At 38.7% G+C, this 144,179-nt stretch overlaps 1 protein-coding gene across 2 annotated transcripts; it reads left to right on the top strand.

Annotated features, from left to right (window-relative positions):
- The first annotated feature begins 35,888 nt into the window (after positions 1-35,888).
- On the top strand, positions 35,889-121,488 carry SLC38A4 (solute carrier family 38 member 4). 2 transcript variants are annotated; one of them, XM_027542655.1, is made up of 16 exons: positions 35,889-36,005; positions 84,761-84,993; positions 89,975-90,065; positions 90,572-90,687; positions 93,592-93,665; positions 94,325-94,417; positions 101,631-101,712; positions 101,799-101,881; positions 101,978-102,036; positions 102,916-103,191; positions 103,323-103,402; positions 104,482-104,582; positions 106,793-106,917; positions 115,416-115,560; positions 116,952-117,049; positions 119,224-121,488. In XM_027542655.1, the coding sequence occupies exons 2-16, from the start codon at positions 84,875-84,877 to the stop codon at positions 119,323-119,325; spliced, it is 1,644 nt and encodes a 547-aa protein (XP_027398456.1). In that variant the 5' UTR covers positions 35,889-36,005; positions 84,761-84,874; the 3' UTR covers positions 119,326-121,488. The 2 variants fall into 2 exon arrangements, with proteins under 2 accessions (XP_027398456.1, XP_027398455.1); XM_027542654.1 differs by lacking the exon at positions 35,889-36,005 and adding an exon at positions 70,582-70,688.
- The last annotated feature ends 22,691 nt before the right edge of the window (positions 121,489-144,179 follow it).

Here is a 144,179-nt window from a genome sequence, read left to right as displayed (position 1 = left end):
AGAAATCATTATTAACATTACATTTAATAGGTTTGTTGGACAGTCTGTATTATATATTTACCTCCACACCAAAGAGCTATAGCAAATGGGTACATATAAAGATGGGATTTGTGTGGTATATATTTACAACACAGCACAGTTCCTTTTGAATTTAGCATACCTATATGCAAAGAAGACAAGGAGAGGAAAATAAAATTACATGGATTAAAAAGAAAGAAACAAAACTGAAATTATGATCTTGCATATAAACATTCCAAAACACATTCTAGAAAATTAGTAGAAATAACAAGAGAATTTAGCAAAGTTGCTGGAAATAAAATCAAATAAACATTGATCATGCATTTCACATTCCAGCAGCAGTTTACAAATAAAATTAAAGAGATACTATTTAAAATAACATTAAAGAGGTACTTAATAATGAATATAACAAGAGATAGGAAAAACTTTTCTGGATAAATGTATAAAACTTTTCTGAATGATGTTTGTTGTTGTTGTTTAGTTGCTAAGTCATGTCCAACTCTTTGTGACCCCATGAACTGTAGTCTGCCAGGCTCCTCTGTCCATCGTATTTCCCAGGCAACAATACTGGATTGAGTTGTCATTTCCTCTTCCAGGGGATCTTCCCAATCCGGGGATCAAACCTGCGCCTCCTGTGTCTCCTGCATTGGTAGGCAGATTCTTTACTGCCGAGGCACCAGCGAAGCCCGAATGATGTTTAAGGAAGCCTCATTAAGTAGAAAGATAGACCATGTTCTAATCATGTTCACTGATTAGAGACTGAAATGTTTTTAAAAGTTTGTCTCTCCAAATAAATTTGATAAAATGCAATCATATACCTGAGATTTTTTTTTTTGAAAATTGATAAGCTAATTAAAAAAAAAACAACATCTAACATTGAAAGAAATTTGGAAGAGCAAGGACATGACACTTCTTTGGAATAATGAACATGTTCTAAATTTAGATTGTGGTGATGTTTGCATGAATACACTAAGAAGGACTAGACTGTATGCATTAAATGGATGTGTTTTATGGGAATTAAATCTCAATACATATGTTTAAAAAAATTTTATATGTGCAAAGAGCCAAGAATAACTGGGACATTTTTGAAGAAAAGACAGGTGGAGTCACACCCAAGTTGTCCTCCTTTGCATAAGCCATTATCAAGTTAAAGTAATTAAGACTATAAGGTATTGGTACAAGCATAGAGAAATAGATAAAAAGAAACAAATTAGAGACTCCTCAAATAAACCCATAATATATGGGCTGTTGAAATAAGGCAAGAATAGATCTGCAGATCAATAAGAAAATAATTTTTTTTCACTAAGCAATTCTGTGCATTATTTATACTTTAAGAAAAGATAAAGCCTTTCTCACATCATAAGTAAAAACAATCAGATTAAAAACTAAATGAGAAAGTCAAAATTATTAAACCTTAAAAATATAAAATAGAATACTTTATGACTTCAGGTAGGGCAGAATGTTGTAAATATGATATAAAAGTATAAACCATGAAAAACTGATGAATTTAATTACATTTAAGAACTCATGTTCATCAAAAGATACCACAAAGGAAATGGCAATCCACAAACTGGGAGATAGTATTGAAACATATCCATAAAATGGGTAAATCTAGAGATTCTTCTTAAGATATGATAAGAAGGACCTACATAGAAGGGCAGGTTTATGTATAGCTGATTCATTTTACTATACCACAGACACTAATACATCATTGTAAAGTAACTATACTCCAATAAAAACTAATTTTTATAAAAGGGAAGGTAAAGGGTGGGGATGGGATAATTAGAAGATTGAGGTCTTTGGGAAGGCAGGAAAAGATACAGAACAATAAAAGAGACACTTGCTATTGATAACTGTAGGAATAATTAACCTGTAGCAGAAAGAATGAAAATAAGAGTGGAACAGATTCAGGAATAGTTTTAGACTTGTTGGAGCAAAAGAGGGGCTCATGAGTGATGATTTCTATTTTCTTTATAAGTTATGAGGTAGCATTAAGATAGCATGTAAATTTGGTGGTTGCAACCCCATGGATTCTCTTGCAACCACAGGGACTGCAGCCTACCAGGCTCCTCTGTCCATGGAATTCTCCAGACAAGAATACCGGAGAGGGTTGCCATTTCCTTCTCCAGGGAATCTTCCCAACCCAGGAATCAAACTCGAGTCTCCTGCATTGCAGGCAGACTCTTTACTGACTGAGCTATGAGGGAAGTTTAGGGAGATCAGATGCAAGGTTGAGTATGAGGGAAGAGCAAATGAAATACTTGTAAAAGGAAGAACAAATTTACTTCCAGCAGTACTGAGGGCCAATTTGAGTTTAATGATCAAGAGTATCTATAGCTGTTATTTTTCACAATTATGTGAAAAGATTTCTGGTAATGCTCAGTCTTTGAACACATATTCAGAGAAGGCCAGTGATTGTGTTTTTCCAAGAAGGCATGATGGAATAATACTTTATTTAGTACTATTTAAATTACTCACCTAGAGCCAGCCATCTTGGAGTGTAAAGTCAAGTGGGCCTTAGGAAATATTACTATGAACAAAGCTAGTAGAGGTGATGGAATTCCAGCTGAGCTACCTCAAATCTGAAAAGATGATGCTGTGACAGAGCTGTACTCAATATACCAATAAATTTGAAAAAGTCATCTGTGGCTACAGAACTAGAATATGTCAGTTTTCATTCCAATCCCAAAGAAAGCCAAGGCCAAAGAATGATCAGACTACCATACAATTGTGCTCATTTCACATGTTAGCAAAGTAATGCTCAAAATCTATCATGTGAGGCTTCAACAGTATGTGAACCAAGAACTTCTAGTTGTACAAGCTGGATTTAGAAAAAGGCAGAGGAACCAGAGATCAAATTGCCAACATCTGTTGGATCATAGACAGAGCAAGAGAATTCCAGAAAAACATCTACTTTTTTTCACTGATTACACTAAAGCCTTTGCCTGTGTGGATGACAACAAAGTGTGGGAAATTCTTCAAGAGATGGAACTACCAGACCACTTTACCTGCCTCCTGCCAAACCTGCAGGCAGGTCAAGTAGCAACAGTTAAACAGTCTTCCCCGTCCATCACCAGCTCCCAGAGCTTACTCAAAATCATGTCCATCAAATTGGTGATGCCATCCAACCATCTCATCCTCTCATCGCCTTCTCCTCCTGTCTTCAGTCTTTTCCAGCATCAGGGTCTTTTCAAATGAGTCAGTTCTTTGCATCAGGTGGCCAAACTATTGGAGTTTCAGCTTCAGCATCAGTCCTTCCAATGAATGTTCATGACTGATTTCGTTTAGGATTGACTGGTTGGATCTCCTTGCAGTCCAAGGGACTCTTGGAGTCTTCTCCAACACCATAGTTCAGAAGCATCAATTCTTTGGCACTCAGCTTTCTTTATAGTCCAACTCTCACACCCATACATGACCACTGGAAAAACCATAGCTTTGACTAGATGGACCTTTTTTGGCAAAGGAATGTCTCTGCTTTTTAATATGCTATCTAGGTTGGTCATAACTTTTCTTCCAAGAAGCAAATGTCTTTTAATTTCATGGCTGCAGTCACCATCTGCAGTGATTTTAGAGCCCCTCAAAATAAAGTCTGTCACTGTTTCCGTTATTTCCCCATCTATTTGCCATGAAGTGATGGGACTGGATGCCATGATCATAGTTTTCTGAATGTTTAGCTTTAAGCCAACTTTTTCACTCTCCACTTTCACTTTCAGCAAGAGGCTCTTCAGTTCTTCACTTTCTGCCATAAGAGTGGTGCCATCTGCATATCTGAGGTTATTGATATTTCTCCTGGCAATCTTGATCCCAGCTTGTGCTTCATCCAGCCTTGCATTAGGCAAATGACTGTCTGTTAAATGGAGCATAACACTTTGAAAAGGCTATGGATATAACCAGACACATATGGTAGTCATTGCATAAGCAAGAGTTTTTAGTTGTAAGCAACCAGGCAAAATGATTTAGATAGGAAAAAAATTCATGAAAAGGAGCATATCTCAGAGACCCACACAAAGGAGGGACAAAGCCACTATAAGCTGGCAGAGTCCCATTCTACCAGGAGGGGGCAGCTTTTCCTTTTTCACACAAAGACCTCAACAGGCCCTGGGTGAAGAATTTGATACAGGGTGACAGATCCAAACAAAGCTCCACTGCTCCATAAGGCTGGTCTAGGGACTCCTTCACTGCCCCCTCCCTGAGTACCACACCCTGTTGTGTGACAGACCAAGCGTGGGCTCAGCCCACACCACTGACACTCTTGTTGCTGCTGGCAGAGACAGTGGCTCTAGGGTGGAGTGTGTTGGTAATACCTGAGTTACTTTTGGCCCTTGCTTCAAAGAAGACAAGAAAAGCAATTCTCTGACATACTCTGCTGTGATAACTTGGCTTGAGCCACTCCCCAAGACCCAAGAGGTGAGGAATTTCCCAAACACAAGTAGGGGCTCTGCTGGGCAGCTGAGAATGCCAACACTAACTTGTTGCTGTTTCCTGTCCTTGTTTGTTTCTTTTACCATCTATTTTGACTTTACTTGCATTCTCATACACAAATGAGATGGGGCCTACATGCAATAACAGGTTATAGGAAGTCAGCCCAAAGTTGAAAAGGGGGTCAGTCCATGGATAGTGGGGACTTTAACTTAAAGAAGAAAGGACATTTCCAATAACAATAGTGCCTTCAGGCTACTTACAAACATCACATGGATCACAGCATGGTATGAAGAGATGTGGAAACTGAGCTGTTGGTCTAAAAAATGAATGCACTAGATATGATTAAGTTTAACTCAAATTTTTATTTATTAAAGTTTGACCCCGGAATGTTATTTCTTCACACAGTCACACACACAAAATGATGGAGATTACTATCTGTATAAGTCTGTGAGTATATATATATATATATATATGTGTGTGTGTGTGTGTGTGTGTGTGTGTGTAACAGTATATATAAAGTATATATGTATAAATAATCATCATTGTAATCATTCTCTCTTCATTTCTGTTTGCTTACTTTGTTTTGTATTTTGCCTCCTTCTTTCCCCCCCTTCCCTCCAAAATTATTGATTCAACTTGATTCCATAGTAACGTGTATTTCAACCATCAGCCACATATTCTTAATCCTGGCTCAACTTAATTCAAATTAATAAATATTTATTATCTGCTGTTATGTGCAACATATACAGATGTTATTAAACATTCAGAAATACATCTTTTTTTTCCTCTCTCTCTCTCTACAGCTTATAGCAGATCAAGCTGCCCCAGATAGATATTCTGTAAAAGCAAATGAGATGACTAGAAGGATATGGGCAAGATATACATAAAATGAATGAATCCATTACCCATAAAATACCAGTAAAATACTTCTCTTTATCGTAACTTCTTTTTTTGTTGTCATCATTCTTTAATATCTGAAAACATGCCAAATTTAACATATCACTCATCAAAATTTAAATACATTTAGAAATTCACTATGTAGAAGATAAAATCTGCAGATAAATTAAATAAAGCCCTCCTTAATACAACAGAAAAATATTATGTATTTTAACTCTCTTTTCCAATATTCAGCAAATATATTCTCATAAAATAGTGAATGATATTAAGAAATGTGCATTTAACATTTTAAAAGTTCTAATGCACTTATAATTCACAAGAATTTAGGATGTTATTATTTCAATGTGATAGATACAACTGGAGTTAATTTATTAGTAACACATTTTGAAGCTTTTTTTGAATGCTTCTTGTTTGTCTTTATTTTAAAAATTCAAGCTTTGGTTTTTTCACTTAAAAAACTATTAGATATCAGAAGTGTTTTCAAATTCCTTAATACACTCTACAAATTTTCTCAGTTTCAATATCTAAGATAATCTTTCTTTTAATAGAAAATTTCTCTTTCACATTCATAGTCTCATTAGATAACTGGATACACTTTGAAGCTTACTCAGGACTATGATGCCTATGCCCTAGGAAAGTGGTGTTCTAAGTTTGCTAAAACCCAGTAGAAGAGAGCTGGCCCACCCACCAAGACTAAAGAGGTGAATAATTATAGGCAACTCTTATGGGTATTGCGTTAAACTCTAATTAAGCACAGAATAAGGACACAGTTGTGTGTTTGTTTTTTTTTTTAATCTATCTTGTCACTTAACAGTCCTGAAGACATAGATGAGCCATTACCAGTACAATTACTGTGAATTGAAGACATTTTGTAAAAGAATGATGTTGTTAAAGAGAGCAATGACTAACAGGTTTTGAAAGAAAAGGGATTTGCTTTTTTAAAGCAATATGTGGCACACATGGGCAGTTGAAAATCAAGTTCTGAGACTTAAATTTGGAGAATTCAAGCAAAAATTATGAATAGCTCTGCTTTTGTGTACAAATTCCAGGTCTGTTTGTTCCACCTTTCCCTACAACTCCTCTTTCTAGCTTTTATCATTTCTTTCAAGCTCTTTGCTCAATTCCATCTCCTTTGTGAGCAAATAACCTTGCCTCCTACCTTTCAGAAGTTTTCTGGATCAAACTCTCCCAGAGTCCCAACTTCTGTACAGATGTAAATAGGCATCTGATTACTGGTATCTGTCCTTCTAGATAGAAAACCGTTAGATCAGGGATAGAGCCTGTTCATCAGTGTCCCCAGCTCCCAACACATGGTCTAGTTAGTAGGGGCTCAGTAGGACTGTTACCTAAATGAATGAACACACTTCCTTTCTCTTATATGTAACTTTCAATTTTAAAAACAAAAGTTTTGCTTTTAACATATATTATTTTGGTTTTTTAAAAAAGCAGAATAGTACATTAAATAATGTATTATTACATTATTCGTCATGTACTATTACATTATTATGTCAAAATAGCCCTCCCTGGTAAATTCCACTGGCTCCCTTCCTCACCTCCTCTCCAGCCTCAGGAGTTAACCTTCCCCTTCTGCCCCAGATTCCATCCTCTTGTTGTGATCTCCTCTAGGAAGCACTTCTCCTCCACGTGGACAAATCAGGGAGGAGGGCTTGGCAGGGCATTTACTCCTAGAGGCCAAGAGTTGCAACAGCTGAGGGTGAGGGCGATAGTGTGGCCAAGGAGAGCAGTGGCCAGGTGCCAGAGAAGCTAAATCAGTCACCAGATCTTAAGGGTGAATGCAGGCGACAGAAAATGAGTCAAAGTAAAAGGTCAAGGGAATGCAGCAGGAAGTCAAGAATGTAAACGCAAAGCAAGATGAAGTGAGAGGTCCAGGGCCACATGAATGAATGGAGAAGGGACATTGAGAATGCATTTTTAAATTAATTTGGGAGAGTTTACCAAGCAGTGAACAAATAGGTTAATAAGAGCCGGGTTGGCATTCTGACACCTCTTCAGAATTTCAACGCTATTAATTATCTCTCTCTCTCTCCTGGACATTGCACATCTCCCTCACCTCTAATTTTCTTTCTCAGATTATAAATATACCAAGCTTCTTTCACCTAAAAACAAAACAAAAACCTTTTTCTTAACCCTGTCTCCCCTTCGAAGTACTCCTCCCAATCTCTCTTCTGCGAATTCTGGACAAATTTCTTGAAAGAATAATATAAGGTCACTGTCTATATTCAGCACCATCCCTCACTGCCCTGCTCATGGAGTCTGCCTTCTTCCGCACCTCTTTGCTGAAAATCATCTTTGCCGAATCATCAGTGGCCTTATTGTTATCATTAGATACAGACGAAAAGCCTTCAGTCCTAGCTGAACTGACTCTTTCAGGTCTGACACCATGACTGCTGTCTCCTCATTTGGCCTCTCTGATACACCCTCTGCTGATTCTGCTGCTCTATCTCTGGCTCATGCTTTTAATTTCCTTTGTGAGACCCTATTTCTCCACTCATTTCTGTCTCTAGCTATAATATTGTGTGGTAGGCATCTGACTGTCTGTGTCTGCCCCTTCTGGAGCAGCTAATAGAATTAGACTGCTTGAGCACCACTCCTGAAACAAAACCTGCTCTGGGTGACTGTTGGCCCTGCTCTCCACTTGTGTTCAATCTTCTCTTCCTATATCAGCTCACTCTTCCTTTCTATCACAGGAAAACATTCTTGTCCATCATTTTTCATATTTTTTCGATGACAATTTACTGAGGACTTTGATCTGCCAGGAATTCCAGCGGGTGCTTACTTTTGTTTATTTACTCATTCATTTATTTCTTCAGTCAGCAAATATTTACTGACTCTTACTATGGTGCAGGCACTGTGAATATATAATTTCTAGTTACTATAACTAACTTAGGAGACAGCATGTTACAATTTTACCGATGATGAATCTGAGACTGGGAATTGTTCATCTCAAAGCTCTGATAGGCAAACCAGACATCTGAATTCACAGCCCTTTTCATGTCACGAAAATATCTTTAAAAAACCTCTAGCTTTCATTGCATATCTTATGCCAGGAGCTTTTCCCTCCTTTATCTTATTATACCAGTGGGACCACTAGCCTGTGGTTTGATGTTATTTTTGAAACATGGGAGGGAGAAATTCATAGCTATGAAAATACAGAATACAAGAACTTTGTTATCAGCACCATTACACGTATTTCCACATGATCCAGACAAGGCTGCCTATAAATTATGCAGCTCTAGATTCACTTATTTATTCATTTTCTTATAGAGCTTACTGGAGAAGGCAATGGCAACCCACTCCAGTACTCTTGCCTGGAAAATCCCATGGACGGAGGAGCCTGGTAGGCTGTAGTTCATGGGGTTGCTAAGAGTCGGACACGACTGAGCGACTTCACTTTCAATTTTCACTTTCCACTTTCCTGCATTGGAGAAGGAAATGGCAACCCACTCCAGTGTTCTTGTCTGGAGAATCCCAGGGACGGGGGAGCCTGGTGGGCTGCTGTCTATGGGATTGCACAGAGGTGGACACGACTGAAGTGACTTAGCAATAGCATAGAGCTTACAATATACTAGCAGAAAATAGGGAGTTGGGGAGACAAGAGTTTAATCAATTAAATGAATAAGAGAATATATTATTGTATCTGAAAAAAGTCCCTGGAAGGGAAAGGGTGCAGTTAAGTATAAGCTAATAACAAAGAAAATTGATCCATATTGGTAGGTCAGAAAAACTTCCCTAAAGAAGTGGTATGTGAGTTGAGATTTGAGTGATGAATAGAAGTTAAGCCCATAAACAGATAAGTAGAACACTCCAGGATGAAGGAACAGCATCTGCAAAGTTTTGGGGAGAAGAGGAAGTATAAGGCTTTCAAAACCTAGAAAGCTGGGATGTAAAGTGAGAGTAATGAGAAGAGGCCAAGAAGGGTAGCCTGGTTAGATTATGCTGATAATGCTTCATTCTTTTTAATCTCTTTTTTTATTGTAATAAAGTTTATTTGGACTGGTTGATATCAGGCAGTTGGTCAAGTAAGGTACATTACATCTGTTGAACATTTACAACAGCTATTAATATATATAGTACCTCTGAAAGGAAACTTAAAATAAGGAAAACTCAAAATAAGGATACTCATTGCTGAGTATCACCACTATGTTTTCTTTCTTTTTTTTTTTTTTTCTCTTTTTTTAAAATTTTACTTTATTTTTATTATTTATTTTTTTTTTTACTTTATAATATTGTATTGGTTTTGCCATATATCAACATGCATCTGCCATAGGTATACACGTGTTCCCCATCCTGAATCTTTTTAATCTTAAGAATAATAATGATGGGATCTTATCATCAAATCTGTGTTCAAATCTGTGTTCTAGAAGTTCACTCTGGCTACAGTGTAGAGAATCTTGCTATAAGGGTCTGGTCTGGGGAGGATGCATAGAGAATAGCTAGGAAGCTATTGCTGTCGTGTGAGTATGAAATGATGGCTTTGCACTAGTGTTGTGGTCATGAAGGAAGAAATGAATAGTCAGTCTGATACATATTTGAAGAGGCAGAATTGGTAGGACTTGCTGACAGAGTAAGTAAGAAGTGGAGAATGTGTCAAGGTTAGGTTTTAGGCATCTGAGATGCCCAATTGCATGAATGATGGTGCCCTTTGCTGAGACAGAGAAAGGCAGAAGTCTAGATTTGGAACAAATCATGGGTTTGGTGGGTTAAGATTGGACAGTCTGTGGCACATTAAGATTGTTGCTGAATGTACAGATCTGGGACTCAAAGGAGACACCTAGGTTGAAGATATAAACTTAGGAGACATCAGAGGAAAAGTTATCAAGCCATAGGCATGAATGAGACCAAGTAGGGAAGAACTATAGAGTTAGGATAAAACAGACCTAGGATTGAACCATACACAAAACTTTCATGTAAAGAACTCAATTCCCAGTCAATTTAAAAGAAAAACATTTTCTGAAGAAATGTATGAACTTCTTAAAATAAATTTCTCTTAAAAATGTTTAAAATATTAGTATCGATAAGAATCTGGAAAACACCTTGCACCTCTGTGACCCCAAATAAATCTTAATTTTCCCTTATTAAAAAATTTTCAAATCATGTAAGATATTGGCATTTGTCTAAGTCTAAAGGTATATACATGGTATTTGTTATATGTCTCTGTACTTTTTGAACAAGTGTAATATTTAATAATAAAACAATAAAAAGTAACAACAATAAATTCCAGGAAATAAAGCCTAAGACAATAAAACTCAGGCCAAAAATTAAACAGCAGAAGCAGTTAAGGGAAAAAATAAAGGATGATAGATATTGTCAAGGAATTTCTTAGCCTCAGATGGAACTAATAAGTCTCAAACTAATAAGACTGGACTGCAAGGAGATCAAACCAGTCAATCCTAAAGGAAAATCAGTCCCAAATATTCATTGGAAGGACTGATGCTGAAGCTGAAACTTCAATACTTTGGCCACCTGATGTTAAGAACTGACTTATTGGAAAAGACCCTGATGCTGGGAAAGATTGAAGGCAGGAAAAGAAGGGGACGACAGAGGATGAGATGGCTGGATGGCATCACTGACTCAATGGATATGAGTTTGAGCAAGCTCCGGGAGTTGGTGATGGACAGGGAAGCCTGGAGTGCTGCAGTCCATGGGGTCGCAAAGAGTCAAACACAACTGAGTGACTGAACTTAACTGAATAAGATATACCATGAAAGATTCTGGTGATATTTTTGTAGGAATTTCCAACATTATAGAAATGATAACAAATAAGATCTTGGCTTTGTTTGTATTTCTGGATAATGGGAAACAAGAAATTGGCCAACATTATTTGCTTTGGCTGCACATAAAATGACATAAAAGTCATTAGTCTGGCTTAATGAATGGATACTACTCTTGTGAGACTATATAAGCAGGGATATTATTTAAAATTTGGAAACAAAGTATGTCTGAAAGAAGAGTAGTGATCCACAAGTGGTCTCTAATCAGAAGTGGCTTTGGTAGTATAATGGAATAATGAAGTATGGAATAATTTAACTTACTCCCTCCTCAGTACCACTAATTAGTGCAACCACTAATTACTCAGTACCACTAATTACTAATTACCCCTTCCTACCTACTACCCCCAAGAGAGGGTAAGGGATGATTTTATAAAGGTGCTTTCTCTAAAAAATTACCTGCCTCTATATTAAGGAATATATGGCTCAGTAATTGATCTGCTGAAACAATCTTGAGAAAGGAGAACAAAGCTGTGGTATCATACTCCATGATTTTACATGATATACAAAGCTATAGTAATCAAATAGTATGGTAGTGGCACAAAAATAGGCACAGAGATTAATGGACCCCATATTCTATGCCAAATGAGGAGAGAACATACAGTGAAAAATGGACAGTCTTTTCAATGAAATAGGTTGGGGAAACTGGACAGTCACATGCAAAAGAATGAAACAAGGCCATTATCTTGTAAAAAATCAATTTTCACAAAAATTAATTCAAAACAGATGAAAGATGTGAATGTTAAGACCTGAAACCATAAAATTCCTAGAAGAAAACAGGCCATTACCTCATCGACATTAGTCTTAGTGATGTTTTCATGGCTCTAATTCCAAAAGTAAGAGAAACAAAAGCAAAAATAAACAAATGGGACCATATCAAACTATAAAACTTCTGAATAGAAAAGGAAACTATCATCAAACTTAAAAGGCAACCTATTGATTGGGAGAAGATATTTGCATATCATATATTCAATAAGGGCTTAATAAGGAAAGTTATGACCAACCTAGATAAAATATTAAAAAGCAGAGACATTACTTTGCCAAGGCTATGGTTTTTCCAGCAGTCATGTATGGATGTGAGAGTTGGACTGTGAAGAAAGCTGAGCGCCGAAGAATTGATGCTTTTGAACTGTGGTGTTGGAGAAGACTCTTGAGAGTCCCTTGGACTGCAAGGAGATCCAAGCAGTCCATTCTGAAGGAGATCAAGCCCTGGGATTTCTTTGGAAGGAATGATGTTAAAGCTGAAACTCCAGCACTTTGGCCACCTCATGTGAAGAACTGACTCATTGGAAAAGACTCTGATGCTGGGAGGGATTAGGGGCAGGAGGAAAAGGGGATGACAGAGGATGAGATGGCTGGATGGCATCACTGACTCACTGGACGTGAGTCTCAGTGAACTCCGGGAGTTGGTGATGGACAGGGAGGCCTGGTGTGCTGATTCGTGGGGTCTCAAAGAGTCGGACACGACTGAGCGACTGAACTGAACTGAAGCTCTGGGAGTTGTTGGTGGACAGAGAAGTCTGGCATGTTGCAATCCATGGGGTCAATATAAGTTGGACATGAATCATGAATGAGTGACTAAACTGAACTAAAACATAGGGGACATATATTCTTTTTGATTTAGTGTTTTTTATTCTGGATATATTCCTAGAAATGGAATTGCTGAATTATATGTTAGTTTGATTTTTTAATTTTTGAGCGTCCTAAATACTGTTTTCTGTAGTATCTGTACCAATTTACAATCTCACTGATGGTGCACATTTCCCATTTTGTCCAAATCCATGCCAAGTTTTGTTGTCTCTTTCCTTTTTGGTAATGGCTATACTAACAGGTGAGAGATGATATCTTATTGTGGTTTTTATTTGTGCTCAATCAAATTTAGAACACTTTCATCACATCCCAAAAGAAATTCCATACTCTTAAACAGTCACTCATCACTTCCCCTCACAGCTAAGCACCCATCCCCACACAGATCTGGGAAACCACCAATCTATTTTGTCTCCACGCATTTGTCTGTTTTGAACATTTCATATAGAGTCATATAGTATATGTGTTTTTTATGGCAAACTTCTTTTTTTTAATAGCCTTTTATTTTGTATTGGGGTATAGCCAATTAGCTATGTTGTGATAGTTTCAGACAGACAGGGAAGGGACTCAACCACACACATACATGTATCCATTCTCCCCCACACTCCCCTCCCACCCAGGCTGTGTGATGAGCGTCTTCTTATTTTATTTATTTATTTTTTGGCTAGCTTCTTTTATTTGACATAATGTTTTCAATGTTCATCCATTTTGTAGCATATATCAATAGTTTCTTTTTTTGACAAATAATATTCCATTGTATGGACAGACCATATTTTATTTATCCATTTATCAATCGATGAACATTTGGGTTGTTTCCACTTTTGCACTATTATGAATAATGATACTATGAACATCAGTGTAAAAGTTTTAGGTGGATGCATGTTTTTGTAGGAGTGGAATCACTAGGTCATATGGTAATACTTTGTTTAGCTTTTTGAGGAATTGCTGGGCTGTTTTCCAAAATGGAAGTCTTTATTTCTCTTGAAAAGTCTTTGTTTCACCTTAAGTTTTGAAAAATGGTTTTGCTGAATATAAAATTCTTATTTAGCATTTTTATTCTTTGAGGACTTTGTGCCATCCCACTGCCTTCTGGGCTCCAACTTTTCTGAACAATGAAGTTGGCTGTTAATCTTACAATTTTCTCATATATAATTAATAGCTTTTTTCTTGATCTTTTAAAAGTTTCTCAGTGTCCTTGGCTTTCAGGAATTTTACTTTGATATGTCTAGGTGAGGATCTCTTGGTGTTTATCTTACTAGGAGTTTGCTGAGCCTCTTAGATGTGTAGATCATGGATAATGGATTTTCTTTCTTTTTAAAAAATCAAACTGGTAAATGTTCAGCCATTATTTCTTTAAGCTTTTTCTTTTTTCTTATTCTTTCTCTCTCACCTCTCCCTCTGGTACTTCCACTATATATATGTTGGTGCACTTTAGTAGGATCCCACGCTTCTCTGCAGCTCTGTTTTTTTTTCTTTTTTCTTTTCTCTTTGTTCTTCATATTTCATAATCTCTATTGATCTATCTTCAAGTTCTCTGATTCCTTCTGCCAGTGGAAATAAACTGATGAGCTTGTGTATTGCATTCTTCATTTCAATTCCTTCACCTTTTGTTGCCAAAGTTTCCATTTTGTTTTTTTTTTGGATAATTTATATCAATTTATTAATATTCTCTATGAGACATAGTCATCATACTTTTTTTTTTCTTTAAACATAATTTTCTTTATTTTTTTGAATACATTTATAGTAGCTGCAGTAGAGTCTTTGTTAAATCCAATAACTAGACCCAGTCACAGGTAACTTTTGTTGTCTGCTTTCTTTTCCTGTATACGGGTCATACTTTCCTTCATGTTTTATATCTCATATTTTTTGTGTTAAAAACTGGACTGCTGCTGCTGCTGCTGCTGCTAAGTCGCTTCAGTCGTGTCCGACTCTGTGCGACCCCATAAACGGCAGCCCACCAGGCTCCCCTGTCCCTGGGATTCTCCAGGCAAGAACACTGGAGTGGGTTGCCATTTCCTCCTCCAATGCATGAAAGTGAAAAGTGAAAGTGAAGTTGCTCAGTCGTGTCCAACTCCTAGCGACCCCATGGACTGCAGCCCTCCAGGCTCCTCCGTCCATGGGATTTTCTAGGCAAGAGTACTGGAGTGGGGTGCCATTGCCTTCTCCGAAAAACTGGACACTTTAGCTAAGATTTGTAGTAATTTTGGATACTGTTCTCCCTTTTTCCCTAGAGTTTATTTTCCTTATTGTTTGCTTTTTCATTTGTTTAGTGACTTCACTGAAATATTTTAAATGAAATCTATTTCCCATAAATGTAAAGTCTTTGATGTTATTCCTCAAAGGATGCAATCTTGGGCAAGTACACATTTACCCTGGGAGTATAGTACTTTTAACAGAGTTGTCTTTGACTGTCTTTCCCTGATTTCACTGTTAAGTTGTCTGCCTCTGCTGGTATCACATCCAGATATTAGGCTCCACTAGTCCCAGGGATGGCAGAGCCTGGTGGGCTGCCGTTTATGGGGTCGCACAGAGTCGGATACAACTGAAGCAACTTAGCAGCTGCAGCAGCAGTTGCTGGACGGCCACTCTTGTTTTGATGATACCCTAGGGCATCCATTGTCCGACAGTATGATCCAATTAAATTCAGGTTCTTTTGCAAGGTTAGTCTTTGAAACCAGTCTTTGAGGTTTTTCTTGACTCTAGAAGGGATCTCAGTTTTTCTTTCCCTGGTTCTCTCAGTAAACAGACTGGCCCACAATTTAATTTGTTACCCTCATAAAGCTATTAGCCGCCACTTAATTGCTTACCACCAAAACCACCATTATTTTTAGGAGTGCTTGAGCTTGAACTTCCCCAAAATCTGTTTCAAATAAAATCAGTTCCTCTAGGAAGAGCTTTGAGATGTTCTTACTGACTGCCTCTCTCTCTGGGTAAAACCTGTGAGTCCCTGCTCAGGAGCTGCAGATGGGGATAGCTGTCTACTCCTCTCTGATTGGCACCCTTCCTTTATAAGCCGAGTTCTGGGTGAAGGTGATAACCTCTGGTGTCAGCTTGCCTCTCTTGGTGTGGAATGTCTGCTCTCTGAGTGAGCTGGTATAATCAATTCCCAGTATTCTTGGTGTAACTATCTCTCAGAAATGCAGGCTAGATGAAGGAAGGAGCCCCTAATCTCTTGATTGTGCTCACCAGGAATTTAGACTCTGCAAGCAAGAGTGATGAGAAATGCTGGCATCCTGCTCTACCAATGAGAAATTGTATCCCTTCACTGAGATCTGAGGAAAGCTCCAGTTTCTTAGGCACATCCCCCAATGTGGAGCTCCTATTTCACTGAGTTGGGGAGTGAGAGAGAGGATCATGCTACAAGAGCCACAGGCTCTTGCTATTCTTACTGAGATTTAGTAGATTTTCTTGAATAAGTAAAATTTTCTTCACTTGCTATATGCTTTTTAGGACATTTTCCAGAGACTTTAAATTGTTGTTTATTTCACTGTGTAACTGACATAAAAACAGACACATCAATGGCAGAGAATAAAGAGCCCAGAAATAAACTGACCCACACACCTATGGTCAATTAATCTTTAACAAAGGAGTCAAGAATATACAATTGAGAAAAGGCTGTCTCTTCTACAAGGGTGTTGGGAAAACTGGACAGTTAACATGTAAAAGAATGAAGTTAGAACATTTCCTCACACCTATACAAAAATAAACTCAAGATGGTTTAAAGACCTAAATGAAGACACAACACCATAAAACTCTTAGAAGAGAATGTAGGTGAAACATTCTTTTACAAATTTTTATTCATGTATAGTTGGCCTACAATGTTGTGTTGAAACATTCTTTGACATGAATGATAGCAATTTTTTCTTAGGTCAGTCTCCCAAGGCGAAAGAAAGTAAAAGCAAAAATAAACAAATGATATCTAATTAAACTTAAAACCTTTTGCATAGCAAAAGAAACCATCAGCAAAATGACAAAATGGAAAGACAACCTGCAGAATGGGGGAAATATTTACAAATGATGCAACTGACAAGGGGTTAAATTTCCAAAAGGTACAAATAGTTCATACAACTCAATATAAAAAAACAAACAAACAAAAATGAGTAGAAGACTTGAATAGATATTTTTCCAGAGAAGACAGGCAGATGGATAACAGGCACATGAAAAGATGTTCATAACTATTAGGGAAATGCAAATAAAAAGAACAAAGAGATATCACCTCACACCTGTCAGAATGGCTATCATCAAAAATGTTAGAATATGGAGGAAAGGGAACCCTTTACACTGTTGGGGGGAATGTAAACTGGTTCAGTCACTATGGAAAACAGTGTGGAAGTTCCTTTAAAAACTGAAAATAGTGCTACCATATGATTCAGCAATTCCATTCCTAGGTATATATCTAGAAAAAACAAAAACACTAATTTGTGAAAGATACATGCACCCATTGTTCATAGCAACACTATTTACAGTATGTAAGACATGAAAGCTGAGTGCCTATCAACAGATGAATAAATAAAGAAGATGTAGTATATACATACAGTGGAATATCAGCCATAAAATAAAGAATGAAATACTGTCATTTGCAGTAATGTGGGTGCACCTAGGTAATATTATGCTTAGTGAAATGAGAGACAAACACTACATAATGCCATTTACAAGTGGAATCGGAAAAATAATACAAAAGAATTTATATACAAAGCAGAAACAGACTCACAGACTTAGAACACAAACTTATGGTTACCAATAGAAGAGAGATTGGGGGAGGGGAAAATGTGCAGTATGAGATTAACAGACACAAACTACTATATATGAAATAGATAAGCAACAGGATTTACTGAAATATCCCAGGGAATTACACCCAATATCTTACAATAACCTTTAATGAAGTATAATCTGCAGAAAATTAAATCACTATGCTGAGGATCTGAAATTAACACAATATTGTAATTGATCATATTTCTTATTTCTGTTGACTCAATCCATTCTCATTGTGATAGATTAAACAAGGTCTCAAAGTTTTAACATTTTTTCATTAAGAGGATGAGGATGAGGTCAGGCTCTGTGACTGCTTGACCAATAGTATATGGTAGAGGTGCTACATTCCCTTTTCTAGGCCCTGACTTAAGTAGAGAGCATTTCCAATTTCTACCCTTTGGAAGATTCACTCTTGGAAATCAGTCACCATGGCAATGAGAGCACTCAAGCAATTCCATGTGCAAGGCCCACGTGGAGAATAACTGAAGCTCTCAGGTCATAGCTCCAGTTGAAACTAGGTGACAGTCATCACCAACTTGTGAGCCATGTGAATGAGTTGTCTTGGAAGTGAATTCTCACAGCTGATGCTCTGTAGAGCAGAGATTAGTCATTCTTACTGAGCAAATTCATATGCAAATTCAAGTGCCACCAGCTCCCAGTTCTCAGTGTTATAACCAAGGTCCTTCTGCTCATGATCGTAGTGCTTCTTGAATTTCCTAACTCAGGGCGTCTCTCCACATTTCCTGTTCCACCCTCCAGAACTGCCTGCTCAGCATCTCCACTTGCCTGGCCCTCTCACTTCTCCATGGAAGAAGCTGCATCAGAGATAGTATAGTGAGCTGCCACCAGACCCTGTAAGTACTGTATTTAGACTGCTGGACCTGCCACCCTCCCAGCACATCCTCAAATTTGTCTCATCAGTGGGTGCATCTTGTCTAGATAGTCTCTGTCTTGGTGGGAGTGAGAATCACTTGAGGAATGTGTTAAAAATATGGTTTGCCTCACATTCTAGAGATGCTGGTTCAGCATGCTGGGGGTGGAATGAGGGAATTTTTCACAAGTATTCTGGGGAATTCCCATTCAGGTGGCTATTTAGGGACCCTGCCTCACACATGCTTTTCATCTGGTTCCAGGCCCAGGAAAATGAGCCCTATCCAGGTAAAGTTTATGGACCTGGATTCCAAAGCCCGTATGATCCATATAACAGATATGGACACTGAAATAGTAAGACTCCAATCTGTTTGGGACCTAAGTCATTCTCTGACATCAAGTTAGGACCCTGGGGAAGGGTGAGAGTTGACCTTACAAAAAGACAAGATCTGACCCAGTATAATCTCAGGTTTTCAAGAGATAGCATTGTAGTTTTCAAACCTGGCCACACATTAGGATGATCCAAGGTATATCATTAAAAGGTAGATTCAAGGGACACAAATTGATGTCACCAAATCAACTTCTTCAGAATAGAGTTTTGGAGTTTCCATAAACCCCATGCTTCAGATAGATCTGGTACAAATCTGTGTGTGGACCTGTCAGCAATTAGAAACAATTAGGATATAGCACATTTCTTCTGGTTCCTGAAATTCCACACTTAGAGATTCACTCCTTTAGACTAAAGGTTGTTTGGTTATTCTATCAGTAGCAAACATTCCAAGGAAAGAGGGTCCCTTTAAGTGCTGGAGAACAGGGATAATTAACATTAAACACCATTATGTTGCTTTGGGTGAGGGTATTGAGATGTTTTCCAACCATGACCCAGCTGGAACCTTGAGGTTGCTTAGTTCCACATTCCTTTGTGTGTTCTTCTCAACACTGTCCTCCACTCACCTCCAAAATTATTTTAGAATTATTATTTTTACCTGTGCACCCCTTTCCCTTAGACTGCTAATTCTTAAGAACAGGGTGGGTGGGCTAGGTGACTTCAGTTGTGTCCAACTCTTTGCAACCCTATGGACCAAAGCCCGCCAGGCTCCTCTGTCCATGGGATTCTCCAGGCAAGAATACTAGAGTGGGTTGCCATGCCCTCCTTGAGGGGATCTTTTCAACCCAGGGATAGAACCTGCCTCTCTTGTGTCTTCTGCATTGGCAGGCTTGTTCTTTACCACTAGCATCACCTGGGAAGGCCTCTTAAGAACAGCGAATGTCTAACTAGTATCTGCATCTTAGACATTATCCAGCATGTTAATAAATGTTGCTAAATAGACAGAAGATAGTACCTCAAATCCTCACACCTTAATGCCGATGATGCCAGCCTAAGAGGTGTCCTAATATGGGGGAGGTATCACCTATTTGGGTTTCCCCAGAGGCTCAGTGGTAAAGAATCTGCCTGCAATGCAGGAGACACAGGAGACACAGGTTTGTTCCCTGGGTTGAGAAGATCCCCTGGAGGAGGGCATGGCCACCCACTCTAGTATTCTTGCCTGGAGAATCATGGACAGAGAAGCCTGGCAAGCTACAGTCCATAGGGTCCCAAAGAGTCAGACACAGCTGTAACTGAACACACACACATATCATCTATTTAGGACTGACCTCAGCACAGAAGTTGACAACTTGTGTCTGTCAACTGAGCAGATCTTGACATGGAGAAGGATAAGAATGTGAGGGCGTGGGAACTCCTCCCACAACACATCCCATGGGGCTAGAGAAAGCTGAAGATGCATTAGACGTACATCAAACTGTCAGCTTTTGTGCTGAGGTCAGTCCTAAATGGGTGATGTGGGTGTGTGATGTGTTCAGTTACAGCTGTGTCCGACTCTTCGTGACACTATGGACTGTAACCTGTGAGACTTCTCTGTCCATGGGATTCTCCAGGCAAGAATACTAGAGTGGGTGGCCATGCCCTCCTCCAAGGGATCTTCTTGACCCAGGAATTGAACCCGTGTCTCCTGTGTCTCCTGCATTGCAGGTAGATTCTTTACCACTGAGCCACTGGGGAAACCCAAATAGGTGCTACCTCCCTCATATTAGGACACCTCTTAGGCTGTCATCAAGCAGTTCTTTTCAAGGCCTGTTCACAGAGTGGGTGATTCTGAGGATTTTGGTGTGTTGGATGCTTAAAGGTCTGCTTGCCCTAAAGAAGTACAAGCTTCTGAATAAAATGAGAGAAACAGCTTTACATTTTTATGGGGTATCCAGAGATTAGGACACTACCTCAGGGATCAAAGTAGGGAGTTTGCCTTCCTAAATGGACAGAAGGTTCTTTCTTGTCCTGCAAAAGATAGGAAATAGGACATGTTCAGGCAGGGACCAGAGGATACTCAAAATGGAAAGTAAGAGAAAATGTCAGTCACATTCCATCACATTTACTCCTCTGGCTAAGGCCAGCCTAAAGAGTGGGGACCCTGTGTGGCGAGCTGATTTTAAAGTGAGAGCAAAGGTAACAAAATACTAGGTTCATGAACAGAAGACTCAGTTTGATGAGGATACTTGAAATTTACATTTGGAAACCAATTGTCATGATCACCTTGACACTCTTGTGTACTAGCTCATACCTTTGAAGAAGGATTGCCAAGTTTATCTGGAGGCATTTTCCCTGTAAGTTATAAATGGAACTGCTAACATAAAAATGGGTTATGTTAAAAAACACAGAGCCCAGAAGCTTGAGGTGTGACTTTGTCCTTTACACATTAAATATTGCAACAGGTCTTTCCTAACATGTTACATGCTGCAGTGTGTCAACATAGATTTAAGAAAAATTTATGCACTGACTGTAAATCTTAGTTTTAAATTGACCTTTCATTTTTTTTTTAAGTTTTAAAGGAAACTCTTTCATGTACCAGACCCTCCTCAAAACGATGGTGTTCAGGGTTCCTGAGTTTGAGACTCATTCATTACCATCCCACTCAGATGCTCTCGCCAGTTTACAGTCTGGCTTTGTTATAAAGGCCAGAACCATTTTTTACCTTGAACTTTCTATGGCAGACTGAACTAACATTCCATCCTTTCTGATAGAGCATCAATAGAGGGTCTCTTATCAAAAATATCCCATCAAGCTGGATCATTGCTTCCAGAAAGCAAAGGGATAACTGATAACTAGTGTACCATGATGTTTAGTGTGATGTGCTTGGCTTAAGGAAGAACATAAAAAGAGCTGGAAGGATTTTGTTAGGGGTAGGATGGGATTCTCTCGGATTCCTAAGTATGAGTTTGTATGAAAGTCGCTCAGTCGTGTCCAACTCTTTGCAACTGCATGGACTATACAGTCCCTGGAATTCTCTAGGCCAGAATACTGGAGTGGGTAGCCTTTCCCTTCTCCAGGGTATCTTCTCAATCCAGGGATTTCACCCAGGTCTTCCACATTGGAGGTGGGTTCTTTACCAGCTGAGCCATAAGGGAAGCCCAAGAAGACTGGAGTGGGTAGCCTATCCCTTCTTCCAGCAGATCTTCCCCACCCAGAAATTGAACTGGGGTCCCGTGCATTACAGGTGGATTCTTTAGCTATCGGGTTACTAAAGGATCAGACAAAAAGAGAAGTAACTCTGGTTGTCTCTAGATGAGTAAATCATGTGTCTGTGAAATGTGTGGATTTGCAGAGGATCTAGAAACACAGACCAGCCAGCCCACAGCTGTCACTGATAGGGAGACAGAACTAGAATCAGGTTCTTGCATTTAACCCATTATGGGGACAGGAGTTTGTCCACCTCCGGAGAGAATGAGTAAAGAAAACTAAGAGGAAGAAGGTATCCCTCTTGCTACCAAAGGTGATCCGTTTACCTGAGGTGGATCCACATGTTCCACCATCTCAGGAGCACCAGGCTGCCTTGCCTCCCCCACAGGCATGGGCTTCCTATATGCATGGGAATACATTAAAGTTGTTCACCTTCATCTTCACGACTCATTTCCTCAGGTAAGTCTGTCCCTATGATCAGTGCATCCGTCTTTCACTGCAGTCTTTGTCATTTTATGTGTATTAGTGTCACACTTTGATTGTTTTATCCTACCAGATCATAAACCCCATGAGAACAAAGATTGTGTCTGCTTTGACTCGCTCTCGGGCTTCCCTGGTGGCTCAGATGGTAAAGAATCTGCAATGCAGGAGACCAGGGTTCTATCCCGGGGTTGGGAAGACCCCCTGGAGAAGGGAATGGCTACCCGCTCCAGTATTCTTGGCCTGGAGAATTCCACGGACAGAGGAGCCTGGAGGGCTACAGTCCAAGAGGTCCCAAAGAGTCGTCACAACTGAGTGACTAACACTTAACACTTTGATTAAAATGCTTTCTCCTACCAAATTATAAACTCCATGAGAACAAAGATTGTGTCTGTTTTGACTCCCCATTTTGTCACTCATAGCTAGAACTTAGGAAGTACCCAGTAAATGTTTTTTAAATCAGAAGATGAGCAAATGCAGACAGGACTGGATTTTCTGAGGAAGGACATGGGGTCATGAGCATTAAACAGGGGACTACCTGTGGGCAGGCAAAGTCCAGAGAGGAGAGATATCTCAAGTGAAAGCAACTACATGAGGCTTCATGTCAGAGCCTTCCTTTGTGCAGTCAAATTAGTCAGAATTTCAACCCTGAATCGTCTACCTTGGGATACCCTTCAGAGATGTGCCTCACTCCTCAGAACTTAGCATATTTACAAAGTCCTGCACTGGTGAGCTACTGAAGGCTGTCCAAGCAGGATGACATGAAAGAGAAGGGTCTGGATATTCTGCTTTGCTGACAGCCTCATCAGAGAAGGATCTGGAAAAGCATTGAACCCCTAGGTGACATAGAAGGAGGAATCCCCCTTGGTCAGCGACAGCTATATCGAGTGACACGGAAAATCCCAAGAAGACTCAGTTCTTCCAATGTTCCAGGTTAGGAAGAACCTTCATCCAAGCTGGAATAAAATAAGACCCCCAGTAAAACCATTTGATGAAAAAAATAAATGAATCAATCAATTGATGCTTCTCTGTTTTACAAAAAGTTGAAAAGCTAAGTGATAATTTTCTCTAAGATAAGGATGGAATTTAATCAAACAAAAACATTTGAAATTCAAATACCACTATGAAGACACTTTTGAAACTCATTGGTTTAAAATTATAACCTGGAGGCGGTCCTAAGATGGCAGAGGAATAGGATGGGGAGACCACTTTCTCCACAACAAATTCATCAAAAGAACATTTAAACGCTGAGTAAATTCCACAAAACAACTTCTGAGTGCCGGCAGAGGACATCAGGCACCCAGAAAAGCAGCCCATTGTCTTCAAAAGGAGATGCTTTATCAATGGTGCTGTACAGATGGAGAAGTCTTGAGACTACTGTAAAAATAAGACTGAAAACCAGAAGCAGGAGGCTTAAAAAGTCCAAATCCTGAGAACACCAGAGAACTCCTGAATCCAGGGAACATTAATTGACAGAAGCTCATCAAACGCCTCCATACTTACACTGAAACCAAGCACCACCCAAGGGCCAATAAGTTCCAGAGCAAGACATACCATGCAAATTCTCCAGCAACCCAGGAACACAGCCCTGAGCTTCAATATACAGGCTGCCCAAAGTTACTCCAAACCCATTGTCATCTCCTAACTCATTACTGGACACTTCATTGCACTCCAGGGAGAAGAAATCCAGCTCCACCCACCAGAACACTGATACAAGCTTCCCTAACCAGGAAACCTTGACAAGCCACCCGTACAACCCCACCCACAGCGAGGAAACTCCACAATAAAGAGAACTCCACAAACTGCCAGAATACAGAAAGGCTACCCCAAACACAGCAATATAAACAAGATGAAGAGACAGAGGAATACCCAGCAGGTTAAAGGAACAGGATAACTGTCCTCCAAACCAAACAAAAGAGGAAGAGATAGGGAATCTACCTGATAAAGAATTCCAAATAATGATAGTGAAAATGATCTAAAATCTTGAAAGCAAAATGGAATCACAGATAAATAGCCTGAAGACAAGGATTGAGAATATGCAAGAAAGGTTTAACAAGGACCTAGAAGAAATAAAAAAGAGTCAATATTTAATGAATAATGCAATAAACGAGATAAAAAACACTCTGGAGGCAACAAATAGTAGAATAATGGAAGCAGAAGATAGGATTAGTGAAGTAGAAGATAGAATGGTAGAAATAAATGAATCAGAGAGGAAAAAAGAAAAATGAATTAAAAGAAATGAGGACAATCTCAGAGACCTCCAGGACAATGTTAAACGCCCCAACATTCGAATCATAGGAGTCCCAGAAGAAGAAGACAAAAAGAAAGACCATGAGAAAATACTTGAGGAGATAATAGTTGAAAACTTCCCTAAAATGGGGAAGGAAATAATTACCCAAGTCCAAGAAACCCAGAGAGTCCCAAACACTCAAGGCGAAACCCAAGGCAAAACACCCAAGACACATATTAATCAAATTAACAAAGATCAAACACAAAAAACAAATATTAAAAGCAGCAAGGAAAAAACAACAAATAACACACAAGGGGATTCCCATAAGGATAACAGCTGATCTTTCAATAGAAACTCTTCAGGCCAGGAGGGAACGGTAAGACATACTTAAAGTGATGAAAGAAAATAACCTACAGCCCAGATTACTGTACCCAGCAAGGATCTCATTCAAATATGGAGGAGAAATCAAAAGCTTTACAGACAAGCAAAGGTGAGAGAATTCAGCACCACCAAACCAGCTCTCCAACAAATGCTAAAGGATCTTCTCTAGACAGGAAACACAGAAAGGGTGTATAAACTCGAACCCAAAACAATAAAGTAAATGGCAACGGGATCATACTTATCAATAATTACCTTAAATGTAAATGGGTTGAATGCCCCAACCAAAAGAAAAAGCCTGGCTGAATGAATAAAAAAACAAGACCCCTATATATGTTGTCTACAAGAGACCCACCTCAAAACAGGGGACACATACAGACTGAAAGTGAAGGGCTGGAAAAAGGTATTCCATGCAAATAGAGACCAAAAGAAAGCAGGAGTAGCAATACTCATATCAGATAAAATAGAATTTAAAACAAAGGCTGTGAAAAGAGACAAAGAAGGACACTACATAATGGTCAAAGGATCAATCCAAGAAAAAGATATAACAATTACAAATGTATATGCACCCAACATAGGAGCACCGCAATATGTAAGACAAATGCTAACAAGTATGAAAGGGGAAATTAACAATAACACAATAATAGTGGGAGACTTTAATACCCCACTCACACCTATGGATAGATCAGCTAAACAGAAAATTAACAAGGAAACACAAACTTTAAATGATACACTAGACTAGTTAGACCTAATTGATATCTATAGGACATTTCACCCCAAAACAATGAATTTCACCTTTTTCTCAAGTGCACACGAAACCTTCTCCAGGATAGGCTGAACAACATGCTGCTGAATAACCAACAAATCACAGAAGAAATCAAAAAAGAAATCAAAATATGCATAGAAATGAATGAAAATGAAAACACAACAACCCAAAACCTGTGGAACACTGTAAAACCAGTGCTAAGGGGAAAGTTCATAGCAATACAGGCATACCTCAAGAAACAAGAAAATAGTCAAATAAATAACCTAACTCTACAACCTAAAGCAACTAGAAAAGGAAGATATGAAGAACCCCAGGGTTAGTAGAAGGAAAGAAATCTTAAAAATTAGGGCAGAAATAAATGCAAAAGAAACAAAAGAGACCATAGCAAAAATCAACAAAGCCAAAAGCTGGTTCTTCGACAGGATAAATAAAATTGACAAACCATTAGCCAGACTCATCAAGAAACAAAGGAAGAAAAATCAAATCAATAAAATCAGAAATGAAAATGGAGAGATCACAAAAGACAACACAGAAATACAAAGGATCATAAGAGACTACTATCAGCAATTATTTGCCAATAAAATGGACAACTTGGAAGAAATGGACAAATTCTTAGAAAAGTACAACTTTCCAAAACTAAAACAGGAAGAAACAGAAAATCTTAACAGACCCATCACAAGCATGGAAATTGAAACTGTAATCAGAAAACTCCCAGCAAACAAAAGCCCAGGTCCAGACAGCTTCACAGCTGAATTCTACCAAAAATTTAGAGAAGAGCTAACACCTATCCTGCTCAAACTTTTCCAGAAAATTGCAGAGGAAGGTAAATTTCCAAACTCATTCTATGAGGCCACCATCACCCTAAAACCAAAACCTGACAAAGATGCCACAAAAAAAGGAAACTATAGGCCAATACCACTGATGAATATAGATGCAAAAATCTTTCACAAAATTCTAGCAATCAGAATCCAACAACACATTAAAAAGAACATACACCATGACCAAGTGGGCTTTATCCCAGGGATGCAAGGATTCTTCAATATCTGCAAATCAATCAATGTAATACACCACATTAACAAATTGAAAAATAAAAACCATATGATTATCTCAATAGATGCAGAGAAAGCCTTTGACAAAATTCAACATCCATTTATGATAAAAAACTCTCCAGAAAGCAGGAATAGAAGGAACATACCTCAACATAATAAAAGCTATATAAGACACACCCACAGCAAATATTATCCTCAATGGTGAAAAATTGAAAGCATTTCCCCTAAAGTCAGGAACAAGACAAGGGTGCCCACTCTCACCACTACTATTCAACACAGTTTTGGAAGTTTTTCCCACAGCACAGAGCAGAAAAAGAAATAAAAGGAATCCAAATTGGAAAAGAAGTAAAACTCTCACTGTTTGCAGATGACATGATCCTCTACATAGAAAACCCTAAAGACTCCACCAGAAAATTACTAGAGCTAATCATCAATGAATATAGTAAAGTTTCAGGATACAAAATCAACACACAGAAATCCCTTGCATTCCTATACACTAATAATGAGAAAATAGAGAAATTAAGGAAACAATTCCATTCACCATTGCAACGAAAAGAATAAAATACTTAGGAATATATCTACCTAAAGAAACTAAAGACCTATATATAGAAAACTATAAAACACTGGTGAAAGAAATCAAAGAGGACACTAATAGATGGAGAAATATACCATGTTCATGGATTGGAAGAATCAATACAGCAAAAATGAGTATACTACCCAAAGCAATCTATAGATTCAATGCAATCCTTATCAAGCTACCAAATTTCACAATTTGTATGGAAATACAAAAAACCTCGAATAGCCAAAGCAATCTTGAGAAAGAAGAATGGAACTGGAGGAATCAACCTGCCTGACTTCAGGCTCTACTACAAAGCCACAGTCATCAAGACAGTATGGTACTGGCACAAAGACAGACATATAGATCAATGGAATAAAATAGAAAGCCCAGAGATAAATCCACACACCTATGGACACCTTATCTTTGACAAAAGAGGCAAGAATATACAATGGAGAAAACACAATCTCTTTAACGAGTAGTGCTGGGAAAACTGGTCAACCACTTGTAAAAGAATGAAACTAGAACACTTTCTAACACCATACACAAAAATAAACTCAAAATGGATTAACAATCTAAACATAAGACCAGAAACTATAAAACTCTTAGAGGAGAACATAGGTGAAACACTCTCCGACATAAATCACAGCAGGATCCTCTATGACCCACCTCCAGAATATTGGAAATAAAAGCAAAAATAAATAAATGGGACCTAATTAAACTTAAAAGCTTCTGCACAACAAAGGAAACTATAAGCAAGGTGAAAAGACAGCCTTCAGAATGGGAGAAAATAATAGCAAATGAAGCAACTGACAAACAACTAATCTCAAAAATATACAAGCAACTCTTGCAGCTCAATTCCAGAAAAATAAACGACCCAATCAAAAAATGGGCCAAAGAACTAAACAGACATTTCTCCAAAGAAGGCATACAGATGGCTAACAAACACATGAAAAGATGCTCAACATCACTCATTATCAGAGAAATGCAAATCAAAACCACAATGAGGTACCATTTCACGCCAGTCAGAATGGCTGCGATCCAAAAGTCCACAAGCAATAAATGCTGGAGAGGGTGTGGAGAAAAGGGAACCCTCTTACACTGTTGGTGGGAATGCAAACTAGTACAGCCACTATGGAGAACAGTGTGGAGATTCCTTAAAAAACTGGAAATAGAACTGCCTTATGATCCAGCAATCCCACTGTTGGGCACACACACCGAGGAAACCAGAATTGAAAGAGACACATGTACCCCAATGTTCATCACAGCACTGTTTATAATAGTCAGGACATGGAAGCAACCTAGATGTCCATCAGCAGACGAATGGATAAGAAAGCTGTGGTACATATACACAATGGAGTATTACTCAGCCATTAAAAGAATACATTTGAATCAGTTCTAATGAGGTGGATGAAACTGGAGCCTATTATACAGAGTGAAGTAAACTAGAAAGAAAAACACCAATACAGTATACTAACTCATATATATGGAATTTAGAAAGATGGTAACGATAACCCTGTATGCGAGACAGCAATAGAGACACAGATGTATAGAACAGTCTTTTGGACTCTGTGGGAGAGGGAGAGGGTGGGATGATTTGGGAGAATGGCATTGAAACATGTATGTCATATATGAAACAAAAAATAAAAAAATAAAAAAGGGGATGTTATGTAAAAAAAAATAAAATAAAATTATAACCAGGCTTTGTGTACTGTGCTTAGTCACTCTGTCATGTCTCTTTGGCACCCCATGGACTGTAAGGCTCCTCAATCCATGGGGATCCTCCAGAGAAGAATATTGGAGTGGGTTGCCATGCCCTCATCCAGGGCTTCCCTCGTGGCTCAGACAGTAAAGAATCTGTCTGCAATGTGGGAGACCTGAGTTTGATCCCTGGAGGAAGGTATGGCAACCCACTCCAGTATTCTTGCCTGGAGAATACCTATAAATGGAGGAGCATGGTAGGCTGAAGTCCATGGGGTCGCAGAGTCAGACATGACTGAGTGACTAAGCACAGCACACAAAGCCAGATTATAATTTTAAATCAGTGAGTTCCAAAAGTGTCTTCATACTGGTATTTGAATTTGAAATGTTTTTGTTTGATTAAATTCCATCCTTATCTTGAAGAAAATTATCACTTAGCTTTTCAACTTTTTGTAAAACAGAAGCATCAATTGATTGACTCACTTATTTATTTATTCAGCAATTACGTTTTGATATCACATCTACAGAACTTACAGTCTCAAGAGGAACCATGTATACAATTTATCATACAATGAGAAAGAATGAAACCTACTGCAGCATTGGAACAGGGCCATGGAAAAGTAAGCACACAATTTTGACCTCTTTCACAACATCTATCTCTTATATTTGAAGACTAGACGTTAAATGCTTTCATAGTTTCAAAATTAAACTGCAAACTTTGTATTGCTTTACATTTCAATCTTAAGAAATTTAAGTAATAGGTTAATGATAGTTTCCTGTTCTCCATTACTTCAGAAGGCAAATTTTAGGGAACTAGGATTTTACTGTGGTAACAAGGGAATAAAAGAAGTAAATATTCATAAGCTGTGCAATTGTAGAATGTTAAGATCACACAGGATGCAAGGATCAAAAAGTCTGCTCTCTTGTACTAAGAATGAGGGAACAGGCCCAGGAGAATAGAATGAAGTTTTAGGGTAATTAGAAGAAATTTTCAGTAACAGATGATACAACTATAATCAGTATCTTCCATGTGAAAAAGGATGATTTAAGTGCCTTATGAGATTTACTTGATTTTTTGGAACAACTCTAGAATAGGTAAAAATACATGCTCAGTCATTTCAGTTGTGTCCAACTCTTTGTGATGCTATGGACTGTAGCCCTCCAGTCTCCTCTGTCCATGGGGTTTCTCAGGCAAGAATACTGGAGTGGGTTACCAAGCCATCCTCCAGGGGATCGTCCCAACCCAAGGATTGAACCTGAGTCTTTAAAGTCTCCTGCATTGGTAGGTGGGTTCTTTCCCATTTGTAGGTGGTTCTTTAGCACCACCTGGGAAGTCCATGTTATCCCCGAATTACAGATGAGGAAACTGGGGCATAGAGAAGTTAATAATTTACCTAATTATTATGTAACTAATAACTAATGACCAGCTAGTAAATATCAAAGTTAGAATTCAAATCCAGGAAGGATTCTGGTTCCAGAAATCAGAAACCAAGTGTTTAACTTTACATGTTCTACATCTTATTCATTTGCAAAACATACATGGATATATTAATACTTATTTTAAATGTGGTCATTCTCATTAAACATCTCTAGTTTTGGGAGATTAGTGATAAGTTCTTTCATTTTATTTTTCCAAATAAAGGAAAGAGTAAGTAAGTAAGACTATGTTTCTAGCTCTCAGAGGAATGTTGCAAAGGGGAAATTTTGCTTTGAGAGTAATTTGGTATTTTCTAAAAGCTGCCATGCTGTTGTGTTACCTGGCAATAGCAAATCAATGTCAGTCTCTGTTCAAACACCAGTTATGCAAAGCATGTCAGGGTAACTGGTAGCCTGGCAGACTGAATCAGCGATTGTCTCTCTGGGCACCATAATTCTAACTGGCCACCTAATTATGGTTCTTCTTAACTACAGAGAAAAAATTGAGAGAAGATGCAAAATATCACTAGGGATAAATCACAGATCACTTTATTTAACAAATAACTCAGGCACAGAGTGTGTGACAGTATACAAATTGTAGGGGTGTTCTTCATTAGTTCATCCACTCATCCAATAAATAACTACAGAGCTACCCTACAGCAAATGTTGGGAACACTGATGAGAATAAACGGAGAATGGTTGCTCGGGAGCTTGAAGTCTACTGGGGCCTATACTCGTGTGTTATGATGTGCTTCTGGAGCCCCAATGAGGAGAATTCTAACAATGGGACAGAAGGGGGAGACCTTTGGAATCATATATAGCTTAATCCTTCCTCTGATTCTGCCTCTGGCAAGTCCCTTAACTCCTTCACTCTGTTTTCTCATCTGAAAAGTAAAGATAAAAACACCAACCTCACAAGTAGTAGTAGTAGTGTTAGTCGCTTAGTCAAGTCTGACTCTTTGTGATCCCATGGACTGTAGCCCACCAGGCTCCTCTGTCCATGGGATTCTCCAGGCAAGAATACTGGAGTGGATTGCCATTCCCTTCTCCAGGGACTGCCATTCCCTTCTCTTTCGAACGCTGGTTTAAAACAAGCCCTTGAGGATTGTTAAGTATATTCAGCATAACAAGAGTTTGATTATATCACGGAAAGACAATGGCATGCCAGTTGTATTATATCACCTAGACATTGCTCAGAGCTCTTCTAAAACTCTAAGAATGTAAAATAGCTACAAAAGATGACAAGTTTGAATTTTGCTCATCACTTTGTGGCTTTATAGACAATGCAATTCATTTTATTTCAATACATGTATGATTAAAGTAAGTAGCACATATGAAATGAACAACCTATAGTTCTCTACAAAATTAGGCAATGAACCACCATTTTTATGTACTAGCTAAGATATGGACACCAGATCAGATCAGATCAGATTAGTCGCTCAGTCCTGTCCAACTCTTTGCGACCCCATGAATCTCAGCACGCCAGGCCTCCCTGTCCAACACCAACTCCCGGAGTTCACTCAGACTCACATCCATCGAGTCAGTGATGCCATCCAGCCATCTCATCCTCTGTCGTCCTCTTCTCCTCCTGCCCCCGATCCCTCCCAGCATCAGAGTCTTTTCCAATGAGTCAACTCTTCACATGAGGTGGCCAAAGTACTGGAGTTTCAGCTTTAGCATCATTCCTTCCAAAGAAATCTCAGGGCTGACCTCCTTCAGAATGGACTGGTTGGGTCTCCTTGCAGTCCAAGGGACTCTCAAGAGTCTTCTCCAACACCGCACTTCAAAAGCATCAATTCTTTGGTGCTCAGCCTTCTTCACAGTCCAACTCTCACATCCGTACATGACCACAGGAAAAACCATAGCCTTGACTAGACGAACCTTTGTTGGCAAAGTAATGTCTCTGCTTTTGAATATGGTACCTAGGTCGGTCATAACTTTCCTTCCAAGGAGTAAGCGTCTTTTAATTTCATGGCTGCAGTCACCATCTGTAGTGATTTTGGAGCCCCCCAAAATAAAGTCTGACACTGTTTCCACTGTTTCCCCATCTATTTCCCATGAAGTGGTAGGACTGGATGCCATGATCTTCGTTTTCTGAATGTTGAGCTTTAAGCCAACTTTTTCACTCTCCACTTTCACTTTCATCAAGAGGCTTTTGAGTTCCTCTTCACTTTCTGCCATAAGGGTGGTGTCATCTGCATATCTGAGGTTATTGATATTTCTCCCGGCAATCTTGATTCCAGTTTGTGTTTCTTCCAGTCCAGCGTTTCTCATGATGTACTCTGCATAGAAGTTAAATAAACAGGGTGACAATATACAGCCTTGACGTACTCCTTTTCCTATTTGGAACCAGTCTGTTGTTCCATGTCCAGTTCTAACTGTTGCTTCCTGAACTGCATACAGATTTCTCAAGAGGCAGATCAGGTGGTCTGGTATTCCCATCTCTTTCAGAATTTTCCACAGTTTGTTGTGATCCACACAGTCAAAGGCTTTGGCATAGTCAATAAAGCAGAAATAGATGTTTTTCTGGAACTCTCTTGCTTTTTCTATGATCCAGTGGATGTTGGCAATTTGATCTCTGGTTCCTCTGCCTTTTCTAAAACCAGCTTGACCATCAGGAAGTTCACGGTTCACATATTGCTGAAGCCTGGCTTGGAGAATTTTGAGCATTACTTTACTAGCGTGTGAGATGAGTGCAATTGTGCGGTAGTTTGAGCATTCTTTGGCATTGCCTTTCTTTGGGATTGGAATGAAAACTGACCTTTTCCAGTCCTGTGGCCACTGCTGAGTTTTCCAAATTTGCTGGCATATTGAGTGCAGCACTTTCATAGCATCATGACTAAAGCAATTCATTAAAAAGTTGAGTAGCTGCATAGTGAACTAGTATCAGTCTTAGGACTGCATTGATCCCATCTTTATTTGTGTTTTCTCTGAAAGGACCTTTTGTTTTAGAAACTTGGATTTTGCTTTTACTAATTTAGGTAGAGAGAAATATATATCTATCATGATCTCATTAATCCTCTTCCAATTTTACCAATTTTGACAATTTAATACTTTTATAAAAGATGCTTATATTTATTAAACAAGAATCAATGGAAAAGTGTAATAATGTGAAGATAATCTAGTTTCAACAAGTTTAAAGAGACATCAAAATTATTCTGATGTATTCTAATTTCTTGGTTGTGAAGATCTTTTTTGTACAGTTCTTCTGTGTATTCTTGTCACCTCTTCTTAATATCTTCTGCTTCTGTTAGGTCCATACCATTTCTATCCTTTATTGAGCCCATCTTTGCATGAAATGTTCCCTTGGTATCTCTAATTTTCTTGAAAAGATCTCTAGTCTTTCCCATTCTGTTGCTTTCCTCTATTTTTTTTTTTTGCATTGATCGCTGAGGAAGGCTTTCTTATCTCTCCTTGCTATTCTTTGGAACTCTGCATTCAGATACTTATAGCTTTCCTTTTCTCCGTTGCTTTTTGCTTCTCTTCTTTTCACAGCTTAACTTATATGCAGAGTACATCATGAGAAATGCTGGGATGGAAGAAGCACAAGCTGGAATCAAGATTGCCGGGAGAAATATCAATAACCTCAGATATGCAGATGACACCACCCTTATGGCAGAAAGTGAAGAGGAACTAAAGAGCCTCTTGATGAAAGTGAAAGTGGAGAGTGAAAAAGTTGGCTTAAAGCTCAACATTCAGAAAACGAAGATCATGGCATCTGGTCCCATCACTTTATGGGAAATAGATGGGGAAACAGTGGAAACAGTGTCAGACTTTATTTTTTTGGGCTCCAAAATCACTACAGATGGTGACTGCAGCCATGAAATTAAAAGACGCTTACTCCTTGGAAGGAAAGTTATGACCAACCTAGATAGCATATTCAAAAGCAGAGACATTACTTTGTCAACAAAGGTCCGTCTAGTCAAGGCTATGGTTTTTCCAGTAGTCATGTATGGATGTTAGAGTTGGACTGTGAAGAAAGATGAGCACTGAAGAACTGATGCTTTTGAAGTGTGGTGTTGGAGAAGACTCTTGAGAGTCCCTTGGACTGCAAGGAGATCCAACCAGTCCATTCAAAGGAGATCGGTCCTGAGTGTTCTTTGGAAGGAATGATGCTAAAGCTGAAATTCCAGTACTTTGGCCACCTCATGCGAAGAGCTGACTCATTGGAAAAGTCTTTGATGATGGGAGGGATTGGGGGGCAGGAGGAGAAGGGGACGACAGAGGATGAGATGGCTGGATGGCATCACTGACTGGATGAACACGAGTTTGGGTAAACTTCGGGAGTTGGTGATGGACAGGGAGGCCTGGCATGCTACAGTTCATGGGGTTGCAAAGAGTCGGACATGATTGACTGACTGAACTGAACTGATGTGTGTGTATGTGTGTTAATGGAGAGTTTTTAATCCTCCTGATTATTATATATCTGCATTATGTGGATGGATTTTTGTTTTTGTTTTTTTTCCTTTTTTTTTTTAAAGTGCTGAGATGCTGCTGATGTATTAGGTAATGGGAACTGTAAAATAAGACGGTTCTAGATATTCACAGTCTGAACAGTGAACCTTACCATTCTGGATAAAGTTAAATTTGGTATATGATAATTTAAAAAGTAATTTGTGTTGCCTGATAAGTTTGTTAAACTGTGGGGCTCAGATCTCTACAGGAGAACATTTTCTCCCTTAAAGAATGACAAACGAGCATTAAATAAACGGGAGGTTGTGAACATATTTGTTACACGCATAGGCTTTTTGGAAACAGGAATTTTGGTTAACCTCAGAAAAGTTTCAATGTAAACAGCTTTCCTTAAAATGGTAAGTGGTGCCTTTAACAAGCAGAACTGAAATTGTAGTGCTATTTATTAAATCCTAATTCCTTCTTCATATATACTGAGGATTATGCTTACAGTGGAATCTTGGAGTGGGTGGGAAATGACCACAAAAGACCCCTAGCCATGGTTAAGGGCTGGAAAGCTATCTTCTACACTGCTCTTGCATTAAGTGATTTTTACTGTGAATGACAGGTTTTTCATTTACAACCCTTCCTCAATTTTTTTTCCTTTATGTCAGATTCAGGTTTGACATCATCAAACCTACAGGAAGTTTAGGGCCACCTACTGAAAGAAAGACTCTTTTACAGACTTCAAAATGAGTATGGACATGTATTTCCACATATAGGACAGATACAATAAATGCAACCTTGACTAATGAAGGAACTTAATTGTTTAAAAAAAAAAAAAAAACCCACAGAAAAGCTCAACTCACACCACGATATCCTCTGTTGTCGTGGGTCCAGGAAAGCTGGAGCAGGGGCTGGCAGGTCCCAGGCTTCACTCTTGGGGGACAGCTGGACAGCTCAGCCCCACCTGGGAGGATGCTTTCGTTGACATCTCAGGTTGCCGCCTGACGATTGGTGGCTGGGGCTGGAAGGGAGGGTCCACAGGAAACGCGACACTGGGGATGCTGCCCCCTATCACATGATGGAAATTTCCACTCTTTAGAAAGGCGAAAAGAAAAGAAAGAAGGGTCTCTCAATCCACCCTTTTCCCCTGGATCCCAATCGGGAGAGGGAAGAAAAAGGCGGGTGAGTGAAGCTGTTTATATTTTCCGTTGACTTAAAGACTTGTCAGTGTGCAAACCTGTGGCTGGATCCCAACTGGGATATGAGTGTGTGTGCGCGCGCGCGCTCGTGTGCGCATGGGGACAGGCACACGTCTGCAGCGTGGTCTCTCAACCTTCTGGGGCTTAGGTCAGGCGTTATGGCTCCTCGTGTCTTGTTGATGGTCCTAAATCCTTATCATTTTCCAAAGGATCCCACTGCGTGTGGGTTACTGCAGGCTAATGACCGGACTGACTAGAAATTAAGTAAACCAGGGCAAACCGAGGTAAAGGGCACAGGCTGGGAAAGCTCCTGTGAGTCTCTATGCCAGGAGAAGTGACTGTGCCAAGGCGGCCTATTCCTGGGGGGGCTGGCAGTGGTTGGCTTGAGCTGGAACGCCCCGCCCGCGAGCCCGGGTTCCCTGGGTGTTCGAATTTCGAGATGCTTGTTTTGAGACCGCCATCCACAGCAGTGGCGCCGCCGCCTGCCTGGCCAGGGGATCCGAGACCCTCTGGAGGAACTGGCTCCACGTTAGCTAAGGATCGTGCTGGAGAGGTGTTACCCGAGTCGCGGGACCAGTGCCCGCGTCCTCGGGGTGGGGACACTGGATGCAGGACCTAAAATAGACCCATCTTCCCTGACAGCTGGGCCCCCTGGGAGGCCAGCGCGGTTCCCTGGGTCGGGAGTTCGGGCTTGGCCCAGGAAACTCCGGGGAGGCTCCTGTAGGGGAGGAAGAAGGCGAGATCAGCGCTGGATCTGGGGACCGTGGCTGCTGGCGGTGAGCGCGTTCCTTGCCGTCGGACTGAGAAGACTGGGGCGCGCAGAAAACAGGGAAAGAGCGGCGCAGAAAAGCGAGCAGGAAAGACAAGCGGAACCAAGGGAACGGAGAGGGGCCGTCGGGGAAGAGGGTTGAAGTCCAAGGAGGAGGAGAGAAGGAGAGAGCGATAAGGGTCCAGACCCCGAGAGGGGTAGGAGTAGGAAGGAAAATGGAGAAAAGGGAGAGAAAGAATGGAAGGAAGAGAGCGGGGACGCTGGGAGCACCTCGCAGTCCGGGAGAGGAGAGGGGTGAGCGCGGGGACCAGCTCCAGAGCGCCGCGAGGTTCAGGGAGGGGCTCTTCGCACAGGTGGGCGTGCGCCCTAGTGGGCGTTGGCTGGAAGTGGAGAACCGCGCGTCCCCCAGCTTCCCCTAGTGAACCAGCAGGGAAAGGTTGCGAGTGTCCCTTCCATGTGCACCGAACCAGCCCAGGAAGTGGGTACCAGGTTGCCGACTTGGTTAGAGGAACTGGGTAAACTAAACCAGGGATGATCCAGAAATCCCCACCTGCAGTCCTCCGCAGAGCCTTTAAATACCTGGGCCTGATTTCACCGGAGGACGCCAGGTTGGCTCTTGATGTGTATCTCTTAGTGCAAAAGGTGTATTTCTACCTGTCTCAGAGGGATCTTAGACCCTGAGAAGAGAGGAGAAGCGAAGGGTAACCTCTGCTGGAGGTGTAAGAAGACCTGGTCTTGCACTTAACCTCCACCTCCTCCTGGTCAGGTGCCCCATCCCCCAAGGCTGCTGGACCTGCTTTCTTTGTTATTGGTTGGGTAGTGGCGCACTTTGGCACCCTTAAGGAAAGGAGGGAGTGGCCAGCCTTTCACTATGAATGGTCTGTTTCCCAAATTCCTGATTTCCTATATTCATCTTTATTCGCTCCCTAGGCAGTGCAGACATAAGCATTATGACATCATTATGACTAAATTGTCTTATGTTGTAAAGAGAGGATCCTACACCCAGATCACATTTCCAGGGCCTGGGTTTGTTTCAGCTTTGGTTAAAACTTTTCATTACCTTGACTTTTGCTGGGAGGGGGTGTAAATTCGCCTGTGGGGGTTTTTTTTTTTTTTTTTTTGTCTCCACACTGCAGATAAGTCTCTAAGGAGTGGGTGAGACTGGTGGACTCTCTCATATGGAACACAAGAAATGTTTGTGTGTGTGTGATACAGTCTCAAATTCTAACAAATGAATCTACAGAAAATCTGTGTTTTAGGTAGAAGATTGTAAGCACAGAGACACTGAAGACAGTGTCTGATCTCCCCAAGTTACAGAATACCATGGGGTGGCAAAGAGTCAGACATGACTTAGCGACTAAACAACAACACATATGTGTTCAGAGACAGAAAGCTTCTAACGGGCTGATTTTATCACAAAACCTCAAAAAACAGGAAGACTGGGGTAAAGGGATAAATAACTTTCAAGGCTGTGGGCATAGGAGGTCAGCTCTTCTGCCAGAGTATGCAGTGCTAGGTGCCCCAAAGAGGCTAGTTTCTGCTCCATTCATCATAATAATGGCTCACGCATACATATCAATTACTATATTCCCTATATGTTACTAAGTGCTTCTTTTAACATTTGACCCTCATCTGACCCTAGCCTATTGAGCTAGATTCTATTATTCTAGCTATATTATAGATCAAGAAATGGAGATACACAGTGTGGGGGACATAGAACATCTTTGGAAGTTCTGTTTAGGAATTAATTATTCTTAAGTGTACAGAACAATCTTCTTTCACTTTATATTTAATCATAGTCAGAACTAGATAGGTTCTGGAGACCCAAGACTGACTTCTTAGTCTATTAGAGACTAATTCTATCCTAAGAAAGCCAAAAGCAGCTTAAGAATTAATATTTGTCAGACCCAGGACTGGATTTTTTTTTACAAGTGAGATTTGAGAAATGCATAACTATGGTTCAGTTCAGTTGCTCATTTGTGTACGACTCTTTGTGACTCATAGACTGCAGCATGCCAGGCCTCTCTGTCCACCACCAACTCCCAAAGCTAGCTCAAACTTACGTCCATTTTGTCAGTGATGCCATCCAACCATCTCATCCTCTGTTGTCCCCTTCTCCTCCTGCCTTCAGTCTTTCCCAGCATCAGAGTCTTTTCCAATGAGTCAGTTCTTCACATCAGGTGGCCAAAGTATTGGAGTTTCACCTTCAGCATCAGTCCTTCCAATGAATATTCAGGACTGATTTCCTTTAGGATTGACTGGTTGGATATCCTTGTAGTCCAAGGGACTCTCAAGAGTCTTCTCCAACACCACAGTTCAAAAGCATCAATTCTTCAGTGCTCAGCTTTCTTTATAGTCCAGCTCTCACATCCATACATGATTACTGGAAAAACCGCATAGCTTTGACTAGATGGATCTTTGTTGGCAAAGTAATGTCTCTGCTTTTTAATATGCTGTCTAGGTTGGTCATAACTTTTCTTCCAAGGCGCAAGCATCTTTTAAAAACAGGATGGCTGTAGTCACCATCTGCAGTGATTTTGGAGCCCAAGAAAATAAAGTCACAGTTTCCATTATTTCCCCATCTATTTGTCATGAAGTGATGGGACTGGATGCCATGATCTTAGTTTTTTGAATGTTGAGTTTTAAGCAACTTTTTCACTCTCCCTTTCACTTTTAAGAGGCTTCTCAGTTTATCAAGCTCTCAGGACAAGCATAATATAGCAGCTTGTGAACTTCTGAGCTAAAGGTTTTTCTTCTTTTATATTATCATTTTTGTTCATTTCTGCAGTGGTTTTTAGGCATACCCCCCCCCACCCCCCATCCTTTGTACTGACAATAATTTTTGTAACTATTTTTTTTTCTTCTCATTAAAAAAATTTTTTTTTGTATTGGAGTATATATATCTCCATTCTTTTTCAGATTCTTTTCCTATTTTAAAAAAACTTAAATGTTTTATTTCTTGCAAATCCAAAGCAATAATTTCTATAGAAAACAAAAATTTAATGAAGTTTAATGAACATATATTTTAATATGTATAGGTAATATTACTATTCTAAAAATGTATAATATATATAAAAGTAATATTACTATTCTAAAAAATTCCATGTGTCACATGAAACCATCTCGCATACTACTACTACCCTGATGATGTCTTGTAGGAAGATGAGGGATAGAAGAAGGGGAGAGCCAAAAGAAAGGAAGACTCTTCAAAGTCAGACTAAGAGTCAAGCCCTTTTAATGTGTGAATCACATTTAATCTTCACACAATACTCCACAGTATCAGATCAGATCAGATCAGATCAGTTACTCAGTTGTGTCCGACTCTTTGTGACCCCATGAATTGCAGCACGCCAGGCCTCCCTGTCCATCACCAACTCCTGGAGTTCACTGAGACTCGTGTCCATCGAGTCAGTGATGCCATCCAGCCATCTCATGCTCTGTCGTCCCCTTCTCCTCTTGCTCCCAATCCATCCCAGCATCAGAGTCTTTTCCAATGAGTCAACTCATCGCATGAGGTGGCAAAGTACTGGAGTTTCAGCTTTAGCATCATTCCTTCCAAAGAAATCCCAGGGCTGACCTCCTTCAGAATGGACTGGTTGGATCTCCTTGCACTCCAAGGGACTCTCAAGAGTCTTCTCCCACACCACAGTTCAAAAGCATCAATTCTTCGGCGCTCAGCCTTCTTCACAGTCCAACTCTCACATCCATACATGACCACAGGAAAAACCATAGCCTTGACTAGATGAAACTTTGTTGGCAAAGTAATGTCTCTGCTTTTGAACATGCTATCTAGGTTGGTCATAACTTTCCTTCCAAGGAGTAAGCATCTTTTAATTTCATGGCTGCAGTCACCATCTGCAGTGATTTTGGAGCTCCCCAAAATAAAGTCTGACACTGTTTCCACTGTTTCCCCATCTATTTCCCATGAAGTGATGGGACTGGATGCCATGATCTTCGTTTTCTGAATGTTGAGCTTTAAGCCAACTTTTTCACTCTCCACTTTCACCTTCATCAAGAGGCTTTTTAGTTCCTCTTCACTTTCTGCCATAAGGTTGGTGTCATCTGCATATCTGAGGTTATTGATATTTCTCCCGGCAATCTTGATTCCAGCTTGTGTTTCTTCCAGTCCAGCGTTTCTCATGATGTACTCTGCATAGAAGTTAAATAAGCAGGGTGACAATATACAGCCTTGACGTACTCCTTTTCCTATTTGGAACCAGTCTGTTGTTCCATGTCCAGTTCTAACTGTTGCTTCCTGACCTGCATACAAATTTCTCAAGAGGCAGATCAGGTGGTCTGGTATTCCCATCTCTTTCAGAATTTTCCACAGAATACTCCACTGTATAGATATTTGTAATTTCCATTTTACAGAGGAGGAGATTCCAGCTCAGAGAAATTAAGCAAAGAGCCAAGGATCACAGAGATAGTAAGCGACAGGGCTGGCATCAGAACTGTGGTCCCTCCTATGCCAAGGTTCCTGCTTCCTATAAAGACAGCAGTAAGATGAAGACCACGAGGAGAGCAAAAACTTAAATCAAGAAGCTTAGAGAGGTGTTATACAACAGAATGGGCTGTGAGAAACGGTAGAATGGAGAAAAACAAATCACTTTCACGTGCCTGCTAATCTTCTGGTCTTCTTTCCACTGTTTGTAGTGACCTAATTTCATTCATTCATTCTGCAAACAATCATTGAATATCATTATCCCCCAGGAAGTATTTGGGAGTTTCTTTTCTCCTCGTCTGCCTAACACCTACCAGAGTCCCAGGCGAATACTAGGTGATCAAAAAATGTTTGTTGAGTAGAAGGATGAGTCTAGTGAAGGAAAGAATAAATAAGCAAACAGTTGTGTTAACAGCATGTGAAGGGCCAGGGGAAAAAAATCAGATTTGAGCACTCTGCCACCAAATCTGGCTTAGGAAAGGGGTCAGAGAACATTTCTAGACCAGATGATACCTCAGATGGGTTTTGAAGCAGAAATAAAAGTCAGCCAGGCAAAGAAGTGAAGGAAGTAGGGGAGGATTCTCAACAGAAAGACTGGCCTAAGCAGAGAAAGAAGGTAGAGACCATATGGGGAATTTAAGAGTTCAGTGGAGATTGCTCGGAGGAGGTGAGGGTGGGGGTGGGGATGGGTGGGGATGTGGGGGTTGGGTGAGTATATGGTCTGGGTCCTAACATGCTTTCTCTGCAAATGTCCCATAGCTCTGCCTCTCTCTTGAATGTCGGAAGTGAACTGTGCTAACAGGGAACAAAATGTCTGAATATAATAAGAGTTAGTGATACATTTTATTATTTTATCATTTTATTATGGCCCTATAATAGAGGACTATAACTCTTTATAATGTTAGTGTTTTAAAACCTAAGCTCAGATAGGAAGACCAGACCTTGTTGTCCTCTGTACGGGAAAACCAAATTATTTTTCTTGTTCTCAAGGGGACATTTTATTTTGGTATAGGTACAATCCACATGATCATGAAAAAGACTTCCTAGCTAATGCTTTATTATGCTTTTCTTAAAAGGTAGCTTGGAGGGATGTGGATTTCTCTTCTTATTTTAGTTTTTGTTGATTTTATTTTTCACTTTAGCATGCTAAAGAAGAATCAGAAAGTAAAAAATTTATTAAAAAAATGAAATGAGAAGACAGTAATAAATTTCACTCTCTTATCTCCAAAATAGAGGTTTAAGCCAATTAAAATTCTAGGTTTTGATAGTAGACTTTGAAAACTTAACTCCCAGCATCTCGTTTTTCTTTAGGGATCTTTTATACTAGTTTTTCATTGCAGGTTCAGAGGTCTGCATGCCACTTCACCATTTCCAGACTTGTAAAACACTCACTCACACTGTCATGAGGAAGGGAATTCAAAGAGTGACTGAAACCTATAAGTAATCCCAAACCTAATTTGCGTTAACAGATTAAAATCTCCACATTTTAGCATTAGATCCTTGGGTAAGTTTCTTAATCTTTCTGAGTTTCAATCTCTTCGTCTATAAAATTTGGATCATAATAGAATCAATCTCACGATCTATTAAATGAGTTAACATATGTAAAATTCTAGACCAATGCCTAACACATAAGAAGCGTTTAATATGTGATAGCTCTTATCATTAATGTTACTCCTTCTGTCACCCAAAGCACTGTTTGATGTGTTAACAAATGTCTGTACTAAGTGTTGTTTGATAACGTGTTCTCCTCGAAGTGCTGTAACTACAATGAGGGAAACAGAAGGGAGGCAGTGAAAAGAGGACTAAATAATACTCATGTGGGACAGTCCAGCCCAGATCAGTGTCATTCCCTGTATAATAAGATTGAAATGTTCCCTTATTTCCTGTTGGCTCTTTTCCCCCAGCGCTCCTGATAAATCTAGTGTGTATTCATCATTAAAATGAACATCATGTCTGGTTCCCTTGTTTTCTCTCATTTTTGTCTCTTTTGGTCACTGCTGTCACCCTGGTACCTCACATAGTGTCTGGCGTAAACAGACACTCATGCATGTTTATTGAATGAAGGAAGGAAGGAGGAAAACATGTTCCCTTTTTTAAATTTTTATTTTATTTTATTTTATTTTTCAGTAAGAAGTTTATTGAGATATAACTCATACACAAAAAAATGTATCAATTTTAAGTATACAATTCAATGAGTTTCAGTGTATTTGGAAAGTTATGCCACCATCATTACAATCAAATTTGGAACATTTTTATCACCCCTCCCCCCAAAAAAGCCACATACTCATTAGCAGTCATTACCCATTTTCTCACAATCCCTCTGCTGCTGATGCTGCTTAGTCACTTCAGTCGTGTCCGACTCCGTGCAACCCCACGGACTGCAGCCTGCCAGGCTCCTCCGTCCATGGGATTGTCCAGGCAAGAGTACTGGAGTCAGTCGCCATGCCCTCCTTTAGGGAATCTCCCCAAACCAGAGATCAAACACAGGTCTTCTGTACTGCAGGCAGATTCTTTACCACTGAGCCACCAGGGAAGCCCCACAACTCTAGTCCTAGGTGAACAATCATCTACTTGCTATATTTACCTATTCCCAACACTTCATTTTGGAGAAGGCAATGGCACTCCACTCCAGGACTCTTGCCTGGAGAATCCCATGCCTTTTTTTTTTAAAACAATATTTATTCTTCAAATAAACACTTTTTCGTCACAATATTAAAGGCCTTTACAAAATAAATCTGCATTGTGAATAATCAATATAAACATTTTAAAATTAAATTATTTTTTCATTGTGTTTCATGCACATAAGGAAACACACAGGTTTGAGAGTCAGGGCATGTGGATATGAATCCTGGAGCCATCACAGAGTTGGGCTTCCTGGATTTGGATCTTGGCTCCATCCTTCTGACTTCTCAGGTTTAAATTCTGGCTCCCTTACTTTCTACCTGAGCCACACTGAGCAAGTCACTTAACCTGACTGCTTCATTCTCTTTATCTGTAAAGTGAGTGAAACAGTTCCTATTTCAGAAGGATTTTATGAGAATTAAATGAGTTAGTTTATTCAGAAGCATATTTGGCACTTTGTAAGCATTAGAGGTGTTTGTTAACAGTTAAAAGAAACTCTTTATTTCCAGGTAGGTATAGTAAAAGTACCTGTGTTACAGAATTAATTCGACAATACTGCACGATACATATTAATAACAATAAACACCCCCAAATGTTACTGTTGCTACTGCTATTGTATTTCTGTTTTATGGGGAGGAGCTGGAGCCCTGCCTGTAGCCTTTCCATTCTTGGTTCATTGAAAGTCTTATTGATTCTACCTTACATTTCCTCCCCACTCTGTGTGTTCTTGCTGTTATTTTTCCTTGCGTCATTCGTGCCTTTTACACCGCATACTCCTCAAGACCAGGACTTTACTCTTTGTTTTGGCATAATTTTATAACATTGGGTACACTCACAGTACTATAAAAATGTTAAATGAGAAAAAGAAAAAAAGGTGTAATTCACCAGGAGGCCACTTTGGCCAAAAGCTGATCAGGCTGCTGTGTTCGCAGTGTTGGTACTTGGTGAGGGCTGCCCAGCAGCTTCTCCAGGGGCAACTGGTGGTTCACAGGTAACGCTCAGGTCCCTCCGGCTCGTAGGGAGCATGAGCTGGGTCGCTATGCACAGGGAGGACCGCAGAAGGCCACCGCCTGGGGTTACCACATCATTCACAGGTTTGCCTGCTTTGCCATTAATACAACTTCACTAGAAAGATCAGGCTAATAAGTCAGGCAAACTTGGAGGGAGACATAGCAAAGAACTGAAAAAGGTGGGGAGAGAGAGGCATTCTTTACAGGGAGAGGCTACGGTGAAGAAACGTTTCCTGCATGCTACATGGGGCTACATGCTATGGTCTTATTTTCTGGAATTTTTCCAAAGGGGACAGAGGAATATGGTACCTGGATGCAGAATGTTCTTACAGACCAAACGACCAAACCGACCTTGATTGTTGGTGGGATCCAACTAAAGGGGTTTGTGCTTCCACCCTCACTTTGTGCATTCCTGGAAAACAGATGGTTCAGAGCTCTGCAGAAATGGAGGCCGCTGTGACAGCCCCGAGAACACAGTTCAGCACGATTTTATTTCTTCTTGCCTTTGAAGCAGCTCTTTAGTGACAGCACACCTTTGAAAAAGATCTGATACTTTTTTGGCATCGTTAGCTATGCTGTATTTATACTTGCTGTGCAGAGGAGTCCGCACTGTTGGTTGATTTGTATAAATTTATAATTTTAAAGCCATTATAGTTTCACAGGAAGTTGCAAAGTTAACACAGAGAGACCCCATGTACCTTTCAAAGCTAGTTTCCTCCAGTGGTTACCTGGGACATAATTTTCTTACAATATCAAGGCCAGGAAAGTGACATCGGTGCAATATGTGTATATATTTTCCGTGTCATTTTATCACATGCACAGATTTATGCAACCACATCACAACCAAGAGACAGAGCTTCCATGCTACCGAGATGAAGAACCTTTGTAGTCACACCCTCCTCTTTCTCTCTGCCCTTGGCAAACAGCTATTTTCCATCTCTTTATTTATTTTTATCATTTTGAGGATGTTACATAAAAGAAATCATAGTGTATGGGATCTTGTGTGGGATCAATTTTTTTTTCACTTGGTATAATGCTCTTGAGAGTCATTCAAGTTGTTGTATCCATGCATGCATGCGTGCTAAGTCACTTCAGTTGTGTCCAACTCTTTGCAACCCTATGGACCATATCCCAACAGGCTCCTCTGTCCATGGGATTCTCCAGGCAAGAATACTGGAGTGGGTTGCCATGCCCTCCTTCAGGGGATCTTCCTGACCCAGAGATCAAAACTGCATCTCTTTTGTCTCCTGCATTGGCTGGTGGGTTCTTTACCACTAGCACCACCTGGGAAATGGGTTGTTGTATTCATAGTTGATCATAGGGATCACGATGGTGTGATCACTGACCTAGAGCCAGACATCCTGGAATGTGAAGTCAAGTGGGCCTTAGAAAGCATCACTATGAACAAAGCTAGTGGAGGTGATGGAATTCCAGTTGAGCTATTCCAAATCCTGAAAGATGATGCTGTGAAAGTGCTACACTCAATATGCCAGCAAATTTGGAAAACTCAGTAGTGGCCACAGGACTGGAAAAGGTCAGTTTTCATTCCAATCCCGAAGAAAGGCAATGCCAAAGAATGCTCAAACTACCGCACAATTGCACTCATCTCACACGCTAGTAAAGTAATGCTCAAAATTCTCCAAGCCAGGCTTCAGCAATATGTGAACCGTGAACTTCCTGATGTTCAAGCTGGTTTTAGAAAAGGCAGAGGAACCAGAGATCAAATTGCCAACATCCACTGGATCATAGAAAAAGCAAGAGAGTTCCAGAAAAACATCTATTTCTGCTTTATTGACTATGCCAAAGCCTTTGACTGTGTGGATCACAATAAACTGTGGAAAATTCTGAAAGAGATGGGAATACCAGACCACCTGATCTGCCGCTTGAGAAATTTGTATGTAGGTCAGGAAGCAACAGTTAGAACTGGACATGGAACAACAGACTGGTTCCAAATAGGAAAAGGAGTTCGTCAAGGCTGTATATTGTCACCCTGTTTATTTAACTTCTATGCAGAGTACATCATGAGAAACGCTGGACTGGAAGAAGCACAAGCTGAAATCAAGATTGCTGGGAGAAATATCAATAACCTCAGATATGCAGATGACACCAACCTTATGGCAGAAAGTGAAGAAGAACTCAAAAGCCTCTTGATGAAGGTGAAAGTGGAGAGTGAAAAAGTTGGCTTAAAGCTCAACATTCAGAAAACGAAGATCATGGCATCCGGTCCCACCACTTCATGAGAAATAGATGGGGAAACAGTGGAAACAGTGTCAGACTTTATTTTTCTGGGCTCCAAAATCACTACAGATGGTGACTGCAGCCATGAAATTAAAAGACGCTTACTCCTTGGAAGGAAAGTTATGACCAACCGAGATAGCATATTCAAAAGCAGAGATATTACTTTGCCAACAAAGTTTCATCTAGTCAAGGCTATGGTTTTTCTTGTGGTCATGTATGGATGTGAGAGTTGGACTATGAAGAAGGCTGAGCGCCGAAGAATTGATACTTTTGAAGTGTGGTATTGGAGAAGACTCTTGAGAGTCCCTTGGACTGCAAGGAGATCCAACCAGTCCATTCTGAAGGAGATCAGCCCTGGGATTTCTTTAGAAGGAATGATGCTAAAGCTGAAACTCCAGTACTTTGGCCACCTCATGCGATGAGTTGACTCATTGGAAAAGACTCTGATGCTGGGAGGGATTGGGGGCAGGAGGAAAAGGGGACGACAGAGGATGAAATGGCTGGATGGCATCACTGACTCAATGGACTTGAGTCTGAGTGAACTCCGGGAGTTGGTGATGGACAGGGAGGCCTGGCGTGCTGAGATTCATGGGGTCGCAAAGAGTCAAACATGACTGAGCGACTGATCTGATCTGATTCATAGTTGGGGCCTTTCTATTGGCAAGTAGTATTCCAATTGTTTGACTGTACTTACTCGTATATTTTTGTATTTTTTCCTCTCACTTGATATACTTATTTAGAACTTTAGTTGGATTAAAGAGGTGCTGAAGGAACTTGATGACGTGAAATGTGAAGGTAAAATTTGAATGTTTCTCTTAAAAATGACATTTGTATGGTAGGGCAAAAAGGTGTATGAACTACATCTCCATTTAAGATGGAGGTCATTGGAGGGATGGAAAGGAGAAAAGGAATAGGGCAGAGAAAGTATGTCTTCAGACACTAAGTTCTAAAATCTAGAATCTATTAAAATTTCCACACCCATTTAATAATCTATTCTGTGATTTTACATTTAGTCTAGACAACTCCAATTTCTTGAAACTAACAAAAACAAAGCCTCTGTAGTAGGAAATCCCCTGCCAGTTTATGCTCAGTCACATAGCTGATAACTCAGGGACAGGCACATGACTGGAAATGCCAGCAAATGGCACTTTAGTTTGACAGGGTCACTGAGAGTCAAAATAGCATCTTTGGCCCCAGGGCAACTATCAAGGGTCCAGAGACAGTCAGTGTTACCTTACTCTGCTTCATCCCTCCGGCCAATGGGAGGAGCATCCCCTAGAGGTCACTTAAGTGTTAAGAGAGGATGTTACCGCTCACCTGAATGCCCACAAACCTGGACGCTGGTGGCTGTAATGAGTAAGGGAGTGCATCACTTCTGGTAGGACTGGAAGAGGTAAGCTTGGCCCCTCCATCAGTCAGCACCTAATTAGGCAACTTCCCACCCTAATACTACCATGCCTCCAAGCAGAGGAAAGAAAGAAATATCCACTACGATCTGAAAGTGTAAATACTCCTTTAAGTTTTTAGAATTTTACATTATGGGCTTTCTGAGTCACAACAATTCACAACATAACACTATCACTCAGGAACCCTGACTAGAAGAAAGTTTAACTGAAGGCATTGCCCACTAAATCTCCATTTTAATGCTTTATGTTACCAGAAAAATATTTCTTATCCCACATCCTCTGCCTGAGGATGGAAGGTAGATACAGGATGCTCGTTCCAAAGCCTAAAACAGAAAGGACCAGGAATGTCATAGCTAAAATAACTTATAACGTCTTTGATAGGCAAATCTGCTTTTCTGAATCTTTCAAAATGAAATAGAATTGTTTGTACTGTCTTTATGATTTATTTTTATTTTGTGTAAATGTTAGATATCTCATATTGATTTACAGGCTGTTCTTCTGGGTCACGTCTCCTGTGTTTGGACCACATGGTCACAGCATGTGGTAGGGCAGTTAACTCAACCCTGCAATCTTGAAGGAGCCAACACTTGGCTGTCAATGGGAAGACTGAACAAAAGGCCCACTGAATGTAGTTTACTTTTCTTATACTAATGCTGTTTACTTATGTGACTAATGATGACAGTCATTGGCGTAGGGGGGCAGACACAAAATATAAGCACATACATAAACTGTGGTTCCCAGCACTGTAGTGATTTTTTTTAAGGGGTGATGGGGAGGTTGTTTTTTTTCGAATTTTTGTTCTTTAAAGAAAAGAAGTAGAGCTTTTCTGAAAGAAAAATGAAATATAAATACTGCATGTATTATATTAATGTACATAGAAATCAAGTACTAGCTGTACAGTTACTTTCAAACAATGTTGTAACCCTATAGCAGTATCCACGCTTTGAAGAATGAAACAAAATCCAATGCTTTACATTACTTTTTATACCAGAATTACAGAATGTTCAAACTCCTTAACTGGTGGTCAAGGCCAACCTCAGACAGACTCTGCACGAACATTACATTTGAGATAAAGTAGACTGTAGTCATTTTGCTTTTTTGGGTCCAAACTTCTGAAACCATTACTCCTGCCTGGACCCCTCTCACCTCGGAAGCCATACCATTTTTCCTCCATGACACCTGCTCTATTTGCCCCAACTCTCTTGCTGAGCCCTCCAGTTTAGGTCCATTACTTGGTGACAGGGACCCTATTAGAAATAGTGTTCAACATGGAGTAGGTACTCCATGGACATTGAACTGGATTCTGCAGTCAGACATGGGGGTATGCATGTCCTGCTCAGCCAGTCCTTCACCAGCTTTGGTCTTTGGATAAGTTACTCCATCTTTTTGATCATCAGTTGCCCCACGTGAAAAATGGGGAGATAATATGGCATCATCAACTCAGTGAACATAAATGTGAGCAAACTCCAGGAGAGAGTGAAGGACAGGGAAGGCTGGTGTGGTGCAATCCACAGGGTCACAAAGAGTCAGACACGACTTAACGACTGAACAAGAACAAAGGTGAGGATATTACTGACTTGATACAAGTCCCTGGCATAATGTTGGGCTGTCATGAATATGTTTATTACTAGTGAGAACTTAAATAAGAGATTTCAGACTTTACAAAATTAACAGGATAATGATGTGAGTGGAGGATGAAGAAAACTTGATTGTTTAGACTTCTCTGCATCTTTCAACCCTAATCGATATCACAAGGAGGAACAGAGTCCCTCTCTGCCTGTCAGCAAGGAAGAGAGAGTCTCCAGTGGCCCACCCACTGAGACTGGATACAAACAAATGGAAACAGAATGATTCTTCCCTTCTTAAATCTATGGAAATATGTGTGGTTTGGCACAGATTTTAGTTTTAGTAAGAAATAATCAAGTGATGGATGAATTTTTATAAAGAAGGGAACAAATCCTAGATATTAGCTACAAAGAGTAATTAAAATAGTCTCATGATGAATCATCTATCCTTGAAGCTATTCACAAACACAACCTGTAGCCTCAGACAAGTGAAAATTTCCATGAATTAACTGGTTATTCGAGCTACATAATACCAAATTATTAGAGTTCTAATGCTTGCCTACAAATTGGTTGATATTTTACTGAAGCATGGCTTCAATCAAATCAAGGCCCTAACTATTAGCTCTTTTTCTGGTTACACTTATGTCTAAACAAACTCCTTTTGTGTTTTGAATTACAGACCTAAAAAGGATGTGTTTAGACCATAGCATGCAATTACAAACAGAACAGCTATACTTTAAATAAATAGCAAAATATACTGAGTCTGGAATAAAGGGTCCCATACAAATTTTGACTTTTTCCTATTTAGGGCCACACCGTAAATAATTACTCTTTTATTAAGTGGTTGAAACTCTATTGGAACAACTCTAGAGTTGTTTCAGAATAACAACATCTTCTAAAGGAGTTCTCAATATTAGGTGAAGTGCACATATGTACATGGATCTGTACAAATTTCACAGTCACAGAGGAAGAACATTTGCTCAAAAGTCTCCTTAGTCTAACTAAGGATATGGAAAGTGAAAAGTGAAGTCGCTCAGTCGTATCCGACTCTTTGCAACCCCATGGACTGTAGCCTATGAGGCTCCTCCGTTCATGGGATTTTCCAGGCAAGAGTGCTGGAGTGAATTGCCATTTCCTTCTCCAGGGGATCTTTCCGACCCAGGAATCGAACCCCGGTCTCCTGCATTGCAGGCAGACGCTTTACTGTCTGAGCCACCAGGAAAACCTCTGTTAAATGACTGAGGAATACAGTGTTCTGATTAAGGGGAAATTGTACCTTCTATGGATTGCTGATTTTCAAAGAATTAGAACATAGCAAGATTCATTTTTAAATCACAGTCTTATCAAATGTAATTTAATCTTTCAATGTTTCAGAGTGCCCTGGGCTCACCATCATGAACTTCATCTGTAATGGCCAAATTCAAAGGTGCCAGTTAATAGAAATTTCTGGTTGGTTGAAGAACTTTACAGTGTCTTCCTTCTGCTTTTAAACTTCTTGGAGAAATATCAAGGGAAATACATGTAGTAGTTCTGAACTAGGAAACTTAACCATGTTTAATATGGAAATCTCTAACATATTTCAAAGTAGAGAATGATATTCTGTAACTCTATCTAACTTCAACAATTGTTAATACTTGTCTGTTGCATTTCACCTATACCCAAGCCTTTCCTCCCTGCTGCTGCTAAGTCACTTCAGTCGTGTCCGACTCTGTGCGACCCCATAGACGGCAGCCCACCAGGCTCCCCCATCCCTGGGATTCTCCAGGCAAGAACACTGGAGTGGGTTGCCATTTCCTTCTCCAATGCATGAAAGTGGAAAGTCAAAGTGAAGTCACTCAGTCGCATCTGACTCTTAGAGACCCCATGGATTGCAGCCTACCAGGCTCCTCCATCCATGGAATTTGCCAGGCAAGAGTATTGGAGTGGGGTGCCATTGCCTTCTCCATAATCATTACCAGGTTATTTCTAAGCAGATCTCAGTCATCATACCATTTGGTCCATACATGATTCAGGATGTATCTCAAAAAGATAAGAAGTCTTTAAAAATAGCTAAAATGTCTTCACACCTTAAGTAAACCAATGTTTCCTTAATATTATCAAATATTCAGGCAGTGTTCAAATACCTGATTCTCTCTTTTGTTTTACCCTTACTGTGTTTGAATCTGAATGAAACAGGTGAACACACTCATTGGTTGATATTTCTCCTAAGTCTGTTTTAACCCAGAGGTTCAACCACACTTTATCTCTCTCTTTTTTTAACCTCATGTAATTTATTTGATGATAAATCCCAATCATATGTCTGATAGAATTTTCAATATTCTGAATTTTGTTAATTTATACAACCTTAAAAATGTCACCCTAAAACTCTAATCTTCTGCCTTCTTCAATCTAACTCTTGTAAATTGCTTCTGTTTTAAAGAAAAATTGCACTTTGTTGTCATTTCTTTGCCTGTTTCCTTGAGGGTCCTGTCCTGCTGGCTACATTTTGTGCAGTTTTGCACAAATATCCTTCCTCATAGTATCTGTAATTTACTGAACATTTCTTCCAGATAGAATCTGGCCAACCTGGAGTGCCCTTTCAGTATGGTTTCAAAATGTGTATTGATCTACTAACCCAGGTGCTTGCTCAACTTTCTCTAAGATTGCAAGACATCACCAGTAAATAGTAGGGGTTGTTTTGATTTTAAAAGCTCTGCTATGTGACTGCATTTTTAGAAGCGTACTTTTCTATTACTGATACACAAAGATATGTTTACTTGGAAGTTAACATATTTGGGATTTGCCTTAAAATAATGGAGTGGTTGTTTACACATAATGAGATTAACCCTGGCTGATAATTGTTGAAGCTGATAGTGCATATATGTAAGGTTTCTGTATATTATTCCACCAACATTTGTATAACTTTGAAATATTCCTTAGTAAGAAATAAAGATGAAATACAGTATATAAGCTAAGTTATGTAATGAAACATTCCATTTTGGGAAACTTTATTGCCAAGGACACTTAAAAAATCATCTAGACCTACAGGGGTGGGATTGGGGCATAGGTTCAAAAGGGGGGAGATATAAATATACTTATGGCTGATTCACATAAATATACTTATGACTGATTCACTTTGTTGCACAGAAGAAAACAGCACAGCATTGTAAAGCAGTTATCCTCCAATTTAAAAACGTCATGTCTAAGGAACAATGCACTTTGGTTTGTCTAAAAACAAGTTAGTTTTCAAGTTAAAAAAATCAATATTAAATAATATTTAAATAAAATGGAGAAATGGGGTTGGAGCGATTGAAAATGTGACTTGTGCAGAGGTGATTCATTGGTTTTGTGATTTGACTAAGCTGCCTTCTTTAACACTCTAGTGTGGTGGAACCCATCAACATGCCCCTACAGTCTACCAATAGTTGACAAAAGACTCCCCGAAGAGGAATGACCCAAACCCTTTGATTATCCCATAAGAGAAGATGCTCAGATGGATTATGACAGTCATACTTATAAGCTTTCCCTGCTATTATGCCAGATGAGAATTCAGGTTTTATTTTCCAAGGTGAAGGTCAAAAGCAAAACTTTCCCAAAACCTATCAACATTTAACTTTAGTTTGATTTCCCTTTGTTCTATTTGTTGAAAAGGTAAGAGAATTAACACCTTATGCTTATGTTAGCCATATATACTAGAAAATACTTTTCAAAGGACATTTAGCTTCTATTCATAATAAGTTTCTATTATCTCATTAAGTAATTGATTTTATTGTTTAGTCACTAAGTCGTGTCTGACTCTTTTTGACCCCACGGGCTATAACCCTCTAGGCTCCTCAGTCCATTGGATTTCTCAGGCAAGAATACTGGAGTGATTGCCATTTCCTACTCCAGGGGATTTTCCAGACCCAGGGGTCAAACCTGCATCTCCAGCATTGGCAGGCAGATTCTTTACCACTGAGCCACCAGGGTAAATAATAGTTAATTTTTTGTTATAATCTGCTATGCAACAGCAAAATTTAAGATTCTAGGGACATTTTCATGGGCAAAAGGTGAGGAGTTGGAATTTAACTGTATTTATCATCATCAATTTAAAATATGTAATAATATCATCGGTGATATTTTTACTTATATGAGTGTAAAAGTATTTTGCGGATTCACTCAGGCTTGGCCCTAACCCTGTAAAACATATCTTCCCTTAAGATATTGAATTATGCAACCTGGAATTCTCCTCTCATGGACTTTTCAGAAGTTTAATGCTCTCAATTGGTGAGAAGTTATTCTATACCCAGATTCCTCAATCCCTCTGAGCTATTGCTTTCTACCTACTTACTTTTTAAGAATTTTGATCTGAATTGAAATAAAAAGCTAACTTGTGTCTCTTTGTAATTCTTTCAATAAAACTAATATAGGTATATGTCCTCAGTTTCTAGATTTATTAAGTTTTATAAAAAAATTAGAAAAAATGATTCAATAACCTATGTGAATACATTGTGAATATTTTTTTTTATTCCTTTATTCTCTACCAAAATTAAGTGAGAAAAATAGATGGAGGCAACCCACTTTTGAATAGGGAAAGCATGGAAATAGTCAAGTGTGTTGGGCTTCAAATTTCATGGGGTTTAAGCCAACAAATATACCAAATATTGAGGCCAAAGGAAGGCCCAGTCACCTGCTCTCCTGACAATAAAGCACAAATCACTTTTTCAGCATAAAAAGAGAAGGAATGTTTTTTACTTGTTCTTTAAAAAGATATAGAGTGGGTTTTTTCAGGCTCTACAATGTTCACTTTTAACAAATAAACTTGAAAACAAAATGTCAAATGTCATGGAAAATAAAAATAAGACATTATATTTACAAATCATGTATTTTTTGTAAAATGATAGCCATTAACTCAAATTCTTACACTGCTGTGTCTGTCTTCTTTGCCAGATTCACTGTTATATATCCAAATACACCACAACTTTCAGATTTCTTTTTTAAAAAATAATAGTGGTAGCAATAATAGGTACTTAGAAACAGTCTAAGTATTTAAAAATATTCTTATGGTTCCATATAAAAATGTTATTACTATACACATTTCCATTTTGCAGAATATCTAATCTGTACTTGGACAACTAGCATATTTTTGTATGTTTCTTTAAAAAAAAAAAAAAAGGTTCTCCTTATCTTAGAAACACATATAGGCTTTGTGTTGCAATGGTTGCTATGGCAAATTTGTATATTTTAATAAATACCAGACCAGAGTAAACAGACATCACAGCAGGCAGAGGTAGCTGGAAGCATCGAGAGCATGTCAGTATTTCTCTTATGAATATATATGTTTTCAGGGTTTCCTATGTTTGAAATGTTAACTCCAAGGCAAGTTAACACAAGACAATGAATGCTAATGCTTAAAAGGCTGACTTTTATTTTTAATTAAGTAATTTAATTGGAGGCTAATTACTTTACAATATTGTGGTGGTTTTTGCCATACATAGACATGAGTCAGCCAGGGGTGTACATGCGTCCCCCATCCTGGACCCCCCTCCCACCTCCCTCCCCATCCCATCCCTCAGGGTCATCCCAGTGAACCAGCCCTGAGTGCCTTGTCTCATGCGTCGAACCTGGACTGGTGATTTGTTTCACATATGGTAATATACATGTTTCAATGCTATTCTCTCAAAGGAGCCCACGAAAGGAAGTTATTTCTCCTGGGGATCTGTGAATATTGCAAATAACAAAAGTTTGGAGGCTATTCCTGGAATGTTTGCTAGTAGGCCGAGGAATTAAATTTGCCACCTGGTTTTCAGCCAAGAATACAGAATGAAATGTTTATGGAAGAGCATAGTGGGCTACAATCCGTGGGGTCACAAAGAATTGGACACGACTGAGTGACTTCACTTAGTACATGATAATTGCTCTTCTGAGTCAAAAATAATCTACTGTTTAAGAGGGTTCTCATAAAAACATTAAATTCCTAGGCTATTTCATATGGTTCAAGTACTTAAAAATATACAACCAACAGCAACAACTAATATTTGCTTACTTCTATAGAGGTGGCGCTAGTGGTAAAGAATCTGCCTCCATATGCAGGAGATATAAGAGACTGAGGGTTCAATCTCTGGGTTGGGAAGATCCCCTGCAGGGCAACCCACTCCAATATTCTTGCCTGGAAAATCCGATGGGCAGAGGAGCCTGGCATATATCTGTACATATATGATCCCATTTGTGGAAAAGTAAGTAACAAATGCATATATCTTCTTTAATAAGTTACTGTGTTCAGTTCAGTTGCTCAGTTGTGTCCGACTCTTTGTGACCCCATGAACTGCAGCATGCCAGGCCTCCCTGTCCATCACCAACTCTTGGAGTCCACCCAAACCCACGTCTGTCGAGTTGGTGATGCCATCCAACCATCTCATCCTCTGTCGTCCCCTTCTCCTCCTGCCCTCAATCTTGCCCAGCATCAGGGTCTTTTCAAATGAGTCAGCTCTTTGCATTAGGTGGCCAAAGTATTGGAGTTTCAGCTTCAACATCAGTCCTTCAAATGAACACCCAAAGTTACTGTGTTCCTTGCAAAAATAAGAACAAAAAAGAAGGAAAAAGCAATATAATAGAAAATAAAATGTCTTAATTTATCAGTCTATCCAAGATACAAAACAAAGACCATTTCCATTTGATCCATAGAGCTATACACAGAGATCGAGATAGGTGCTTTTTAACTTTTTATAAATAGAATCTCTGAAAAGTTATTCCTCCCCTACCAAATCTGCTCAATGTAGGCATACTATCTGATGTACAATTATTCTCAAATATAATTTTAGTGGTCACAACAGAGAATAACTAAGTATGATTAGATGAGATAATGCAAAGCTTTGAAAGAAAATTGTTTCTTAAGCATTTGCGGTGGAAACTCAGGAGGCCATATGACTGCATCTGTTTCTACACTTTGAAAATGACCTGTACGTATACCTAGACATTCCTCATGGGTAGGTCTAAATTTGGTGACAATGCATATGGAAACTGAACACTTTTATTCACTAAAATCCTAGAAAAAAAATAAAAAGAGTCTCATATTTTTCATTTTAGCTGGAGTGAGAAGACATCTAAACATGTGTTTCATCTCTTTGCCACATACTTCTAAATCCTTATATTAGTGCAGTAAATACTATCTATACCAGATATAAAAGAAATATTTAAGCTATATTTCCTATGACAAATACATGACCAAAAAACATGGAGAAAAATCTTTGGGAGATACTTTCAACAACTCACTGCAGTCTCATTTTTTTTTCTGTTTCATATTGTAGCTCTCTCTCCTGTTGATGCTTTTCATAATCGGGCATGGGAGTGATAAAAATCATGTTTACTTAACAATTGCCCCAGGAAAACCAGTCTACATGGTGACACATTGGACAATGAGCAGTACAACAGACTAGTTATTGTTATCCTACCACCAAATGGGCAGATTTAAAAAACAACTAAATTTATCTTCTGAAAATTAAACCGCATCGTTGAGACCATGAGTCTTAGTAGTCTAGATAAGTATTAAGTCTCGAGACATTATTGATATAATAAATATACTTCAACATTATTCTGTTTAGGAGAAAGACAGGACTTGATGTCAGTACAAGTACACTCATGTGAGAACAGTTCATTATGTCAGCAATTGGAAGACCAACTGTTTGAAAGAGGAAAAGATGGACAGAAAGTAAAATATCAGGATGGATAGCACCAACTTTTACCAGCATTGTGTTTATTTCCATTTCTACCCATACCACCCAGGAAAAAATGTCCTGTTTCCCAAAAAGCATAAGAATGTTTGATAAGACTACTAAAGATTTTTAATGTTGTTTTTCGTTTCTATAATGCTTTCTGTATGAAAACACCTGCATATATGTTTCCTTATCTCTAAATTTCCAAGAATAAATTGACCTGGAGGTAATAAAAAAATAAAAAATTTGACGTGCTAGTCATTTAAACTTCAACTCAAATCTAAGCAGTCTTATACAAGTTAACTGGAAATTAGTGAGAAGTAGCATATGAGCATGCTTATAAGACTTCCCTGCATTTAAGAGATAAGGAAATGGAAGTTGTAGGGTCCTTCTTTGATCAAGAAGCTGCCTCAAAGAGAGCCAGTCATCCATTCATGTTGCCAGCTTATCCAGACACTGATTCATAATGATTAAAAAGGTCTTACCTTTGAATCAACTGGTCCTGATTAGACAAACCTATGTGGGTGGACAATTTGAGAATTAGTACAAGAAGGCCAGCAATCTCAAATCCCATAGTGTAAGCAAAAGGTCAATCATTTATTGTGGCATCTGAAACATGTGTCTTGGTACATTTGGGGGTCTTCGTGTTTTGTCAATCTTATAGGAAAAAAAAAATCTAAAGCAAGCCAAATCAAACCTCCCTAGATCTACCAGCACATTTGCATGTTTAAACACTGTCTCTTGAGGACACATTCAGAGGTAAATATGTACCGTGGTACTGTTCAGCTTCACAGGTTGGTTAATGTTAAACAAAAACATGTATTGCAAACGGTATCTTATTATGAGGTTGCTTTCTGAGATTCCACGGGTCAGGGTCAAAACCTGCCGTTTTCTAGCTTTTCAACAGCACTAATCAATAGTTTAACAGATGAAATAATACTCTAATAAACAGTGACAATACTTTCAAACCAAAAGGTGTTGAAACCAATTTAATTCTATGAATGATTTTGCTAATGTCACATTGCCCTTATAACCAAACAGCCACAAAAATACTTTTTATGTCTATAATGCTTAAATATCCATTATCTCATTTCATCCTCACGGTCATAATGGTTCTTATTAGGCACAATTTTAAAGACTGAGTTCTAGAATATTTAAATTTCTTTATCTACTTTTCAACAAAGAAAATAACTACCATATTAGCTTTCGAAGTTAGAGACAATTCTTTAAGCATACACATATAACAAATACATAATATTTATTATGTGTCAGAAACTCTTCTAAATGTTCTACAAATAGGGACTTGTTAATCTCCACAACAGCAGGGTGAGGGAGGCATTATTATCTCCTTTTTACAAAAGAGGAAACTGAGACATGGAGATAAAAAACAACTTGCCCAAAGTCAGACGATTATGAAGCGATAAGAATCAGATTAAAGTCTAGGCAGTCAAAGTCCAGAACCTATACTAGATTCAACTACACTAAATGAGACACAGTGTCTGCTCCTGAGGACTTCAAAGCCTAGAAGCTACTGTAGACAAATATACTAAGAGAGCATGTTGGCATGGTAGCAAAGCTTTTAGAAAGCAGAGACAGCACAGAGGAGGGAGGGAATAACTCTGCTTTGTAAAGTCCTTCAACTAGTAGGCAGCAGGATAGGATTTAGATCTGAATCCTTGAATTTGGACTCCAGAGTCAGTGTGCTCTCCATTTCATAGGGCAACTCCATGTTTGGTAGAAGAATTGGGAATTACAGTGAGAAAACAACAGTGCACTTATAGTGCCCTAGCATATGAACCAAAGGACAAAAGCTAAGTTTGTTTTAAAAGGGGAAAAAAGCACTGTGAATCCTAATAGATATAAATGTAAACATAGATACAGATCTTTCGTATATGTAATGTAGAATATATAATTTAAAAGATATATATAGATAGCCACAGAACTCTTGTATATCTCAACCCAACTGTAAAGCTCTCCAGTCATTCTTGTGACTCGGGGTTTGTCAGAAGAAACAGCCAGATGTTCAGAAGTAGAAGGAGAGACTAAAGACAGGGAAACACTGATGGGCACGGTTATAGGAGCATACATAAGAGGTGTTCAGTGTTTACACCCTAAATGAGTGATTGCTAATTGACTGATAGAAAACAGGAAAAGGAAAGAAAAAAAAAAAAAAGATTAAAAACAATTCATTCTGTTATTCACCTTTTAGCTTGCTAAAATTTTGATGAGTTATTTAAATATTTAGGATAGGAATTTTATGTCAATGATCAGAATTTTACATCCAAAGAGTCTCTAGTGGAAAACCACTTTGCTATTTCTTTGACAGTTATATAAATATAGTTACCATCTATTTACATTTCTAAGTTTTGTGGTTCAAATGGTGGCAAAAGGGACTCTATGGGAAGAAAGAAATAACTGTTTTGCCAGTATGAACTATAGTTATGTTTATAAGTGTTTTTCCATCACACAGTAGATCCTCAATAGATGAACGGGTGAATTTCATTTACTTCTTCCGGTGGTCTTGTTGTCACCTCAGGAATTATATACTCTTTGTAAATGAGAAAACAAAGGCCCACAGAGTTTACTGAGTTGATAGTTCCACAGCTAGTAAATGATGGAGTTAGACCAGGAACCCAAATCTTTAGAATCAAGTGCAATGGAAAATGTTAGCATAACAAAAGAGAGAGACCTTGTTTAGCCATTCAAATCCTTTGGGTGTCAAAGATTAGAAGGGATGAAGAGAGACTGTTTCAAGACAGAAAATGTGAACTCCTCTGAGGCTTCCTCTGAAAAAGCTGTTAAAAGTCATAAGTTTCAAAGGAAATGTCATCAGTCTTTTAAAATTGAAAAAAGGCCACAAGCAAAATTATTTGCATCACCATGATTGTCTTATGTGCATGTAAAAATCAGATCACCCATCATTAAAAAGCAAGTATCAGTCTTTCAATTGTTATTTATTACACTATACTAGATACTATAAAAAAAAGAATTAGAGACTGTAGACACTTGAAAGTTAGGACATTAATATTACTAAGTATATTACTCATATATAATTTACTTGGTTATCAATCCTCACTTAGATGTATTTTAAAATAATTAAGGAAAGTGTACCAGGACAGTACAAAAACACAGTAATAATACTTTCCTGCCGTTTTAATATTTAAAAGATGGTAGGAATTCTTTTTGACCAAAACAATTTGCCCTAGTTTTATCCATATTAAAAAGTTTATGTCTGCTTTCTGGCCATCTTTGATACAAAATTCTCTCTGTTTTGATAGCCTTAGAAAATATACCATCTTTACCATGACGGACATACATTTTTTGCAATCAAATTAATAAAAACTTTGAAAAAGGAAAAAAGAGAGAAGTTTAAATAGATTGAACCTTAGATTGCAACTTAAAATATAATCTTCAAATATCTAGGAATAACTAAAGAAAGGGTCAAGATTTCTATAGTTAAAAATTCAATTCCTGTAAGTCTTATAATTATGGTAGTTATGTGAGAGGTGGGCCATAAAGAAGGCAGAGCACTGAAGAATTGATGCTTTTGTACTGTGGTGTTGGAGAAAACCCTTGAGAGTCTCTTGAACTGCAAGGAGATCAAACCAGTCAATCTTAAAGGAAATCAACCCTGAATATTCATTGGAAGGACTGATGCTGAAGCGGAATCTCCAGTTATTTGGCCATCTGATGAGAAGAATTGACTCATTTGAAAAGACCCTGAAGCTGGGAAAGATTGAAGGCAGGAGGAGAAGGGGACCACAGAGGATGAGATGGTTGGATAGCATCACCGATTTAACGGACATGACCTTGGACAAACTCCAGGAGATGGTGAGGGACAGAGAAGCCTGGCGTGCTGCAGTCCATGGGGTTGCAAAGAGATGGATACAACTTGGTGACTCAACAACAAATAATGTATTTACATCATTTTAAGCAAAATACCTCATGAACGTGAATTTTTCTGTTCTTAGGAAAATTATAATACAACAGCCCTGATGGTGCAAACACAAAGCAGTGACCCCAGCTCACACAGTGCAGGAAAGAATTGCCTCACGCTACCCTGGTGGCTGTTATTACTGTTTGCAGTAGCCTTAAACTATCACCATTCCTGACAAAGCACATTTTCTTCACATATCTGAAATTGTGAGCTCTATGTGGCATTGCTGGGCTAGTCTTTTTAAATGAACTCATCTGAACTGAACAGAATAGAGAAAAAACATGGAGCCCTAACCCCCTGTGATCCCACCAGTGACTTTGCCAGTCAAGTTTTTTTTAACATTCCAGGGACACCAGACAGCTGGGAGCTGCTTCTTGCCTTCTTGCTTTTTCTTGTGCTGTCTCTCTACCTGCAGTCTGCTCCCCATGCCATCGATCCTAGCCAGCTCTTGTTTATTCTTTCAGTCTAAGCCCAGCTGTCACCTCTCTGGTAAGTCTTCTCTGTCCTTTTCAAGCTGAGTTGGGTGCTGCACTTCTTTGACTCCCCTCCCCATTCCCCTGGGCACTTCACATACCTCATTATAGCATCCTGACCTACTTAAGCAGATTCCCTGGAGAGACCAGGGCTTCTTGAGAACAGAGACTGGATCTTATATTTTTGTCTATCTTGCTTTATTATTAATTATTAAAGTATTAGTTGCTCAGTCGTGTCCGACTTTTTGCAACCCCATGGACTGTAGCCCATCAGGCTCCTCTGTCCATGGGATTCTCTAGGCAAAAATACTGGAGTGGGTTGCCATTTCCTCCTCCAGGGGCCCTTCCCAACTGTACATAAAGGAGACTTCATTAATGTGCATTAGAGCATACCCCAGGTTAACTGTTATAGAAAACTGTCTCTTGAGCCTTTAAATTAAGCAGTCATCTTCATTTATTCATTCAATAAGTATTATTGAACACTTATGTGCCAGGCTTTATGGTAGGGGCTATCTTGCCTTAGCCCCTACCATAAAGCCTGGCACATAGGTGTTCAATAATACTTACTGAATGAATAAATGAAGATGACTACTTACTAGGCTGTAACAGAAACTGACTGTCTCACAGCATTATGAGAAAACATTGAGGCTCCAAATATATTTAAATATCTCTATTTTTCTCAATAATATTTTGAGAGTTATTACAGTACCTCTTGCTGATTGGGAAGAGAAACAATCTATCCCTCCAGAATACACTGGACATGGATAATTTTATCTATACCTTAAATAACTGAAATGCCCATTCAGAACTGAATTTTTTTTTTTTTTTTTTTTAAAGAGAGTTGATTGTTTCTGGTCAAGCATCCAAAATATTCTCACTAAAAATAGAGATTTAGTTTGTGGCTAATGTCTGGGATTGATTAACAATTTTTACAAAACCTAGTATTTTAATAGTATTTATTGTTTTTCTCATAGTAAAAGTAATCCATACACAGGGAGGCCTGGCGTGCTACGATTCATGGGGTCGCAAAGAGTTGGACATGACTGAGCGACTGATCTGATCTGATCTGATAGATGAGAAAAGAAAGATTATCAACATTTTCACAATCTGGAAATAACCACTCTTTATATTCTGATATGTATTCTCTAAGGCATTTTTCCCTTTCCCTTGAAAATATATATATCGTATGTTTTTATATATTAATGTATAATTTTAAAAACAACACTGGGAACATATTATTGTTAGATTTTGTATCTTGCTTTTCAAAACTTATTATAATTAGAATTTTCTCATGCTCTTATTATTATTTGAATATTCTTTGAACACATGATTGGTGATTACTGCTTAATATTCCAGGAATCCAGCTTTCTATAAAAGGACTAATGGCTCCTTGCATGTAGTATGGACATTCACCATACCATCTCACAACTGTCTCTGAGCACAAGAAGGAACTACTCCCTTTTAATATGCGGCATGATCCTCATTTAGAATAATTATAATGTTTCTCGTTGCAACCCTTAAATAAGTTCTAAAGAATTGTTTTGGATGCACACATTGAGACAGCACCTTTAATAAGGACTTTCACTCATTCATCATTTATGCAATACCTGCTGTGAACAGGCATAGTCTAATATTAAGGTAAACAAACAAAAGAAATTATTTACAACTAATCTAACTTGGCTGTCTAGACATACTCGAATTTATCCCCAAACCTCCTGAGTATACCATCTGCCCAAATGTCCCTCTTGACTGCTGTCCTGCTGAATGAGGTCAAGACATTTACTTTTTCTGAGTCAGCTTTCCTATATTTAAGTAAAGTCTGGTGTTACCCAGCCCTCCAGGAAGTATAATTCCTAACTCCTAAAACCCATAAAGTACAAATAGTTCAGTGAATCTTGCCATGTTGGCTCCTGCTAACCCTTGTAGCAGAGGACAGCACATCTGTCAACATGCTGCAAAGAGCTCTGACCTCACCATGACCTGGCCCTGGGGGTTGCTTACAGCTCAGCAGAGAGAGAGAGCTGCCCCCTCGCTTACTGAGATCTGACTCAGGAAATCATCTGCATTCCCAGAAAAGTCCATTAAGAAATGTCAACATCACTATTATAAGTCTCACTCAGCTCAAATTCCTTTGAAGAACACCTTAGCGTAGACTTGCTTGCCTGGTTTCAAAATTCTGGAGAGGCCAGCTTAAGCATATCTTTTGTTATTAGGGACACTGATTCTCGTACAGGATGGATTTGTGTCATTCCCTTTTTGGAGAGCCCCTTCCCTTTAATAATCCTGCTGGGTGATTTGTTTTTGTCTCCTTTGCTGTCTATCTCCTCCCAGTTTAGCCTGGCAGCCTATCGGGTCCCAGCTTAAGAAACTATTGGTTGTCCAATCCAGGCAAGATGACGTCAGAATTACAAAGTCCAATCACTGATGAAATTACAAAATCCAAATGCCCAGAAATTGTTTTGGAAGGGAATTTGCTTTGAAAGGAAAGGGAAGGGAGAAAGCAAGGAAAATTAATGTGCTGCGCCCGGATAGTATGTAGTTTTTAAAACATTAATTGCTGTTTGCTAGAAAGGCAGTCTTAGCACAATGTTAACACTGTATTCTGTGTGAAAAACTTAAATTATCAAGGTGATTTATTTAGGAAGTGCTGTTATAATTTAATCACTATCTCCTAGTAGTGCTATTTTCTCAAGCAGGCATTTTACATGATAGGAATCATATAAAACAAGGAAGGACTGGTGCTGAAGCTGAAGCTCCAATATTTTGGCCCCCTGATGTGAAAAGCCAACCCATTGGAAAAGACCCTGATGCAAGGAAAGATGGAGGGCAAGAGGAGAAGGGGGCAACAGAGGATGAGACGGTTGGATGGCATCACTGACTCAATGGACATGAACTTGGACAAACTCTAGGAAAAAATGGTGATGGACAGGGAAACCTGGCATGCTGCAGTTCATGTTCACAACTTTGTAACTAAACAACAACAATTAACACTTAGAATTTCAGTACATTATTTAAGTTATAATTATCCACAGGCCCCACAGATCTTATCTTTCTTCACTTTGGTGTAGCCGCTCAGGCAGAAGCCTAGAATGAACTTGAGATACCCTTTTCTCTGCATCGTTTCAATGTGGGATCAAGAAATGAAATGGACCAGAAGGATCTTAGTTGCTTGAAAGGCAAAATGAAGAAAACAAAACATGAACAACATAAGCTGTCTTCTAACTAGTCTTTTTTTTTTTTTTCATCAGCTGAGACTAAAGGAATTTTTATTTAGGTCTGTGGCCAGGTCAGTAAATTTGTCAACCTGCCCCAACCTTGTTTGCTAATTTTGCAACACGGTGACTATTCAAACATTTCCAGAATGCTCCATTGTATAACTGTAAAGGTGGTTTAGGCTGGATTCAAGACAGGGGGACGCCATCCATCAAGCAATTTCCTCAGCACATGTGGGTCATTGTTGTTCTCTTGGTCCGGGAATTTTTTTTTTTTTCTGAACAGAAAAGCAGAGCCTTTCCCTGGGGCCAGGCTGGGCAGCCTTTTGAGAACTCACATTTGAGAGGGTCCCAAATTTAGACTTTTAGAAGGTATCATCAAATAAGGCTCTTCATAAAGTCACTTGTATTATATGTGTGTTGAGGTGTTATTTTGTGAAATAGGAACATTGAAAAATGTATGACAGTTCAGAAATCCACTTTTGGATTTTTTAAAAATTTAAAAAGCATTTTTGAATCCTCTGCCGAAGAAGAATAAGAAAATTATTCATTTGTATTTCTATGTTAACAGTTAATTTCGTATGTGGCTTTTGAGGGTCATATTTACAGTTTTTTCTTCTTGTAGTCCTTATTTTTTTCTGTAAGTTGAGATTAATAATTTCATAACTATGAAGAGAGAGACCTATAGCACATCTATGCTTCCCTCTCTCTGCAGATGAATCAAAGGACCTATGTACTCAGATCACCTCCAAGATAACATGAATTCTGTAATTTGAATGATTTAGGAAGAATTATGCAACATTTCTATATGGTTTTTCTTCTTTTTAAAAAAATGTATTCATACTAAGATAAGATGAAGAATTTGGAGGGCCAAAGAGTGACATCAGTAAAGATCACAAATGCTCTTTGTCCTTGGAAGCCGGAAACTCAAAAGCCAGAGAATAAATCCTAAGTTAAAAGGAAGTAATCAAAGTCTTGTTTCTAATTGCAGTTATGCTAGTGTCTTCCATTTCTAGGAATGGCTTGGTCATTGTAGCTGATTACCTACAATACTGTAAAAAACAGTTGGATTAATTCACATATTGTCTGTGTTTGGAAGCACTAATATTGTAGGATGAGGACAGATCTATAATCTTGGCAACTGATCAACTGTGTTCAATTTTGGGTTCAAAAATCTAAAACCTAGAAATTGTAAAAGATAACTTATTGAAGCATAAGGCCTCGTAAAGACAGTATAGCAATTGAGAGAATAACTTTGAAACATATATATTACCATATGTAAAATAAATAGTTGGTGGGAAGTTGCTCAATCCAGAGAGCTCAACCCAGTGCTCTGTGACAACCTAGAGGTGTGGGATAGAGGGGGTGGAAGGGAGGTTCAAGAGGGAGGGGATATATGTATGCTTAAGGCTGATTCACATTGTCGCAAGACAGAAACTAACACAACACTGTAAAGCAATTATCTTCCAATTAAAAATAGAATACAAAAAATACAATGTAGCACAGAAAAGTTAAAAAGAAACAGAAGCAAGGAAAAAGGTAGGTGACCTAAAGGGAAATTAAAGTAGGAGCAAAGAAAAGCACTTGAATACAGATACAAAGGCAATACAAAATTATTAAAGATTAGGTGATTTTGTTTCTTAGTCATTACTGTTTTTACCCATATTCTTCCAATTTGGCTATAACCACATTGTATTTCCAAGTATTATTTTGTCCAGTGACTAAAATTAGAAATTTGGGTGCAATTATGAGAACAAGATGTTATCTTTCCCTATGTCATTGCAAAATGCCATAGTCTGGCTAAAGGATATATATATTGTTGATCAATTTTTAACTTTATCTAGCTGGAACTTTTCCTTCAAAGACATTGATGAAGGTAGAAATTTGAAACAAGATGAGTAGTGCTTTTAAATACAGGCAAGAAAAAAAAATCTGATTTAATGCATGGGTATGATCTGAATCAGTTTGAGTCAGAAAGTTTGTGCTTTTATTAGATAACATATTGGGATATACATTCTAGGATCTTCTCTGTACTATTTGAAAATGAGAACCACAGATTGATGGGGTGCTGAAGTGGATGAGTTACCACCATATATTCTCTTTCTCTATATAAAGAAATATAAAGGTTTCATTACAAGTTTCTTATTTCTAAGAGAAGTATCACATAAAATTCACACCATGTGTTGTGAGCTAGTGAAAGTGATAAATAGAAACAGTAGTACAAGAAAGAGTCAAACTACCATTGACCCCACTTCAAATCCTTTCCATTTGCCTTCTCTTCTGCCATTATTCTCAGATAGGTAAATATCACCAAAGCCAAGCCAGCAGTCAGCCTCCTCAGCATCCTTCTTGAACTCTTCTCCATCTCTACCCTATCATCCCACCTGTATCCCTCCCTGCTGATCCTATGATTTTCTTCAGAAGCTTTCAAGAGATCTTGATCACAGAAATCTGAGTTCTCTAGATTTAATGCCTTTTATAGCCTAAAGTATTCCATTCCAATCTGTTTTTCTCTGAAAAGTCTCTGCTGCAGCCAGACTAGTTTTCACTGTTGCCAGAATATGCTTCTAGCATTTCTACCTTTTGTGTCCAAAATGGCTCTCCCTTTCATCTCTGCCCATTGGAGTCTCACCCAGACTTTAAGGCCCTCTTCAAGATCAGTAGGCTCCCTCAAGTCATCTTGGATGATCTTAGCCCCCTGGGGACTTTTCCTCTTCTAGAGTCCTGGAGTATATGATATAATTCTGCTAATATTAATCATATTGTAATCTGGAAGCTGGGTATCTCTTTAAGTGGACATATATTTCACCTTGCAAACCAACTTCCCACCTCAACCAAGTCTCACCAACTTCCCACCTCAACCACCTCTGTTCTTGGTGGCACTTCTATGAATTCCTTACGAAAAGGATCATAATATCTGTCATTTCATTCTTCAGACTTGCTTCATTATTCACTATCCACATATTTTTCATTTTATTCATTTTTTTAAAAGTCTGTACATATTCTGGTTCATTACCTCTTTGTACACTGATGCTTGTACCAAATTAGATCCTATCAGATTATGTGGCATTTTCATGTTTTAAAAATCAAAAGAGAATAGACCTACTGCCAAATGTATATGAAATTACATAATGATATGATTTAAGAAATATTCAGAACATAAAACTATAATGCTTAAGTCTGTATTTTCCTTGTGAAAGGAAAGTTACTATGAGTTTTGTCAAGACCAAACCATACATTTCTTTGTTAATCTTTGCACGTCCAAATATGTCAGACATCTAGGGGGAAAATAATTGAACAATAAAAATGTTCCTAAGTCATTTTAATTTAGCCAACTTTTGTCAAGTTAGTTTTTATCTATGTATATTTGACTTTTGAGTCAATGTCAGGAAAGTTTTCTGGTAAGAATTTTGCAACTAGAGTAGGTTCTAAAAAAATATAAAACTCTTCATAGAAGTCTCTTATGTGTACTTTTCATTTTAATTCAGCATGCTAATTTGCTATAATTACTTAGTGAACTTGAAGAACATAAGAGTTATATGGATGCCAAGACTTAAAATTTGAGAGGTAAAACTGTTGGTATTTATTCATTTATCTCCACTCTATTTTGCATGAAGATATACTATGAAATAAAATTGTACTATTAAATTTTGCTAGAACACAAATATTTCATTTTCTAACAATTAGCACAGGTTTTTGCTTTCTTAATTTTATACTCATCTGATAACTTTGCAAACAGAAAAAAATCTTAAGTTGGAAAGACAATTAAATGATGGAAATAACTTGAAAAGAAATATTCTTTAAATTCATCTGAAATTTAAATTAGTGTTGTTGTTGGTCAGTTGCTCAGTCATGTCCGACTCTGCAACCCTATGGACTGTAGCTCACCAGGCTTCCCCGTCCTTCACCATCTCCCAGAGTTTGCTCAAACTCATGTCCATTGAGTTGGTGATATCATCCAACCATCTCAACCTCTGTTGTCCCCTTCTCCTTCTGCCTTATATCTTTCCCAGTCTCAGGGTCTTTTCCAATGAGTCGGCTCTTCACATCAGGTAGCCAAAGTATTGGAGCTTCAGTTGACAACAAATTAGTGTATTTGTTATCATTTTTCCCCTAGACCATAATACTTTTCATCCGATCATGGACAAAGTTACAAGGTAACTCTGAAAAATAAAGAAGCAGAACTAAAAGACAAATGAAAGTAAACATACCATGTTAAAGTTAATAGACGAAATGAGCCTATTTGAAAAGGAAAAGAGAAATGGATAATTGGACACTTTGCTTAATGTTTAATTTCTTGCATCAACATAAGATTTTCTCAAAGAACAATGTTTAGTCCTTTTTTTTTTTCCCCAGAAATAGGAAATTGACACAACTGTTGCAATCTAGCATCTAGCATTTCTTTTGATTGGTTACTGGAGAGCCCATCGGTGTTATAAATATTAAAGAGGCAAAGAACTCTTAATTCTGGACTGATTTTTTAATCTGTTTTCTCACTTAACTTTCAGAATGTTGTCTGCTTTATACATTTTCATAACAGAATGAATTATTTGCCAACACATTTTAACTCTTCTTCTGATATATGGAAAGTCAAGTAGATTTTTTTGAAAGGGAGAAAATGTCTATTTAGAAATTCTCTAAAAACTCCAAATAATGTTTTGCTTACTCAGCACACTACCTTTGAAATTGTAGCAGAGTCTGAAGGGGCTTATGTTTTCCAGCCTCACATCACCTTGAGTAACCTGGTGCTGTTGCGAGTGTCTGTTATTCTAATATAACATTTCCTCTGAATAAAATCAACGATTCCAAAGAAAATAACTCTTCTGCTATTTAATACTTTCTACACTTTCTGATTGTAATAATTCATTAAACAGTCTGATTCCATTATTATGGTATTACTTTAATTTGACTTCAGTTCATAAACCTCTAGAAAAATTAACATTTCAGATTTATCAGTCAACCAAGCTGTAGAATCTTGATACAGAAAGATAGCGGTAAAGGTAAAGCTTTTAGTAAGTGACTGTTTTGTTGTATAAAAGCCAAAATTCTAAAAGCAAACAGAAATTGGTGTAACTGGTGTTTAATCCAAGTGTACAACAGTAAACTGATTTAGCTTCTCTATTTTTTTAAGAGCTGACGCAAGTTGAACAGAGGGAGGTGTTGGGGTGAGGGGTTGGTGGTGATTGGCTTGCCTAGATCACTCCCACTGGTCTTTAAATCATTGTCTAGGTCCCCAAAATTTCACATAAGTCAACTCTGCAACAGGGGTCTGCTATGCCAAACAATTTTGGAAAGACTGCACAGGACTGGATAAATAATTAAGGTAAAGCTGATTTTACATGAAAACTTACAGTGTTGAAATAATGCTTCATTTCTTCTTTTTATGATATTGATTATTTATTGCTTTTCTTATAAAAAATCGATTCAATATACTGTCAAATATTGAAATTATTTACCCAGATCCTGGGAGGAGGCTCTGGAATGAAAAGCTGACACAGTTTGTCTTAGGGAAAAGTATAACCTTTGAGATGTACACGCTTAGTGTTATTAAAGACTTTCTTTATCTTAAAAACAAAAACACCCACCAAAACTTAGTTTGCTCAAAGAAGGAACATCATACCACTATAGCAGATGTGAAAGGCTAAGTGTTTGGGTGGCTTCATTTTCAAAAGAAAAAAAAAATGTTGTGTCTTAGCTTGTGTTTTTAGGTAACCATTTTAGTGAAGGAGTATTTTTACAGCAAATTTACTGGAAGAAACTGACAGATTAGTAGAATATAAGCAAAGCTTTTAGATATAGAAAGGCTGGAATCATATCTAAAAATTAGATCTGTACTCCTCAAATGTATTTATCAGACAGTGGGAGAATTCTCAATGTATTTTGAGCTTTTTATAGAGCATATGGTGATTATTTTAATTAAATGTCTAGATGATAATGAAACTGTTTCATAACTCAGTGAAAAAATATTTTAAATGATGATATACATCATATTCATGGACAATTCATTGACTAAGTTTTATTCTTGACAAACTAAAAAAATTTAGGTATGTTTCCTAGAAAAGATAGCCATTTGTTTTACAAGAAAAGATCTGCCATTTTTTCAGATTTATATTTAGATAGTGTTTTGGGATTTTCTGGAAAGTCTTTCTACTTCTAAGAATTATATCAGTAACATTTAAGTGCTGAGAAATGTAGTTTTGAGAGCTCAACTCTTGACTTTTCTTAAACTATGTTATACAGTGTGCTTTAAGGGTTATGGAAGCTATTATTTTTAATATATGAGTTAACTTTTAAAAAGTTAAATAGTTTATTTCAGAAGGAAATAAGTACCTCTGCAGGTGGTCTAGTATCTATTATATAGAATATAGACATTTAGAATTTAGTATATCCATAATTTATGACAGATTATTAAATATTGCACATTAACATGGATAGCATAAGGAGTTCACTGTGTAATATTAAATATGCTACATATTGAGGTGCACTTCTGGAAACAAACTACTGTTTGGGAAAATAGGAACTAAAATTTATGCAGGAATTTAAGCTATTTCTTAATATTTAAGATGACTAGAGAATCTATGTCTTTTTCTAAGAGCAGAGCTAGAAAATTTTTAAGTAAAATAATGTATATGGATTTTATGAATAGTCCTTTATACTTCATCAAAAGGCTGCTTTAATTCTTATATTAGCAAACATGTAATATTCTTAGCAAAGGGACAAGACTTCAACATATGGTAAATTCTTTTAACTTTACAGTTCTCCCTTGATATTATTTCTAAGCTATGTCTAAGTAGAGGAAGGGAATGAAAATGCTAAAATATTAGTACCAGCAATACGAAGTTGTCAAGCGAATGTGTGCATGCTTAGTCACTCAGTCATGTCTGACTCTTTGAGACTCCAATGACTATAGCCCAGCAGGCTCCTCTGTCCATGGCATTCTCCAAGCAAGCATACTGGAGTGGATAGCCATTGTCTTCTCCAGTGGATCTTCCTGACCCAGGGATCAAACCTGGTCTCCTGCTTTACAGGGAGATTCTTTACCATCTGAGCCACCAGTGAAGCCCAAGTCAAGTGAATACAGTTTTGCTATTATTGGCAGTTTCTTTTGTAAGATGTACTTCAGACTGACAGTGAACACTTTTATGAAAGCTGATTTCTGTGAGAAATCATGCCATAGACTAATGAGTCATCTGAGTATCAACATGTGATTATAATGACATTGTTGGGGAAATTGTTTAAGAGAATTTTACATAAAGGTAATATTAGATTCATTTCATTGTCAAATCTATATTCATTTATCCAAAATATATTTTGGATGTGGATTTAAATCAGCTCCTTTGATGCAAGATAATTTGGCTTTTAGAAGTTGTGATTGGTGGTGGTTTAGTCACTAAGTCATGTCCAACTCTTGTGACCCCATAAACTGAAACCTGCCAGGCTCCTCTGTCCATGGGATTTCCTAGGAAAGAATACTGGAGTGAGTTGCTGTAAGATCAGCAACTTCCTGCTCATCCAACCGAAGGGTAAAATCTGCTACCTGAACCTAGATTTCAGAGTAGATTCATCAGAACTGGACTGGCATGAAAAACAAATAGCAATGGTGGGAAATTTAGCTCCTTTTGTGCTTTCATTTATCAGGTAAAATAAATGTTTATAAATAATACTACAAAGAAATGTTATATATAATGTTTAATAACTAAAAAATATAAGGAATCAGCTATTTAGGACATTCAGATAATGTAATAAGTATGATGAAACAAAGACTTCTAAATGGTGAGAGTGTTCCAAATACTTTTGTTTCAAATTTTGATTTTTCACCTTAATGAATGAATAAAGTAAAATGGCAATGCAGAAGATCACTGGACTCAAATATCCAGTCTGTTTTGGCAAAATCTCTATTGCAGAGAAACCTAACTTCATTAGCGAGAAAGGCTAGACTATAGAAAGTTCTGTCAAATCAAATCTGGTTTTTAACAGTCTTATGGACTCTGTGGGAGAGGGAGAGGGTGGGAAGATTTGGGAGAATGGCATTGAAACATGTAAAATATCATGTAAGAAATGAGTTGCCAGTCCAGGTTTGATGCACGATACTGGATACTGGATGCTTGGGGCTAGTGCACTGGGACAACCCAGAGGGATGGTATGGGGAGGGAGGAGGGAGGAGGGTTCAGGATGGGGAACACATGTATACCTGTGGCGGATTCATTTTGATATTTGGCAAAACTAATACAATTATGTAAAGTTTAAAAATAAAATAAAATTAAAAAAAAAAAAGAATTTTGAACATTCTTTGTACAGCAAAGCTGCTCTTCTTCTTGGGAACCGGAAGGGAACATTTCTATTTCACTTTGAAATGTTAACCTATAAAGCTATAATAAGAATTGTACTTGCATTTATAAAGGAGGTCATATAAAATTGCCTTGGTCTTCGAAGAATATGTCACCAGGTACTGTGCTAGATAATGGAAAATATGTGTAGTCTACAAACCTGACGTTGTCCCACCTTCATGAATTTTTTTGCCTAGCAGAGGAGACAGTTATTAATATTTATCAAATAGTCATACAACTAAAAATGTAAGTTCAAAGTGTGGTGAGTTTGTAAGGAAGAGGAGACCATGTTCCATGGGAGAATCTAATTTAGACATGGGGCCCCTCTGACCGTGTGGCATTTAAAGATTTTTAGTTTCTTTTAGTTAACTGTGGGAGACACTTTGTTAAGAATGTGGGGAAGGGAATTCCAGGCAGAGGGAACAGCAGGTCAAAAAGGTCTCGAGGTGGCAATGAAGAAATGAAAGAAGTCCAGTGAATCTAGTGAGTAAGGGGGGCATGTGATTCAATGCAGGACTCAAGAGCTCTGTCTGGGTTAAGCTATGTAGAGCCTTATATAGCATGTTAGGAAATTTGACTTTATTCTGAAAGGTAATGAGAAAAATAATTTTGGGTTCTTCAACATGTAGTCATTTGGATTAACATAATTGTCATGGAGAGAAAAGTAAATTAATTTTAAATAAATGTTGCAAGAAAGATTGACATGGTGATAGATTGAACATGGGAGAGGGGGCACAGTATAGAGAAGGGGAAGTACCTATAATGATAACCAAATTCCTCTTTTTCTTTTAATATTTATTTTATTTATTTGGCTTCACTTGGTCTTAGTTGCGACACACAGGATTGCAGCATGTGGGATTCAGTTCCCTGACCAGGGATTGAACCCAGGCCCCCCTGCACTGGGAGCACAGAGTCTTAGCCACTGGACCACCTGGGAAGTTCAGCCAGATCCCTCCTATTGTTACCGAAAGGTGTATGGGATCCGGCTGCTTGACCCCCCAAAAGCCAATACATAGGCAGGTTGGTGGAAAGGAAAGTTTGCTTTATTTCAGATGCTGGCAACTGGGATGGAATGGGGGAGGGCGGACATCTGTCCAACGGCCAACTCCCCGCCCCCGCCCCCACCTTCCCTGAAGAGCAGGGGATTAGAGCTTTTATAGACAGAGGGAGCTATGTGCAAAACCAGCACAGTCAGCTCTGACAGTCATCTTCAAATTGATCCTTGGTGGTCTGGTCAGTCTTATCTTGGTTGTTGTGGGTATAGTTAATCTTCAGTTCTAGGGTCCATTTGTTCCCATTTTTTTTTGGCCAGTTCTCAGAATTGTGGCCGCTCGTGTCTTGGGTACAGTCTAGTCATTGTTTAGTTAATTCTTCCACCTGGTGTTTGAGTATCTGTAAGACAGCTCACAGGATATGGCTCAGAATATTATCTATAGCCCTTGAGAAAGAACTGAAGGTCCTTGACTATGCTTAATGGCTACATTATTATTATTATTATTTGGTCTCCTTTGACTGTTTTCCTTTGTTTCTGCATTTCTCACTTCTCTGATTAAACTTATTCTTTAACTAAGGTTTTCCACAGGCAGAAGGCAGGCAGAGGACAAGGGGAGGAGGGCAAGGACTATCGGGTCCTGCTCTGTTTCACTGTGAGCACTTCTTATGAAGTGCCATGTACTGAGATAGGGAGCAGCAGAAGAATCTATGGCTATGAAAACTAATATATTATATATTATATTATGAAAAGGGCTCCCCTGGTGGTTCAGACAGTAAAGAAGCTGCCTGCAATGCAGGAGACCCAGGTTTGATCCCTGGGTCAGGAAGATCCCCTGGAGAAGGGAATAGCAACTCACTCCAGTATTCTTGCCTGGAGTTTTCCATGAACAGAGGAGCCTGCCAGGCTGCAGTCCACGAGGTCGTGAAGAGTCAGACATGACTGAGCGACTGAGCACACACACGTATTATGTTATTATATTTTTCAGTCACAGCATTGTTCTTTTCTAGTCTCTCCAGGGAGTGATTCAATGATTAGTTTAATAAGTATTTATTCAGAGAAAAAAGTAAAGATTATAATATAAGAGCTTGTTCAAAAATCTATTTTCTCTACTAAACAGAATTCATCAGGTATAGGGATTCTGTCTTATTCGTGCTTTATCTTTCATAGTTTCTGGCTTATAGTTCATTCTCAGTATTTGTTGAATAAATAAACAAATACCATCTTTATACACTTCCATGTTGATTAATCATGTGTTAAGGTTTAGCAATTATGCTGTAGTCTAAATGCTTCAAAGGACCTACTTTGTGCAGCAGGCAAACGACTCAGTGTATCTAGTTTCTTGTAATGTTCTAATTCTTTTAAAATTGTGCTTTTAGCTGTTGTTCCCTTAAAATAGATCAGTAATAGAATCTTCAGAGCTAAAGATATGAGCTGTGAAACTGTGTTCCAACTTTGGTGAGAAGATGTCCCTTGACCAGGACCAAAATTAGGATTAGGGGCCATTCTTTATGCAATCTGTCTTATCAGGCAAATGGCCTGAGGTGGTAGAGAACTCAGGGAGACCCAGAAACTGAAAGGAGGCCAGAATACCTAGAACAGTGAGGTGGGAAGAGTGTGGAAGGAGTGAAATCAGGAGTAGAGGGACAATGTGGAACTTTGTGGGCATGTGGAGAATTTTATATATTATCCTAAGAGTAAAGGGAAGACAATACAGGATTTTATGCAAATAAACAACATGATCTAAGTTTTGTTTTTAAAAGATCAATATGACTATTTGTAGAAAATGGATGAGGAGAGGGAGGGTAGGCAAGAAAGGATGAAGGTATCAATTATGATTGTTGCAATTGACAAACGGAGAAGGCAATGGCACCCCACTCCAGTACTCTTGCCTGGAAAATCCCGTGGACGGAGGAGCCTGGTAGGCTGCAGTCCATGGGGTCGCTAAGAGTCAGATACGACTGAGCTACTTCACTTTGACTTTTCACTTTCATGCATTAGAGAAGGAAATGGCAACCCACTCCAGTGTTCTTGCCTGGAGAATCCCAGGGACGGGAGACCCTGGTGGGCTGCTGTCTGTGGGGTCGCACAGAGTCCAACATGACTAAAGCGACTTAGCAGCAGCAGCAGCAGCAGCAGCAGCAGCAGCAATTGACAATGTAAGAAAGTTTGGACAAAACCAATGGTGGAAGCAATAGAAGGAAGTGGACTAATTTGAGAAATACTTTAATTGTTGCAAAATCAACTAGACTTTAGAAAGGAGTAAATGTTAAGGATAAAAAATTAGAAGACTGATATTTCTGATGTGAAGATCTGGATAAATGGTGACAACATTCTTTGGACTGGAAATACTGGAAGAAGGAGTAACTGTCACAAGTTAGATTTTAGGCACGTTGAATTTGAACTGCCTTTGAGATACACAAATATATATACATTAGGGCACTGGAGATATGCAACTGGAGGTCAGAAGGAAGGCCTGGGCCAGAACTGTGATTTAGAGAGTCCATGGTTTATGAAGTCTTGGGAGTAGATTGAAACACGGGGAGTTTAGGACCTATCCTTGAGGAATTCAAGCAAAGAAACTTCAAATGAAATGATCCTTCTTAAAGGAACAAAATCACAAGAGATCTGTAAAATAATAAAACTCAACATTTAAAAAACTAAGATCATTGCATCCAGTCCCAACAGTTAATGGCAAGTAGATGAGGAATTAATGGAAACAGTGAAAGACTTTATTTGGCGGGGCTCCAAAATCCCTGTAGATGGTGACTGCAGCCATGAAATTAAAAGAAGTTTGTTCCTTGGAAGAAAAGTTATGACCAACCTAGACAGCATATTAAAAAGCAGAGACATTACTTTGCCAACAAAGGTTTGTCTAGTCAAAGCTATGGTTTTTCCAGTAGTCATGTATGGATGTGAGAGTTGAACTATACAGAAAGATGAGTGCTGAAGAATTGATGTTTTTGAACTGTGGTGTTGGAGAAGACTCTTGAGAATCTCTTGGACTGCAAGGAGATCAAGCCAGTTAATCCTAAAGGAAATCAGTCCTGAATACTCATTGGAAGGACTGATGCTGAAACTGAAACTCTGCATTGGCCACCTGATGCGAAGAACTGACTCATTTGAAAAGACCCTAATGCTGGGAAAGATTGAAGGCAGGAGGAGAAAGGGATGACAGAGGATGAGATGGTTGGATGGCATCACCGACTCGATGGACATGAGTTTGAGAAAGCCCCGGGAGTTGGTGATGGACGGGGAAGCCTGGAGTGATGCAGTACATGGGGTTGCAGAGAGTCAGACATGACTGAGTGACTGAACTGAACTGATCAGCAACAAATGGAAGTTTTAAGAATTCCTACAAGCCAGGAAGCAGATAGGGGTGGAAAACCTGTGAAAGAGAAAAGGAACCAGAGTAAACCAGGTAATTGGGCTCTTTCCAGAGGCAGTCCAGTAGGAGTTCCAAGTTAAGTCTATATACACAAAGAGGAGGCACGATTCACGAGCAACCAATGACCAAGTGTTCACCAAGGAACTTTGATTTGGACTCTTCATCTGTTTGGGTTGCCTCTTTTGGTCAAAAAATAAGGCTGCAATCTAGTCTGTAAAGAGAGCCTAAGAATGGACTTTATAATAAATATTAAGACCTCCACAGCAGGCAAAGAGAGATAACAAGCACAAATGGAAGCTCCACCAAGAGGAATATACATCATTGTGTTTTGCTCCCTGAGGAACCTTGTCTACAGCACCAGCTATGTCTGGGAGTGGAGTCCTGGAGTTGCTCTGCAGACAGACTGACTGCATAGACGCCACTTACCCAGACCTGTTGTTTGCTGTTTAGTCACTAAGTCAGGTCCAACTCTTGCAACCCTGTGGAATGCAGCCTGCCAGGCTCCTCTGTCCAAGAGATTTCCCAGGCATCCCCTTCTCCAGGGGATCTTCTTCACTCAGAGATCAAATCTGCAACTCCTGCATTTGCAGGCAGATTCTTACAGGAGACCTACAAGGGAGCAATCCGTCAGTGGAATGAGCCTGTAAGATTTCAGAGAAACCCCAAGTACTAGCTTTCTAAGTTAACCAACATACTCTTCACTCATAAATATGAACAGACAACCTAGGATCATTAAGAATTTCAGGAAAGCCAGGCAAATGGAAGAGAAGAGCCAAGATGAACAAACAGAATAACTCCAGGAAAAAATACATAATTTAGGGAACAACAAGAGCTTTTGGAAACTTGAAATCAATAGTCTTAGAAAGATTTGTGTAAATACTGCATCTATAAAACGAACAAAAGAGATGGTATGGAAAAAGAAGAGAATAAACAAATGATCAGAAATTAAAAACATGATTGTGAAAAATAATTAGCTGGCAGGTTGAAAAAGAAAACGGGTACAGCTTAAAAGTAAACAATGGTTTTCTACTCTACCCCCAATACTTTCTTCTGGTACCAAAAGTATGAGTTTTTCCCATACCAGCCAATTCTCCCACACCAGCAGGGAGTCCTGCAAGTTAGTCAATTCTGGCACTGTTTCCTGGAATTAGCATCAGATCCCACATATTAAGGGCTCAGCCCTACAAGACTGCCTCCACTTCAGATGCAATGGCAAGTTCAGACTCCTGTACTTGTGACCAGTCAGCTATAAATCAGATTTAATCATTTTCTAGAATCACTCACAGAACTCAGGAAGACAGTTTGCTTACTAGATTATTGGTTTATTAGAAAAGGATATAATCAGGGACTGCCAGATGGCAGAGATGCACAGGACAAAGTATGAGGAAAGGGACTCAGAACTTTCATGCCCTCTCCTTGTGGACCACTCTCCCAGCACCTCTGTATGATAACCACTCCAGAAGCTCTTCAAACCCCTTCAGTTAGGGTGTTTAATATCTGCTACTGCTGCTACTGCTAAGTCGCTTCAGTCGTGTCCAACTCTGTGCTACCCCATAGACGGCAGCCCACCAGGCTCCCGTCCCTGGGATTCTCCAGGCAAGAACACTGGAGTGGGCTGCCATTTCCTTCTCCAATGCATGAAAGTGAAAAGTGAAAGTGAAGTCACTCAGTCCTGTCCGACTCTTCGCAACCCCATGGACTGCAGCCTACTAGGCTCCTCCATCCATATCTAGACATGGCTAAATAATTGGCCATATGTGATTGACTCAGCCCATACCCTCTCTCCTCTCTCAGTTGATTGGAAGTAGGGTTGGAAGTTCCAGCTCTCTAATCAATTGGTTGGTTCCCCTGGCAACCAGCCTCCATCCCAAGGGCTTTACAAAAGCCACTTCATTATCATAAACTCAGGTGTGGTTAAAAGGGTCTTGGTATGAATAACAACAACAACAACAAAAACATCTTTATCATTCCAGAACTATTTCAGGAACTGGGTACAAAACCGAAATATTAGTTATATAATTACATTTGGAGCTTTGTGCCAGAAATGGGAAGGAAGACCAAATGTATATGTATTATTATATCACAGTGTTACACAGCTGAAAATCAAATCTGTTTTTCTGGAAATTGAGGAACTATCCCTGAACATTGAGTAGCAAAATGGGAAATAAAGAGAAAATCTTGGCAATAGAGATAAAGAGGGCCAGTACATGACTAATACAAGTTTCAAAGGAAGGGAAACATTTTAAAATGGTAAAACATTTTTATCAGAAGAAAGATACAAGTCTCTTAAGTGAATGGGCTCTTCACTTGTGGATTAAGATGAATTTTTAAAATGACTCGTATCTAGTTACATCCTGGAGAAATTTCAGATTTTGTTAAGGAGGAAAATTCTAAAACCGTTCAGAAGGGAAAAAAAAAAAAAAAAACCAAAGAGATGAAAATCTGATTCATCAGAGGAAGCTGGAAGTCAAGAGACAAAGGTTTTCAACCTTGTAAAGGAAAATGATTTTGAATCTAGAATTCAAACAATCAAAAAAGTTTGAGAATAAAGTAAAGACATTTTCCAACATGAAACAGCTCAGAAATTCTATTTCTGGACCTATTGTGAGAAAAAGTTATTCAAGGGAGTATTTCAGCACAATGCAAAATGAATTGAAGAAAGGAGATAGCCTGGTATTCAAGAAACATGGGCAGCTGAATAAGACCCAGAAGAGGGAGGAGGAAGCCCTTCAGAAAGTAAAAAGAGTGTGGATAATTTGCTTCCAAAATTCTAGTGCATGCCTGCTAAGTCGTTTTAGTCGTGTCTGACTCTTTGCGACCCCATGGATTGTAGGCCACCAGGCTCCTCTGTGCATGGGATTCTCCAGGCAAGAATACTAGAGTGGGTTGCCACGCTCTTCTCCAGGGGATCTTCCCAATCCACAGATTGAACCTATGTCTCTTATGTCCCCTGCACTGGCAGGCAGGTTCTTCCCCACTAGCGCCACCTGGGAAGTGAAAGTTTTAGTAGTATAGGATTATATTGCCTTTATTATGTAGTCAAATATACCACTTGGTTCTTTGGGCATACTATTTACACAATTGTAATGTTGTAAATTCTTTGGCATTGCCTTTCTTTGGGATTGGAATGAAAACTGACCTTTTCCAGTCCTATGGCCACTGCTGCGTGTTGCTAACAAAGGTCCGTCTAGTCAAGGCTATGGTTTTTCCAGTGGTCATGTATGGATGTGAGAGTTGGACTGTGAAGAAAGCTGAATGCTGAAGAATTGATGCTTTTGGACTGTGGTGTTGGGGAAGACTCTTGAGAGTCCCTTGGACTGCAAGGAGATCCAACCGGTCCATCCTAAAGGAGATCAGTCCTGGGTGTTCTTTGGAAGGAATGATGCTAAGGCTGAAACTCCAGTACTTTGGCCACCTCATGTGAAGAGTTGACTCATTGGAAAAGACTATGATGCTGAGAGGGATTGGGAGCAGGAGGAGAAGGGGACGACAGAGGATGAGATGGCTGGATGGCATCACCAACTCAATGGACTTGAGTTTAAGTGAACTCCGGGAGATGGTGATGGACAGGGAGGCCTGGCGTGCTGCAATTCATGGGGTCACAAAGAGTCGGACACGACTGAGAGACTGAACTGAACTGAATGTTGTAAATTATAGCACAGCAATGTTGTAAATGCTGATTTTTTAGGTAAATTATGAGAGATTTGTTTTACAGAATAGATGACATTATCATGAATCTCAACATCGTAGAAGTATTTCATGAGCTGAAACAATTAGGAGTGCGGAGGAAGCAATTAGGAGTATAGAAAGAAGTATGTTAATTTCCTTATCTTTCCTAAGTGTCAGTTTAGAGTTGATAAACCAAGTCATCGAGGTTTTAGTGAATAGTTTAGAATGACTAACTGTAAATGAAGAAGTAAAAACAGCAGCTGTCATTAGTGATTGCTATTGGGAAGTGAAACCGATACTCTGGGATACTGTGGGATGTTGAGACAAGTGTGTACTCAGTTAATACAAGTTTCTACTTTTTTAAATTGTATGCTTCTCTCTGGTGCTTCTAAGATTTCTCTCTTTATCTTTGATGTTATACACTTACACTACCTTTTATTAATGAAAATATTCATTTTTCTTCCTCCTGCTGGAAGTACTGTGTGGTGTTTTTGAATCCTGAGAACTCCTCTCTTCCTTGAGTTCTCAACAATTCTTTGTCCTTTTTGTCTCTCATCTCACAATTCTTTCATATTAGAATAACTATTCAGACATGTTTAACTTTTTACCTCTGTTTTTCTTCCCCATGTCTCTTAACTTCATATTTTTCTTTCTTTCTTTGTGGTATAATTTGAGTGATTTCCACCTATCTATCTTCCAGTTTCATTACTCTCCCTCCAGCTGAGTTTTTTAATTTGATTATATATTTTATTTTTAGAATTCTTTTTGCCTTTTTCTCAAACCAGTCTGATCTTCTATTGTGTTCATAATCTGTCGATGTTATTTCTTATTTCAAATCTATTATTACTTTTTATTATACTAATTTTATAGTCCATTTTATTTTTTCTTTTATCATAAAGTCCGTTTTAAATTACTTTGCAGTTTGTAGTCACTCAGGTGTGAATTATTACTTCTTGTGCCCACTGACTCTCCTAGTGAGTTTCAGTTTCCGTATGTAATTTGCAACTTTTGTGATTTGGAGTATGAAATCGTCTTGATCAAGGGCTGTCCTCCACAGATGGGCTGCTGCAGCACTGGATTTATGGAGTCATTCTCGTGTACCTGTTTCTTACTTGCCAGGGAATTTATGGATTCCATGCATACTGGAGCAATTTTTTTTTTTTTGCATTGATTGATTTTATTTTTAAACTTTACATAATTGTATTAGTTTTGCCAAATATCAAAATGAATCCGCCACAGGTATACATGTGTTCCCCATCCTGAACCCTCCTCCCTCCTCCCTTCCCATACCATCCCTCTGGGTCGTCCCAGTGCACTAGCCCCAAGCATCCAGTATCGTGCATCGAACCTGGACTGGCAACTCGTTTCTTACATGATATTTTACATGTTTCAATGTCATTCTCCCAAATCTTCCCACCCTCTCCCTCTTCCACAGAGTCCATAAGACTGTTCTATACATCAGTGTCTCTTTTGCTGTCTTGTACACCGGGTTATTGTTACCATCTTTCTAAATTCCATATATATGCGTTAGTATACTGTATTGATGTTTTTCCTTCTGGCTTACTTCACTCTGTATAATAGGCTCCAGTTTCATCCACCTCATTAGAACTGATTCAAATGTATTCTTTTTAATGGCTGAGTAATACTCCATTGTGTATATGTACCACAGCTTTCTTATCCATTCATCTGCTGATGGGCATCTAGGTTGCTTCCATGTCTTGGCTATTATAAACAGTGCTGCGATGAACATTGGGGTACACGTGTCTCTTTCCCTTCTGGTTTCCTCAGTGTGTATGCCTAGCAGTGGGATTGCTGGATCATAAGGCAGTTCTATTTCCAGTTTTTTAAGGAATCTCCACACTGTTCTCCATAGTGGCTGTACTAGTTTGCATTCCCACCAACAGTGTAAGAGGGTTCCCTTTTCTCCACACCTTCTCCAACATTTATTATTTGTAGACTTTTGGATCGCAGCCATTCTGACTGGTGTGAAATGGTACCTCATAGTGGTTTTGATTTGCATTTCTCTGATAATGAGTGATGTTGAGCATACTGGAGCAATTTTTATGTTAGTTTCTCTGCTCAGGATTTCCTTACCAAATGGTAGTGTATGTTTCAGAACCACACCTTCCAAGAGTGATAGTATTTTGCCCAATATATTGATTCAATAAGAATTGAATGAAACTAATGGTAAAAATTAAATTTCAGAATATTAACATTAATGGATTTGTAGCAATTTTTTTGCAAAGTAGCAGTCCACCCCTTTTCACTTAATTGAGGAAAATGAGGTTAAAAAAAGTTAAATGTGCTGAGATCCAGTGAATTAAAGGCAGAGCAAAGCCTAAAAGCTCGATCCCTTTCTTGTTAAAATGCATTTCAACTTTGCATAGATGGTGACTGAGGCTGATTCAAAGATAAACTTGTACTTACTTTTGTTACTGTTCTTAACTTTGGTTTCATGATCCAAGTGCCTGAAAAGGGGCTCCCTGAGCCTGACACTACCTTGTGTTGCCTGTTATTAAGTATTTTGATGGTTAATTCTTTCATGCCCGATTAACAGATTAAAGAAAAATTAACACAGTCATTTTCTGTGTTACTGTTGGTGGAGACACTGGTAGATTCTACCTTGGCAGATCTTTCTTTATCAATAGGTTACCACTGTCACCCATTTAAGTAATACAATTTGCTAACAAATACCTAAAGTTTCTTGAAGACTGCTACCATGTCTTAAGATTTATTTTTTTCTTCCTACAGTGACTATTAAAGCCCCTGCCATTGAAAAAACATTCTATAAATACCAGCTAATTTGGCGATTTATTAAGAATTTTCCTTTTTCTCTTTCACTTTCTTTCTTTTTTTTTTTTGTATTGGGTAATGGAAACTTTGGAGACATACTTTGTGAATTTTTCAGGAATTTATTTACTTTTCATGTTTTTACAGAGAACACACACAAGTAGGTGGTTTGGACTTATTGATCTAATTTAAAGAAATTTATAAAGATTTATTCTGTGTTCTGTTTGCAGAACAGAGTGTTCTGAACATAATAACACCAAGTAGAAGAGCCTCAAGCTGAAGGTACAGTATCTTGTTTACACTGAAGGAGCTTGTGTGTGGACAAGAAAGCGCTGACAACTCAAATGGATCCCATGGAACTGAGCAATGTCAACATCGAGCCTGATGATGAGAGCATCAGTGGAGAAAGTATTCAAGATAGCTACACCGGGATGGGAAATTTAGAAAAGGCAGCAATGAGCAGGTATGGGGTTAAAATGATCAGGCTCCATGGAAAAATGAGAGGTTTATGGACATGGAAAACAAAACTTTTGTTGGGAAGAACTGAATTTATTACCTATTTGAGAGCTAACAATGATCTTGATGTTAACACATCAACTCTCTGATCCTGAAGTATACATTGGTATATCATTATTGTATGTCAGTCCTTTGTACGATTACTTTAAAATTGCAGTTACAGTGTTCTTGTTCCTATTAATAATATATAATAATTTAAATTATAATTAACACACCACTTCTCTTACCTTTGGGGTTATTCTCTCAGGTTCCTCTTCTTCTGACTGCTCTGTTAAGTGTTTCTACATCTCCAGAGTTCTGCTGAGATTCTTCTCTGGCTAAAAGTGTCCTTTGAGACAGCTTATTCACAGCCATCATGGCTTCACCCACTGAACATATGGCACATTTCAGCCTGTTAAACTTCTCAACTGGATTTCAGATCATCATATCCAACTGTTTACTACACATCTCTACTGGATGACTCATGTGTCTGAATTGCCTCCTTGATTCAGTTACACTTGTGAGTGTCTAATATTGAACTCTTGTCATCCTCTTCAAAATTTTCCCTTCTTCTAGCAATTTCATCTTGGTGAAAGTCATCAGCATCATTCAGCAACTCAATCAAAGGGCCTTTGGTATCAACTTTGACTCATCCCTTCTGCCGAACTGCATGTACAATGTTTGACTATATCCATTTGCTTCTACCTCATTAATGTTTCAAGTCCACCCACTTGTCTATATCCATTCTATTGCCATCTTGCTTTTGTTCCTCATCATCTGTCACTCATCCACTAGAACAGCCCTGATTAGTTCCCATCTTACAATTTACTCCCTTCCAACTAGACCTCCACATTCCTTGCAAAAGTAATCTTTTACAATTTCAAATGGACTCATGTCCTATCCTAAGGTAAACCCTTTCAGTGCTTCCTCAGTAGCTATGAGAGAAAGATTATACTACACATTGCTTGGCATATGAGGCCTTTCATGATCTAGCCCTCACCTAGCTCTCCTCTTCATCCCTTGCCCTGTTCCCTGTTTATGTGCTGTCTTCTAGCCTTGTTGAGCCACTTAAAACTCTTGTTCCTTCATTCACTCTGCTCTGTCTGCCTGGAATGCCCTGATTTAAATATTACCCACTCACCTTCCCCCTTTTTCTCTACTGGCTGCACTCTTTCTTCAAGACTCAGCTCAATATCAGGTCTCCTATGAAGCCATCCCCCAGTTAGAAGTGATCACCTGCTCTGTGCACCTTCTCCCTACCCAGATGTTCATGATGCCTGGAACAGAGTAGCTGCACAACTGTTATTTAATAAGTTTAGTAAATTCTTATAAAATATTACGTAACACCAATTATTCATGATTTAAGATATTCAGAAGTGAATTTTTTATTAAATCTAGGTCTGGAGTAGAGAATATTATCCTCAAATCAGGATGTCTTATTGCATTCACAACACCCAGGAAGGGTGTCAGGAGGAAGCACTGTTCTTCCTCCAGGAAGCCAGCCCAGTAAACATTAGTGTTGTTGGATAAGAGAGGCCATGGAGATGTCAACACGACTCTTTGTAGGTTGGGTGACTCTTTTTTTTCAGCATAATATATTAAAAATTTTTTAATTAGAAGGTACTTTACAATATCATGGTTGTTTCTGCCATACATCAATATGAATCAGCCCTGGGTATACATATGTCCCCTCCCTCTTGAAACCCTTCCCACCTCCCTCCCCATCCCATCCCTCTGGGTTGTCACAGAACACCGGCTTTGGGTTCCCTGTGTCATACAGCAAATTCCCACTGGCCGTCTATTTTATATATGGTAATATATAGGTTTCAGTGATACTCTCTCCATTCATCTCACACTCTCCTTCCCGCACTGTGTCCAAAACTCTGTTCTTTATGTCTGTGTCTCCTTTGTTCTCTAACAAGTAGGCTCATGAGTATTATCTTTCTAAATTCCATATGTGCGTGCATACTAAGTCACTTCAGTCGTGTCTGACTCTTTGTGACCCTATGGACTATAGCCCACTAGGCTCCTCTGTTCATGGGATTCTCCAGGCAGGAATACTGGAATGGGTTGCTGTGCCCTCCTCCAGGGGATCCTCACGACCCAGGGATCAAACCCAGTTCTCCTGTGTCTCCTGCATTCAGAGGTGGGTTCTTTACCACTAGTACCACATGGGAAGCCCAGATTCCATATGTATGTATATGTATGTTCGTATACAATATTTGTCTTTCTCTTTCTGACTTACTCTTGAGGAGGCACAGCATGGTAGAACCAGGGCTTTGGAATCAGCAGAGGAGTCATCTGACTTGGGAGAAGGTATTTATCTTCTTTGAGCTTCAGTGGAAAATGCAAAATGGCAAACCAACACCTACTTTGCTGAGGATTAAATGAGTGCCTTTGAGATAGATGATACTCAGTGAACTGTTGTTTTTTCCCCTGCACTTTGTTACTCAGGAAATTGATCAAATCCAAGGGCTCTTTTGTTTCTGAGAAAGGTGCATACAGATATGAGCTCTGTGGAAGTGCCAGAGCTGAAAGGGACAGGGTCCTAAGAAGAGTCCTACAGAGTCATTAGATTTGGTCCTCTGAAAGCCAGCATGAAAAGAGCAAGAATGCTTTTGTCAGCTTCAGACAGTGTGTTCTGGAACACTTACAAGGACTTAGCTTGTAAGTCCTGTCTCTACTGGGTCATTATTTTGCAATTTTATGATCATTTTAAAAAGATGGGTTTATTTATGTTTGGTTTGATCTCTTAAATGTAAATTTTGGGGGAAATTCAACATAATACATTTATTTGGAATCATTATACTTATGTTTTCAATATATGCTGGGCTTGATATTAAATCACTGAAGATGCTGGGGACATTTCTCATATATTTTATACAATCTTGACATGTTTTATGACTACAATTCATCTCATGTCAAAATAAGAACATGCAAATGCCTCAAAAGAGAAAGTCTATTTACTTCTACATTTAAAACTTTAAAATTACTCATGGGCTAAAGGATTCTAGCTTATTGATTGAGGTTAAAAATAGAATGTTGGATATTCCAGAGTTTAAATCTAGATGAAACCTTTGTTTTTATTATCATTAGGCCCATTTGGGGCTCTGTTTCATCTTATCTTTTCCGTTTCCAGCTATGAACATTATGTACCAGTCTCCACATAGCAAGTATATTAACTACAGACTATTAAAATAAAGCACAAAAGGGAGGAAGGAGTACAGAGATGGAGGAAGATAGCCTCTGAGGGCCTTATTCTTCCTTCAAGAGATAGGAGAAAAATGACAGGGAATATTCCTAACTTGTACACCACATGGTTGAAGAAAAGCCACTTCCTGGGTTTTAGAAAAGCGCGTGAAACTTTGTGATTTTGTCTTCGTGATCTGTCTAGTTCTATCTGCACTTTATATTGTTCTCTGTTCTCAAAAAGTAGCCTTATTGTCCCTCTTTCTCATAAGATATTTTCAGGCTTAACTTCTAAGAGATAATTTGCACAGATCTATAACAATTATTTTACCTTTTTTATTTCTAAGGGTTATTTTAAAAAACACTCCAATCATTTTACCTTACTCTCTCATGCAAGAAATGCCTTAAAAGTTGTAATTTATCTAATAATGAAGCACTTTTAAAAAGCATGCCTATTTGAACATTTCCTATAATCAAAAGCCTCTGTGACATTTTCCAGTATCAAAATGCAGTGGTGGCAGCTGAACTTATTAGTCAAACGTTCAGAAACGTGACTGGTACTAGCTTCATATCCTCAAATCTTCGTATCCTCATATCCTTCATATCTCTGGCATACAGCTTCAGTTGCCAACCAGTGCTGTCGTGGGATGTGCAGCTTCCAGCCTGGACCAAGTAGACCACTATCACAGTGTTTAGTGGATTTGTGCTTGCTCAGTCTCTTCAGTCATATCTGACTCTTTGTGACCCTACGGACTATAGCCTGCCAGGCTGCTCAGTCCTTGGGATTCTCCCGACAAGAATACTGAAGTTGCCACGCCCTTTTCCAGGGGATCTTCCCGACCCAGGGTTGAACCCACATCTCCTGCATTCTAGGCAGATTCTTTACTGACTGAGCCACCTGCTCTGTGTGGACAGTGATGTCTTAAAGTCCTGCTCTTTAATCCTGCATCTTACAGCCCTCTCAACTCTTCTGCTAATTCATTGGGTTTCTTTAAAAGGTTTTCTTAGTTTCATTCATTAATTGTCTAACACAACCAAGTACATTTTCAGAGTAATTAAGATACACATTCTTGCACACAACCAAACACAGCACAGAGCTACCCTTGAACTCCTTTCCAGCAAGAGATATGTGTATTAAACGTGGAATCAAAAAAGAGGAAAATGCCAGCTAAGGGCTCCGTCTAGGGTTGCACGGTGCTGTAGGAGACCCTAGACTCGGGATCTGGTGGGGCTGGACATGCTGTCTTACTCTTCTGAGCCATAGTTGCTTCATATCAGACATGGAAGTTTCCCTTATGAGGACAGTTTAGCACGAAGAGAGATGAGATCACAGTGCCAAAGCACTTAATAAATACTTATTGAATTAATAAGATCCTGTGGTCATGGTGTATTAACAGTTGAGAAAACGCAGTCACTGCTCTGTCCCCTTTCTTTGGGAGAGAAAGGGAATTAGCTCTAATTATTCTATTTTTTGCATAGTCAATGTGGGAGGAAAAATGTGGCTTTAAAAAGATTTCAACTAAAAAATATTTTCTTCCTTCAGAGCTTTCCCCCTCCCTCCCAAAGTATACTCATAAATAGGGCTCAGTCCTTTTTTCTGGAAGGAACACTAGTATGAAGAGGAGAAGAGAAAAATAAAAGCTTTAATGCCTTGTTTTCCTCCCCTGATTCAGTGACTTAGATCACCGGAAACATTAATACAAATCGGAGCATTCACTAGCTGTTTCTACTGTCTTCTTTTCCTTTGTATGTATGTTCAGTCAGTTTACTAATGAAGATGCTGAAAGTCAGAAATTCCTGACAAATGGATTTTTGGGGAAAAAGAAGTTGGCAGATTATGACGATGAACATGTAAGTGATTCTCTGCTTTCCGGCAGTAAACAGGACTTGAGGATGTCTGATCTACCTGGGTCTCTGCAGGAAAGCAATGTGACTGAAATTTTCCAAGCCTTGATCAGCACATTCTCTGTTTATTCAGGCCCTTACTGGAATAAGGGCTTGTTTTTCCTGTTCGCCATATGGCTGCATAAATCATTTATGAAATTTATTTGTTTTTTGGAGAAATCATTCTAACTCAAATGTGATCTGCAGTCGTACATGTTTTCCCTTCTTTCTATTACTCAACCTGTATTTTTTATTTTTACCGAGACCTCTGCTGAAATCAAGTACCACATTCCACTGAAAATTACATGCTTTTACTGAAGTTGAGTCATGGTTTTATTTGCTGTGATTTTACTTTAATCTTCAATTTTTGGTGGTAGTCTCTTCCAAAAAAAGATGATATAGGATAAGAATAATCCAAAAAAGGTTCATCCTTTGGTGGGTATTTGCTTATCATGCATCCCTTTTTCTTCAAGCATCCTGGGACCACCTCCTTTGGAATGTCTTCATTCAACCTGAGTAATGCCATCATGGGCAGTGGAATCCTGGGCCTGTCCTATGCCATGGCCAACACAGGGATCATACTTTTCATGTAAGTGCCTGGTCGTATCTACACTCAGTTTAAAGCCTGTGCATACCTGGTGCTCTTTCAATTAACAAAATTTGATCTTTGTGAATAAGAATCATCTGAGAAAGTACTAGCATATTCTCTCTCTTTTTGAAACAAAACAGCAATGAGAAATAATCAGAGCAGTCTAATCCTGGTACTTGTTCAACCAGCCATCTCTATTCAAATGGCAGAAAGTTTATGTTTGAACCCCCTTCCCCCAAAGCGCTAGAACAGCCCTACCAGTCCAAAATTATTCATCGTAAAGTAATATGGTGTTTAATAGTTTAAAAGATCTTTCCCAGTAGCAAATCTGACTTTATGACACTCAGGAAAAACATCCCTTCCCAAACCGGACCTGCAGGGTCCTGTGTGCCTTGATCCCATCTCAAGTCCCATCATCTGTTGCTCTGTATGCCAGATACAATGGGCACAGTGGTCTTCTCTCCATCCCTTAAAGGTGCCATCCCCTCTTACCACAGGGCCTTTGCACATAATCTTGGCACAGTGGTCTTCTCTCCATCCCTTAAAGGTGCCATCCCCTCTTACCACAGGGCCTTTGCACATAATCTTGGAACTGTCTTCCCTTTCCTCTACATCTAGTTAACTCCCCATAACTCAGTTCAGCCACACCTCAGTTATGCCTTCCTCCAGTCTCCATGACTGGGACAAACCACCTTATAGTCTCATCACAGTGTTAGTATTTTAGTGCAGTTGTCTGATTCATTTGTTTAATGGCTCTCTCCCTGGCTAGACTGTCGTCTCCAAAGCATTAAGCCTTTGGAGATGGCTCAGTCCTGTTTTTATTCACCTCTTGTTTGTATCACCAAGACCTAGTAACAATGCTTGGCATGGGGAACTTTTGCATAGTGGCCAAACTTTATTCCTAAACCAATGCGCTTTATCCAAACTTGGTCAAATGCTGCCTGCTGGCAGCAGCATCACAGAGCCAACCTGGAGGGTGGAGACCACTTGTGACAGACAGCCACAGACATTTGTCATTATGTGCAGCCTGATATTTTCAAAGACACAGTTGGCAGCAGTGAAATACTTCACAAGAATAAAGTTAGGCATCAGTGTGAATGTAGATCACAATCCCTAATGCAATGCTGGAGTCTTGAATAACTGTCTAAGAATGTAACATTTATATTATAAATATATGCTATTTATGTTCCAAACATCACATATGATTAGGTAACCACATAGCTATTTGGGGGCTAAGGATCAGGCTGGACTATAAATATTGATATTGTGTCAGTGCTTTGATTGAACTGTTAGATTATAGTTTTTAGCTGAATGGGTTTTTATGTCACCTTTACCTTTCTAAGCCATGTTTGAAATAAAGTAGTTTTAAAAAATTCTCAGATTCTTAATGACCAGAAGTGTAGTCATATATGTAGTTGTATACTTTTGTAATATACTCTGCCTTTGAAACAAACAGACTGCCTTCTCTGTACTAATTACACATACCATTAAAATAATTAGGAAATTTTCCTAGATCACTGATGAGTTAGAAGTAAGAGATACTTTCTCCAATTCTAGAGCTGCAGATCATCTTCATGGGAGGAGAATATTCCACTTTTAAAACTGAGAGCCTCATTTTAGGCCTGTAAACATTTACCAGATTAATTTGGCTGAAGCAATTAAATCATTAGAGATCATGAGATGTGTTTTGTGTATCCAAGTAGCCCAAAATGGATTCAGCAATTTCCCTTAATTCCCAACAAGTGACACAGGATTTCATTGGTGTTTACTTTTAGTATTTTCTACCAAAGCAAGTATATGTTTAGAATATAGAGTATTCTCATCATTTTTCCAGGGAATAAAATTATGTAATCTGAATTGCATAATTCTTAAAAACAGGTCAATTCATAAGCTGTATGGAACAATAGATTAATAAGACATTGATTAGACAGTTCTGGCGAACATATTTTATGATAAATAAGAGCACAATAGAGCTAGAATTGTTAGAATATTTGTACCTCATTGTCTAAATCTATGTTTGCAAACTTAACTTTCCTAGGAATTACCAAAGAATTAGATCAGTTGTGGAGAGAATGTTTAGTGTGCTCTCATCATAGGAAACAGACACAGAATAAGATTTTTTTTTTCAGTTTCAGGTAAAGATTACTATTATTCCTTAATTTATTATATAATTGCTTCTATCTACACTTGATTTTTGCTGTTCAGTTCTTGTTTTTGGAAAGCACTGATCACTGAATACATAAAGAAACCATATATGCCTGTGAACATGTGGAGGGCCCTGAACCAGAAACGATTCTTTTCTGAGTACAACAAAGGTTTTCCTGTAGCCTAGACTTACCTTTTTCTGTTTTTTCTATTATACAGGCATTTGCCAGACCCTCTGGTTCACACCTCTGACCACTCTCATATAATGCACAGACAGTAGTAATGGAACTCAGAGTTTGCTTTGGCTTCTCTGTTTCTAGATTTTAGATGAATGTTTAGTCAGGTCATTGAATAGCCCTTCAATTATAAATATTCATGAGAATATCATGCAAATATGATATACATATACATATGCCCCTTATACTGAGTAAGTATATATAGTATTTGCTAATTTTGCTGTAGCTTAGCATCCAAATTTTAAACTAGATTCTACTATTGTTAGTAGTAACACACTAAAAAAGGTGGGTTAGGGACTTCCAGTAGTACATTTTGACCCATAAAATAAAGCCAATCCAGTTCTGAAGCATTAAAGAGTATTTGTGACATTCTGAAAAAGAATTTTCCAGCTTCCCCAAATCCACATATTGTTGGAAAGTTAATGATTGAAAAGACCAGTGTAATAATGTATTGTAACATCATGTATTATTATGTCTTATTTTTTACATAAATCTTATTGTCTCCTTTCTATTCCTTTCACAGAATCATGCTGCTTGCCGTGGCGGTCCTATCTCTTTATTCAGTTCATCTTTTATTAAAGACTGCCAAAGAAGGAGGTATGCTACTCCTTAGACACCAGACATGCCATTTTGATTCTGGTTAAAGGCACTTCAGTCCCTAGCTCCATACCTATAAGATGGTGTTAATCAATTTTACAGTTAATTTTCTTCTAATCCCAATCACATGGCCTCTCCGTGTTCTTAGTTATCTAGGCAAGTGAAAAATCAAGTGAAAGTGAAAGTCAGCCTGCTCAGGTTCAAGCCAAATACAGAAAAAGACTTTTGGTGGATGATGGAAGTAACAGTTCTAACTTGCTGCATGGAGCCAAAGTGAATGAAGCCATCACTCCTTGTTTGGAGAACATACACCGTATTTTGTAATGGCTTTTGAGATTGTGTATTTGGGGTTTATGATTTCTACAGGTGGTCACTTAGGTCATTTAGGTGCTCGTGCTCAGTCGTGTCTGACTCTTTGTGACCCCATGAACTATAGCCCCCTAGGCTTCTCTGTCCATGGAATTTTCCAGGCAAAAATCCTGGAGCAGTTTACTATTTCTTTTCCAGGGATCTTCCTAACCCAGGGACTGAACCTGAGATCTGTGATTTCTATATGCTGTTATTTACATGTTTGAGGTTCCAGTGCAGAATTATATTATAGAAATATCTTCATCACTAAAGCAGTTTCTTAACAAGGTTCTTTTCATTTCTGATTATAGGGTCTTTAATTTATGAAAAACTAGGTGAAAAGGCATTTGGATGGCCTGGGAAAATCGGAGCTTTTATCTCCATTACAATGCAGAACATTGGAGGTAAGGTTCTAGCTTTCAACAAACCATTTAAACTTTCTAAAGGAGGTTCAAGAAATAAGAAAATTTAATGGCAGTGAACAGGAATTTAAATAGAAATACCTGTTTTATCATTTTTAAATTTAATAAGTAAAGTTTTCTAGACAGATTTGCTATCTCTCTGTAACCCAAAACACTGATATCTATATTGAAATGAAATACTATATAAACCCTATGAAATAAATTCTATAACAAAAATAAAGAATAAAACCTTTCTTGATTTCAAATATATATAAATATATATGATTGAGTATATTTCACAAAAGGAAATATTCAGTATCTGAGGCACGTGGTAAATTTTGAGGTCATTGAGACACATCTTATGCAGTCAGCCCACTGGGCATTGTTCATAGAAGTTGTGCTAAAGTAAAATGCTGGTGAGGCATCAAAAGCATTGTAAAACAGATTCTTATATTCCTCCTGAATGATCATTTCCAGAGAGAGCTGAGAAGCATATATTTTTAATCATGTTCCAGGTTATACTTGCCCACCAACTTCACTGGTCCTCTCATGTCTTTGACCTTCTAAAGACATTTTAATCCATATTTCTGATGTCCTGTGGCTATGTCCTCTTGCATGATCCAGACTATATCATCACACAGTGGCACTTACTTCCCCACCTCCTACCCAGTCCCCAAACTGGTTATTCCATCCTTCTGTTCTTTCATCTTGGTGAACAAACAATACCAGCAGATTTCTTAAGCCGGAAATCTGGGAATCAACCTGAGCATTTCCCTCTCTCCCTAACCCTGACCATTCCATTAAATACCAGCTCTTAAGAAAAGAAGAGAAGGGAAAAGCAAAGGAGAAAAGGAAAAATATACCCATTTGAATGCAGAGTTCCAAACAATAGCACAGAGAGGTAAGAAAGCCTTCCTCAGTGATCAACGCAAAGAAATAGAGGAAAACAATAAAATGGGAAAGACTAAAGTTCTCTTCAAGAAAATTAGAGATAGCAAGGGAACATTTCATGCAAAGATGGGCTCGATAAAGGACAGAAATGGTATGGACCTAACAGAAGCAGAAGATATTAAGAAGACGTGGCAAGAATACACAGAAGAACTATACAAAAAAGATCTTCAAGACCCAGATAATCAAGATGGTGTGATCACTGACCTAGAGACAGACATCCTGGAATGTGAAGTCAAGTGGGCCTTAGAAAGCATCACTACAAACAAAGCTAGTGGAGGTGATGGAATTCCAATTGAGCTATTTCAAATCCTAAAAGATGATGCTGTGAAAGTGCTGCACTCAATATGCCAGCAAATTTGGAAAACTCGACAGTGGCCACAAGACTGGAGAAGGTCAGTTTTCATTCCAAACCCAAAGAAAGGCAATGCAAAGAATGTTCAAACTACCACACAATTGCACTCACCTTACATGATAGCAAAGTAATGCTCAAAATTCTCCAAGCCAGGCTTCAAAAGTATGTGAATTATGAACTTCCAGATGTACAAATTGGATTTAGAAAAGGCAGAGGAACCAGAGATCAAATTGCCAACATCCACTGGATCATTGAAAAAGCAAGAGAGTTCCAGAGAAATATCTACTTCTGCTTTATTGACTATGCCAAAGCCTTTGACTGTGTTGATCACAACAAACTGTGGAAAATTCTGAAAGAGATGGGAATACTAGACCACCTGACCTGCCTCCTGAGAAATCTGTACACAGGTAAAGAAGCAATAGTTAGAACTGGACATGGAACTGGTTCCAAATCAAGAAATGAGTATATCAAGGCTGTATATTATCACCATGCTTATTTAACTTATATGCAGAGTACATCATGTGAAATGCTGGGCTGGATGAAGCACAAGCTGGAATTGAGATTGCCAGGAGGAATATCAATAACCTCAGATATGCAGATGACACCACACTTATGGCAGAAAGCAAAGAAGAACTAAAGAGTTTCTTAATGAAAGTGAAAGAGGAGAGTGAAAAAGTTGGCTTAAAACTCAACATTCAGAAAACTAAGATCATGGCATCCGGTCCCATCACTTCATGGCAAATAGATGAGAAAACAATGGAAACAGTGATAGACTTTTTTGGGGGGGCTCCTATGGTTTTTCTTGTGCTCATGTATGGATGTGAGAGTTGGACTGTGAAGAAGGCTGAGCACCAAAGAATTGATGCTTTTGAACTGTGGTGTGGGAGAAGACTCTTGAGAGTCCCTTGGACTGCAAGGAGATCCAACCAGTCCATTCTGAAGGAGATCAGCCCTGGGATTTCTTTAGAAGGAATGATGCTAAAGCTGAAACTCCAGTACTTTGGCCACCTCATGTGAAGAGTTGACTCATTGGAAAAGACCCTGATGCTGGGAGGGATTGGGGGCAGGAGGAGAAGGGGATGACAGAGGATGAGATGGCTGGATGGCATCACTGACTCAGTGGACGTGAGTCTGGGTGAACTCCGGGAGTTGGTGATGGACAGGGAGGCCTGGCGTGCTGCGATTCACGGGGTCGCAAAGAGTCGGACACACCTGAGGGACTGGACTGAACTGAACTGAACTGAAAATCACTGCAGTTGGTGACTGCAGCCATGAAATTAAAAGACACTTGCTTCTTGGAAGAAAAGCTATGACCAACCTAGACAGCATATTAAAAAGCAGAGACATTACTTTGCCAACAAAGGTCCGTCTAGTCAAAGCTGTGGTTTTTCCATTAGTCATGTATGGATGTGAGAGTTGGACTATAAAGAAATCTGAGCACCAAAGAATTGATGCTTTTGAACTGTGGTGTAGGAGAAGACTCTTGAGAGTCCCTTGTACTGCAAGGGTATCAAACCAGTCAGTCCTGGAGGAAATCAGTCCTGAATATTCATTGGAAGGACTGATGCTGAAGCTGAAACTTCAATACTTTGGCCACCTGATATGAAGAGCTGACTCATTAGAAAAGACCCTTATGTTGGTAAAGATTGAAGGCAGGAGGAGAAGGTGATCACAGAGGATGAGATGGATGGCATCACCAACTCGATGGACATGAGTTTGAGTAAGCTCTGGGAGTTGGTGTTGGACAGGGAAGCCTGGCGTGCTGCTCTCCATGGAGTCACAAAAAGTCGGACACAACTGAGTGACTGAACTGAACTGAACTGAACTATTCTTTCTCTTGTTTATCTTTTGAATCTTTCTCCTTCTAGTCTCATCACCACACTTCAAATTGTTGCAGTAGCCATCTAACTGATCTTTCTGTCTTGAGTTTCCCCTCTTCCATTTGTAATTCATCCTCCAAATTAACTTTCTCAAATCCAGATCTACCCCGGCTTCTCACATGCGTAAAATTCTTCAGCATGCCCTCATTATTTTCAAGATAAAATTTAAACTCTTTAGTCTGACATATAAAGGTCTTAACCATCTTTCCTTTGTCTACCTTTCCTGAAAAACCCCCTATTGATCTGTCTCTCTCTCTCTCCTTACTCATCTATCATCTGTTCCTTATGTGTTTTGTGTCATAACTAACTACATTCAGCTCCCCTACTTTTATCATCCTCCAGCCTTACCACACATGCGTTCTCTCCCTCTTTGATTGTTCCCATGATCCCCTATTCTCTAAGCTATTAGGTACTAGCACCTCTGGGCTCCTTTAACCTTGTTTATATAGAACCGATATGTTGTTGCTATTCAGTCACTCAGTTGTGTCCAACTCTTTTTGATCCCATAGACTGCAGCATGCCAGGCTTCCCTGTCCTTCATTATCTCCCAGAGTTTGCTAAAACTCATGTCCATTGAGTCGCTGATGCTATCTAACCATCTCAAGAGGTTTTTAAATCCTTGAGTGGAGAATAGACTTTTGGATCCTGACGCACCTGAATTTGAGTTTGTTTCTGTCACTGTCTATGACCTTGGGAAAATCACTTTACATATCTGCATCCATTTTTTCCATCTATGTAAATGAGAGTAGTAGTTTATTCTCACAAGGTCATAATAATACGGGTTCAGTGCATAATTCCTCCTAATTCCTCCCCAGTTTTCTGGTTGTTCTTAAATGAGATTTTTACAATTATAAGACAAATACATGCTAATTGTGAAAAACTAAAACATTACATGAATATACAGATTACAATGGAGAAGGCAATGGCACCCCACTCCAGTACTCTTGCCTGGAAAATCCCATGGATGGAGGAGCCTGGTGGGCTGCAGTCCATGGGGTCGCTAAGAGTCGGACACGACTGAGCGACTTCACTTTCACTTTTCAGTTTCATGCATTGGAGAAGGAAATGGCAACCCACTCCAGTGTTCTTGCCTGGAGAATCCCAGGGACGGGGGAGCCTGGTGGGCTGCCATCTATGGGGTCGCACAGAGTCAGACACGACTGAAGTGACTTAGTAGCAGCAACAGATTACAAAGAAATGTTTATGTAAATCACTCTTAGAAAAAACCACTTCAGGTTTTCCTCTCTGTCAAATTTAACAAATATAGTGTTATTGTTAAAATAAGATCATCTTATAACACTGATTTATAGCTTGCTTTTTATTTACTAATATGCCTTGAATGTTTTTGCATATTACTCTTTATAATGGTTTTTGAATTTTCCATTGTACAAATGCACAGTAATTGATTTACTGAATCACTCCATGAACAGTTTTGGAATGTTTTCAGTTTTTTACTATTGCAAACAATGCTGCTATAGAGAGCTTGCAAGGAGGCCATTCTTTCTGATTAATAAAATCACTGGAATTATCTGGGATTTCTAAAATGCAGCAATTTCTTTAAAAACCTTTAACTATAACTGCTCCTACTAATGGATAGTTATTAAGAAGATAAATAAAATCCAGTCATATCATAATGATTTGTATTTATGTCTGTCATATTTTTATATATTAAGAGTACAATCCCAGGTAGAATTTGGCAGTAATTGTTTCATTCTTTTTACTGGCGTTGAGCCCCAAGCATAAAAGTCCCCCAGCCTCCACCAAATAAATTGCTTTACATTTGGTTCAAATTTTCAGCCTTATTAAGATTTAATCAATCAATTCTAAAGGAAATCAACCCTGAAAGTTCATTGGAAGGACTGATGCTAAAGCTGAAGCTCCAATACTTTGGCCACCTGATGTGACTCATTGGTAAACATCCTGATGCTAGGAAAGATTGAGGGCAGGAGAAGAAGGGGGAAACAGAGGATGAGATGATTGGATGGCATCACTGACTCAATGGACACGAGTGTGAACAAACTCCGGTAGTGAAGGACAGGGGAGCTTGGTGTGCTGCAGTCCATTGGGTCACAAAAAGTTGGACATGGCTTAGCGACTGAACAGGTACAATGAAGATTTAAGTATCAAGCATTTCATAGTAGGAAATTTAAATTTAAGGATTTCATGGGAGTCCTTTGCAGGTATTCTAATATACTTATTTGGCCCATAGAACTAACTGGACATACACATACTTAGCACTGATCCCAACAGGCTGAGTGGCAACAGCATTGTCTATTGTTCCAAGTGTAGCTACTAGTATGCTTCTAAACAATGGGATAAACTATAGCTTGGTCTCTCAATCAAGCCCCACCACACACACACACAGTATGGCTTTAAAGGAGTAAGATGAAATTTCATACAGCATTCCTGAAAATCTCTCATTTTGGTTACTCTGTGTGATTAATGGTTATTGTAGCCTAAAAGAAATCACCTGTATTTGGCAATTCCACATTTAGAACATTTAATTCCCTCAATCCCCTGAAAAATTAACACTGACCATGGATGTTTCAATATTAGCAGAATAATGTTGACATTATCCAGACAGGTCTGGATCATTCTGAATTTTTGAAGACCAAACACATTAACAGGGGTGACATCACTGAAAGTCAGCAATTAACAGCTCTAAAATTGATGGTACCTCACTGAACTAGTTAATCAGAAATATCTCCTCTGTTTACCCTCTGTAAGATTTAGCTTTGGCCAAGGTCTTTGTAAAGATTAACCAAGTCATGTTTACAGAAGACACATCAGATATTGTAAAAATCATTTCATTTCACAATAGAGAAGAAACACTGGCCTGAAATTAGGGAGCTTATATTTTGGATGTGGTCTGTCATTTTTCAAGCTGTGTGATATTGGACATGTCATTTAAGCTCTCATAATCATTATATCCTCAGCTGTGGAATGAAGACAATAAGAGGCATCTTCCTCTTTCACATGGCTTTTCAGCTGGCCACATGCAAAGCTAAACCATGTGGGGAACTATTATCACTATTATTGCTTTTATTTGAGGTTAAGGAAATATTTTAAACTATTAATAGTTCAATTTGCAACTTGGATTGCTGCTTGAAATGTCTGTTAGCAAAACTTCACTAGAAGGAAGTAGCACACCCTTAAACCTTGCGATGTGAAACTTGTCAGTGTTATTTTCAGTTGAGCCCTTTGACCATGTGTGAAATAGCAAATTAGTATTATTCTTCACTGAGTGGATGGACTTTGGAAAGGGATGTTGCATAAAACCCCCAAATTGTATCTTATTGTGCATGTCTATATAAATGTTTTTCCAGAGAGAGGGTTTGCACATTTTCATAGGTCAAATTTTCAGAAGAGTACATGCTCACACGTGCATCACTTATAGAGATGCTCAAGAAATTTTGCCACTTTTTTATGATTTCTTATTTGGACAAAAGATACAGAAAAACACTTCACTGATAAAGGTTAGAGAAGCTATCCTCTCTTGTACTTTTCTTCTTTATCAATCCAGTATGACTCCAATTTGGAGAATCAGCAGTCTGAGATTTTGTGTGCCCTCATGGAGATCACACAGGACTAAACTGGTGTCCACCTACTGAGGGCAGAGTGACACGTACTCTACCCAACTCCACCTTGCAGTTCTACCCCCCTCTCTTGTGGTTGACCCCTTTGGTTGTCAAACCTCTGCCTGAGTTTTAGATACAAACAGGCATACGTGTAAGGCCATGACGACTACTAACAGGAAAGCTTCAAAACTGCAGCTTCACTGAAAACCCCAGAGCTGGATTTAACACAGCATCAGCATTGATACTGTCGGCAAACGTCCATCGGGAAGAGCCAAAGGGCCCAATATCCATTTATGAGAAGAACTTGGAAGGCATACAGGATACACAGTGGGTGGCTTTTCTTTCGGTTTGGGAAGTACTGAGAAGTTGGGATGTCCCCAGTGCCTGGACTTCTCACAACTGCCTGTGACGTTGGTGCCATGAACACCACTAAGCTGTCACGTTTTCCATTTTAGCCATGTCAAGCTACCTCTTTATCATTAAATATGAACTACCTGAAGTAATCAGAGCATTCATGGGACTCGAAGAAAATACTGGGTATGTCTTCTGTTTTCTCTGTAACTTCGATAGACTCATTCTACTTGGTCTTTTCTGATCCTAATATTCTGGTCTTTCTTTTCTAGAGAATGGTATCTCAACGGCAACTACCTCGTCATATTTGTGTCTGTTGGAATAATTCTTCCACTTTCTCTTCTTAAAAATTTAGGTAAAGTCATTTTCCACTTTGGTTTTAATTTTATATTTTAAGAGGTAAGCTGACTGTAGATGCCATATTCACCTTCTGGAATTTCCTAACTCCTAGGTTACCTTGGTTATACCAGCGGATTTTCTCTTACTTGCATGGTGTTTTTTGTCAGTGTGGTAAGTGATTTTTGACATGATCCTTGTAACTTGGTAGGCATGTGATGCTTTCAGCGCTTGAAATGGTGTCCTAATTTTTGTTCAAGCACATCATTCGCATGAAATAGTTCTTGCATCACAAGCGATTTTCTTGTATTCTCATTTGGAATGAGAGACGAATAGTCATGAGTTTAAATATAGTTGAGTTAGAATGTCAAGACCATTGCTAATAGTATGTTCTAGGCACACTAGATGTTATAGTTGGACAAAAGGAACACTTCAGCAGGAATGTGACAATAACTCAGTGTTTAAAAAGGTGGAGGAAGAAGAAGTGAAGAGACCCAGAAAATAAGTGAATAGACTCTAGAATTATCCTTATTTGCATGAATCAGCCATTTTCTCTTACTCATTCTACCCATGAAGAGAAGGTGACCAAAGGGGAATTAAAGAAAGAAATCCTTTCCCACCCTATCCCACTCCCCTCTAAAAGGAGGAATTTCAGCAAGTATCATGAATGCCAACATTCATATAGCATTTCTCCAAAGAGGCAAAGGAGGAAGGAAGAGTTTCTGATGACTATTTTCATTAGTTTGAAGAGATGAAAGAGATGAAATGCAGCAAGAAAATGATCATCTTTCTCATGGAAGAGTATGCATGAAGCTTAGGATGGATTCACACAAAATGCTGTCTTGTTGCCAACCATAGCTCCAACTCCAGCCATAGCTCCAGCTCCTTCCTTTGAACAGAGGCTATAGGGAGTCTCCATCATCCATTAGTCTAAGAGGAATCTTCAGCAGAGTTCCCTCATATCTACCCCATAAACCAACCATATGGATTTTTGTTTCATTGTTTTCCTCAAAAGGCTGACTCTTTGTTGTTGTTGTTAATGATCTGGTCTAGGTGATTTACAAGAAATTCCAAATACCCTGTCCTCTGCCCATTCTGGATCACAGTGTTGGGAATCTGACTTTCAACAATACCGTTCCAATGCACGTGGTGATGTTACTCAACAACACTGAGAGTAGTGGTGTGAACTTCATGATGGATTACACCCACCAGAATGCTGCCGGACTCGATGAGAACCAGGCCAAGGGCTCTCTTCATGGCAGTGGAGTAGAGTTTGAAGCACACAGTGATGACAAGTGTCAGCCCAAATACTTTGTCTTCAACTCCAGGGTATGTGAGAGCCAGAGACCTCTAAGAGCCTAGCAATGGAGTCTCTGAGTTTTTATTTCAGAAGCTGAGATGGCCTGAGGTAGCCTTCTGTGTTGGAATGCTAAATATGAGGTGTTATTTTTGTTTTTCAGACGGCCTATGCAATTCCCATCCTAGCATTTGCTTTTGTATGCCACCCTGAGGTCCTTCCTATCTACAGTGAACTTAAAGAGTAAGGCAGCCATCATTTTAACATTTAAACTTGCTTTGAAAATGTGCTTATATGTTCAAAGGTGCTTCATACAGAAGCATAGTTTACAGCTTTGTCTTTGCAGAAAGTTTATGCTGTAACCACTCATCAGTAACATGTTTTAACCACAAAGGTATGAATCAGCCCCTTCGCTACTTTCTTTTCTCCTACTCCTTCATCCTAATGATCCAGGTGAGGGGTCCAGGGGGAGGAGGAGCCCATGTCTGCAAGGATTTTGGCAGGCATGTGGAATTTGAAATTGGTGGGAAGAAGATGTCACCTGAGCTGGAAATGACCCACACCTATGCAGACCAAAAATTATGGTTAGGGTGGCCTGGCTAAGCAGCTTCTTCTTTTACCCTGAGGGGAAGGTGTCATATAATAATTCTCATCTTCTTTACCCAGACTTCAATACTCAGTTCTCACTAAACAACAATAACTTGCCCCATATATTCAGATATACTTCTTGAAAAACTTTTAGAGCACTTCCATTTACTTGGAAAGTCCTATGTAGTAGTTCATCTACACTTGATCTTAGCTCAAAGAGAAGTGATAGCAATTACCCTAGAGGCCTGATGATGGTTTAAGCAGCCAAGTGCCTCCAGAATGGTTTCCAGAAGCTGTCCAGGTAAAAATATCAAGCTTTCAGGTAGTCTGGACTCCTAGAAGGAGTGTTTTGTTGGTTCTTGTGGATTCTTGCCCTCAAATCTATCTCACTGTGAAGTATGAAGTCTTTCTGCATTAGAAGCCAGCTTGACCCTTGTGTCAATTACACTCTCAAATGTGCAATAGACAAATGTACTTATCAACATAAAATAAGCTGATCCTTTTCTAGGAAAATAGTTATTTCTAAGACTGAAGAGGTAACATTTAAGAAAAATGGAAGCAAATCCTCCGTAATTCTCGAAGGCGAATTTTAAAAAGTGATGTTTCTGCACTAAAAATGTGGTTTTAAAATGAACAACACAGACGTATATTGTGTTCTTAGCTTTTAAATGGCAAAAATGTAGTATTTTCATCAGTTCAGAAAATCAAAGCTCAATGTCCTTTATGTTTTTCAGTCGGTCCCGGAGGAAGATGCAAACAGTGTCGAATGTCTCCATCACAGGGATGCTCGTCATGTATCTGCTTGCTGCCCTCTTTGGTTACCTAACCTTTTATGGTAGGTCACTCTGTCAAAGTCATTCTCTTTGTGCAAATCCTAGTTGGACAGATCATTAACCTGTAGGTATAATTCTTTTAATTACTCTCAATAAACAGCATGATCTATAGATGCATATACTCAATTAGCATGCTATATAAGCCTCCTCATTTGACCTAAGAAAATGACTTAAGAAAAATTGAATTAGGCTGCCTAACAGTTTACAATAATTTGTGAATTCCCTCATACTTTATAAAAAAAAAAAAAAAAACCTCTCAATCATAATTCTTTTTCTTAAGGGATAAAGGGTATTTCAGCTGTATGTTGCAAAGCTCTTTTGGTAGAATAACTAATTAACAAATGGCAGAAAAAGTGCAAAGTCCTTGAGTTAGAACCTGCTTCTTGTTTACCAGTCAAGTCAGATCTGGAGGCCTGGAGCATTAGACAAATTTTCTGGCTAATTTCATTCTATTCTATTATAGTGACTGGTTTCTAAGTGAAAGGGACATGACAGCATTCCTTTCAATCTGGGGACATACTCTCAAAAAACAAAGTGATTCTGGTCACATTAAATTATGCTGAAAATATTTCTTCTATGGATACAAAAGGAGCAGGATTGTTCTTCTCTTCCCTGATGCACTGGCCCTAGAGATGAATCTCAGGGAATCAAACATTAATATTAACCAATGTTATCAACTTACATATATTTTTAAAATAAAACTGTCTATAGTTTTGTATTTTTTTCTGACTGACTCAGTAAATTAAATTGATTGCAAGACAAGTTGGGGAGGAAGAGGCTGGAGAGGGCACCATTTGCTTGGGTTTTTTTCTTTTTGACTAATATTTGGTTTTTAACCAAGCTCTGGTTTAGATTGGGCATAAACTCTGCTGGTTGTAAATTAATGAAAGTCAGGACAATGTCATTGATAGTATTTTTATCCTCCTTTGATTTTGAGGGAAGGAGTCGGAAAATCAGAATACATCTGATTCTATAAGTATTTCCTTATGTGTGCCTGGAATCCTGAATGAACTGTGTTTTCCAGGAGGGCAGCATCTTAAACTTAGGGCATTATTCACTGAAAGACTCTATAGCAATCATACTACTTCATCTTTGCATTATTACTTAGTCTCAGTTCAGTTCACTTGCTCAGTGGTGTCCGACTCTTTGTGACCCCATGGGCTGCAGCACACCATGCTTCCCTATCTATCACCAACTACCAGAGCTTGCTCAAACTCATGTCCATCTAGTTGGTGACGCCATCCAGCCATCTCATCCTCTGTTGTCCCCTTCTCTTCCTGCCTTCAATCATTCCCAGCATCAGGGTCTTTTCCAATGAGTCAGTTCTTTGCATCAAGTGGCCAAAGTATTGGAGTTTCAGCTTCAGCATCAGTCCTTCCAATGACTATTCAGGACTGATTTCCTTTAGGATGGACTGGTTTGATTTCCTTGCAGTTACTTAGTCTAATGAGTCTCAACTCAGTGAGACAAACAAAAACTTGACAAAGTCCAAGAATACGTCTATGAGAGTAATGATGGGGTCATAACTGTTGAGCTTGGAAAAGTGTTAAGAGATTATTTGTCCTAGGGTTTCCATACTGGGTTTGGAGAAGCTGCATCAGGGCTCACTAGGTAGGTGGGAGTCGAAGGAGATGGCAAGATGTAAGTGACAGTCTGATAAGGCTTAGTCGTTTCATCCCTTTCAACCAGAGGACCTCAGCCTGTCCTGTTTTGTGGTGCTTCTGTAAAGCAGAGAGATTTACCACAATGTCAGTGACCCAGAGAAGAGCCTTACCAATTTTATATTAAATCTGCAACTTTACAAATTTCAGGACCCTTTGTTCATTTGAATAAAGATCACACAAGGTGGCTGAGCAGTAAAAAAATCTGCCTGCAATGCTGGAGACGCAGCAGAGGCAGGTTCAATCCTTGGGTTGGGAAGATCCCCTGAAGAAGGGCATGGTAACCCACTCCAGTATTCCTGCCTGGAGAATCCCAAGGTCAGAGGAGCCTGGTGGGCTACAGTCCATAGGAACACAGAGTTGGACACGACTGAAGTGACTTAGCACACACACACAACTAATAAGTTGAGACAGGATAAAAACAGAGGTGTCTGGATTCTCAGATCTGGGTTCTTCCTGCTATACTGTGTTCTTCCTATAAAATGTTGTCAAAGGTGAGCAGTGCCGATTTGACTACACTAGCAGACTCATTCTCCTCTTCCTCTTTGCAGGAGAAGTTGAAGATGAATTGCTTCATGCTTACAGCAAAGTGTACACATTTGACACCCCTCTCCTCATGGTACGCCTGGCTGTTCTTATGGCAGTAACACTAACTGTGCCCATAGTGCTATTCCCTGTAAGTACCTGGGTTTGGTAAAAGAATGCTGCTTGACCACATAGATTAGTACATATGCTCTGACTTGATGTTGACTCAATTCAAATGCAATTCCTGAGAACATTGTATTTTATATAGCCTTTTGAACCTACTGACTATGTACTATGTAGATACAGCAAGTATTTTTAGTTTTTATTATTTATTTACTTATTAAAATTAAAAAAAAAATTTGGCCAAGCCACCCAGCTTGGCAGATTTTAGTTCATCGACCAGGAATCAAGCCCATCTCCCCAGCAGTGAAAGCACAGAGACCTGACCATTGAACTGCCAGGGAATTCCATAGAGCAAGTATTTTTAAATGCTAAGCTGAAACTCCAATACTATGCCCACCTCATGCAAAGAGTTGACTCATTGGAAAAGACCCTGATGCTGGGAGGGATTGGGGGCAGGAGGAGAAGGGGATGACACAGGATGAGATGGCTGGATGGCATCACCGACTTGATGGACATGAGTTTGAGTGAACTCCGGGAGCTGGTGATAGACAGGGAGGCCTGGCGTGCTGCGATTCATGGGGTCGCAGAGTTGGACACGACTGAGCGACTGAACTGAACTGAACTGAAGTACTTTTCAAATGTAGGGGAAAAAATCACCAAATTTATTTCTTTTTTTTTCCTCTTTTTTTAAAAAATTTTATTTTATTTTAAAACTTTACATAATTGTATTATTTTTGCCAAATATCAAAATGAATCCGACACAGGTATACATGTGTTCCCCATCCTGAACCCTCCTCCCTCCTCCCTCCCCATACCATCCCTCTGGGTCGTCTCAGTGCACTAGCCCCAAGCATCCAATATCGTGCATCGAACCTGGACTGGCAACTCGTTTCTTACATGATATTTTACATGTTTAAATGTCATTCTCCCAAATCTTCCCACCCTCTCCCTCTCCCACAGAGTCCATAAGACTGTTCTATACATCAGTGTCTCTTTTGCTGTCTCGTACACAGGGTTATTGTTACCATCTTTCTAAATTCCATATATATGCATTAGTATACTGTATTGATATTTTTCCATTTATTTCTATATATTTATTTGTTTTATGGTTTTATTGAGATTGAAATTTATTTTTAAACTAAAATTTAAAAAAGCAGATCTTGAGCTTCTCATAGATTAGTAGAAATGAGTAGTAATTCATACAACTTTTGAAGTTTGAAAGCCAAAACCACGTTCACTTTCAGATTATATTGCATTTTCACCACAGTTCTGAAGATATTTCATTTTTTTGCCTCCTAGTGCTATTATGCTACCTTAACATTCAAAAGTCACCCTATTTAATCTGATTCTTGAAGGTGAATGAGAAAGAGATTCATGTTAAGTAAATGACACACTACAACCAAATTTCCTTTAAAAAAATAGTCATATTATCCATCATATATCTTTTTAATGCTTCTAAGACTGACACATACCCTCTTGCCAGACTGGTATTGGGACAGTCCCTTCATGGCATTTACTATTGGGGTCAGTTGTTAGGGGATCATAGAGCAGGGCTGGTTGTGGAGACTTGAATTACAATTTAAAACCACTACCTATGGAGAAACACAAGTCTGCACTTGCCTGCCAACTCTCCTTCCTTTCATAAACACTGAATTTACCATTCATTTTAGGGGGAAAATTAGCAGCACAGTAGTCAGCACTGTCTTGTACAGAATGTTCCATACAGGGCCAAACACATGAGGGCTAGTCACATAATGACACTGTGGTCACTTTAAATGCAGCTTGTGTGCTGAAATATTTGTTGGCACATTCCTTTTTCATGAGTGCATGAAATTAGATCTTTATTACAACGGCAGCTAAGAGTTTACTTTTAAATAATGTCTTGTCTCTCATTTATCTGAAAGTATTTCAAATGTCATGCACACAGCTTTAGCCTAAAATCAGCCCCATTGTAGGTATAAAGCAGAAGACAGCTGTAGACAGAAACGGTTAGTTCAGTTCAGTCATGAAGTCGTGTCCGACTCTTTGCAACCCCATGAACTGCAGGACGCCAGGCCTCCCTGTCCATCACCAACTCCCGGAGTTCACCCAAACTCACATCCATCGAGTCGGTGATGCCATCCAGCCATCTCAACCTCTGTCGTCCCCTTCTCCTCCTGCCCCCAATCCCTCCCAGCATCAGGGTCTTTTCAAATAAGTCAGCTCTTTGCAATAGGTGGCCAAAGTACTGGAGTTTCAGCTTTAGCATCAGTCCTTCCAAAGAAATCCCAGGACTGATCTCCTTTAGAAACTGTACCATAGGTTAAAATTTTCAAGCAGACAGCATTGCCAAGAAAAGAATATCTGGAACCCTTCTTTTTGTGTGTAAAGATATTACTGATTAAATTTTGGCATACAGTGGGCACTCATATCATTGTTGAATCAAAGCATTTTATAAAAGAAATCTGTTATGTGCTTCTGCATTGTTTTTTATTTTTTATTCATAAGCCCTAAATGTGGTGCTTTCAAGCCAAGGTCTCGGAAGATTAATGGACTTGGTTGGGTTACCCAGCTAGCTGGTAACGGTTGAGCTAATGCATTACTTACAGATGACACTGATGGCTGCAGTCATAATCACGGGAAGTAGAAGTTAGCCTTTCATTTGATGATGATCATTTCACTTTGACATTAACAATCCAGATTGACCATAGAAATTCTTCCCCTGTTTAACAGATAAGGCGTTGGCACAAATCTGACTATCAAGAATGGCAACATATTTCCCATTAGATGTATTTCCCATTGTGGTCTGGAAGCATTTCCCATCCAATGCCCATTAAAACCAAAATTGACCATTAGAACCAAATTTCAGAACACATAAGTAACTGCTATCCTTCAATATGTATTTTCATTCAACATTCAGTTCAGTTCAATTCAGTTCAGTCGCTCAGTCGTGTCCGACTCTTTGCGACCCCATGAATCGCAGCACGCCAAGCCTCCCTGTCCATCACCAACTCCCGGAGTTCACTCAGACTCACATCCATCGAGTCAGTGATGCCATCCAGCCATCTCATCCTCTGCCTCTGTCGTCCCCTTCTCCTCCTGCCCCCAATCCCTCCCAGCATCAGAGTCTTTTCCAATGAGTCAACTCTTCGCATGAGGTGGCCAAAGTACTGGAGTTTCAGCTTTAGCATTATTCCTTCCAAAGAAATCCCAGGGCTGACCTCCTTCAGAATGGACTGGTTGGATCTCCTTGCAGTCCAAGGGACTCTCAAGAGTCTTCTCCAACACCACACTTCAAAAGCATCAATTCTTCGGCACTCAGCCTTCTTCACAGTCCAACTCTCACATCCATACATGACCAAAGGAAAAACCATAGCCTTGACTAGATGGACCTTTGTTGGCAAAGTAATGTCTCTGCTTTTGAATATGGTACCTAGGTCGGTCATAACTTTCCTTCCAAGGAGGAAGCGTCTTTTAATTTCATGGCTGCAGTCACCATATGCAGTGATTTTGGAGCCCCCCAAAAATAAAGTCTGACACTGTTTCCACTGTTTCCCCATATATTTCCCATGAAGTGATGGGACTGGATGCCATGATCTTCGTTTTCTGAATGTTGAGCTTTAAGCCAACTTTTTCACTCTCCACTTTCACTTTCCTCTTTACTTTCTGCCGTAAGGGTGGTGTCATCTGCATATCTGAGGTTATTGATATTTCTCCTGGCAGTCTTGATTCCAGCTTGTGCTTCTTCCATCCCAGCATTTCTCATGATGTACTCTGCATAGAAGTTAAATAAGCAGGGTGACAATATACAGCCTTGATGTACTCCTTTTCCTATTTGGAACCAGTCTGTTGTTCCATATCCAGTTCTAACTGTTGCTTCCTGAACTGCATACAAATTTCTCAAGAGGCAGGTCAGGTGGTCTGGTATTCCCATCTCCTTCAGAATTTTCCACAGTTGATTGTGATCCACACAGTCAAGGGCTTTGGCATAGTCAGTAAAGCAGAAATAGATGTTTTTCTGGAACTCTTTTGCTTTTTCCATGATCCAGCAGATGTTGGCAATAGGATCTCTGGTTCCTCTGCCTTTTCTAAAACCAGCATGAACATCAGGAAGTTCACAGTTCACGTATTGCTGAAGCCTGGCTTGGAGAATTTTGTGCATTACTTTACTAGCATGTGAGATGAGTGCAACTGTGCGGTTATGAAACATTTTGTTTGTAAATCTGCCTCACCCTTACAATGTTACATTGAGATGGTCTATATAATTGTCCACATTTTCCCCTAGAGGTTAGGCCTATGCACGGTGACCGGCATAGGATGAGCTCAACGTATTTGCTAAGGAAGACGATCTCCAAATGAAGCTTGCCTTTTCTTAAGTTGTATGAACTGCCTTTTCTAGCAAAAAAGACATAGACTCTCCCCCTTGCCAACATCTGCCATGAACTTCAGTTTGAGTGAGGATTTTGGCTACCTGAACCAAGCCTCCATGCTTTGATGGATGACATAAAAACGAGTTTGGCCTCCTTGCCCTAGTCAAATACATTCAGGCTGCATTTAGTCACTTCTCTCCCAAAATGATAGAAATTGGTTGTGCTGCATTTCTTTGTTTCTTCCAATTTCAACCCAAAATTTTCCATGTGTCGCATGCTGAGTCAAATAGCATGGTTCTTCTGATGAGTTTCTTTGAATTAAGAAACTCTTGACCAATAAGTTTATTTACTTTGTTTTGATATCCCCACACATAAATAATAAAACAAGCAAAACCTAAAATGGATTAGGTTTAATCTGGATTAAAATCTATCAGTTTTAGGTATTTTTGGTGTTCTCCATTTTTCAACAAATCTGTTGGTCATTTTTCTTAGGAGCCCAAGAAGAGATAACAAGGGTTTTGTTGTCAGTTGTGGTTGGGTTTTCCTTTTGTCTCTCCATTTATTGTCTTTCTTTTTTCCAGATAGCATTTTCCTTTTTAGAAAAGGCACAAAGTGTTTATTGAACAAATAAAGAGAATTAAGGTTAGTTTTTCTATAAGCTGCTCAACATTTTTTCTTTCTTAGCTGGAGAAGGTGATATGCAGCTGGGTTGTCTATTATGGAATCGACATTTTCAGCAAAAACTCAAATTCTACTCACTGCACCTTTTTCTCTTTAAGACAAAAGAGAGATCATGTCTCAGATCCTCTGTTCAGTTCAGTCAGTTCAGTTGCTCAGTCGTGTCCGACTCTTTGCGACCCCATGAATCGCAGCACGCCAGGCCTCCCTGTCCATCACCAAATTCTGGAGTTCACTCAAACTCATGTCCATCGAGTAGGTGATGCCATCCAGCCATCTCATCCTCTGTCATCTTCCTCTCTTCCTGCCCCCAATCAGATCCTCTAGCTACTTCTATTTCATTTTATTTTAGTAAAACCATTCTTTTCACTTATGTTGCCTTCAGATTTCCTGTTTTGAAGTGAATATGGATGTAGGCATAGAAATATGGCAGATGTTTCTATGTCTGGAATAGCACAGTGACCATCGGTATTTCTTACACTCTTTGTCCTACACAATCCTGTTAAGTGAAGTGTGGTTCACTTCTAAGCAATAGAATGGCTTTTTTTTTCTTTTTGAGTTGAGAATGAAGTCTCCCCCTTTCCAGTTGGCCTCCACATTTCTCACTTTCCCATTGGGCCTGCATATTAGAACACAGTACCTCCTAATAGGCTCCTGTTCGGAACATTAAATCTGGAAATGTTTTCTCTAGAGCTGCATGGAACGTGACTGGAATCACTCTGGGGGACTTGTGTCCCCACAGTATCTGACCCACATTTCCAGGTTCTTATCAGTTTGTGTCAGTAGAGAAAAGGACACTGAGATAAGTCAGTAATAAGCCAGAGTCACCTCTGTCCTGACATAGGTAAAGCTGCTGGGGACCTCAAGATTCCAGGCTCACCCTGCAAGGCAGTGTTCTTATGTGGAACGACTAGCAAGTTTCATTCTATTTTTTTCCACCATCTACCACCACCAGCAATCTCCCATCTCCCTCTTTGCCCTGTCGCCCATTTTAGGAATAACTGGGCAACTCTATAAGTCTTCAGTCCTTTTGGGGATTTTGTTATTCCTTGTTCATTCTGAAGCACAAGCTTTCACCATTTACTTCAACCATTATTCCTGTAAGCTTTCTGTACTCTTACATCATTAAGCCAAATTGTAATGTTTCTGAGAGCCATGAGATCTTAGGAAACTGTATTTATTTACATTCAGACACCCAGTACACATAGGCTTGTCTTTGCTGCTGCTACTGCTAAGTCACTTCAGTCGTGTCAGACTCTCTGCGACCCCATAGACAGCCTCCTACCAGGTTCCTCTGTCCCTGGGATTCTCCAGACAAGAACACTGGAGTGGGTTGCCATTTCCTTCTCCAATGCATGAAAATGAAAAGTGAAAGTGAAGTCGCTCAGTCGTGTCCAACTCTTAGTGACCTCATGGACTGCAGCCTACCAGGCTCCTCCATCCATGGGATTGTCTAGGCAAGAGTACTGGAGTGGGGTGCCATTACCTTCTCTAGGCTTGTCTCTAACTTAGCTTAAACAGTTAAAGACATTATTACAACAAAGGAATAAAAAGCACAAACATGTGACCCCCTGCCTGAAAATAACCTGTATTCTACTTGTTTATGCTATAACTTTATCACTTTCAGACAAATAAATCCTTAAAACCACAGAAAGCTTATTTTAAGTGTGTTAAGTTTGGACAGCATTGAATAAGCACGAATTGTCAGACATAACGTAGAATTAATAAACTATTAGGAAAAACAAAGTCAAACCTTTTGTTTTCCTCAGTCTACTTTTCAGAGTTGTGTAATTTTCACTCATCCAATTTTTAAAATCCATTACAAACTCACTCTTAAACTGTTTCCAGAGACTATACAGATTTGCCATTCTGGAAATGAAACTTCTTTTTAAACCTAAACAGATAGCTTTAATTTTTGGTGGACTGGCATGAAAAGAATGCTACATTAGAAACTGAGGCAATTCAACTCAAAGTTTTTGTTATTTGCATGTGTGTTTCAAAATATATTTTACTTTTCTCTTCAGTGAATTCCAATCTTTGCACTATTAAGAGACTTCAGAAGCAAAAGTTTAAAGTGAAAATCAATTCCACATTTCTAAAAATAAGAAGTCCTAGCTTAACTGAAGTGCTCATTTATTGCAAAGCCAATAAACTAATTCCACTAAGTCCAAAAGTGTCTCCTAAAAGATTCCAAAGATAAGAATATTTTCAACTTTGTTAAGCTGTACAAACATAAAAGGCTCTCCCTCCCTCTACCCACAAGGATCTTTTCATCCAGTTACATCAGGGTAACTTGAGCCGATGCTACAATTGGAGCCTCCCTGACCCTTTACCTAGTTATTTCAGCTGCTGCAATAGGACTGAAATCTCATAAGAATCCTGAAGGGAGGGGAAAGATTTGTTCTGTTCAATTCATCAACATTTATTGGTGCCTTCTGCATGTGAGACACTAAGATAGAAACTCTGAGGAATGTTAAGATTGCTAGGTCTTGTTCTTTGCCTTTTGTGCATTTATAATCTATCCTGGGACGGGGAAGGCGGGTGGGAAAGAAAGAAGTAAACACAAAAAGTATCATGTTTCTTAAAATACCAGGTGATAAAAATGTTAAAGTGTGAATTCAAGAGATGCTAGGTTGGTAAAAGTTCTGCTCACAATCATATGCAAATAAATTCAGTGCTTGCCCTTCATACTTAATCCAGGCTGATGAGACATAATTAGAAATCAACAGGGGTTTTTCTGTGTCTCTGAATTATATATCTTATTTATCTGTTCTTTTATCTCTTTCTGACTGAGATTGTTTTAAAGAAAAAAATTCTGAAAACTGAGAAAGTGAGCACAAGTTAGGTTACCAAGGAAAAGTGACTCCCTCCCAAACATCAAAAATCAGCATCAAACTTACACAACAATATGAATGCACCTAATACCACTGAACTAGAGACTTAAAAATGGTTAAGATGATACATTTTATGTTATCTGTACTTTGCCACAATTTTTTACATTTTTGGAAAAATATCAGCATCAAGATCTGTTCTGGGGGAAAAGAAAAACAAAGAAAATGCTTTAGAGGGATGAGAATATTTGAAAAAGTAGATGAAAACAAAGCAGTGACCCAAAGGTGATAGTGGGAGTGGGAAGGGAAATACATTAGGTGTTTGGGATTAACATATATACACTACTGTATATAAAATAGATAACAAGGGCCTACTGTGTAGCAGAGGAAACTACAGTCAATATTTTGTAATAATCCATAACAGAAAAGAATCTGAAAGACAATATATATAGTCATACATAAATATGTATAATTATATGTATAATTGAATATGTATAATATATGTATAAATATATGTAATATACATGTACATGTATAAATATGTAAAATATATATGTATAATTGAATCAATTTGCTGTGTACTTGAAACTAACATAACATTGTAACTGAACTTTCAATAAAAAAACAACACAAAGCACTGACCTTGCCTTTGAACTTTCCTGTTGCAGATTCGCACATCAGTGACCACACTGTTATTTCCCAAAAGACCATTCAGCTGGATAAGGCATTTCCTGATTGCAGCCATAATTATTGCTCTTAATAATGTTTTGGTCATCCTTGTGCCAACTATAAAATACATCTTTGGATTCATAGGTAAGTTTCCAAAAGGCTTTTATTTAGTCAACTCGAGCTGTCCATAAATGGAGAGCAGGGAACCAGTGATGAGAGGTCAAGGATCCCAGTCCATCTCAGGCTCCTAGAATTCCGAGTAGCCCAACTGGGCTCCAGTTGGTCACCATCCCTTCCTCCTAGGTGACACTGGACTTGATGGACAGGACCAGAAAGTGTTGGTGCTAAAACCTACCTTACAGATCATCTAATCTAGCTGCATTTTCTGACAAACAATGCAGCTTAGCCCTATAGAAGTTAAATCATGTTGGAGTGAACCCAGGGTTTGGACTGAGGTCTTAACTCTGCATCAAGAAAAAAAAAAAAGAGGAAAGAAGGTAGATTCTACTTAAATGGTCTGTGAGTATCAGCTTAGGATTAAAGGATATCTTTGGAGAAAGAGGAGATTGACTTTGTAAACATATTTTTTCTTTTAACTGGGTGACCCATTAATATATTTAATTTTCCATTCTGCTGATTTGAGGGTTTACTCACATTTTAAGTACAATATAAAACTTTACAAAACAATATAAAAACACAGATGTAAGCAACTTGAAAAGTTAGAAGTGGATCAGAAGGGTGTGTGAGGAGTTCAATGGCACCCCACTCCAGTACTCTTGCCTGGAAAATCCCATGGACAGAGGAGCCTGGTAGGCTGTAGTCCATGGAGTCGAGGAGTCGGACACGACTGAGCGACTTCACTTTCACTTTTCACTTTCATGCATTGGAGAAGGAAATGGCAACCCACTCCAGTGTTCTTGCCTGGAGAATCCCAGAGACGGGGGAACTTGGTGAGCTGTTGTCTATGGGGTCGCATGGGGTCGCACAGAGTCGAACACGACTGAAGTGACTTAGCAGAGCAGTATGTGTTTATATTACTAATTTCCTTTAAACCTATAACACTCGGCCTTTTTGTTGTTTATCGTGTGTTATGTATCTCTACTAGGCAGCTATGATGTTAGATGCATTTTAATTTTATTTATAAATATATTTTGTTTTGAATAAACATCCATGGGCTAATGCTTCGGCCACCTGATGCGAAGAGCCAACTCATTGGAAAAGACCCTGATGCTGGGAAAGATTGAGGGCAGGAGAAGAGGGCGACAGAGGATGAGATGGTTGGATGGCATCATTAATTCAATGGACATGAGTTTGAGTAAACTCTGGGAAATGGTGAAGGACAGGGAAGCCTGGCGTGCTGCAGTCCCTGGGGTCACAAAGAGTTGGACATGACTAAGTGACTGAACAACAAACCATGAGCTTATAGTGCTTTTTGTGCTTTGCTAAGGGTAGTTTTAGACTTGGTTTCTTTTGAGTGTATGCCCTTGCATCTCTGCCTGTTGAGTAAGACTGACTTGTCCTGTGTCTTTCCTCAGGGGCTTCTTCTGCCACTATGCTGATCTTCATCCTTCCAGCAGTTTTCTATCTTAAACTTGTCAAGAAAGAACCTTTTAGGTCACCCCAAAAGGTCGGGGTAAGTAAGGTTTACAATTTCTCCCTTTAAGTTTCCACTATTTAGAGTAAACCAGGAAATGCATGCACATGTTCCAAAAACTGACTTGATGTACAAGAACTGAAAATCGAAGATGGCTGGAACTCTCTGGTGGAAAAAAAAGAGGTGTAGATTTCTAGCCCTGAGATGATTCTGGGATTTCTTCTCTTCACATATTAAATAGCTTGTGCTAAGTCCTTCCTACCTGTCAAATGCTAATGGAGTTTGCCCACAGGCATACATTTATAACAGTTTCTACCACCAAGCTATTGTTGCACTATCCACAGGAAAATATGCAGGAAGGAATTCGGCTCCTTAGCAGCGTTATGAAAAAATATAAACATTTTGGTCACAGTCACTAGGTAGGGCCAAAAAATGTTGCTTTTCTTTTTCCCTTCTCAGTGCCTTGTTGTCCCCTGTGGACTAAGAACAGAACCATCTGTTGTCCAGTTAGTCTCTTTCCGTATCATTTATAGTCCTATTAACCTGGGGAGTATATATGTCTTTCCCACAATAGTACTACAAAAATGTATACTAGAAATAATTATTCAATATTAAATATTATCTATGACTGCTTAATAAAGTCTTGTATTAAGCCTTGAAAAGCGCCTCTGACTGACTGACCCTGAATTTTGCCTGTGAGTCATTCTCCTCTCAGGATGGTTTGGGGACTTTAGGAAAGTTTGGTATCAAAAGCTCCTCCCATCATCTTGCCCCCAGATTTCCACTCTTTGTAGTCCATTCTGCTTCGACTTTTATAGCACTGTGACCTTGGTAAATCACTTTTTCAGTTTGACTGGATATAAAAGTGAGTAAAATTATATCCTAGATCCTTCTTAGTGAAAAAAGATTTCAGTTGCTGTTTCTTTTTATGTAGAATTAGGAAGTCTATGTGGTAGTCTATAAGGCCCCTTTTAGTGTTAAATTTGTGAAATATTTATATGTTTATGTAATTACAGGTATATTACAAGTATAGGCATATATGTATATGTTCAGTTCAGTTCAGTTCAGTCACTCCGTTGTTTCCGACTCTTTGCGACCCCATGAGCTGCAGCACGCCAGGCCTCCCTGTCCAACACCAACTCCCAGAGCCTACCCAAACTCATGTCCATTGAGTCAGTGATACCATCCAGCCATCTCATCCTCTGTCGTTCCCTTCTCCTCCTGCCTTCAATCTTTCCCAGCCTCAGGGTCTTATCAAATGAGTCAGCTCTTCACATCAGGTGGCCAAAGTATTGGAGTTTCAGCTTCAACAACAGACCTCCCAATGAACACCCAGGACTGATTTCCTTTAGAATGGACTGGTTGGATCTCCTTGCAGTCCAAGGGACTCTGAAGAGTCTTCTCCAACACCACAGTTCCAAAAGCATCAATTCTTCTGCACTCAGAAGAAGAATTTATAGTCCAACTCTCACATCCATACATGACTACTGGAAAAACTAGTATATGTATATGTAATTACGTATTAATACACACACATATACCTTGAGGCTTTTTTTTTTTCAAGAAATATGCAATGCACATTATATTGTGTGTGTGCTCAGGCCTCTTCAGTCATGTCCGACTCTTTGTGACCCCATGGACTGTAGCCCGCCACGCTCCTCTGTCCTCTGGGGATTCTCTAGGCAGGAACACTGCAGTAGGTTGCCATGCCCCGCTCCAGGGGATCTCCTCGACCCAGGGATCAGACCTGCATTTCATATTATGTCTCCTGCATTGACAGGGGTTCTTTACCACTAGTGCCACTAGGCTCTGTTTTGTTTGCTTTTAAAAAAATTTAATCATATCATACATGCTACTCTTTTATAACCTGCCCCTTTTCACCTAAAAGATTGTGAGCCCTCCGTAAGTCATTTAATCTTTTTCTATTACTTGGTTTGTAAGGATTACAGGGTATTCCATTATTTTATGTACCAAATCAATTAACCATTTTTCTGTATTGAACATTTGGATTAAATCTCTCTACTATCGTATTCTTTCCCTCTTTCCTGAGGTAGGGTTCTAAATTGGTTAACTGCTAGGCATGGGCAGCTATAAGAATAATACAATTCAATATGCAAATCAAATGGCTGTCTTAAGTAAACAGCTTATGAAAGCAAACTGCACTAAGGAAGTATAATTTCTGTGTTCCCTAACAAGTTCTTTCTGACTTACAGGCTTTAATTTTCCTCGTGGTTGGCATCATCTTCATGATGGGAAGCATGGCACTCATTATAATTGACTGGATTTATGATCCTCCAAATTCCAAGCATCACTAACCCAAGGAAAAATACTATCTTTTCCTGTTGGAGATGGTTACCAATTATGCTCCCAAAGACATTTTAGTTATCTTGTTTGGAATGTTATTCATAGGAAGTAACAGGAAGATTCCAAAGATGTTTACCAGCAATATTACCAAGCACCTACAGAAGAGAAAATCATCATTTTTGTCACAAATGGCTATTTATATGTTTAAAATCTGTGGTGCACATTTCCACCCAGGTTTTACTAGAGCAGTGTGTGATGATGTATTTTTGCTTTTGCGTATGCAGAATAAGAGTAGCTGCATGTAATGATCATCAGATAATACTCTTTTCCCTCTCCCCGCAAAAGTACCAAATTTCTGTATTCTCAGAACATCAAGCAAAAATGCCCTGATGGCAAAGCTATCACCATTTAATGCCTTCCCTCAATCTTGCACCAAATACTCCAGGTCTATTTAAAGACATGTATTGTGAACTGTCTCTACAAGTTACATGAGTGATCAGACACTAGGCTGGAGCATTTTATGCTCAACACTAACAAAAAATTTTGCCCATCCCACTTGTGACATTAAATTAATGACTTCTTCATTCAATCATTCTTCTGTAAATATTAAAACATCTTATGAAACATAGAGAGGGGCTTTACTGAAATTATAGAGCACCAGCAAAACAATGCTTATTGCTATACTGAATGTTCTGGAAGCATTTATTAATGTTATTCGCAGTCCTCTTGTCATACCTTTGTCACTGAACAATGCCCTCCCTCTCGTCTTCCATTTTCATTCAGAATTTTTAGAATACCACTATTCATGTGGAGCTACACTACCCAGTATTGTTTAATACATTTTTATTTGATAAACATTCAGTGCAGGAAACTGTGATTGCTTTATGTTTATGTATATAATCTTATTCTGTGGTTATCAGAGTTTTAATGTATGGTACATTTGATTTTTATTTTTTACATGTGTAGTTTTCTCTCTTCACAGTCAAACATTTATGTTATGGGGGGTGGGGGTAGGGAATTGAGTTGATAGGCTCAAAAATCCCCATGTATGTATCTGTCTATTGGGCATATGTTAAATTTGAAACCTGAGTGATATATTCAATAGTTTGGTAATGCTCTTCTTCAGTGTTTACAATATTACCATAATCATCTACAAGAAAATGAGTGTCCTATTTGCAAATAATTATCAATACTAAGGTAGTTCTTTTAATTTAGCAGGTCTAAAATAGGATTTAGTTCATTTTAGCTTGAATAGGTGTTTGCTAACATTGATTTGCCATTTAATACAGTCTTGAGCTATTGTCTATAAAAACAAAAGTGCTAACACTACAAAGAGATGCAAATTACTATTCTCGCTCACTTTTACAACACAGTTACATGAAATGGATTTAAAAATTAGTACTCATTGCCTAGAATTTCTAGATTTGCTCCTTTTTTTCTCAATCAGTAGCAAGCACATTTGTTGTATATTTTGGTATAGCCTAGTATGAAATACAGGTGTTATGTTAGTATGATAATATTAAATCATATTTCAATAGTTTTTGCTGGAATGTGCCTTACTTAAATATATATTTGTTTTATGTATTATTCTCTAGAGGCATAATATTGTAAAATGGTGCACTTTATTAGGGAAATTGAGCATTACTAGAAACTATCACAACTTCTCACTTACTATTATTTACCAAATAGCATTTTTAAGATATATTTCTATTTTCAATTCATCTAAAGAGAGTATCAAAATAGAAAATGGGAAAGAGGTGCCTTCTGAGTGTTAAAAATGTTTGATCTGAATGTATTTAAATGTAAATACAATGGATTGATCCAAAAAACTGAAAAGCTGTAACATCTGTATATATTTTAAATGCTTTACATTTGAAATGACTCACTTGAAAGTATCAACATGTAAAATTATATAAATATTCAAGAGCAATACTACAGCGCCAAATAATAAAGCGTCGTTTTTTCCTCATGGCCATTTTCAGGATTAGAGTTCACATAGACTGCAGGACAGGCATACATATGGTATATTGTACTGGTTAATTTAGCCCCATTTATAAACAGATGAAAATTTTATTTTCTTATTTCATTTACAGGATGGTTCAATATATTGGGAGGCTTTTTTTTTATTACAGAAAGTGTATATTGGTATATAATAAATGAATTTTTCAAATGACTATGATGTAATTTTCTTTCTATTGTTGAAGGCATGAAAAATATTATTTATAAGTGTAAACATATTTTAAATCTTAATATTGTCTCTTTTATATTGGTATATGTTCCATTTTTATTGTTACTCTGACATAAAACTAATATTTATAGCTTTCAGAAAATAGTTGCCATCTTATTCTGGCAAAATACACAGCTAATTTGAAATCATGCTTGTTTTGTATCATCCTAGAATGAATGTGGAAGAAATGACTCTCTTAATGGTGAATTAATGAAGAATTCATCTGGGATGGAAAAAGAGGGAATAGAAGAAGGATGAAAATAGTTAAAGATCTGAAATATTTGGGAGAAGGGAAAGCAACATGGGAGTGCTGAGAACTGGGTAGAAATGAACTTGTAGTGGGACTGACAGGTCATACATTAAGTGTATGCTTAACTTTCTAAGAAACTTCCAAGTCATTCTCCAAAGTGGTTCTACCGTTTTCATTTTCACCAGTAATATACACGAGTTCTAGTTGCTCCACATCCCTGCCAGCAGTTGACATTGTCTTTTGTACTTTGCTGCCCTTCAAGTAGGTGTGGAAAATTATCTCACCGTGATTTTCGTTTCCATTTCCCTGATGACTAGTGTGGGAAACTTTTCGTGCATATAATGACCATTTACATTGTCTTTTGTAAAGTGTCTGTTCAAATCACTTGCTCATTTTTAAAATTAGGTTGTCTTTTTATTGTGTATTTGTCAGAATTCTTTATATATTCTGGATACATGTCCTTTGTCAGATTGCAAATGTATTTTCCCAGTCTATGGCATGCTTACTCATTTTCCTAAATGTGTTTTGCAATTCCTGTCTTAATGAGGATGAGATTAATTGGAATGGTCAATTAATTGTCATAATTGTTTAGATTTTCAAATTTGGAGAGTACAAGAATTTTCTCTCTTTTTTGTTATTGTATCTTTTTGCCTTGTACTTAGCTTCATTTAATGTATGCTAATCTAGTTCCCCACGTCCAAGATAAGAGAAACCCAAGTAAGACAGTAGGTGTTGTGAGAGGGCATCAGAAGGCAGACACACAGAAACCATAATCACAGAAAACTAGTCAATTTAATCACACTAGGACCACAGCCTTGTCTAACTCAATGAAACTAAGCCGTGCTGTATGGGACCACCCAAGACGGGCAGGTCATGGTGGAGAGGTCTGACAGAATGTGGTCCACTGGAAAAGGGAATGGCAAATCACTTCAGTATTCTTGCCTTGAGAACCCCATGAACAGTATGAAAAGGCAAAATGAGAGGACACTGAAACAGGAACTCTCCAGGTGGGTAGGTGCCCAATATGCTACTGGAGATCAGTGGAGAAATACTCCAGAAAGAATGAAGGGATGGAGTCAAAGCAAAAACAACACCCAGTTGTGGATGTCACTGGTGATAGAAGCAAGGTCCGATGCTGTAAAGAGCAATATTACATAGGAACCTGGAATGTCAGGTCCATGAATCAAGGCAAACTGGAAGTGGTCAAACAGAAGATGGCAAGAATGAATGTCAATATTCTAGGAATCAGCGAACTAAAATGGACTGGAATGGGTGAATTTAACTCGGATGACCATTATATCTACTAGTGTGGGCAGGAATCCCTTAGAAGAAATGGAGTAGCCATCATGATCAACAAAAGAGTCCAAAATGCAGTACTTGGATGCAATCTCAAAAACAACAGAATGATCTCTGTTTGTTTCCAAGACAAACCATTCAATATCGCAGTAATCCAAGTCTATGCCCCAACCAGTAATGCTGAAGAAGGTGAAGTTGAACTGTTCTATGAAGACCTACAAGACCTTTTAGAACTAACACCCCCCCCCAAAAAATGTCCTTTTCATTATAGGGGACTGGAATGCAAAAGTAGAAGGTCAAGAAACACTTAGAGTAACAGGCAAATTGGGCCATGGAATACAGAATGAAGCAGGGCAAAGGCTAATAGAGTTTTGTCAAGAGAACGCACTGGTCAGAGCAAGCACCCTCTTCCAACAACACAAGAGAAGACTCTACACATGGACATCACCAGATGGTCAACACCGAAATCAGATTGATTATATTCTTTGCAGCCAAAGATGGAGAAGCTCTATACAGTCAACAAAAACAAGACCAGGAGGTGACTGTGGCTCAGATCATGAACTCTTTATTGCCAAATTCAGACTGAAATTGAAGGAAGTAGGGAAAACCACTAAACCATTCAGGTATGACCTAAATCAAATCCCTTATGATTATACAGTGGAAGTGAGAAATAGGTTTAAGGGACTAGATCTGATAGAATGCCTGATGAACTATGGATGGAGGTTCGTGACATTGTACAGGAGACAGGGATCAAGATCATCCCCATGGAAAAGAAATGCAAAAAGGCAAACTGGCTGTCTGGGGAGGCCTTACAAATAGCTGTGAAAAGAAGAGAAGTGAAAACCAAAGGAGAAAAGGAAAGATATAAGCATCTGAATGCAGAGTTCCAAAGAATAGCAAGGAGGGATAAGAAAGCCTTCCTCAGCGATCAATGCAAAGAAATAGAGGAAAACAACAGAATGTGAAAGACTAGAGATCTCTTCAAGAAAATTAGAGATACTAAGGAAACATTTCATGCAAAGATGAGCTCGGTAAAGGACAGAAATGGTATGGACTTAACAGAAACAAGATATTAAGAAGAGGTGGCAAGAATACACAGAAGAACTGTACAAAAAAGATCTTCATGACCAAGATAATCATGATGGTGTGATCACTCACTTAGAGCCAGAGATCCTGGAATGTGAAGTCAAGTGGGCCTTAGAAAGCATGACTATGAACAAAGCTAGTGGAGGTGATGGAATTCCAGTTGAGCTATTTCAAATCCTGAAAGATGATGCTGTGAAAGTACTGCACTCAATATGCCAGCAAATATGGAAAACTCAGCAGTGGCCACAGGACTGGAAAAGGTCAGTTTTCATTCCAATCCCAAAGAAAGGCAATGCCAAAGAATGCTCAAACTACCGCGCAATTGCACTCATCTCACACGCTAGTAAAGTAATGCACAAAATTCTCCAAGCCAGGCTTCAGCAATACGTGAACTGTGTACTTCCAGATGTTCAAGCTGGTTTTAGAAAAAGCAGAGGAATCAGAGATCAAACTGCCAACATCCGCTGGATCATAGAAAAAGCAAGACATTTCCAGAAAAACATCCATTTCTGCTTTATTGACTATGCCAAAGCCTTTGATTGTGCGGATCACAATAAACTGTGGAAAATTCTGAAAGAGATGGGAATACTAGACCACCTGATCTGCCTCTTGAGAAACCTATATGCAGGTTAGGAAGCAAAAGTTAGAACTGGACATGGAACAAAAGACTAGTTCCAAATAGGAAAAGGAATACGTCAAAGCTGTATATTGTCACCCTGCTTATTATAATAACTTATATGCAGAGTACATCATGAGAAACGCTGGACTGGGAGAAACACAAGCTGGAATCAAGATTTCCAGGAGAAATATCAATAACCTCGGATATGCAGATGACACCACCCTTATGGCAGAAAGAGAAGAGGAACTAAAAAGCGTCTTGATGAAAGTGAAAGTGGAGAGTGAAAAAGTTGGCTTAAAGCTCAACATTCAGAAAATGAAGATCATGGCATCCAGTCTCATCACTTCATGGGAAATAGATGGGGAAACAGTGGAAAAAGTGTCAGACTTTATTTTTTTGGGCTCCAAAGTCACTTCAGATGGTGACTGTAGCCATGAAATTAGAAGATGCTTACTCCTTGGAAGGAAAGTTATGACCAACCTAGATAGCATATTCAAAAGCAGAGACATTACTTTGCCAACAAAGGTCCGTCTGGTCAAGGCTATGGTTTTTCCAGTGGTCATGTACGGATGTGAGAGTTGGACTGTGAAGAAGGCTGAGTGCTGAAGAATTGATGCTTTTGAAGTGTGGTGTTGGAGAAGACTCTTGAGAGTCCCTTGGACTGCAAGGAGATCCAACCAGTCCATTCTGAAGATCAGCCCTGGGATTTCTTTGGAAGGAATGATGCTAAAGCTGAAACTCCAGTACTTTGGCCACGTCATGCAAAGAGTTGACTCATTGGAAAAGACTCTGATGCTGGGAGGGATTGGGGGCAGGAGGAGAAGGGCACGACAGAGGATGAGATGGCTGGATGGCATCACTGACTTGATGGACGTGAGTCTGAGTGAACTCCAGGAGTTGGTGATGGACAGGGAGACCTGACATGCTGAGATTCATGGGGTCTCAAAGAGTCAGACATGACTGAGCAACTGACCTGATCTTAGCTGACCTGAAGTCACTTTAAATCTTAGTTCAGAAAGCTGGTACTGCCTATATAGGCCCAGGACATCCAACATCTTTTTCAGCTACTTGTAGTCAACTTTACTAGATCCCTCAGCCCTTGCTATAGGCACATATAGAGGAAACAAGAGAAATTACTTTATTCGATTCTCATTTAGCAGCTTGGAATCCTGCCATTTTCTCTTGACTCTGTATTTTCCTTCATGTACAGAAGCAGTTTGTATAGTTTTTGCTTCTGTATCATGCATCCTCATGACTGTCTTTTTTTTCAATAAAAAATGTTGCACAAATTATTAGTTTAATAAAATCAGTTTAGAGCTTTTCTTCACACCAAACACCAAAATAAAACAAAATCATTATGAAAGCCAAAACGTAATGAGGAGACATTTATGGAAAAACTGTTTGATAGCTGGATATTAAAGTAGGTATCAGTCACTCAGTTGTGTCCAACTCTTTGTGATGCAACTGTGGACTGTAGCCCACTGGGCTCCTCTGTCCTTGGAATTCTTTAGGCAAGGCAGGTAAAAATAATAGAGTGAATAGCCATGCCCTTCTCTAGGAGATATTTCAGACCCAGGGATTGAACCCTGGTCTCCTGCATTGCAGGTGGATTCTTTACCATCTGAGCCATCAGGGAAAGTAAAGCACAATGGCAAAAAGCACAAAGGCAGTCAATGATGATTAGACATAAGTATGTAGCAGGAAAATATAATTCTGTCCATTAAGGAATAAACAAAGATAATAGCTACTACAAAATGCAGACCAATATATCCTCAATGTTTGAAGAGATAATACAGATCTATCAAGAATCTAATAGAAGAATGGACAACAGACATGAAATCTATACAGAAATGAATGGTGAATGCGTATTCACAAATAATTAGATCTCACTATGAATCAACTGCAGGCAAGTAAAAACATAACTAAAAAAATTGCTTTGTCAGAGTAATAAAATAAAGAAAAGACAACGTTCTGTTTTAATGACTGTGAGGAGTTAATCACTCTCATTCTGGTGACAGAAATCTTTCTTTTGCTAGCCTTATGTGGAGCTCATTCTGGCCATGCTTATACAGATCCTCATAAATGCTTGTAGTAGTTTCCTCAGAGATGTTCACACTCTAATCCCTGGCACATGAAAATATGTCGGGAAATTGAATTTGGCAAATAGAATTGAAGTACAGATCTTAAAATAGGAAGATTATGCTGAATAACCTAGTCACATAAGCCCTTAAAATCAGAGAACTTTCTTCAGCTAAAGTCAAAAGTGTTTAAATCAGAAGGGCTCAACTTGCCATTGCTGAGTTGAAAATGGAGGAGACCACGTGTAAACCGTGTGAAGGAAATGAATTCTTCCAACAACTTAAATAAGACAATAAGATGATTCTTCTCCTAAGTTTCCAAGTAGGAGCTTAGGGCACCAATACCTTGATTTGAGCCTGGAGAGCCTAAGCAGAATATTCTGTTGAGCCAGCCAGACTTGTGATCTAAAGATCTGTGAGATAATAAATGAGTGCCTTTTTAAGCTGCTAAACTTGTGATACTTGGCTATGACAGCAATATGAAACTATAGATACAATATTCATGTCTGTTGATTAACTAATTTCTGTTCTCAGGAAATAATCAGAAAAATGAATTGACTATTACATACTCTGTCTTCTTTCAACATATAGTATCTTATAGTTCTGAAATATTACAAATGTACAAAATTGTGGAATCATTTAATAAATTCTAGTACCTTCATAGGCTGGACTATGATGCAGTCATCAAAAGTATTTTAATAAAAATATTTTCATTAATAAAATGAAAAACTATGGTATAATATTAAGTGAAAAAAGAATAAAAGCTTTCTTATCCCAATTTTATATATTATAAAAGCATGAAATAGAAAAAAGAAATGAAAGTGACCTAATGTTAAAAGTAGATATTTGTAAGTAGAAAAATGATTAGCAATGTTAGTTTTCATTTTCATATGTTTCTATTATTTTCTAAATTTTCTTTGAAGATTATATATTCCTTTTATCATTAGGAAAAAACTCTTCAGAAATAGAAAAGGCTTTCTGCCAAATTCTATTCTGGAAAATAAACCATGCTGCCAATTTCTATACATTTTTATATTTTAAGCTGAGTCTAAAGGCATAATTAAATGAATGTGCAATTCATAATTAGGGAATAGTCGTTAATGACTGGAGCAGACCCTCAAAGGATGGGACAGACCTTGACCAGAGGTGGGACTGGGATGAGAAAAGGATGACTTGAAGAAAACAGTGTAGCAGAGCCAGGAGACCAAGTTTTGAGTCCTATATCCATGTTCTGGGTAAGTCATTTAATTTTATTGAGCTTTAGTTTCCTCATATTTGTTGGAATAATTTCTGTATAATGTAATTCCCAAGATCATTTAGCTTGTAATCACTGGAAATGTCAGAAGACTCTGTCTTATAACATAATCATATCTTTAATGCAAAGATTTGGCAGTAGTCACAAATGAGTGCTGGAAGAACTCTCTCCAACGGGAAAGTTACAAAGCATACATTGCAACAACAATTTCAGCAGTTTGTCCTGGAAGTGAGCAGATACGGCAAATGCTTCGGAGGAAAACTCTGCCTTGCTGCTCAGGTTGAGTAATTTACTGGATAAACATTTACTCAGTGAAGAACATGCCAGATTCCACATTAGGTACAAGAATACAGAACAGTACTCATCTTCAAGGAGTTTTAAGGGCTCTTGAGGAGGGAAAACATGTATACAGATAGTTACAATAAAAAATGGAAAATGCTTTAGAATATACCCAGTATTCTCTGGAACCACTAAAGGGAGTGCCCAAGTCAGCCTTGGGGAAGAGGAGTAGTCATGGGTTTCTGGCAACAGATACCCCATAAATTGAATCCTAAAGAATAAATTGGAGTTATCAGGTAAAAAGATGGAGTGGAATAGCAAGTATTATGCACAAGAACATGATTCATCTCATTGACCTCCCCATTCCCCACATAAACATGTATGCACATGCCTTCCACAAACCATGTATTAGATTCCTTTTACTGCTATAATAAATTGCCACACACTTAGTGACTTTAAAAATATCCTTTCTTATCTTACCACAGCAACAGCAGGAATCAGTAGAAGCTCCAGCAGAATCATACAAATCAAGCAGAGCAAATAAAACAACAAAGATTCTTAAAATTAAACTGTGCCTAGTACTACAGTCACAAAGTAGACCAGGACCGATGTGTCCAATCGAAAGAGAGTGACAGCCTGCTACAGTAAAAGATTTAAATGGACAGGATGTCTGACACACAACTGAAGATCATTAGTCATATCGAGAACCAAGGAAAGTACAATTTGATTGAAAAAGATAATTAACTGATGCCAACACTGAGACAAATCAGATGTTGGAACTATTTGACAAGGATTTTAAAGCATCCATCATAAAAATGCTTCAGTGGTCAATTATAAACTCTCTTGAAACCAGAGGAAAACAATGGAACATTTTAACAAAGAAACTGAAGTTCAAAAAAGGATCAACTGCAAATTATAAACTGAAAAATACAATAACAGAAATTTAAAGAAAAATTCATTGATGTTCTTGGTAATAGAATGGAGATGATGAAGGATATAATCAGTGAACTTGAGCAAATAGCAATGGAATTCACCTAATCTGAGGGCTTCCCTGGTGGCTCACACAATAAAGAATCTGCTTGCAAATGCAGGAGACCCAGATTTAATCTCTGGGTTTGGAAGATCCCCTGAAGAAAGGAAGGGCTACCCACTCCAGTATTCTTGCCTGGAGAATTCCATGGACAGAGGAGTCTGGAGGGTTACAGTCCATGGGGTTGCAAACAGTCAGACAGAACTGAGCGACTAACACTTTCACTTTCATTTCACTTTCACCTAATCTGAACAAAAGAAAGGAAGGAAAGAGGCACTAGGGAAAGAAAGAAAGAGAGAAAGAGAGAGCGAGGAGGGAGGGGAAGAGACGAGAGTGAGAAAGAGAGAGAGAAGGAAATAAGAGAACTGGGCTGTGAACGTATGTGATGAAAACAAAAAGTCAACATTTGTACTATTGGAATTCTAGAAGAAAATGAGAAGAAATTGGCTTTTAAAAGTCAACTTTAAGAAATAATGACTAAATATTTTCCAAATTTGGTGAAAGATACAAAGCTACACTCTAAAGGATAAATTAAAAAAAGAATCCACAACAAATAATAGTCAAATTTCTAAAAAGTTAAGATGAGGAAAAAGTCTTGAAAGCATTTCAAGAGAAACAAAATGTTATCTACAGAGGAATACCAGTTCAAATCTTACAGGATTTCCTACCAAACCTATGGAGATCAGGAAGAAGCAGCACAGCAATTTTCAAGTGCTGAGAGAAAAAGAACTGTCAACTGCAAATTCTATATTCTTCAGAAATGAAGGGAGATAACAACACTCCCCCCAAAAAGGAAAACTGAACGAATTGTTCCAGAACTAGTCTTAAAAATTGATTAAAGAACATCCTTCAAACAGAAAGAAAATGATAAAAGAACAGATGTTAGAGCATCAGTAAAGAAGAAACAAATGAAAGACCAGAAATATGTATATATACAATAGACGCTTCTTTTCTTCATGAGTTTTGTCAATACCTTTTGTGAGAAACAAAAATTACAATACCATCTGATACTCAAGGTAATATCTTTTTTTAATGGTGAAGGTGAATTAAAAAAAGGTGAATGGTGAATCAATTTGCTCAAGATGATTAAATGTTGATACCAGTTGAATGTGATAAATCATATATGTATTCTACAATATCCAGAGTAACCACTACAAAAACTATCCAAACAAACACATTCAAAAACACTGTAACTAAACCAAGATGAATTCCTCAAAAATGTTTAGCACACTGGATGCCAATAAAAGAGAAATAGAAGAATGAGAACCAGAAAGAACAGCAAGAAAAGAAATAATAAAGTGGCAGACTGAAGCAATAACATACCAGTAATTACTTTAAATGTAAATGATCTAAGTACACCAATCAAAAAAAGATTAGAAGAATGAATAAAAATTATGACTCAATTACATGCTGATTACAAGAAACTTGCTTCACGTTCAGTGACATAGGTTGAAAGCAAAAGGGTGAAAAAATATACACATGCAAAAAATTAATAATAATAGAAATGTGACTATATCAATATCTAATAGATTTCAGAGGAAAGAAAAATAATAGAGACAAAGCAATGTCCCTTTGTCCCTATCATGTAAATAACAATAAAATAATCAATGCGGCCAAAAATACGATTCTAAGTGTGCACAAAACAAACAGCAGAGCCTCAAAATCAGTTCAATTCAGTTCAGTCACTCAGTCAGTCATGTCCGACTCTTTGCAACCCCATGGATTGTAGCACACCAGGCTTTCCTGTCCATCACCAACTCCTGGAGCTTACTCAAACTCATGTCCATTGAGTCGGTGATGCCTTCCATCCATCTCTTTCTCTGTGGCCCCCTTCTTCTCCTGCTTTCAATCTTTCCCAGCATCAAGGTCTTTTCCAATGAGTCAGTTCTTCACATCAGGTGGCCAAAGTATTGGAGTTTCAGCTTCAGCATCAGTCCTTCCAATGAATATTCAGGACTGATTTCCTTTAGGATTGACTGGCTTGATCTCCTTGCAGTCCAAGGGACTCTCAAGAGTCTTCTCCAACACCACAGAGCCTCAAAATACATGAAGTAAAAACTGATGGAGCTGAAGGAGAAATATGAATCCACAATTACAGTGGCAGACCTCCACATTCATCTCTCAGAGACTGATAGAACTACTAGACAGAAAATCAGTAAAGATAGACATCTGAATAACATAGTCGGCCAAAAGGTTCTAACTGGTACATATGAAACACGCTATCACCAGCCACAGAACACATAGACTTCATTCAAGCACTCACAGAACCCCAACCAAGATAAACCATATCACGGACCATAAAACAAACCTCAACAAATTTAAGAGGGTTGAAGTCATACCAAGTGTATTTTCTGACCTTAATGGAATCAACTAAAAGTCAGTAACAGAAAGATATGGAAATTAAACGCCCACTTCTATTTCCTCCTTGGATCAAAGAAAAAGTGTCTAAGAAAAATTTAAATACATAGAACTGACTAAAATTTTTAAAAACAACATATCAAAAGATGTGGGCTGCATCTAATGCAGTGCTGAGAGGAAAATTTGCAGCACTAAATTGTTTACATTAGAAATGAGGAAAGCTCTCAAGTCAATAAGTTAAATTCCTAAGTTAAGAAACAGGAGAAAAAAAGAACAAAATAAACCAGAAGGAATCAGAAGGAAGAAAAACAACAAAGGTAAGAGCATGTATCAGGGAAACAGAAAATGAGAAAACAACAGGGAAATTGATAAAAACTGATTCTTTGGAAAATTGAAAATTGATAAACTTCTACCAAGACTGACAAAATAAAAAGAGAAAATATATAAAGCATTGTGTTTTAGTTTGACAGAAATTTTCCTTTTCTAGTGGTTCATAAAATAATGGTATATCTTAAAATTTTAAAACATCTTAACTTTAATAAAATATATCTTTTGTAAAAAACATTGTTAACATTCTTTGATAAAAAGGACATAGGCTCCATTTTTTTTTTAGAGTTCCTATGCATGGTAGAACACAATGGTCTGATTACTGCCACCATGTACCACTCTAATTCTATGATGGTGGTGGTGGTGATGTGTGTGTGTGTGTGTGTGTGTGTGTCTGTGTGTGCTTTGGAGGTAGGATGCAGGGGGCCAGACCAGCCAAAGAAAGGTTACAGAAGGTAACCATATGAAACATGAACTCACTGCAATATGAATTTTTTCCAAATCAGACCTATTTTGATCTAACTCGTTAGTTAGTAGACCCATAAGAAGAAAATATTATAAAAGGGAAATTGAGGGCCCAGGAATGAAGGGGTAATAGTGAAAAGATCTCCACACTGCACTTGGCCTTCCTGGTCTTTGTAATTCTCAATCCTGGATCACACAGTATATAGCTCCAACAACAAGATTCGTAGACCACAATCTTTACTCTTAGTTTGACATTAAGTGAAACTGTCACTAAGCTGGAGTATTTCCACCAGCCCTGGGGGTGCAGGGAGAAAGCCAGAACCCCAATTCTTTGCTGTTCATAGCTCAGCTTCCCTGGCACAGGATTGTGGCTAATTTAATCAGGGTTATTTGTGAATAAGCTACACGAGACTGATTCTTCTATGATCTTGTTCCTGGTACTGTCATCTCAAAGGAAAACTTGATTGCTCTCCATAAAGTGATGGGCATATTTTTTCCGTTATTACCAGTTTTTCACCTTAAAACTTTGGAAAATCACCAAGTTTCACTCTGTGAGTAAAATATTGTCTAAACTTGGTCTACAGACCAAACCTCTGTCCTCAGATGAATAATCAGAATTTCTTTCAGCCTATACTAACTCAGCAACTTAAAGAGGATTAAAAATAGTTGCCATTTTGGATCTCTCTCTTTTCCTAAAGGTACAAATCTTGGCCAGGATGGGTTGCTGAATGGATATAGCTGCTGTTTAAATGACAGTAGTTTATGTCTTGCTATGCAAGAAAATGAAAACAAGATAGACTATTTCATCAAATAATTATTTACTTATGAAGGATACTCATCACATAGATCATTTTCTATTTAACAATGTTATGAAATGAAGTATTATTTAGTAGAGCTTTGTGTAATTATTTTCACTACTTGTTTAGAATAAGAGTTAACTGAATTATATTGTATTATTTCCAACTCCAGCTCCAACTCTGCTGATGGGAGAGTAGAAAAATGAAGAAGTGAGGCTTCGAAGGTTTGAGTGGTAGCTACCAGCCCTTGCCAGGGGATCCTGGGAAAGACCCCCCTGCAACAAAGCCCTTCATCTGGTGGACTGATTAAATCAAATGATCTGAACCAGAGACCCATTGAGTCTACGAAGGAGACTTGAACTAAAGGAAAACTTAGAGGAAAACTTACCAAGTAAAAGTCTCAAAATTGCTGAATTCCCGTGATACTTTGAAAATCTCCCTGAAAGACAGATTGCCCAAAAGTTTGGGCAGAATCTCACATTAAAGTAGAGGACCAGGACATAGCTTCCTGGCTTATGCAATTCTTCACATCCCAGCCCCATGTAGCTCTCTCTCATCAGTAACACACACACACACTGAGATGGAATGAATGTTTTTACCCCTTCCAAAGTCATACATTGATGCTCTATCTCCAAATCTGATGCTTATTTGGAGGTAAAACTGTTGGGAGGTAATTGAGTTTAGATGAGGTCCTGAGGGTGAGACTCTTATGATGGGATTGGTGCCCTTATACAAAGAAGAAGAGAGCCAAGTGTGTGCTCTCTCTCTCTTTCTGCCATGAAGAGGCAAAGCCACTTTCAAACCAGAAAGAGGGCTCTCACCAGATGCTAAATCTGCAGATACTTTGATATTGATTACTTGGGAGAATACATTTATAAGCAAATATTCATAATAATGAGAAGATAGGAGGACAAAAAAAAATCACTTAAGCAAGACCCTCCTGAAATAAAAGGTGGCTTTTGGATTAGTTTTCCCTTTCAGATAAGCAGATGACACCACCCTTATGGCAGAAAGTGAAGAAGAAATAAACAGAGCCTCTTGATGAAAGTGAAAGAGGAGAGTGAAAAGGTTGGCTTAAAACTCAACATTCAGAAAACGAAGATTATGGCATCCAGTCCCATCACTTTATGGCAAATAGTCGGGGAAATAATGGAAACAGTGAGAGACTTTATTTTGGAGGGCTCCAAAATCACTGCAGAAGGTGACTGCAGCTATGAAATTAAAAGACGCTTGCACCTTGGAAGAAAAGCTATGACCAACCTAGACAGCATATTAAAAAGCAGAGACATTACTTTGCGACAAGGTTTGTCTAGTCAAAGCTATGGTTTTTCCAGTAGTCATGTATGGATGTGAGAGTTGGACTATAAAGAAAGTTGAGCACCAAAGAATCGATGCTTTTGAACTGTGGTGTTGGAGAAGACTCTTGAGAGTCCCTTGGACTGCAAGGAGATCCAGTCAGTCCTAAAGGAAATCCGTCATGAATAGTCACTGGAAGGACTGATGCTGAAGCTGAAACTCCAATGCTCTGGCCACCTGATGCAAAGAACTGACTCACTGGAAAAGACCCTGATGCTGGGAAAGATTGAAGGCAGGAGGAGAAGGGGGCAACAGAGGATGAGATGGTTGGATGGCATCACCGACTCGATGGACATGAGTTTGAGTAGGTTCTGGGAGTTGGTGATGGACAGTGAAGCCTGGCATGCTGCAGTCCATGGGGTCTCAAAGAGTCAGACATGACTGAGTGACTGAACTGAACTGAACTTGGTGTTTAAAATCATTAACTTCACATAGCAAAAATCCTCCTGCTCCAAATAAGGCTCCAGCTTAGAAATTTGAGTGTTCTGTTTTTGCTTTCATGATCTTTCATCAAAAGATAACATTAGTATTTCTTGATTTTCATATATTAGTTAGGTCATTTGGAATTTTGGTATTTCATAACTTCCCCTTGATACTCAGTGTGGTGTCAGTGCCATGAAATTGGAAACATGCAATTAGAACAGCAGTGTGAAGAGTTGTCCTGTAACACAGAGGCGTTTTAAATTTAGCTTTTAGCAAATTAGATGACTAGGGAAAGTTAGATGAAAGGGGCTTAAAAAGGAAAAGCAGGTCAAAACCATTTTGCTGATTTTGTCTCCACGAATCTTTTACCTTGTATATTTTTAACTTTTCATAGCATATTCATATACACACATAATCTTCAAAAGAAGCTCATAACTTCCTGAACAACATACAATATTCCATAGGATTCATTTTCCAAACATCCTTTGACTCCTTGAAGGCATTTGGCAGAAATGCCATCTACCAACTCAACATTGTGTTGCTCAATCCCTAAGTGTCAGAATCAGAACAGCCATTGACTTTCCAGGGTAACAGTCAGCATTTCTCTAACCCTTTGGCAACACATTATGCCTACTTTGTCCCTTCAGAAGCCCCATAGCCTCCAGCTATCAACCATCCTTTGTTGTTGCTGTTTTAGCTGCTAAGTGGTGTCCACCTCTTTTGCAACCCCATGGACTCTAGCCTGCCAGGCTCCTCCATCCATAGGATTTCCCAGGCAAGAACACTGGAGTGGGTTGCCGTTTCCTTCTCCAGGGCATTTTCCTGACCCCAGGATTAAACCTGAGTCTCTTGCATTGGCAGGTGGGTTCTTTACTACTGAGCCACTGGGGAAGCCCTTCCTGCTATGCAAACCTGCTATTAGAACAGGGCTTGACACTGGTCTCTTACACCTATGGTTAAATTCAAGCCAATTGTTTCCCTCTTACTGGATTATTTAAAGCTTCTCTTAAACTGAGATTTAAAGCTATGATTTTTTTGTGTGTGGTTAACAAACATGTAAAATTTACCATCTTAGCAATTTTTCATCTTGCAAAATTAAAACAGTATCCATTGCACAACTTTTTCTCCCTCCTCACAGCCCCTGGCAACCACACTCTGAATTTGTCTACTTTAGACACCTTGTGTAAGTGGAATCATGCAATATTTGTCTTTTGTGACTGGCTCAACTTAGTAATAATGTCCTTATAATACAGTTGAAGCATACTGTAGGATTTTTTTCAGCATGAATGAGTTAGAAATTGGGGGAAAAAATGCAAAATTGGAGCCATAATTAGAAAGCAGTAAATAGAAGCACATAATAAGAGGTGTTTTATGCTCAGCTTTATCAACCATACAATCTATATGGCTTAGATTGGGCAAATCTTTGGGATGAGAATAGTTGGAGAAGTGGTGTGCCTTAGAGCTAAAAATGGGTGGACTACTTACTTACTTGCTGTCCCCTCAATACCATAGAAGGGATAAAAACCAAATCCTTAGAAGCACTGCTGCTGCTGCTGCTAAGTCGCTTCAGTCGTGTCCAACTCTGTGCGACCCCACAGACGGCAGTCCATCAGGCTCCTCCATCCCTGGGATTCTCCAGGCAAGAACACTGGAGTAGGTTGCCATTTCCTTCTCCAATGCACGAAAGTGAAAAGTGAAAGTGAAGTCGCTCAGTTGTGTCTGACTCGTAGCAACCCCATGACTTCAGCCTACCAGGCTCCTCTGTCCATGGGATTTTCCAGGCAAGAGTACTGGAGTGGGGTGCCCTTGCCTTCTCCTTAGAAGCACTAGTAAACCAAAAAGCTGATGTTAGCAGACCAGAATATGAGGTAATTTCTGTATCGTATAAAGCAGATGGACTAGACTTGGATGTTCGCAAAACCTAACAGGATATGGGAATCTGCTTTTGAGGTCACTGCCTGTAGCATTCACCCCAGTCTAAAGTCCTAAAAATACCTCTCTAGACAATAGATTTACTTGTAGGAAGTGCCCAGCATGAACCACTGGGCTAGAGAGAAGTGGTGTAATGTCCCAGGTCATTTCTGGCTTCTCTGAGGACATGCAGCCTCACACTTAAAGGTAAGCTTCTCTGGACTTCAGAAAAAGCCCACTCATCACATCAACCCACTTACTATAGAAGCAGACACCATTTGAGAAAACAGAAAGAAAAGCAATAAATGGGAGAAGTAAAAAAATCATCAGGGGAAGCAAAATTAATGCAAGAGAACACAAAGTAATTCTTGGGAGTTAAAATTCTGGTTGCTAACAACTCAGTAGAAGAACTGAATGCAGAAACAGAGAGGACTACAGGCATACTTAGCAACCTGGAAGCTTAGGCTAAGGGCTTTTTTAAGAATTCAAAAAATAAAAATGAAAACTATGAGAAATTAATAAACTTGGAGCCATATCCAGATAAATATACATTCAAATATTTACCCAATAAAATGAGAGAACCGAGAGCATGGAGGGAAAAATAAAATCAAAGAAACAGTGGAAGAAATTTCTATATGCTAAAGAAAGACATATGTTCAGATCAAAAGGGTTTAGCATGTTTTACACAAATATTAAGAAAACTCACATTCTGATGATTTTCATGAATTCCAAGGATAAAAAAAAAAATTCTATAAACTTTTAAAAAAGAGAAGGTGGAAGAAATTTTTTAAAAAGAGAAGGTAGAAGGGAAGGAATATCACAAAGGAGTTATAATGAATCTGGCACCAGACTTCTGATTAGCAAGTGAAGAAGTCAGAAAATCATGGAGAAATAACCAAAATATTCTGAGGGAAAAGGGTTTGTAAATTTTTTCCAGCTGAATTGCCATTCAAGTCTGAAAGCAAAAGAAGATAATTTTGAACACGCAAGCAATTTAGAAATTTTGCCACCCACAGACCCCTCTGAAAAATATTACCCAAAATAAAAATGTAATCCAAGAAGAAGAATGACAGATATACAAAAAATGCAAGAATAGGAGAAATAGAAAAAGTAACCAGGAGAGCATGTAATCAAGACAAATAATTTCTTATATTGCAGCTGTAATATGTATTACAATTGCTGAGCAAAGATTCCTAAAATAGAAAATGCGATTTTAAAATAATCTGGAACAATAGAAGAAAAAGGAGGAGGAGGAGAAGAAAAAGAGGGAGAAATAGAAGGAGGATGGTGAGGGGGAGTGGAGGGTAGGTAAGAAGAGGGGGATGAGGAGGGAGAGAAAGAGAAAAGGAATAGCAGCAGAAAGGGAATAAAGGACAGAAGTGAGGACATGGGAAGTGAGAAAAATGATGCCAATGGTCTTGTCTTGTACAGTTTTAATGGAAGGCTGGAGGGGGAGTACAGGTGAGTGGGGAGCACTTTCCCCACACCTGTCACTGAAGATTCCATTAAGCTCCCGATTCAGTTAGCAGAAACCACAGTTTATCAGAACTCCAGGAACCCTGTAGGACAAGAGCAGATAATGCACACATGTGTGACTTGTTCCCGACCACTTGCTTGTTTTTTAAAGAAGTTGTCCATACAGTGTATCATCCAAATCTGTACACACATGAGAGTGAATGGGGCTATTAACTGGATGAGTGCAGGGACAATATGCCTAAACCAGGATTCTCTTGGAAAATGGGGCTAAATGATCATCTGTAATGATCATAACGTAGCCATCTGTCAGTCACACTGACTATGCTGGAGAGAGCCCTGTCACGTTGGAGAAAACAGCTGGATCCTTGCTTGGCCACAAGTCATCGATGGAGTTTCATCATCATTGTTGAAGAACTTACATTCTGATGAATTTATGTAATTTCATGTAAGAGGTGATTTGCAAACATCAAGATCTGTTAGTTCTTGAATTGGGCTCTGTTAATGACTGTTCTTGTCGAGAACCTCCTCCTCTGCCATTCTTTTTATTCCCAAAGTGGCTAAATCTAACAAAGAAGGTGCCAAACATGAGGTCTACTGCAACCCTGTTTAAAATGATCATTTCCCCACCTTAAAGAAACTGAGACAGGGCTTGTAAAATGCTCCTTTCAAGTGACTTAAAAGATAAAATTGCTATCTCAGAGGCTGAAAGCGGGGCACCCAGTGTCCATTTGGGTTGGTCACAGCTGAGGAAAACATAAGGAAGGATGTGTAGATGAAAAGACCATGCAACAACTGCATTAACCTCAACTGTGCCTGAAATGCAGGAAAACAAATCAGCTAGTTGCTGTAAGGGCTCAAGTGAGCCAGACTCAGGGGTCCCCACTCACAATCACTCTCTCTGTCTCCCACAAATCTGAAGGACATCTTCACAGGCAAAGTTTGCCCTGATATGATGTGGGTCCTTCAGTTTCTGCTACATCCTCTCAGGCTCAAAAGTGTTTATTCACTGTCACTGTACTTCTATTTTCTTGATGTTTTCAGAGTCCTTTAAAAAAAATAGGTTATAATTAAAATTGTCCAATATATAAATATGTCTATGATGAATAGATATGTAGTTTCCTTTCAATTTATATTGGGTTTCTCTTGAAAGTCAGTATCCAGTCTTGTTAAGCAGTCATGCAAGTGGGTGTGAAACAAGGTGTTAAACAAATGCAAAACTGAGCACCTAAAGCAACTGAGTTATCTTTATTCATAAAATGTGGTTTAATCACATTAAATTAGACCAAATGTTCAGCATCATTTTATTCTCCCTACAATGTATTAGCTAGAGGCTTAGAAACTTTGTCCTGGCAACCCTGAAGTCACCGTCTTACGTGTTTCACTTGAGAGCAAGATTTAGTATAAAATAATTGCAATGGCATCGGTGGAGCTTGAGGACATTACACTAAATGAAATAAGTTGGTCAGAGAAAGACAAATACTGTATAATGTCACTTACATGTGGGATCTGAAAAAGCTGAACTCAAAGATAGAAGAGACTGGCAATTGCTGATGCTGTGGGTGGGAGACGGGGCAAAATGAGTAAAGGTGGTCAAAGGGTTCAAACTTCCAGTTATAAGATAAGTCCTGGAGATATGGTATATAGCATGGTGACTACAGTTAAAAATATTGCATTATGTATCTGGAAGTTGCAAAGAGAATGAATCTTAAATGTTCTCATTACAAGAAAAGAAATTGTAACTATGTGAGGTGATGGATAAGTTCATTAAGGTGATCACTTTGTAATGCATACGTATATCAAATCATTATGTTGTACACAAACTAATACAATGTTAGGCTTTGATTATATCTACAGATATTATTTATAGCTGTAAAAAAGTAGGATCCTATCCAAAATGGTTTAATTCCTGAAGGTTTAAAAAAAAAAACCCTACTGTGAAAGACGGACCCCAGAGTATGCCTGAAGCAGGTCTTCTTTTAAGCCAGTAAATAAATAAAAGTGAACATTCAGACAATGCTTACTGTGTGTCTGGACTATTTTAAATGCTTTACAAATATTAATTCATTTTAGTGAAATCCAAAAGGCCTTACTGAAGAAAAACAATAAAATGTTTCTAATAACATAAAAACTTTAAGTCATTAAAGAGAGAGAAAAAGGGAGGAAAAGAGCAAGAAAGAGTTGGAGGGAGAGCTGAAAACCAAGAAACAGAAATGGGAAAACAAGGAAAGGGGAGACAGGAAGTGAAAATTTTTTTCAATAGGGAAGTTAATTTATGAAGGAAGTTCATGATGAGAGAGAAACAGTCTGAAAAGTTACTCATCAAAAACTGCCCCCTTTCAGCATCACTATTTTGGGAATGCCTTTTATCAGAGCATGACACTCATAACAAAAAAAATTCCCTGGGGTACAGTGGTTATGACTCTGCACTTTCAATACAAAGGCTGCAGGTTCAATCCCTGGTCAGGGAAGTAAAATCTCACAAGCCATGCAGCACAGCCAAAAAATATAAATAAAGTTAAAAAAAGAGTAAGAATTAAATTTAAAAATTTTTAAAAAGAGAAACAAAATAAAGGTTTGTTGCTACTCTGGCCTGAAGAAGCCTCAGGCTTCCTTACTCCATCCTCTGTTTATTCCCGTGATGAGCAATGCCAGGCCAATAACAGTAACAATTAACATAAATTGAGCATCATGCATATCTCTGGCCCCTGTGTCAGGTTCTGCAATGGGCTTGCTTATCTCTGTTCCCTCACAAATGTTGCTGATGCCATAGGGCTACAGATACACTTTGTGCAGTCAGAAAATAGGGGCTGAATGTCCCTGATTCCTTGGAGTTCAACTAGTCACAGAGCTTAGGCCAACAAATATATTTGCATGAGATTTGGACGATTCAAATTCTAGGGTATCTAGAAAGCGAAAAGTTCTGCTCTGTTAGTTCTGGAAAACAGTGTCATGGGGGTATTTCTTTGTCAGATAGAGAAGATGCTGGTCTTTTAAGACCATCTCTGGCTTTATGAGTACTGAGAGCAAGGGGATCCATTTACCTGCCCATGTCATGGAAGAGAGCAGGGGTGGGAGTCATCCTAGAACCAGTAGTTGTGATGGCAGCTTTTTCTTTTCTGAGCTTCCTGCTTGTAATCAACGTAGAAACTCACTTAGAGATCAGGTCTTCAAGACCATTTAAGGAGTCATTCCTAGAAGCTCAGCTTAAGCCTTCAAAGTTTTAAAAAGCATCTAATTTCCTACACTGAATGTCTTCCTGCTTAAACTGGCTTGAATAGATTCAGTTGACTCTACTGAATTTTTACTGGGGGTACCTCAATTGATAGGGACCGGTTCTCTGATTTGGTGGATGGAAGGTAGTGAAGATCCAACTGCCATTAAGGAATGGAATATTTGTCATTCACAACATACAATGTCAAAAAGCTACTTAAACCATCGTTAAAGCTGTATGCAGTAAGTGTCTGTTAGCACTTTTGGCAGATAGGGGCTACTTCCACAGCACAGTGTGAAAGGCACAAGAAATGCAAGAGAGGTACTGAGGGTTGGATGCTTCTAATATACTTTGAAGCTTAAAGAAAGGAAATCCAATGCTCGATTTTGTAAGTTTTTACATCAAGGCATGATCAGAGAAACAGGCAGTTTCTCAGATTATCACAAGAGAATTTCTTTATCTCAAGAAAAATATGTCAAAACTCAAATGTGGAGTGTCATGTTGTTTGGAAAACTGTCTTACAACTTCATGTGAAAGCAGAGCATAGACGGAGAAAGAGTGGAACCATGAAAATTAAAATGGTGAATGAGATGATTCTGAATCTCCCCAACTCTACTGATCATTCTTTGACAATAAAATCATCTTCTCATTCTCTGTCTGAAATAGCTCTTGCTCAAAGTCTCCTCATGTTCCATCTATACCACCTCTTGTTGCTTTCAGATGTTTAACTACATTCCAACATGCCCCAGGAGACCAATTAGAGTGTCAAACCCAGGAAGGAAATGCTGACATGGCCCCCAAATTACAAAAATTTGCTAATTAATTTTATCTATTGCTTCATACCCTGGAGAAGGGAAAAGTTACCCATTCCAGCATTCTGGCCTGGAGAATTCCATGGATTATATAGTCCATGGGGTCACAAAGAGTCACGACTGAGAGACTTTCACTTTCATTGCTTCATAACATAGCAACCAAAAACTTGGTGGCTTAAAGCAACAAAATATTTACCTAGCTCATGAGTCTGTAGTTACCAATTTAGACTGAGAACAACTGGGTGGTCATTCTAGTATGGACCAGGATCATCTATTTATGCCTGGGTTCACTTACATGTCTCAGACCTTAGCTGGAATGACTGGGATGACAGCGAAATACTCATTCTCCAGTAGGATACTCTGAGTCAGTTCATGTGGTGGTAGAAATAAAACTTAAAATAATTCCTTTTAATTAAAGGATAAATAGATAAATCCATAAACATAATGGAAAATATTAGCTGGAATCTCTAAGTAATTGATTAAAAATCAGAAAGGACATAGAGATTTGAACAAACAGAGATTAACAAAATTTTCCTTATATATACATACATATATATATACAGGTATATATGACCCAGGGGTTGAACCCAGGTCTCCCTCATTGCAGGTAGATTCTTTACCAACTGAGCCATCAAGGCCTCAAAAACTTTTCAAATATAAAAATCATACAAAGTATGATTCATATGTTATGTTCATAACACAGTGGAATTAAGCTCAAAATTAACCACAAAAGATAAGTTAAAAATCTCCAGATGCTTAGAAATTAAATATGGATCAAGAATGTATCACAATAGAAACTGGAAAATATTTTAAACTAAAGGCTAGTAAAGATATTGGATATCAAGACACGTGGGAGGCTGCTACTGCTGCTCTTTAAGGAAATTTATTGTGTTAAATGCACATATTCAAATAGGCAAAAGGTTTAAATTAATAGTATCCATAAAGAGAAGTTAAGAATATAGCAAATTATAGGAAATAGAAAAAAGAAATAATAAAGAGAAAAAAATTAATAAAGTAACAATGCTCTACAACTGGTATACTATAGAAATATTCAATAAATCCAAAGGAGGTTCTTTGAAGACTAATGAAAAGAATAAAGTCTTAAGAAGCCTGGTCAAGAAAAAGGAGAAAAAAACACAAATTACAATATCAGGAATGGAAAAGAGACCACATTATGGATATTACTGATAATTAAAATCACAAAAAGACATTATATATAATTTATGTCAATATACAATTTCCCCCAAATGACACTGAAAGTAAAAAATATTTTATTTATTGAAGATATTAAATCTACATTTTAAAAACATTCCACAAGAGAATTGTGGATCTAGCTGGATTCACGCATGAATTCATCCAAACATTTTAGGAAACAAAAATAATTAATCTTAAAATTTTTTTCCAGAAAAGAGAAAAGAAGAGAATATTTACTGGCATGTTGTGAGGAATGATGCTAAAGCTGAAACTCCAGTACTTTGGCCACCTCATGCAAAGAATTGACTCATTGGAAAAGACTCTGATGATGTGAGGGATTGGGGGCAGGAGGAGAAGGGAACGACAGAGGATGAGATGGCTGGATGGCATCACTGACTCAATGGATGTGAGTCTG

The sequence above is a fragment of the Bos indicus x Bos taurus genome, chromosome 5 (genome assembly GCF_003369695.1).
Source record: "Bos indicus x Bos taurus breed Angus x Brahman F1 hybrid chromosome 5, Bos_hybrid_MaternalHap_v2.0, whole genome shotgun sequence".
Lineage (NCBI taxonomy): Eukaryota > Metazoa > Chordata > Mammalia > Artiodactyla > Bovidae > Bos > Bos indicus x Bos taurus.
The sequence above is the reverse complement of the archived record's forward strand: the minus strand, read 5'-3'. Positions and strand labels throughout refer to the sequence as shown.

Excerpts from the sequence above, each read along its gene's own strand:
- SLC38A4 (XM_027542655.1), top strand. The coding sequence starts at position 84,875 with ATGGATCCCATGGAACTGAGCAATGTCAACATCGAGCCTGATGATGAG. Across the intron at positions 93,666-94,324 it reads AAAGACTGCCAAAGAAGGAG|GGTCTTTAATTTATGAAAAA; the intron begins GTATGCTACTCC and ends TTCTGATTATAG. Across the intron at positions 94,418-101,630 it reads TACAATGCAGAACATTGGAG|CCATGTCAAGCTACCTCTTT; the intron begins GTAAGGTTCTAG and ends TTTCCATTTTAG.